The following is a 144,179-nucleotide window of genomic DNA, read 5'->3' on the forward strand; positions in this document are numbered from 1 at the left end:
GTTTGCTTTCAGTTTGCATTTGAAGCCTTTTAAAATTCTAACTCAAGTCTCATTTTTTCAAGAGAGACAGATTCTGGACTCAGTACTGGACCTGGTAGGGTCCTGTGGGTATAGCACGAGGACCTAAAGTTAGTAAAGGTGCAGTGGGGCTCACATCCTGAGACTCGTCTGACTCTTCTAACTCATCAATAACATTAGAGCTTGACTCTGAATCATTATCATTCTCATCAACATTATCCACATTTGCTGGGGGGATGGGGGTTATAACTCTACCTCCTAGTCTTTGATGATTCAACAATTTCTCAATCAATTCATTTTTCTTGCCTTTAATAGAGAACGACCTGACTTTACACATATCTTTCAGTTGATCTACTGTTAGAATGATCAGGGTTTCCTGTTTGAAGTTATCCATATCTGGCGTTATAAAACAATTGCTTTTCTATTGAGGCTTAGCCTTGTGAAGGTTACTTGAACAAAAGTAAGAGCAGCACTCTCAATGTAACAACTATACTTTATCCTCACCGCTGTACACCAGTGTTAGGCAGAATTGAATGCAGTACCCTCTGGGACCACCACATACAATTAGGACTACAGGTGCAAGTCAAACCAACCTTTGGTATAAGTCTGTAACACACAGTGTCTGGTAGCAAGCTGAGCAGCCAGGCTTATCTCAAGAGTGAATGTGAGCAATACTAGAAGTTACACAGAGGTCTTTCAATCACAGTGGTTCGGGTAGACACTTATACTCAACGTTTCTTGGTAAAATACTTATGAATTTATTACACAATCATTTGGAAAACATTTCACTAGAAGGAGGCAACTTAATATTATAAACAAATACACTTCAATACAAAACTCTAAGATTTTGAGACAGTTTGAGCTCCCCTGAAATAGGAGCAAAATAACAGTACAGTTACTTAGCAGTGAGCAAAAGGGCCAAGGTAAGTAAAATAGATCACATATACTTTTTAAATAGTGCAAATAGTTTCAGTTCACCAGAAGAGTTCGATTCAAGTCAATAGGCCTAGGCCAAAATCAATGGGTTAGTGTTCCGGATAGGAAAGAGCAGTTGTGGTATCAAACGGTAAAGTCTTTGCAAAAGTTCTTAGAAGTAGTTTAGGTGAAAAAAAGGATCATTTGTGGGGTCAAAAGCTGATTAGGCCTACAAGTTGGGAAAGTTTCACAAACTTTCAATGCGAAAGTGGCGTTCTCTCAATCGGGCTGACACAGTACCTTTGTATGAAGAAACAAATGTTGCTGAAGTCGTTGGTTCTTGGCAGTTCCTGCAGATCTTGCTGTTCCTGAGCCTCAGTCGTGGGGACAAGAGGGAGGATGTCAGGGGACTCCTGCACTGCACAGGATCGTTGAAGAAAGCAAACAAGATGGAGTCACTTCAGTTCCGGTAGCTGTAGATTCATCCTAACCAGCCTTGAGAATGGTATCCAAGTGTCTTATGAGATGATTGGTCCCACCAACACAAAGGAAGAAGCCGTCCTTGAAGGAGCTTCTCTGTCGAATGGAGTTTGGCAATTCGGGCCTGCAGCAGGGTTCACCAGGCAAACCAAAGGTCCAGGAGTTGCAGCAGTCATCCTCTTCCAGCTCGTCTTCGGTTCTTTAGTTCTAGTGGTCGACTCTGCTTTCCAGTCTAAGAGACTCTCCTTTTAAACAATTCTCTCCCTTTCATTCCAGCCTAAGCTGTCACTCACCCAGCAGGGTGGCTGTCCTTGCTGGACAGTCAGACAGCCAATCACACCAGAGTGCATTGGATCTCCTAGGAGACTAAGCACAGGGAGTTTCGGGCACCTCCCTCACTTCTTGCCCACCCTAGACACTCAAATGCCAGAGGTGATCTTCACTCCTGAAGCCCGCCAAAGGCACACAAACAAAGGGACCAAACCTGGTTTGGCGCAGAGAGAGACACACTAGAAGGACCTTTCCAAAAAGAAACAGCGAAAAAAGAGGACCGGATCCGTTTAAACAAAGGGGCTAAAGGCGCCATCTTGCAAAACATGGCTCCCGTGATTTTTAGATAACGGTGTTCGCGGTCAGGAAAGATCATGGTAGTTCGTTGTAAAACCACTGCCACCAGCCTTTTCAATAGGAAAGGGTCGCATTTGACTGCTACATGAGTATTTAGACCCAGGGGATACTATGTAACCGCTCCAGCACTCTATTGTAAGATGGTATGTGCTGGGTCTAGGAATTTGGAAAGACTACCAAAGTCAATTTCACTTTAGATTCTCTGGGAAACAGTATCCCAGAGGAGGTATTTAAAGGTATTTAAACCTTTGGGAAGTCTAAAATACATCCCTGTGTCACTGCACTGAAGGTGCTGTGTAACACACATGAAAAGATGATGCCTATGGAGTCCTCTAAAACCCCATATTCAAAGAACAAAAGTGTAAAACACACATCAAAACACATGAAAGAGTGGGGAAAAACGCTCACACTCTATCCAGGTAAAACAATCAAGTCCTCAAAATCCAGCAAAGTTGCTGGGGGTCTCTAAGGTGAAGGGAATAAGCACATTTAGGAGAATTCTCTGTAACAAATGTCAATATTAAAACAGTTCTATATCTTCCTTACCTGACAGCACTCGTTGCATTCTGTATTTGCACATGCCTTTTGGAGTGACAACAAAGCTAGTTTATCACAATCTGAACAACAAAGTCACAAAGTCACTAAAGGCACAGACATAGTTAAAATATAACTATTTTCAGTGACTAACAAAGCAAAGCACTTTGGAACTTGGGCACACCATTGGTGCAGGAAGGTACTTAGAACAAGGCTGCTATTTAAAGGGTCCCCTATATGAACAACCACCATTACTCGTAGCCCCCTCTCCATTTTACAGGGTACTCTGGGAACCCCAGCTAACAAGGCCAATGATACCGCTTTGCCTGCCTGTGATACAAAGTGAGCAGTGATACAACCTGGCACCCATAACCATCCGAAAAACACTTCAGAACATGCATTTGGTGTGATGTTGAAGAACCATTTTCAGTGTGGCACATGTCATTTGGGGAAGAGGGACTTAACAATGAAACCCAGAAATGGGATCATCACAAAGTACATAGCACTCCATTGCCATCAGGTTCAGTGTGCCCATGCCCGATCATGAGGTAGGTGAGGAAGATCATGGTGGTGGGGCTAACCAAAATGCGGCTCATGGACAACATGTGGACAATAAAGATGGGTTGATGTAAAGAGATGAAGCAGTGAGCAACCATTTCCATTGCTGTGATTTACAAAGCCTTCATCTATTGTTGATACAAGGAAGATCAAAACCCACAACCCTCCTAAATATTAATAAAACCCACACAAAAATATACCTTTCCAGGGGCTGCTCGTCCATAATGGGCGAGGGGGCACCAACCCACCGTGTCTTGGCCCCCTCTTGGCCATTATGGAGGAGCCAGTCCAGTGAAACACTGAACACTCTCTCAGCTGTTCTTTTCAGCTGCGGGAGCGCTCAGAACAGTTGCAGTTCCCCAGCTGCGCAAGCTCAATGAGCCCTGCACGGCTGGGGGTGTTTTGCTTCCCCAGTATTGCATAGCTCATTGGAAATGCTGCTGGGGAACTGCATGTCTGGATGTGCAAGAGGGTGCTCCTGCGCCTCCTCGCACATACAGACAGAGCAGGCTGAAGTGGGGCACATGCTCACCTTCGCTCAAGCCCCTGCATGCATATGCAGGAACCAAAAAGTTTCCTGATTCCTTTTCATGCTAGCAGGGGCTGGAGCCCTGCAGAGGACACTTCAGGACCCGTGGCAGAATGTAAGTTTGTTCATGTTCATGTATTTTTTCTTTAAATTATGTGTATCAATGCGTACATGCTTGTGTTGTTCAGTGAATGTATGAGGATGGATGCTGGTGTGAATGAGAGAGTGCTTGCTGTGTGTGTGTGTTTGTATGTACATTTATTTATTATTTAATATGTGTATGGAGGAGTGTATACTTGTGTTATGAATGAGTGCATGAGGATGGGTTCTTGCGTGAATGAGAGAGTACTTGCTGTGTGAATGTTGTGTTAATGTGTGTGCGTGTGTGTGTGTGTGTGTGTTTGTGTGTTTGCAGGTATCAGGTAATAATGTCCCCATGCATAATGTCGGTGGGAAAAGCCATTGGCGACATTATATATGATGACATTATGTATCGGGACAGGTTGCGGGATGTCCCCAACGCCTCTTGTAAAAAATAAAAGTTGTGGTTGCAGGGCTGTCCCCCGCATGTTCGATGTCATAATGTCTCCACAAAAAACGGCTACATTTTTGTCAGGAGACATTTTTGCTGGGACTTTATTACATGGAACCTGTTTGTACTGGTCCATGAAGCCGATTTTGGCGAGTGGGGGGAGACGGTTTGTACAACACATGCATTTTAAAAATGCATGTGTTGCACAATCCCCCTGCACACTGGCCAAAATCAGCTCTACTTCTGAGGTGCTGTGGCGCCCAGGGGACAGGGATGGTATACTTGCCCCCTGTGCCTCCCAGTGCCTTGCATACACACATAATCAATTTGTGTCCGTGTGTTTGGTGCTGTGTGGCCCAAAGGAGAGGGATGGCATTTTTTTTACTGGACATCTATCATAGATGTCTAGTCAAAAATACCATGCCAGCCCCCTGGGAACTGCAGCAACTCACATACACACATAATCACATTGATTGTGTGCGTGTGTTAGGAGCTGTGGAGCCCAGGGAACAGGGATGATATTTTTTTACTTATACATTTATCATAGATGTCCAATCAAAATGACGATGCCTGTGCCTAGGGCCCCCAGTGCCTAGTACACACACATAATCACAGTGATTATGTGCATGTGTGAGGAGCTGGGAGGCCCAGGGTACAGGAATGGTATTTCTTTTACTAATCATCTATGACAGATATCTAGTAAAAAACACCATGCCAGCCCCCTGGGCACCCTAGTGCCTTGCATACACATATAATCAATTTGATTGTGTGCATGTGTTTGGTGCTGCGGGGCCCAGGAGACAGGGATGGCATTCATTTACTGGACATCTATCGTAGATGTCTAGTAAAAAATACCATACCCCCCTGCTCCGGGCCCCTCATCGCCTTGCATACAAACATAATCACTTTGATTGTCTGCATGTGTTTGCCACGGTGGGAGACAGGGATAGCATATTTTTATTGGAGCTCTATCAGCATTGTTTACTGGGTATGCCTAGTAAAGAATGCCAGCCCAGTGCGCTGGGATTCCTAGCGCCTCACATGAAATGTCATGCCCAACTCTCTAAGCCCCCCAGCACTTTGCATGTGAACATAATTGATTCTCGGTGCATTAGAGGCGCTGGAGGGCAATGGGGGAAGGAATTCCATTTATTAATGGGAATTTGATAGATGCCCAGCAAAGAAAACCATGACTGGGCTCCCCAGCACCTTGCACACACACAATGAATGTGCTCAGTAATAAATGCCATGGCTGCCTACTGGGCCCCACCAGCGCCTCACACTTGCACCTAATCCCATTCATCATTGATGTGATTATGGCCCTGATTCATGGATTATTTGCGCCAAAAAGAAATTGAATTGTGCGCCATTCTGCTCGAAAATCCCTGTTTAACAAATGGAGATTTGCAGGCATTATGGTGCACAAATCCTGTTTGTTTTCAGTGCAAATAATCCATGAATCAGGGCTTATGCCTGAGTGCAAGGCGCCGGCGCACCTTGGAGCAGGCTTGGCATTTTTTTACTGGGAATGGTTGATAAAGCAAGCATAAGTGTTACTATGTGGCTAGACTGGCATTTTAATGCAGCCAATCTAGCCACTTCTTATTGTGGTATGACATTGTATATTGGGCAGCTTTGATAAAGCAAGCATGATCAGTGGTATTATTTTTTCTGTGGCATGCAAGTTTGTATTGGGCAACTTTGATAGAGCAAGCATGGTAAGTGGTCAAATGTAGCAAGACTGGCACTTTTACGCAACCAGTCTAGCCATTTCTTATTGTGGTATGACACTTTGTATTAGACATCTTTGATAAAGCAAGCATGAGAAGTGTTATTATGTAGCTCGACTGGCATTTTAGTACAGCCAGTTTGGACATATTTTCATACTTTGGCATGCATTTTAAATGGTAAAGCAAATGGGGAGCTAGTGCCATATATTGGCAGAACAAACATGGACATGTTTTCTTATAGCATCATTATTGGCATTATGCACAAAGCAAACATGAGTATGTTCTTATATGGGAATACTAGGGTATAATGGTGTAGTCAGCATGGAAATGTATGGGCACAGCCAGTGTGAAAATGTTTTATAATGGCACATGTTGATGGAAAAGGCATCATGAAAATGTGTTGGAGAAATCGTCCTGTGCATTGTTTGTGACTGGATCTTTTCATGAGTTACCCTACAAAACCAATTTCCAACTATTTGGCTTTTTACCCAATTTTCTAAAAAAGTGTGCTCTAAAGTGCACCATTTTAATCCCATTATTTAAAAATATTCTTGGGCGGAGTAGTTCCCTTATCCCCTTCTTGATTTGTGCGGGCTCTATCGCTACGCTTGGTCACTGTGGCATATCTGGGACAAATATTTACGCCCCTCCAGTTACAAAATTTACCAGCCGCCACTGACCCTATCAATCTGTAAATGGTGATTTTCCAGTCCCAAAAAAGGGACAGTGATAATGTATAAAACTACTCCAGCAAGCAGAGCGATCCAGCTAAAATAACATAAATCCAAAAGTTAAAAGGGGGGGTTCAAGCAAAAATGCAATGTCCTCATGGCAGTGGTTTTCAAAAGAAAAGAAAACATTGAAAAAGGCTCCAAGAACAACAACACAAAGCTTTTCATTACGAGCTTGGTGGTGTGGGGAAAAATAATAGAAAAATGGCATTAATGGTATTACTGGAGGAAGACTGAGGAAAGCTCTGTCAGGCCTAAATACAGAGATATGCACAAGAAATGCTGAAAATGACACTGTTTTCATAAGAACACAGTGACGAAATGTTCCGTTTGTAAAACAATTATTTATTGGTCTCTCCTTCTATTGGTTCATCAACAAAAAATTGCATAGAGACAGATGAATAATTGGCAAGTGCATTTTGATGAACCGGTAGTCCTTCATTAGGCTGAGCTGTGTAAGTGGTATGTAACTTGTATAAATTCACATGTCAACAAAACCTCACAGTGTAGAAACCAATATCACAACCTTGTACTTTTCCAGCATTTGTTCTGAGGGGCTCAAAAGTGTCAAGCCTGGGTCTTGGTCCCTTTCAGCAGTTCGATAAATTGTTCATATTGGTCACGTCGAGCTTCCCAATGGGTAATTCCAATGTCCAGAGTGGTTGATTCGGGTTCTGTGGACATTGAGACACTTTAAGTCAGTAACTCCCAGATTGGTTGAGTCAGCATCAAGATGGTTTGAGTCGGTTGCTCCCGGATGAGATGAGTTGCTGTTGAGATGGTTTGAGTCATAGCTCCCAGGTCAGTCAAGTTGGCATCAAAATGGCTCAAAATGATTTCATGCAATGGGTCAAGTCGGTGTGGAGATGGTTCGATTTGGTTGTTCCCAGATGGGTGGAGTTGTAGTTCAGACAGTCCAAGTCAGTGCCTCCAGGTTAATTGAGTTGGCTCCAAAATGAAAGTAGCATGCTAAAGCAGCTCTTTGAGTCTTGTAGAGGTTTGAGGAGGACTCAAAAATTGTTCAGTTGGCTTGCAAGTGGTTCGAGGTGAGAATTGGAGCCCCAAGCTTTTCCTTTATTCCTGGGTTGCTGCAGGACCCTGTGCAAGGTTCCAAGTATAAGGTAAGTCGTTATTCTGCTCTGCCCAGACAGGAGGTTTGCCAGAGAGCACTTACAGGGCTGCGAATTTCAGTGGGCAGGGTCTTGGCGACCAGTGTCAGGGCAACAGGCAGGCCTTGTCCAAACATCAGGGGAATTCAAATGGACCTCTGACGTGGGCGAGGGCATAGGCTTTCCCACTCCTATGAAGTATTTATCTTCATCTATATTAATTTATTTTTTATAATGTATTCAGCATTAGACCATACAAGTTCTTCAGAGAACAAAAAAAACATGTACAACATTATAGCATTAAAAGAAAAAGAAACGACATATATTCCATGTCAATGCCATAAAATAGGACATTACAATCACGTATTTCCAACCGGTTGATGAGAAAACAGGGCTTGGCCTTTGTACTAAACCAGCCTAGCCATACAAGTAGACAAATAAATCACTTAAAATCCAGTAAACACAAATATATATAACTTGGTCAGGGAGAAAATACTCGCAACCCTATGTAAACACAGTTTATACAAATGCCACGAAAGGGAAACATTGACAATATCAAGGTGAACATAATAATCCAGGTGAACATAGTTGGCCTGCATCAACTCTTGGGTGTTTTAAGCCAGGCCTGGTGAATACAGTTGGCTACTGAAATGACAACATCCAGGTCCTGACTTAAGGCCAGGTAGGCCATTGCATCGCCAACTGTCACTACTCTTGCTGTACTTAAAATGGGCTTCAATTAAAAGGCTCTCAGGGCTTTAAAACGTGTGTAGAAAAACAAGAAATGGTGTGCAGTCTCTACATCCAAACTACACAAAGGACATCTGTCTGTGCCACCCCTAACCAGGAGTCAGTAAACATGGCTAGCCTCAGTGTTCCCATATGAAAGTCAAAATATAAGGCTTGTGCGCACAGATATTCAAGGTAATCTAGGTACATTTTAAAGCCAAATTCAGCCTTTCTTTCAAAATATTTCTCTGCCAACTTCAAATTTTGACATCTATATGGCAGAGGACTTCGGGCAGGCTGTACTCCAATAAGGTTCCAGGTGAAAGTTTTTCGTGTGATCTAACGATGATTCTCTTAATGGGGGCTACAACCTCTTTGTATAGTCATTTTTCATCATAGGATTGGTCCTAACGTAGCTATGTGTAAAGGTCTAAACATAGATGCATTGGCAAGAGTCTTTGCCTCGTGATGTCAGTCCTGGAGTGCTTTGTCTGCAGAAAGTTGGGAGGGGGGCCAGGAAGTGTGGGGGACCAAGGAAATTCCAAGATGTGGAATCCATCTGCTTGGGACAACTCTCGCTCCTCAGTTTGGTAAACCTTCCCTCTCCTATCTGCACAATATCAAACGACATTCTAGCCATTATTCCCCAGTGCGATATGCCCTTTTCACTGGCAGTGCTGTCTTGTAAGCAGTGGTTTCCACCTGGCCCTCTGAAGGCTGATCTTGTTACTCTGGGAGGTTATCCGTCCTTGTAAAAACAGCAGGTGTCCAAAATCTTGTGAATCTTTCCCGTCCCCTGCATACCCAATTGTTATTGTGTATACATAATCAATGTTTAAATTGTTGTTGAATTATACCAAATAAAATACTTTCTGACCCAGTTTATGTAAAAACAGTTGTATACTCAAGTTGAATGCAATAATTTCAATTTGTTGTTCCCAAATTCACAATGTCATATTCAATCAACCTTAATCATTAACAACTTTCAAATTTCAAATTGTAACCCCAATTTTTTTTAACTAAACACATTTCACTTTTAGAGAGAGTATCAAACTTCCTAAGTGAATTGATTACAGATAAACAATTGAGCACATACTATTCTTGTTGATTTACAGATATGATAGAGTCCACAATCCTATATCCATATGTTGCTAGTAATCCTTATGTATTCCACTTTATGTGTTTCGGGGGAATTTAACCCCTTCTTCAGGAGTTGTTTATCCACTTCTTTTAATTTGTTTAGATCTACAATATACAATCAATACATAAATGAATTTAGATACTACATTCCATCCAGAATCATTATCTGTCATGATCCTTAAATCCGTAGCCCATAATCACCTGTACGTACTCTCCATAAAAAAATATGTATCTTCCTTTAGATTTCTTAAGATTCAAATCAGATTCAATCCTCACATGCTTAGGTGTTGGATGTCCTAAAAAACACAATTCAGAAAAAAACTCTGTGTAAACACCTACGTGTAGTTAGTCTACTATCTTGGTAAAATCAATCTATATTCACAATGTGTCCAACTTATGTTAAAGGGAGATTAGGAAAAATAATAATAAAACAGACTATTAGCCTTATTAGTGTCTCTAAAAAGTTACCTGTGCAAGTAGTGTCCTACTAATCACTAGATCCTAGCTCAAGAGTGACGATAATGCGCTTCCACACAGAGGTTTTAACGGCAGTCAGTATAATCACACCCTATTGTGTGCGTTCTGATTTCACGTCAGATCTAAAAATAAAAAGGTAGTGTCATGGCTGTAGATATCCAATCAACTGTAGTAACATGTAACGGTTACCTCAAGTATTATGTAATATTCAAGTGGTGAATCCAACTCACCACATGTTGATTAGCTGGAGCCTGTGTAGGCTATAGGTTATCCTAGTGGTAGCTTGTTCACATATATGTGATAATTAAATGGTAATCATCTGAAAATAAAGATATTCATCAGTTGTCTATTTATGGTAATTGATCCTGACCACCACTAGATGGTAATCAGTTTGCTGGTATCCTTAGCTCACCTCAAATGGGAATCACGAGCGTTTGTTTGTCTCTGCATCGCAAGAACATCTTTCAAATCAAAATATGCAGTGACGTCATCATGCCATGGCTCGATGACGTCACGTTGTTTACCTAAGTCATCACGCAGAGTGTACACGTCGTATTGTAGTTCTATTACGTCCCGCGGGACCAACCTGGTTTAATTAACCCGATTCTCTCCTAAGATAAGTAAAGCAAACTTCCTGAGTTAGATGTAAACTACACAATGGATCACTTGGCCAGCTCTGTGCTGCTAATGTTGGAAAAAATTAGCGCGAGGAGATGAACAAACACTCAGGATTCCCATTTGATGTGAGCTAATGATACCAGCGGACTGATTACCCATCTAGTGGCGGTCAGGATTAATTACCATAAATAGACAACTGATGAATATCTTTATTTTCAGATGATTTTCAGAAGGATTACCATTTGATTATCGAATATATGTGGACAAGTTACCACTAGAATAACCTACACAAGTTCCAGCTAATCAACGTGTGGTGAGTTGAATTCTCTGCTGGAATAAACAAGCTTTTACCTGTGGAAACGAACGTTTTACACTTTTCTGAACCAGCTTGCACTGTGAGCTGCTACCAGGCTCTTGTAGGACCTCGAGTGCTGCTGTGAAGAGGCGGGGCCTGTGCTTGTCACGTGATTCATCACGTGACCATTTCCATCTTCAAAGCACCCTGCCATCCGCCCGAGCGGCGTATTCTCTGCTGGAATAAACAAGCTTTTACCTGTGGAAACGAACGTTTTACACTCTTCTGAACCAGCCTGCACTGCAAGCTGGTACCAGGCTCTTGCAGGACCTCGAGCGCTGCTGTGAGGAGGCGGGGCCTGTGCTTGTCACGTGATTCATCACGTGACCATTTCCATCTTCAAAGCACCCTGCCATCTGCCCGAGCGGCGTATTCTCTGTTGGAATAAACAAGCTTTTACCTGTGGAAACAAACGTTTTACACTCTTCTTAACCAGCCTGCACTGTGAGCTGCTACCAGGCTCTTGCAGGACCTCGAGAGCTGCTGTGAGGAGGCAGGGTCTGTGCTTGTCACGTGATTCATCACGTGACCATTTCCGTCTTCAAAGCACCCTGCCATCCACCCTTGCGGCGTTAAGCCCGGAGGAGACAAGCCCACTTGCTGTTGTGCGGCTGTTTGGCGCTGGTGGCGTGACTATCGGACGAGAGACTGCGGAGGTGTTCCCTCTTTGATCCCGGCTGTGCGGTGGTACTGTCTAGCCATCTAGCGTGCTAACCTACAGCGTAAGCCGCTTTTTTTTTCTTTTTTCGATTTGTAACAGTTAACTAATTCATTGTATTCATATCATTCTTTTTTCAACTTTTTAGGAGCATTAAGCTCTCTTGTAACTAGAAAATTACAATTATAACTTATTTAAATATTCTCTCTAATTAAACGTACATAAAATCATGACCGCAAGGAACTTCACGTTGAAATCTGGTATGCCTGTGATGGCGGGGTTGTCATCTATACCAACCAAAGTCCAATCGGATGCAGAGAAGTGCCCTCTAACAAAGCCAGCTTTACTGCGTCCGGGCAACGCAGGTGCTAAATTACGCCGTGCCTTATCGTTGTCAGCTGACATTCGCTCCTACTATGAGTCTGATACTCAAACAGGAGCAAATGCTCTTATTGAAACAAATCAAGCGCTAGGCACTACGTCAACCCGGCCGACACAGCAACTGGCCACTAGCTCTTACAACCCTATCGTCCAAACTCTTGTCCACACAAACTCAGAATGGACACTTGAGAGAAATGAAAATCCTGATTCTGAGCAAGCGCATATTAAAATACAAATGTTATCAGTGAAGCCTTTGCTTGGTCTCAACCTACAGTTGGCTAATAGTCGAGTAACCTTGCCTGAAACAGCTTCCAAACCCGCTAGCCAGGAAGCTATCGAGCTGAGGATTTTGACAGAATTAACCGACACTACGTTGGAATCAGCTGCTATTGCAACTGAATTATCCTCAGTCGAAAAGCAGCAGAGACCAATAACCATGCGCGACACAGAAAATACCTGCATGAACAAGAGAGAATCACCAGCAAATGAGCAAATCATTGGCCCAGGGTCATTAGCTGAAGTCATCGACACCACTCTAGTATCAGTAGCCATCTCAAGAGAACTACTTCCAATCGAAATGCAGCAAAGCTCAACAACTAAACAAGCAAACAAAGAATACAGAAACGAGAGACGGAAGTCTGGTGAGGGTGATGTAGATGAACCCGCAGAAATAACTTCTCAAATTATGGAGCCTATTATATGCTCAGTTGAAGCCCAAGTAAAACTGCGAAAAGCCTATGAATGCTTAACCTTAACAGGCGACATTGATCATGAGGCTCTTGATTTTTTGGATACATCATCCAGCTCTGAAATTCAAGAAGCTGATATATTGTAGATTTGCTCGAATTCAGGAGATCTTATACAATTACAGGAAGGGCACAAGCAGAGTTTACTTGAACAATCTGAACAAACCACGGCGATTCCTCAAAACCCTGTGTCCTGTTGTAATCACGAAAATCATTCTCATCAATCTAATCTCTCAATGCAATCAGACACCCAAATGGTTGATGAATCACCTTCTTTCATAGCCCCCACCCCACGGTGGACGAGATTCCAAGAAGTAACCCGTGAGTCTGACTTCTTTCTTCAAAAGGCTCAATCAAAGCGATTCTCGTTTGTTGAGGCTCCAGCCCTGAACAATACGCTCAGTGCCATGAACACAGTGTTATTTTCAATAGCAAAGTTATATAAAGTCTTAGACAACAAGGCGACCCAACAATTGAAACTGTTTGAAAAGCTTCTAGAGATGGGACTGACATTTGAACACACAACAAAAGAACAGATTAGTGCCGACTGTAGTCGGAACATCACAGAAACATCGAAATATGTTACAGAAAAACTGGCCTATACACCCGTGGAAAATGGCAATGAGCTGGTAAAGGAACCCGAAATACACAGTGAAGAATTGGAAAAATCTTCTCCGCCGCAGATGTCTATTAATGTTTCGAGGCTTACCAATCAACCACCTGAAAATCAATAAATGGCTGGACCAGCACAGACTATCCTGACATAAGGAGTTTCATCAGATACAATTGATCCACCTCAGGTGAAGAAAAATATATTTGATCTCTTTGGCCCAAATAATATTGAACAAATAGATGGTTCTAACAAAACTCACACTTTCTAAAGGTAGTAGTATGAATCAAGTCAAATCAATTGGTCAAAGTGGCTCCAAAAAACAAAGATCTAAAAGACGTAAATATGTACGAATTCAGTCGAAAACTGTAAAGAAAGTAGATGCATCCAATACTACAGAGATGGCACCTAAATTAATGTCACCATATGGACCATTAGTGTCACGCCGCTGAGACCGTGGAAGTTATGGGCAAGATGGAGGCGTTATTAGGTCCTGATGGTCTGTCGGTGAGCGGTCCAGTCTTTTTGGTTGTCGCGGCATTTAAGGGAGCCACGCCCCCCCTGCGAGTTGCGTTGCAACTCGCTATGCTGACTTTCGATTTCGAGCCTACGATAGCTCCTGACCTACCGAGCTCCTCTTTTGCTTTCTTGTTTGCTCTCCGCGGCCCTTCGCCTTCTCGCCAGGCGAAGGCCGTTCTCTCTTGCCTTCCCATTTTCCTTCGGTCTTACCATCCCTCTCTTTCACTCCTATTTCTTTCGTGTACTCTGGCATTCGCTCAACCTCGCATTCGCGCACTCTCATAGTTACTTGCTCTCTCTCATTCTTACTCTCTCGCATTCACTCTATCTCGCATTCGCGCACTCTCATAGTCACTTGCTCTCTCTCATTCTTACTCTCTCGCATTCACTCTACCTCGCATTCGCGCACTCTCATAGTCACTTGCTCTCTCTCATTCATATTCTCTCGCGTTCTCTCTCTCTCACCCTCCCGGACTCTGTGCTACTCTCCTTTGCTCTCGTGCATTCTCTCTCCATACCAACTTACCTCCGTCAGCAGTCTTCGGAGCCTCTGTTCGATCCTTCGGAGTCTGATAAGTCTTCCTTCGTGGCTCCTCATCCCATCGCCTCTTCCAAGGCGCCCTCATCCCTGCCAAGGAATCACAGTCCTGTTACTGTTTGATCGACTGGACATTAGTCTCAAGACTCATAAGGCATCTGGATCCGCTGTTACTCCAATCTATCCTCGCCAGCAGCCTCACAGGGTTTTTTCTGCCTTACTGGCTTTTTCCCTGTTTTGGGAGGGGCGGACTCCCCAGGGTTCACCTGACGGTATATTCTAATAACGGTCAAGGTGGCCTCCGGAGGAGACCGTCCCTATCTCTTCGAACGCAAGAAGGGTAAAGGACTCCTTAAGAAGGACACTGAAGAGGAGAAAACCCTGAAAGACCGGAGGAGAAGACAGAAAGCCACCAGTCACAGTGAAGACCAAGGTGAGGAGACTCCAGGGGAAGGAACTTTGGGAAGTAGTTTTGACAGTTTGCAACGCCCGGCAAATACGATGGCCTCCTTGGAACAATACCAGGAGATGGTAACAGCGATTCAGGGTCTCCAGACGGAGGTTCAGAGCCTTCGAACAGAGAACATCAACTTACGGCAGCAGGTGGCAACTCGAGAGGATTTCCGAGGCGACCTGCCTCCCCTGACGTTTTCCTTCGGGAAGTATGATGGCAGTCCACAACTCCTGAAAGAATTTTTGGATGCCTGTATGATTTACTTTACCTTTCGACCTAAGGCCTATGAACTCGATAGGGCCAAGGTTGGGTTTTTGGTCTCCAACCTAGTAGGTAATGCTTTAGCGTGGGCTACTCCCTTGATAGCGCAAGCAAATCCTGCGATTAATGATTACGCACAGTTCCTTCTATTGATGCGGAACAGATTTGAACGACCAGAGGTCCAATATTCTTCATACGAAGCCCTTCTAGATCTCCGTCAGGGGAATCAAGGAGTACAGACATACGCTTCCGCATTTCTGAAGTTGGCGACGGAGGCAGGGTGGCCAGATTCAGCCCAGCAGACCCTCTTCCGACGAGGATTACATGATGAACTTAAAGACGAACTAGCCCGGATGGCACGTCCTGCTTCCTTCCCAGAGTTGGTCACGCTGTCCCTGCAATTGGAGTTTAGATTGCAAGAGCGAAGATTAGAAAGGAGGAAGTTCAGACCAAATCAGACCTTCGGAGTACCCGCCTCAAACCCTTCTAATCGATCGCAGCCAGAGGAACCTATGCAAATAGGATCAACTAGGGGCCCTTTGACTCCCGAGGAACGAAGAAGACGCAGAGAGCAGGGTCTCTGCATGTACTGCGGATCCTCTAAGCATCTGCTTCGGAGTTGTCCCGAAGTTCCCCCGAGACGGTCGGGAAACGCGTCTCCCCGGTCTTAAGCAGGGAAAGACACCGGGTGGAATCGATTAATCCCTGCAATTCCAGGCAACAGGATAAGTCGAAGGAGGACCATAGACTCATGGTTTTTACAGTACATCTGACGTTCGGATCTCTTGCTTCATTAGAAACTTTGGCTATGCTGGATTGCGGTGCTGCTGGAAATTTTATAGACATTCAGTGGGTTCGAGAACAAGCTATTCCCCTAATCCAGAAAGTCTGTCCTTTACCGGTAGAGGGTGTAGACGGAGCTCCTCTCTCTTCGGGACCTATCATTCAAGAGACTTGTCCAGCCACTATGTCCTTGTTCCAACACCAGGAACAAATAACCTTTGATGTCATCAGAGCTGCCCATTTTCCCGTCATCCTGGGCATACCCTGGTTGCGTAAGCACAATCCCAGGATAGACTGGGCTACTAATACTGTGAGTTTTCAGTCTTCATATTGTTACACTTCGTGTCTTCCCCAGACATCTCCTTTCAGGGGAAAGGGAGCTGCTATTCCAACCTCCTCGGCTGTGGTTCAAACAATCACTCCTTATTATCAGCAGTATGCCGAGATATTTGAGGACAAACTTCCCCGTACTTTACCTCCTCATCGTGCAGAGGATTGTGCCATCAATTTGAAACCCGAAGCATCTGTACCCTTTGGACGCATGTATCCGATGTCCCTACCAGAAAGAAGGGCATTGAAGGAGTATCTAGATGCTAATCTACAGAACGGCCTGATCCACGAATCTCATTCCCCCGCTGGGGCTTCAATGTTCTTCATCCCAAAGAAGGGCTCTACTGAACTCAGGCCGTGCATTGATTATCGCGGATTGAACAGCTTGACTATACGGGACAGATACCCTATGCCTCTCATAAAGGAGGTACTCGAAGCAGTAGAAGGAGCCTCTATATTCACCAAATTAGACCTTCGGGGAGCCTACCATCTGCTGAGAATAAAGAAAGGGGATGAATGGAAGACTGCCTTTCGAACTCCTCTGGGACACTTTGAATATAGAGTCATGCCCTTTGGTCTGGTGAATGCCCCGGCAGTCTTCCAGCGCTTTGTCGATAAGATTTTCTCTGACTTACTGTATGCCTCAGTGGTAGTCTATTTAGACGATATTTTGGTCTTTTCCTCCTCCCTCTCGGAACACCGAAGACATGTCTCCCTAGTCCTTCAAAGATTAAGGGAAAATCAGCTTCTGGTTAAGCCAGAGAAGTGCATTTTCGAGGCTGCCTCAGTGTCATACTTAGGTTTTATCGTCTCCAAGGAAGGGGTACAGATGGATCCTGAGAAGGTAAGGGTAGTCCTTAGGTGGTCTGTTCCGAAGAGTCCTAAGGACATACAGAGGTTTTTGGGTCTTTCCAACTTCTACAGAAGATTCATCCCAAACTTCTCTGACATAGTCTTACCCATCACTCGTCTTCTAAAGAAGGGCCAGAAGTTTGTATGGGATGAGGATGCCGACCAAGCCTTCCTGGTACTCAAGAAAGCCTTTACTACAGCCCCCATTCTGGTGCAACCTAACCAGTCTCTCCCCTTTGTGGTTGAAACAGATGCCTCTGGAGGGGCTATTGGAGCTGCCCTTCTACAAACCGGCAAAGATGGAGTGGAACATCCGGTGGCTTATTATTCTAGAACCCTTACACCTAGCGAAAGGAATTACTCGGTTTTGGAACGAGAGTTACTGGCTATCCGACAGGCCTGCATCGAATGGAGACATTTGTTACAGGGAGCTGCCCATCCCTTTCTGGTTCGTACTGACCACAGGAATCTGAAGATACTGCAGCAAATGGAGTGTCGTAATTCCAGACACGCTCGATGGGCCTATTTCTTTTCCCAATATGACTTTGAAATCACATATCTTCCCGGAAAGGAGAACGCCTTAGCAGACGCTCTTTCTCGGAGCCTGGAGTACCGAGAGGAAGAGAAACAGGGCCAGGATGGGATGTTTGCTGGCAAGAGAATCCTGGGAATGGTCAACTCTTTCCTACAAGAAGTAGAGCTTGCCACTAACCATATCGAGGTGTCTTCAGAGTATCAACCGCTTCTGGAGAAGAAGGGTGGATTGTACTTTCATCAAGGCGCTCTATTTCTACCGTCTAAGGAATTCCAAACGCAAGCCCTATATTGGTGTCACGACCTTCCGTCTGCGGGTCACAAGGGACAGAGGGCAACCCTAGGCCTGGCTTCTAGATATTTCTGGTGGCCGACAATGGTAAAGGACACTAAGACATACGTGATGAGTTGTCCAGTCTGTGCTGCCAACAAGAATACCACTCACAGACCTTTGGGCCTGCTCCAACAAGAGCCTCTACCATCCCAGCCTTGGATACATGTATCTACCGATTTCATTGTAGATCTTCCCCCTTCAGGGGATTACACAGCAATTATGGTGACGATTGACTCCCTGAGCAAGATGGCACATTTCTCTCCCTTACATGGCTTGCCTTCCGCCCCTGTGACTGCCGAGGTGTTCCTGAGAGACGTAGTGAGACTACATGGCTTGCCTCGGACCATTGTGTCTGATAGGGGTACCCAATTTACCTCCCGTTTTTGGTCAGCATTATGCAACTCTCTGGGGATTCAGAGGGCATTGTCATCTGGTTACCATCCCCAGAGTAACGGCCAGACCGAACGCCTCAATGCCACCGTTGAACAATACCTACGTTGTTTCTGCAGTCAGGAGCAAGATAAGTGGCAGTCCTATCTAGCACTGGCAGAGTTTACATATAACAACACCCAACATTCTGCTACAGGTATCAGTCCCTTCTTTTTTACCTACGGGTATCATCCGAGACATATACCTCTTTTCGAGAGTCCTTCTACTACTGTGCCCTCGGTGGATCGACATCTTCATGATCTCCGTATCATCCAAAAGGAAGCGGGACAGAAGTTGGAGGCAAGTCGGATACGTTACAAGAAGTATGCTGATAAGAAGCGATCCCCCAACCATAACTGGGTTGTAGGAACCAAGGTGTGGTTATCAACCAAATATATCCCACGTTGGGTTCACCCAGGAAAATTCTCGGCCCGCTTCATAGGTCCGTTCCCCATTGCATCCCAAGTAAATCCTGTGGCCTTTCGATTACAATTACCACCCAAGATGAAGAGGATTCATCCTGTTTTTCATACGTCTCTCCTAAAGGCTTACGTTCCCGATCCTACGAGTCATCGTAGACCCTCTTCTTTAAGGATCGAGGACCCGGACCCTGATGAGTATGAGGTGGAAAGGCTGGTGGATTCCCGTTACAGACATGGCACCGTACAATACCTGGTCCATTGGAAAGGATACTCCACAGCAGAACGATCTTGGGAGCCCAGACGTAACATCCATGCCCCACGCCTTCTCAGACTGTTCCATCGCCTTCACCCAGGTAAGCCTGGGGGAGAAGGGATAAGGAGAGGGCATACTGTCACGCCGCTGAGACCGTGGAAGTTATGGGCAAGATGGAGGCGTTATTAGGTCCTGATGGTCTGTCGGTGAGCGGTCCAGTCTTTTTGGTTGTCGCGGCATTTAAGGGAGCCACGCCCCCCCTGCGAGTTGCGTTGCAACTCGCTATGCTGACTTTCGATTTCGAGCCTACGATAGCTCCTGACCTACCGAGCTCCTCTTTTGCTTTCTTGTTTGCTCTCCGCGGCCCTTCGCCTTCTCGCCAGGCGAAGGCCGTTCTCTCTTGCCTTCCCATTTTCCTTCGGTCTTACCATCCCTCTCTTTCACTCCTATTTCTTTCGTGTACTCTGGCATTCGCTCAACCTCGCATTCGCGCACTCTCATAGTTACTTGCTCTCTCTCATTCTTACTCTCTCGCATTCACTCTATCTCGCATTCGCGCACTCTCATAGTCACTTGCTCTCTCTCATTCTTACTCTCTCGCATTCACTCTACCTCGCATTCGCGCACTCTCATAGTCACTTGCTCTCTCTCATTCATATTCTCTCGCGTTCTCTCTCTCTCACCCTCCCGGACTCTGTGCTACTCTCCTTTGCTCTCGTGCATTCTCTCTCCATACCAACTTACCTCCGTCAGCAGTCTTCGGAGCCTCTGTTCGATCCTTCGGAGTCTGATAAGTCTTCCTTCGTGGCTCCTCATCCCATCGCCTCTTCCAAGGCGCCCTCATCCCTGCCAAGGAATCACAGTCCTGTTACTGTTTGATCGACTGGACATTAGTCTCAAGACTCTTAAGGCATCTGGATCCGCTGTTACTCCAATCTATCCTCGCCAGCAGCCTCACAGGGTTTTTTCTGCCTTACTGGCTTTTTCCCTGTTTTGGGAGGGGCGGACTCCCCAGGGTTCACCTGACGGTATATTCTAATAACGGTCAAGGTGGCCTCCGGAGGAGACCGTCCCTATCTCTTCGAACGCAAGAAGGGTAAAGGACTCCTTAAGAAGGACACTGAAGAGGAGAAAACCCTGAAAGACCGGAGGAGAAGACAGAAAGCCACCAGTCACAGTGAAGACCAAGGTGAGGAGACTCCAGGGGAAGGAACTTTGGGAAGTAGTTTTGACAATTAGACGCGTTGGTGGCCTTATCTAAACAAACCAATGATCTAAGTGAAACATCGTCCTTTCGGAATGTGAATAAAATCGTAGTACCAGCGTCAACGACGACCATGTTCAGGGACAACAACACGTCGGCCACTATTGATCTAACTGGTCCCTCTAATCTTGGACCTCCAGTAACCCAAATATCCATTGAAAATCTAAGAGAAGAAATTCGCGAATCCATTAAGGCATATCAGAATCTACAAACTGGAAGTGTTCAAGCAAATGATCTTTTCATTAACCCCATTCCCAAAATTGATAACCTGACGGATAATGTAAAAAATGTTGACCCTGCGAGAATACTTAACTCAACTTCCAGTAGACCGACCGACCAAAGGGAATGTAACTGGACTGAAGCTCAGATGTTACCGACGACATCTAATCTAACACAAACCTCACAGTTACAAACCCAGACCATATTTGATAAACCTAAAACTCAATCAACAAAAGCAGAACTACTTCCTCCAAGAACTTCTTCACAGCAAGATCTACGAGAGTTGATTAAATCTTCAATTGAATCTTGTATAGCTGATACACGTGCTCACACCTCTAACGTTCCGATGCACTCTAGTATCACCTTTCCTGAAGTTGGCCCTTTACTTCATGGACCAAGTGTCACAGCTAGATCAAAAGAGCAGCAACCGAGTAATTTACCGAATACTCTTACTCAGATTCAGCAATCTTTACAGACCTTAGCAGCCACAAACCAGTTGGCTTCGACCACACGACCAGGGTCCCTCTGTCTGAATATGAAATGCCGGGCTCAACCCTTTCAAAGCTATGTACTCAATCGTACAAGTATATTGAACATATGCACAGAAATTCCAATTCTGAAAGAATTAACCTCGACTGACCTTGAGCTGATTGAATTTGCAAGTCAGGAAAACACCTTCGAAGCTAACATCTATGTCAAGTCTGCCTTAATCTATAATTTAATATGGCAAGCTAGAATGGACCTGTTTGACATGGGATTTATATTGTCACAGATCAACCCTCTAGCCGGGGAGCAAACAGATAAACCGCACCTAAATATCTATCAATCCAGCAACTTCAGATCAAGTTAGAAGCCTAATCCACAGAACTATGCGAGCAGATCATAACAGACTCTTTCCCAGGCCATAATCAAATTAGTCTCTTGGAATACGAGAGGTAACAGCCATTTTATAAACTCCAAGCAAAGTAAACTCGAGGAATATGACATTATAGCCATCCAAGAGACGTGGCTAATTGAAACTCCTATATGGGACACTTATATTATTTTCAACACCTTGGCAATTAAAAAATCAAAAGGCAGACCATCAGGTGGACTACTACTAGCGGTAAAGAAAACCTGTGGGTTCACTGGAGAGTAGTATTTGTCTCCCTCCCCGTATTTCCAGGTTGTCAGACTAACAAGAGCCAAAGTTAACATTTCTATTTTAAATATATACTGGAGTAGGTTAAATCTTACATCAGATCAATTTTTTACCGTCTTATTATGGCATCTTATTTTATTTTATTTATTCGCATTTGTATAGCGCACTTGCAGCCCATGGACATCGAGGCGCTGTTACAAGTAAGTGTTGGATTCTTAATTCAGCAGATATGCATGAGACCAGAGGTCTTATGGATACACAATTACAGGCATAGTTGCAGGTGAGGCATGATATTCGTAATACAGTAACAGAATGCAGTCAGGTAAGTTTCATACAAAGAGCTTAGTTTTAACAGCTTTGCGGAAGGCTTGGTGGGATTCAATCATTCTGATGTGAGGTGGCAGTGCGTTCCAGTGGGTGGCGGCCCGAGTGGGAAAGCTGGCACCACCGGCCCGCACCTTGCGTGATTTAGGCGTGACAATCGTGTTGGAATAGCACATTCTTAATGGTCTGGTGGCAGAGTGTTTGGTGATTCTTTGGGTCAAGTAGGGTGGAGCAAGTTCATGGAGGCATTTGTGGGTGAGGGCGAGTGTTTTGAAAACAATCCTCTCTTTCACCGGAAGCCAGTGCGCCTGTCTTCTGACTTCGGAGATGTGGTCTTTTCTGGCGGTGCCTGTGGCCGCCCTAAGTGCATTATTTTGAACTAGCTGAAGTTTGGCCAGGTTCTTATTGGAGGTCCCAACGAGTAGGGCATTACAGTATTCCAGCCTAGATCCAATTATTGCCCTAGCAATGGTGAGGCAATTCTGGCGTGACAGGAAAGGTCTGGCAGCGTTGAGGACTTTCGAGTAATAGGCGGAGGAGGAGGCAATGGCATTGACCTGTCTATCCATTGACAGGTCGGAGTCTAGGTAGACTCCGAGTGTCTTCACGTGATTGGAGACCTTGATGGGAATGTTGTCAATAGTGAAGGAAGTGTACTGTTCACCGAGGTTCCCCAGCGTGGAGGGTGCTCCTATGAGGAGGAGTTCAGTTTTTTCACTATTGAGGCATAGCCAGTTATCTGCCATCCATGATTGGATAGTGGAGTAGATGGTGGTAAGAGTTTTAGTATCCGCCAGGTAATCCGCCTGTGAGTGGGATGAGGACTTGGGTGTCATCCACATAGTTTGTATACGAGATGCCCAGGGAGTCAAGGATGCTGAACAGTGGCCTCGTGAAGAGGTTGTAAAGCGTGGGCGCGATACATGAGCCCTGAGGCACACCGCAGGTGATGTGGCTAGGGGTGGCACAGGCTGAGTCAGAGAAGACTTTCATGGCCCTTTCTTGGAGGAAGGAGGTAATCCATTCGCAAGCTTTGGGGGAAAAGTTAGCTTGGGTAGCTAGATGGTGGCACAAGGTGTTGTGGTCCACCAGGTCAAAGGCGGCGGATAGATCCAGGAGCAGAAGGAGAGCAGGTTTCCCTGCGTCTCTTAGATCGTCCATTTGGTTCTTTAGGTCCAAGAGAGCCGTTTCGGTACCGTGTCGTGGGGAGAAGCCAGATTGCCGCAGGCCGAGGAGACAGTTTTCTTCAAGGAACTTTTGGACTTGCAGGTAAGCTGCTTTGTCCAGAATTTTCAGCAGGAAGGGTACAGTGGTGATAGGTCGATAGTTCCCCGGGATCGTTGGGTCCAGCGAGGGTTTTTTGAGGAGTGGGCGTACCCAGGCCTCCTTAAGTCCAGTTGGAACGTGGCCAGACTGGAAGGATGAATTAATGAATGCTGTGAGGAATGGAGCTAGGATCTGTGCTGAGTCTTTAATGAGACTAGCTGGACAGGCATCTCCCTTACAGTTGGAAGGTTTGATGGACTTGAGCAGGGCGATGACCTCGTGCTCAGTAATATCTTTGAAGTCAAAAGATGGGGAGGGATTAGTGGTGGAGGGTATGGTAGGTTGACTATGCAGGTTAGCTATGAGGCGGGAAAGGGCTTTTTGGTGGCCACAAATTTTAGTTTGTAGAGTGTTAAGCTTGTCTAGCATTGCGGATTGAATGCTATTGCACCAGTTGTCATCTTTGATGAGAGCGGGAGGAGGAGAGGATGGTTTTTCCAGTTCCCTGAATATGGTGAAGATTTCCTTTGACCCTGATTTGGCGTCATAGATCCTCGCGTTGAAGGAGGCAGCTTTAGCTAGGGTGATGTTGGTTTTGTAGGATTTAGAGATGGCTTTGAACGCATTTTTGGTGGTTTCTGATGGGTTAGCTTTCCAGGTGGAGAGGGCAGTCCTCTTCTGCGCACGTTGTTCAAGGAGTTCTTTGGAGAACCATGAATTAGCGTGTTTGGTTTCCTTGGCTTTTTTGAGGGTCAGTGGCGCAACGGCGTCAACTGCTTGGGTGATGACTTCTTTGAATGTGTTGGCTAGGGTTTCTGGGTTGTTGGAGAATGGGGCCTGCAAGGCCGGGTTGCGGAGGTAGGGTGCTAAATTCTCGACTGTGAGCTGGCGAGAGCTCCTGGCGAGAGTAGCTGGGCAAGGGGCAGGAGGTGAGTTGGTCTCTTTTTTGGTGCGAAGGTTGAATTGGATGTAATGGTGGTCAGACCATGGGATGGGCGTGTTTTCCGTGACAAGTAGTGAGCAGCTATGTTGACTGATCCAGTCGAGGATGCGCCCTTTGATGTGGGTGGAGTCAGAGATAGATTGCGCAAAGCCCAGGGTGGATAGGGCGTTCTTGAGGGTTTTGGCATGGGGGTCCTTAGGGTCATTGAGCCCCAGGTTGAGGTCGCCCAAGAGTATGACCTTGGAGGTCTTTTTGATGTTGTTGGACAGTGCGAAAATGAGGGTGTCATGGAAGTCAGTGCAAGGACCCGGAGGTCTGTAGACAATGTGCACAGTTATGGTGCAGTTAGGAGAAACATTAATTTTGAGTGGGAGGTAGTCACTATTGTGGTCAAGTTGCCCTGCCACTTCCCTAATAGCAAAGGTTTCCCTGGCGATGAGGGCCACGCCACCACCTCTCTGAGAGGTGCGGTCCTTCCTCAATATGGAGTACCCAGACTGAATAGCCAGAGATAGTGCCGGGCCTGAACTTTCATTGAGCCAGGTTTCTGTAAGGAATAGGAGGTCAAGATTGTCCTTGATGATCAGGTCGTTGATGTCGAGGGCGTGGGCAGGTACGGAGCGAGCGTTGAGCAGGGCGCAACTAAGGGTGTGGACCATTTGAGGTGTGATGCAAGTGGGTGGTCTGGGGGGGGTAGTGGGTGGGTCAGGGATAGGGGGTAGTATGTTTTTGGACTTGGTCGTGGTGTCAACACTAGGCATAACAGGCAATGCAGAAACAACATTGGGCATAAGGGCAGCAGTATCAACAGTGTCAACAATATCAGCATTTGGCATGGGGGCATCACTGGGCATAACAGGCGGTGCATAATCCACATGAGGTATAAGTGCAGCAAAGACAGTAGTAGCAACATTGGGCTTGTAAGCATCACTTGGCCTGGGCGTGGATGGTAGTTCCGCGACAGTGTTAGTAATGGGCATTTTGATTTGGGCGTCTGATGAGTTTGGGCGGAGATGAGGTGCAATGGCTTCAGTGTACAATGGTGCCATGGCGCAGGCAGGCCTGTGGGGCACAAGAGTGTCATCCGGGTAAGTCGGGTTAGATTTGTGCCTGCGTGACGGCGGCAAACATCTGAGACCTACCTTTAGGTTACGGTCTACTATATTCGGGGTGTAGGTGATAGTGGGGCGGGTGCGCGACCGGAGTCGTGCGTTCCTGAAGCTGCACAGCACGGTGCGCAAAGTAGTAGGGAGGGCCTTCCCCCATGATGGGTGGGACATGCAGATATTAAGGCAAGTGGCCTTACCTTGAGTAGGACAGCATAATGGCGCCTTGTGCGCCGTCGAGCAGCGGAGAGCTTCATAAAATAGCCCAAATTATTGACCCTGTGACTATACTGATCGTAGGTGACTTATACCTGCATCTGATTTCAGACCAAAACACTCTCCAGACAAGTGATGAAAACACATGGCATGAAATCATGAAAGATAGAGGTCTGGTTATGCTTAATAACATGTGTAAAGGTGATGCTCCAATATGTAACACCTGGCAAAGGGGCACCTCTGGTGCAGTATTAGATTACATCTATGTGAGCCAAGAGTTTCTTCCACAGATTGAAACAATGAATGTAATGTCAGTTTATGAAAGCGATCATAATAAATTGTCTTTGTGTTTTAAATTTCCAATTGCATGGTTATCCCAGGAGAGAAATCCTAATATTGCACACATTGGTATCAACAATCGTAGCAATCGCCTAAAATGGAATTCCCAAAATCTTCTTCAAATGAAGAATATACTCCATGAAATGTATAGTGATAACTCCCCCAGTACCTCACACTGCTACGTGGAGAAAATGCAAATATTTAAGCACACCATCTCTCGAGATCTATCAATAAAAATTGATCATCGACATCCATTTGACATTAAAATTCAGCAAGCCAAAGTTAATTTGAGGCAGGCCATACGTAATCTAATACATTACCCCATCAATATACAAAATAATATGCAAAAACAATTAAAAAGGACTATGCTCATTGGCTGAGAGGGCAGAAAATACAATCGCATCAAGAAAACAGTGAACAAATGTTAATGTATCTGGTAAAGAAGTCAAGCAGTGGCATTTGGGCATGTATGAATGGAACATCAACGAGATCTCAGGTGGCAGTACTGACTAATTCAGTCCAGAATAAAACCTGGGAAACATATTTTGAAACTCTTTACCAATCTCCTTTTCAGAAAACAGATAGGTGGTTTCAACTTAATTTAATGCCATGCTCATTCGCGATACATCTTGATGACAATTTAATTTGCATCAAAGCCCTGAGCCAATCCAGAGCTAGTGGTCCAGATGGATTGCACAATGGCATGCTTAAAAACCATCCAAGTGAATGGGCCGCCATTCTAATGCAAATCTTCCAGAACACCTTTGACTCTAAGCGAATTCCGCCAACATGGAAACAATCCATCATAGTGCCCATATTTAAAAAGGGCAATAGAGCGGACCCAAATGCTTATCGACCTATAGCCCTTTTGGATTGTCCAGGTAAGATTTTTGGACGTCTGGTTCTAAATAAATTTAATGAATGGCTAGACATTCGTTGCTACCGTGACACTTTCCAAACTGGCTTCATCCCTGAGGTGGGCACTTGTATAAATATTATCACCTTAAATAGTAACATTCTTCGAGCTCATGAAAGGAAGGAAGCATTATACATTGCCTTCATTGACTTCCGTATGGCCTTCGATGCAGTACCTCAAAGAGTTGCTGTATATGAAGCTGATGAATAATGGTTGCCCATGGTCAATTTTAAAATGGGTGATTGAATTTCACACAAGCATTACTATTCGGATCAGATTGGATACCACCGGTCTCCTCTCTGACCCGATTAGTACTGCTCGCGGGCTGAAGCAAGGATGCCTTTTAGCGTCTGCTTTGTTCAACTTTTTTATAGCAGACATTAAATCCCGTTTTGCATCGACAGTGACGGACTCACCAAAAATAGATGGCATCCGGATTCAACACCTGTTATATGCAGATGACATGGTTTTACTCTCCAAAACCCCTAATGGTCTTCGTGCCCTATTGAAATCCTTGGAAACCTATTGCTTAGAAAATTATATTTCAATAAATGTTGCGAAAACCAAAGTGATTCAATTTGGCACACACAGGCAGAGATCTAAAACCCATCAACGACCATTGCAATTAACAAACCTGGATTCAGTTCCCTCATATGTCTACTTGGGAACCTTAATAACCCAGCAAGTGAGTTCAGTGGGATATGAGAATTATATAAAGCAAAAAGCGATTATGACACTGTCCCAGGCTCGATTGATCAAGGCCAGGTACTGCAAATTTTCATTTAAAGCCAATTATAATTTATTATAAACAAAAATACGTATCTGTGGTTTTTCGATTTGTAACAGTTAACTAATTCATTGTATTCATATCATTCTTTTTTCAACTTTTTAGGAGCATTAAGCTCTCTTGTAACTAGAAAATTACAATTATAACTTATTTAAATAGTCTCTCTAATTTAACGTACATAAAATCATGACCGCAAGGAACTTCACGTTGAAATCTGGTATGCCTGTGATGGTGGGGTTGTCATCTATACCAACCAAAGTCCAATCGGATGCAGTGAATTGCCCTCTAACAAAGCCAGCTTTACTGCGTCCGGGCAACGCAGGTGCTAAATTACGCTGTGCCTTATCGTTGTCAGCTGACATTCGCTCCTACTATGAGTCTGATACTCAAACAGGAGCAAATGCTCTTATTGAAACAAATCAAGCGCTAGGCGCTATGTCAACCTGGCCGACATAGCAACTGGCCACTAGCTCTTACAACCCTATCGTCCAAACTCTTGTCCACACAAACTCAGAATGGACACTTGAGAGAAATGAAAATCCTGATTCTGAGCAAGCGCATATTAAAATACAAATGTTATCAGTGAAGCCTTTGCTTGGTCTCAACCTACAGTTGGCTAATAGTCGAGTAACCTTGCCTGAAACAGCTTCCAGACCAGCTAGCCAGGAAGCTATCGAGCTGAGGATTTTGACAGAATTAACCGACACTACGTTGGAATCAGCCGCTATTGCAACTGAATTATCCTCAGTCGAAAAGCAGCAGAGACCAATAACCATGCGCGACACAGAAAATACCTGAATGAACAAGAGAGAATCATCAGCAAATGAGCAAATCATTGGCCCAGGGTCATTAGCTGAAGTCATCGACACCACTCTAGTATCAGTAGCCATCACAAGAGAACTACTTCCAATCGAAATGCAGCAAAGCTCAACAACTAAACAAGCAAACAAAGAATACAGAAACGAGAGACGGAAGTCTGGTGAGGGTGATGTAGATGAACCCGCAGAAATAACTTCTCAAATTATGGAGCCTATTATATGCTCAGTTGAAGCCCAAGTAAAACTGCGAAAAGCCTATGAATGCTTAACCTTAACAGGTGACATCGATCATGAGGCTCTTGATTTTTTGGATACATCATCCAGCTCTGAAATTCAAGAAGCTGATATATTGTAGATTTGCTCGAATTCAGGAGATCTTATACAATTACAGGAAGGGCACACGCGGAGTTTACTTGAACAATCTGAACAAACCATGGCGATTCCTCAATACCCTGTGTCCTGTTGTAATCACGAAAATCATTCTCATCAATCTAATCTCTCAACGCAATCAGACACCCAAATGGTTGATGAATCACCTTCTTTCATAGCCCCCACCCCACGGTGGACGAGATTCCAAGAAGTAACCCGTGAGTCTGACTTCTTTCTTCAAAAGGCTCAATCAAAGCGATTCTCGTTTCCTGAGGCTCCAGCCCTGAACAATACGCTCAGTGCCATGAACACAGTGTTATTTTCAATAGCAAAGTTATATGAAGTCTTAGACAACAAGGTGACCCAACAATTGAAACTGTTTGAAAAGCTTCTAGAAATGGGACTGACGTTTGAACACACAACAAAAGAACAGATTAGTGCCGACTGTAGTCGGAACATCACAGAAACATCGAAATATATTACAGAAAAACTGGCCTATACACCCGCGGAAAATGGCAATGAGCTGGTAAAGGAACCCGAAATACACAGTGAAGAATCGGAAAAATCTTCTCCGCCGCAGATGTCTATTAATGTTTCGAGACTTACCAATCAACCACCTGAAAATCAATAAATGGCTGAACCAGCACAGACTATCCTGACATCAGGAGTTTCATCAGATACAATTGATCCACCTCAGGTGAAGAAAAATATATTTGATCTCTTTGGACCAAATAATGTTGAAAAAATAGATGGTTCTAACAAACTCACACTTTCTAAAGGTAGTAGTATGAATCAAGTCAAATCAATGGGTCAAAGTGGCTCCAAAAAACAAAGATCTAGAAGACGTAAATATGTAAGAATTCAGTCGAAAACTGTAAAGAAAGTAGATGTATCCAATACTACAGAGATGGCACCTAAATTAATGCCACCATATGGACCATTAGACGCGTTGGTGGCTTATCTAAACAAACCAATGATCTAAGTGAAACATCGTCCTTTCGGAATGTGAATAAAATCGTAGTACCAGCGTCAACGACGACCATGTTCAGGGACAACAACACGTCGGCCACTATTGATCTAACTGGTCCCTCTAATCTTGGACCTCCAGTAACCCAAATATCCATTGAAAATCTAAGAGAAGAAATTCGCGAATCCATTAAGGCATATCAGAATCTACAAACTGGAAGTGTTCAAGCAAATGATCTTTTCATTAACCCCATTCCCAAAATTGATAACCTGACGGATAATGTAAAAAATGTTGACCCTGCGAGAATACTTAACTCAACTTCCAGTAGACCGACCGACCAAAGGGAATGTAACTGGACTGAAGCTCAGATGTTACCGACGACATCTAATCTAACACAAACCTCACAGTTACAAACCCAGACCATATTTGATAAACCTAAAACTCAATCAACAAAAGCAGAACTACTTCCTCCAAGAACTTCTTCACAGCAAGATCTACGAGAGTTGATTAAATCATCAATTGAATCTTGTATAGCTGATACACGTGCTCACACCTCTAACGTTCCGATGCACTCTAGTATCACCTTTCCTGAAGTTGGCCCTTTACTTCATGGACCAAGTGTCACAGCTAGACCAAAAGAGCAGCAACTGAGTAATTTACCGAATACTTCTACTCAGATTCAGCAATCTTTACAGACCTTAGCAGCCACAAACCAGTTGGCTTCGACCACACAACCAGGGTCCCTCTGTCTGAATATGAAATGCCGGGCTCAACCCTTTCAAAGCTATGTACTCAATCGCACAAGTATATTGAACATATGCACGGAAATTCCAATTCTGAAAGTATTAACCTCGACTGACCTTGAGCTGATTGAATTTGCAAGTCAGGAAAACACCTTCGAAGCTAACATCTATGTCAAGTCTGCCTTAATCTATAATTTAATATGGCAAGCTAGAATGGACCTGTTTGACATGGAATTTATATTGTCACAGATCAACCCTCTAGCCGGGGAGCAAACAGATAAACCGCACCTAAATATCTATCAATCCAGCAACTTCAGATCAAGTCAGAAGCCTAATCCACAGAACTATGCGAGCAGATCATAACAGACTCTTTCCCAGGCCATAATCAAATTAGTCTCTTGGAATACCAGAGGTAACAGCCATTTTATAAACTCCAAGCAAAGTAAACTCGAGGAATATGACATTATAGCCATCCAAGAGACGTGGCTAATTGAAACTCCTATATGGGACACTTATATTATTTTCAACACCTTGGCAATAAAAAAATCAAAAGGCAGACCATCAGGTGGACTACTACTAGCGGTCAAGAAAACCTGTGGGTTCACTGGAGAGTAGTATTTATCTCCCTCCCCGTATTTCCAGGTTGTCAGACTAACAAGAGCCAAAGTTAACATTTCTATTTTAAATATATACTGGAGTAGGTTAAATCTTACATCAGATCAATTTTTCACCGTCTTATTATGGCATCTTATTTTATTTTATTTATTCGCATTTGTATAGCGCACTTGCAGCCCATGGACATCGAGGCGCTGTTACAAGTAAGTGTTGGATTCTTAATTCAGCAGATATGCATGAGACCAGAGGTCTTATGGATACACAATTACAGGCATAGTTGCAGGTGAGGCATGATATTCGTAATACAGTAACAGAATGCAGTCAGGTACGTTTCATACAAAGAGCTTAGTTTTAACAGCTTTGCGGAAGGCTTGGTGGGATTCAATCATTCTGATGTAAGGTGGCAGTGCGTTCCAGTGGGTGGCAGCCCGAGTGGGAAAGCTGGCACCACCGGCGCGCACCTTGCGTGATTTGGGCGTGACAATCGTGTTGGAATAGCACATTCTTAATGGTCTGGTGGCAGAGTGTTTGGTGATTCTTTGGGTCAAGTAGGGTGGAGCAAGTTCATGGAGGCATTTGTGGGTGAGGGCGAGTGTTTTGAAAACAATCCTCTCTTTCACCGGAAGCCAGTGTGCCTGTCTTCTGACTTCGGAGATGTGGTCTTTTCTGGCGGTGCCTGTGGCCGCCCTAAGTGCATTATTTTGAACTAGCTGAAGTTTGGCCAGGTTCTTATTGGAGGTCCCAACGAGTAGGGCATTACAGTAGTCCAGCCTAGATCCAATTATTGCCCTAGCAATGGTGAGGCAATTCTGGCGTGACAGGAAAGGTCTGGCAGCGTTGAGGACTTTCGAGTAATAGGCGGAGGAGGAGGCAATGGCATTGACCTGTCTATCCATTGACAAGTCGGAGTCTAGGTAGACTCCGAGTGTCTTCACGTGATTGGAGACCTTGATGGGAATGTTGTCAATAGTGAAGGAAGTGTACTGTTCACCGAGGTTCCCCAGCATGGAGGATGCTCCTATGAGGAGGAGTTCGGTTTTTTCACTATTGAGGCATAGCCAGTTATCTGCCATCCATGATTGGATAGTGGAGTAGATGGTGGTAAGAGTTTTAGTATCCGCCAGGTAATCGCCTGTGAGTGGGATGAGGACCTGGGTGTCATCCGCATAGTTTGTATACGAGATGCCCAGGGAGTCAAGGATGCTGAACAGTGGCCTCGTGAAGAGGTTGTAAAGCGTGGCCGCGATACATGAGCCCTGAGGCACACCGCAGGTGATGTGGCTAGGGGTGGCACAGGCTGAGTCAGAGAAGACTTTCATGGCCCTTTCTTGGAGGAAGGAGGTAATCCATTCGCAAGCTTTGGGGGAAAAGTTAGCTTGGGTAGCTAGATGGTGGCACAAGGTGTTGTGGTCCACCAGGTCAAAGGAGGCGGATAGATCCAGGAGCAGAAGGAGAGCAGGTTTCCCTGCGTCTCTTAGATCGTCCATTTGGTTCTTTAGGCCCAAGAGAGCCGTTTCGGTACTGTGTCGTGGGCGGAAGCCAGATTTTCGCAGGCCGAGGAGACAGTTTTCTTCAAGGAACTTTTGGACTTGCAGGTAAGCTGCTTTGTCCAGAATTTTCAGCAGGAAGGGTACAGTGGTGATAGGTCGATAGTTCCCCGGGAACGTTGGGTTCAGCGAGGGTTTTTTGAGGAGTGGGCGTACCCAGGCCTCCTTAAGTCCAGTTGGAACGTGGCCAGACTGGAAGGATGAATTAATGAATGCTGTGAGGAATGGAGCTAGGATCTGTGCTGAGTCTTTAATGAGACTAGCTGGACAGGCATCTCCCTTACAGTTGGAAGGTTTGATGGACTTGAGCAGGGCGATGACCTCATGCTCAGTAATATCTTTGAAGTCAAAAGATGGGGAGGGATTAGTGGTGGAGGGTATGGTAGGTTGACTATGCAGGTTAGCTATGAGGCGGGAAAGGGCTTTTTGGTGGCCACGAATTTTAGTTTGTAGAGTGTTAAGCTTGTCTAGCATTGCGGATTGAATGCTATTGCACCAGTTGTCATCTTTGATGAGAGCGGGAGGAGGGGAGGATGGTTTTTCCAGTTCCCTGAATATGGTGAAGATTTCCTTTGACCCCGATTTGGCGTCATAGATCCTCGCGTTGAAGGAGGCAGCTTTAGCTAGGGTGATGTTGGTTTTGTAGGATTTAGAGATGGCTTTGAACGCATTTTTGGTGGTTTCTGATGGGTTAGCTTTCCAGGTGTAGAGGGCAGTCCTCTTCTGCGCACGTTGTTCAAGGAGTTCTTTGGAGAACCATGAATTAGCGTGTTTGGTTTTCTTGGCTTTTTTGAGGGTCAGTGGCGCAACGGCGTCAACTGCTTGGGTGATGACTTCTTTGAATGTGTTGGCTAGGGTTTCTGGGTTGTTGGAGAATGGGGCCTGCAAGGCCGGGTTGCGGAGGTAGGGTGCTAAATTCTCGACTGTGAGCTGGCGGGAGCTCCTGGCGAGAGTAGCTGGGCAAGGGGCGGGAGGTGAGTTGGTCTCTTTTTTGGTGCGAAGGTTGAATTGGATGTAATGGTGGTCAGACCATGGGATGGGCGTGTTTTCCGTGACAAGTAGTGAGCAGCTATGTTGACTGATCCAGTCGAGGGTGCGCCCTTTGATGTGGGTGGAGTCAGAGATAGATTGCGCAAAGCCCAGGGTGGATAGGGCGTTCTTGAGGGTTTTGGCATGGGGGTCCTTAGGGTCATTGAGCCCCAGGTTGAGGTCGCCCAAGAGTATGACATGGGAGGTCTTTTTGATGTTGTTGGACAGTGCGAAAATGAGGGTGTCATGGAAGTCAGTGCAAGGACAGGGACGTCATTTGGGGGTCGCCAGGGGTCGCAACTGCGACCTCTGTGGTGTCCCTTGCGACCTCTGTGGTGTCCCTTGCGACCTCTACTAAAAAAAAAAAAAAATTTTTTTTTTTTTTATTTTTTTTTTTTTAAAGTTATGCAAGCTCCTGGGCTGTGGCTCTTTACTTCTGGGGTGGCTGGCTTTCTTGTTCAGGCCCCTTAAAAAAAAAGACTTGAGGCACTTGTTCTTATTTTTCTTCTAACACTTTCAGCACTGACCCTAAATAAGAAAGAATAGGAATACCAAATAATGTGTCTTTCTGGAATTCTATACAGTAATTGCTGGCCTCATTAAATGTTTATTTCAGGCACACTTCAGGGGGTGAGTCACTGATTTAGTCTGTTCTTAAACGCCTCACTAAGCCTAAGCCGTTCATCCTTCTGAGGTCGATAAATGAGTACCAACACAGGTTGGGTGATATTGGGTGTATATTTTTTCTATATAAAGCGCTTAATGATGTGTTATTATATAGCACTTACGCTTATCATTTGGTCATGGACGTCTGCTTGCATACACAGTCATTTGGTAATACGGGCCAATAAACACTGAACTTAATGATACATATGGCGATCCATTCTTGTCTGAATGTACATCATATAGTGATATCATAACTATATTTTTCATAGTGTACAATGCTATGTGATGCCATTTCCTGTTTCGTCAACGGGTGAAATGTCGTGTTCCATCGCTACCCGCTATATCACTTTGGGGCGGGGTCTAATGACATCACTTCCTGTGATGTCATCAGAGGGTCAAGGGTCGGGTGATGTCACTTCCGCTACCCCTGGCATTTTGGTGAAATGACGTCCCTGTGCAAGGACCCGGAGGTCTGTAGACAATGTGCACAGTTATGGTGCAGTTAGGAGAAACATTAATTTTGAGTGGGAGGTTGTCACTATTGTGGTCAAGTTGCCCTGCCACTTCCCTAATAGCAAAGGTTTCCCTGGCGATGAGGGCCACGCCACCACCTCTCTGAGAGGTGCGGTCCTTCCTGAATATGGAGTACCCAGACGGAATAGCCAGAGATAGTGCCGGGCCTGAACTTTCATTGAGCCAGGTTTCTGTAAGGAATAGGAGGTCAAGATTGTCCTTGATGATCAGGTCGTTGATGTCGAGGGCGTGGGCAGGTACGGAGCGAGCGTTGAGCAGGGCGCAACTAAGGGTGTGGACCATTGGAGGTGTGATGGAAGTGGGTGGTCTGGGGGGGTAGTGGGTGGGTCAGGGATAGGGGGTAGTATGTTTTTGGACTTGGTCGTGGTGTCAACACTAGGCATAACAGGCAATGCAGAAACAACATTGGGCATAAGGGCAGCAGTATCAACAGTGTCAACAATATCAGCATTTGGCATGGGGGCATCACTAGGCATAACAGGCGGTGCATAATCCTCATGAGGTATAAGTGCAGCAAAGACAGTAGTAGCAAAATTGGGCTTGTAAGCATCACTTGGCCTGGGCGTGGATGGTAGTTCCGCGACAGTGTTAGTAATGGGCATTTTGATTTGGGCGTCTGATGAGTTTGGGCGGAGATGAGGTGCAATGGCTTCAGTGTACAATGGTGCCATGGCGCAGGCAGGCCTGTGGGGCACAAGAGTGTCATCCGGGTAAGTTGGGTTAGAGTTGTGCCTGCGTGACGGCGGCAAACATCTGAGACCTACCTTTAGGTTACGGTCTACTATATTCGGGGTGTAGGTGATAGTGGGGCGGGTGCGCGACCGGAGTTGTGCGTTCCTGAAGCTGCACGGCACTGTGCGCAAAGTAGTAGGGAGGGCCTTTCCCCATGATGGGTGGGACATGCAGATATTAAGGCAAGTGGCCTTACCTTGAGTAGGACAGCATAATGGCGCCTTGTGCGCCGTCGAGCAGCGGAGAGCTTGATAAAATAGCCCAAATTATTGACCCTGTGACTATACTGATCGTAGGTGACTTAAACCTGCATCTGCTTTCAGACCAAAACACTCTCCAGACAAGTGATGAAAACACATGGCATGAAATCATGAAAGATAGAGGTCTGGTTATGCTTAATAACATGTGTAAAGGTGATGCTCCAATATGTAACACCTGGCAAAGGGGCACCTCTGGTGCAGTATTAGATTACATCTATGTGAGCCAAGAGTTTCTTCCACAGATTGAAACAATGAATGTAATGTCAGTTTATGAAAGCGATCATAATAAATTGTCTTTGTGTTTTAAATTTCCAACTGCATGGTTATCCCAGGACAGAAATCCTAATATTGCACACATTGGTATCAACAATCGTAGCAATCCCCTAAAATGGAATTCCCAAAATCTTCTTCAAATGAAGAATATACTCCATGAAATGTATAGTGATAACTCCCCCAGTACCTCACACTGCTACGTGGAGAAAATGCAAATATTTAAGCACACCATCTCTCGAGATCTATCAATAAAAATTGATCATCGACATCCATTTGACATTAAAATTCAGCAAGCCAAAGTTAATTTGAGGCAGGCCATACGTGATCTAATACATTACCCCATCAATATACAAAATAATATGCAAAAACAATTAAAAAGGACTATGCTCATTGGCTGAGAGGGCAGAAAATACAATCGCATCAAGAAAACAGTGAACAAATGTTAATGTATCTGGTAAAGAAGTCAAGCAGTGGCATTTGGGCATGTATGAATGGAACATCCACGAGATCTCAGGTGGCAGTACTGACTAATTCAGTCCAGAATAAAACCTGGGAAACATATTTTGAAACTCTTTACCAATCTCCTTTTCAGAATACAGATAGGTGGTTTCAACTTAATTTAATGCCATGCTCATTCGCGATACATCTTGATGACATTTTAATTTGCATCAAAGCCCTGAGCCAATCCAGAGCTAGTGGTCCAGATGGATTGCACAATGGCATGCTTAAAAACCATCCAAGTGAATGGGCCGCCATTCTAATGCAAATCTTCCAGAACACCTTTGACTCTAAGCGAATTCCGCCAACATGGAAACAATCCATCATAGTGCCCATATTTAAAAAGGGCAATAGAGCGGACCCAAATGCTTATCGGCCTATAGCCCTTTTGGATTGTCCAGGTAAGATTTTTGGACGTTTGGTTCTAAATAAATTTAATGAATGGCTAGACATTCGTTGCTTCCGTGACACTTTCCAAACTGGCTTCATCCCTGAGGTGGGCACTTGTATAAATATTATCACCTTAAATGGTATCATTCTTCGAGCTCATGAAAGGAAGGAAGCATTATACATTGCCTTCATTGACTTCCGTATGGCCTTCGATGCAGTACCTCGAAGAGTTGCTGTATATGAAGCTGATGAATAATGGTTGCCCATGGTCAATTTTAAAATGGGTGATTGAATTTCACACAAGCATTACTATTCGGATCAGATTGGATACCACCGGTCTCCTCTCTGACCCGATTAGTACTGCTCGCGGGCTGAAGCAAGGATGCCTTTTAGCGTCTGCTTTGTTCAACTTTTTTATAGCAGACATTAAATCCCGTTTTGCATCGACAGTGACGGACTCACCAAAAATAGATGGCATCCGGATTCAACACCTGTTATATGCAGATGACATGGTTTTACTCTCCAAAACCCCTAATGGTCTTCGTGCCCTATTGAAATCCTTGGAAACCTATTGCTTAGAAAATTATATTTCAATCAATGTTGCGAAAACCAAAGTGATTCAATTTGGCACACACATGCAGAGATCTAAAACCCATCAATGACCATTGCAATTAACAAACTTGGATTCAGTTCCCTCATATGTCTACTTGGGAACCTTAATAACCCAGCAAGTGAGTTCGGTGGGATATGAGAATTATATAAAGCAAAAAGCGATTATGACACTGTCCCAGGCTCGATTGATCAAGGCCAGGTACTGCAAATTTTCATTAAAGACAATTATAATTTATTATAAACAAAAATACGTACCTGTGGTCTCATATGGTCGTGAAGCCTTTGAAATAAAAACCTATGAATATTGGTCTGCTTTAGAAGGTCATTTTTGGAAACGTGTGTTAAACTTACCGATGTCAATACCCATAGCCATTTTGAGCCACGAGTTAGGTTTGCTGTTGCTATATGCAATCTACAAATTGAATCTTTGTTCCTCATATAGGAAATGCTTAATGGCAATTGACAGAAACTCTGAGGGGTTAATGTACATTGAGGCAAATTACCTGTTAAAATCAAAAAATAATTTCCCCTACAAGTTGGCGAACGAAGGCGCAGGGAATCCTCACACAATTGAATTTTTCTGACCTCTCTCTGATCAAAAATCCTAATGCGGCCAAAAAGCGATTATGGAAACTTGACTGGATTAAGACTAGGAATGCCTGTACCTCGTATCAGACATTCACGGACAACCCATTCAATTTGAAGCGTTATGATATGGTGGAGCCTTATTTAATGCTGTTTCCAAGTTCTCCTCAACAAGACGATTTCCTGCACTTTCATTTAAATATATGGCCTACCCAGGAAGTATTATGCAGAAGAAAACTCTTACCACCAAAAGCATTGCCTTGCCGATATTGTCAATCCGCTCCTGAAACGTTAAGACACTTATGTGCAGAATGTGTAATATTACCTCGACAGAGGATTCTATTTTTTAAGCATTTGTTTGAGGGATCATACATTGAGTCTACTACAGAATTATGGGACTTGCTTTTTCACACTGTAATGAAAACAGTTAGATATGCTATTTTGAACTTTTTATACGCTTTAAAAATGAAAAAGCTAGAGAAAAAACTGTTCTCCAAAAGAATAAGGATGAGTAGTGGCTAAACCGCCTACTCATCCCGCACAGTTTTACAAACCAACAGTGATCCCAATCATAGAGGTGAAACAGGCACAGCTAAGAGATATACCTCCTTTGCCTTTTGTGGTAATGTTGGACAAGGAAAGGCTATATTCTCACAAGAGGTTTGAATGAGAGTCATTCGCAACCGAAACAACAATAGTGAAAAGTTCCAAAATAAAAGAATATCCAATCAAGGCTCTATAAAAATATATACTTTAATTAAACAAATCAATTATACAATTAACTATTAAAACCCATTTAAAAAACCCACGCAGGTAAAAGAGACAGAAGATGCAGAACAGAAATGTATAAGCATTCTGGATACTTTGTCATGGAGGAAACATGCAAACAATGCAACAATGTCTTCAGAAAGGATATGTCTTTCATGAAAAGGGTGCAAAAGGGTTTTAATCAGACCATAGAGCCCACAAGGTTCGGCCCATGTTACAAGGTCACTTGAAAGTATCTGATTCCAATGTTAGGTGGCTCAACAGTGTCAAACCAGGAATCAGGGTGCAGAAGATAAAGGTATAACCAGATTCAGATGCAGCGAGTCATACTGGTTCAAGCAGCGATCACTTTGTGTTATCATTCGATCGCCCATAGTTATGTCCACCTGGGAGAGCATTGTGGCTATGGGGTATGTGATCGTAGCCACTCGTGCACCAACCGTGAGGTCGGTGACATCAGCATTTATTATTTTACAAATTAGATGCAAAAATGTGTTGTTCAAATCCAGATAAAAGCCAGTCGACCGTGATACAAAGCATTCTATGGGGCTAACGACGATAGCACTGCAACGGGTGACGCCGCCATGAAAAAACTGTTCTCAATGCTGGCATGCTAAAGAGATCAAGCTCTGATTTCACACACTCCCCGGAGGAACCATGTAAGAAGGCCATTGTTCTTTCGAAGATATCACCGCCCTTATGTGTTTAGGGCTAACATGCTTCTTCTTAGTTTGATGTCTGCGTCAGGCCTTTGAGTTTCTTTACTTAAGGGGTTTCGGAGGGCTGTATAGGTGTGATGCGGACCTCTTCCTCTTAACACTCCCACAAGGTCTATGAATGGATCCTGATCCATCCTGCCCCTCCTTTTTATGTTTGGCGAGAGGTTTAGCAACTTCTGTTGTCACACACCCGATGACGTATTTTGCAATACTGGTGGCAGCTGTTTTTATGTGTGGTTTAGCTAATTCAAAGCTGCGGCATAGGAAGGGCATTGCACGTCTACATAGACATCTAAAGAAACTGCTGAGACCTGCTTCATGCATTATGGGCACCCATTAAGGAATGGCTGATTGCTGCAGCTGCCCTGGTTCCTGTAACAATCCATATAAACCCTGTGGTCCCATAGTTCTTCACCACTGCCATTGTAACAGTTTCATTAGTATTTGAGCCGCAGCAGTTGGAAGTGCCACCGCAACCAGATTTTTCGAAGTGCCAAAGACACACATGGCAGAGCGTCTGCTTGCTGTGTGTGTCCTTTGCACTTTGAGAAAGAAAAAAGACACTACTGCAAATCGAGGTAGTAGCAAACAGAGACAGATATGCCTCCCCCTGTAGACCGCGAGAACTGGGCTGCACCACAATTTTGGGAAAGCAGATAGTTGTGACGTACAGCCCACATTCAGACTAATTTAAAAAAGAATCACCAGCAACATGGTCTCCTACAGGGTCTTTGCTATAGAAGCATTGTCTCGTGCAGTGAAATTGTGACTAATGGCACAAGAAGTCATGCGTGTTTGGGTCCAGAGGAAAGTGGAATAGAAGCGATCAACACCCCACTTAAACCGGTTCACCAACCAAGTTTCTGAATGTTTGAATGTTAACCAGACATCCTAGAGGAACAACCTTTTTGTTTTTAACATTTCACAAGTGAAGGAATGAGTAGGGGGCATTAAATTGGTCTGAACTCCCTCCCGTGCTCCTTGTTCGGGTATTCCTCTATTTTATAACAGTGTGGGATTCTTTACCCACCCATTGTTTGTTGCACTTCTTGAGATTTCAGTCTAGAATTATTCGGGGCCAGTCCCCTCTGTTTGTCCCCTAACTCTAGATAGGCGCCACAACAGCTCCTACTAGGGTCAGTCACCACATTCGGGATATCTAGTGGTGGTTGGAAGGAAAGCGCAGCCTAATCATATTGCCTTTAAAAGGAATCTCAAGATATAAATATCTGCACTTTTTTGTGTACCCAGCCTATGGGCCTTTGGTCCAGGTAGAGTGGCCTACTTGGTCCATTATTGGATTTAGTGTTCTCCTCATTGCCATCCATTTTGTCAGCTAGACGCTGCAGACAGAAACAGAAATGCTTGGTTTTAACACCGGGTTAGGTGTCACACCCCTAAAAAGGTGCAAATATTTGCTTTACAATATACCGACTGGCTGGCATAACGTCCAATATCAGCGATTAATGTCCTTCTGCATTCTCTAAATGTTCAGGGGGTCGGGGTCACTCTCCCCCATCGCAGCTCCATTATTCTGCATGATCACAGACATCGTATTCCATTGTCTTCTGACTGCGTTTCAGCATTTTGCATATCTACACCCCTGGGCTGCTCGAGAACCACGGCATCAGCATAGTTAGCCATTTGCAAATTAGCCATATCTTCAGCTGCACTCGACTAAGCATTTTGAATGACACCTGCAACAGACGGCCCCGTGACAGTGGTGATGAGAGGCGGATGACTGCATACACAAAGTGTAGACATGTTGTCATTGAGCTCCCAATATCTGAGGTTCTGCCAGAAAAGCCTGTGAGTCATCCATTGCATCAAGACTGTTGCATCTCCTCCTAAGGCAATAAGGTAAATAACTATCATTGGGATCGCTAGTGCTGCCAGGGGCTGTTTTCTCCCTGCTGTAACTGCAGCTGTTCATAGTTATAGTTTCCCTGACACCATGCTTGATAGCTTTGAGAAGTCTGAAGAACACACAGTTTTTCGAGGCCTACAATAACAGCTACATATCCGTATTATGAGACCCCATCCCTAATGGCGTTATAGCCTTAGAGCTGCCCATGGACATATGCCTATTTAGCGCATAGACCCATTCAAACTATAGGGGTGCTATTAAAGTTGTATTTTTTATATCAAATGCATTGGAATTCTTATGAAGTTCATATAGATTTAACTGATCCCCTATACATTTAATTGAACTACTATAAATTTAATGACACCCAAAAAAGTTATATACATTCGATATGAATTTGATAAGAGCCCCGCTGCAATGTATATAACATTTGATATTGATTTACCTGAACCCCTATAAATTTGATTGAACCGCAATAAATGTGATAACCCCACAAACATTTTATATACATTTGATAAGAATTCCAATGAATATGATACAAAAAATGTATATGGATTTAACTGAACACCTATACATTTTATTGGACCCCAATAAATGTAATGACCCCCAGCCCCCCAACATATTCATATCAATTTGTTTTACATTGATTGGAATTCTTATCAAATTTATATAACCTTTTTGGGGTGTCATGACAGTATCTCCTTCCAAGTCTTTGTGCTCTCTGAAGTCCATGTCTACATACTTGGGGTGTTCCACAGTCTGTTCCACAATTTAGCACCCACAGGCCAGTCTCTCCTCCTCTTGGGTGGTGTTTTGTAACATCAGCTGCACCTGGGCTTCAAGGGCTATTCTGTCCTAGGATTGGGCCATGTACTCTGTGTTATGTGGGCAGAGAGAGGCATGGTCAAAGATTATATTAAGACCTGCTGCAATCTTGGATGACAGACTGGTTCTGCTCATGACTATGATCTCTCCACCTCCCCCATGGAGTCCATCCCTGTTCTCTTTGCCTATCTGCAGCTGTGGGCTTCTGCATGTCAGTCACTGGTATGAAACCCCTGGGTAGGAAAAGCTTGTTTCTACATTTGTAACTCCTACTCTGTGGGCAGTTTGCAATACAAGTAAAAATCCCAACACATGTGGAAACAAGCTATCTACTGGACCATGCACAAGTCAGTTTCAGACCATTGAGTGGCACTGCATCAGCATTACTCTCCATCTGGCATGACGTAAAAATGAGTTCAGACTCCATCACAACCTCTGCACTGATATGATTAGAACTTTCAGCGGCTTTTGACACCGTCAACCATGCAACCCTCGTCAAAAGTATTAAAGAAACAGGACTAACAACATTGTGCTACAATGGATGAAATCCTTCCTGACAGAAAGAAAGGAAACCGGAGGGCCATGCCTTTTCGGATCAACCTCATTCATCGTCACATGTGGTGGTCCGCAAGGCTCATCCCTCTCACCACTACTCAACATCTGCTTGGCTCCTCTCAATTCTACTTTGGAAAGTACACAAGTCCATTTAATAGAGATGCGTTCCCTGGGCTTGAGGCCAAGGATACGTCTCTCTGCCCTATTCTGGATTAGCTGGAGAGGTCGCAGAGTGGACGAAGGTAGATTCAGGAGCAGGCTATTGCAAATTCAAGCCTAGAGAGACCTAGGGTTTGGGTAACATTGAGCTTCTCTGGGAAGGTGAGAAAAGGTAGAATTCCTTTGAGAAGGAAGAGCTGAAAGTGGAACTTATTGGCAATGTCCTGGGTGTGAGGGAAGAAGGATCGAGAGAGAGGAGTTGAAGATGACTCCAAGGTTTCTGGCTGCATAAGAAGAAGAAGAAGGGTGTGAGTCCATGGAAGAAGGCCAGAGAGAAGGAAGAAGGCAGGAACAGGGATCCCAATGGGAAGGAACTCTGTTTTGCTGGCATTGAGGTAGAGATCATTTGAACTGTACCAGCCTGGATGGCAGATAGGTAGTTAGGGATGAGGGAAGGTGCAAGAGGGTCAGCAGGAAGTTTGAAAAGAGTTGTGTGTCCTCTGCATAACACTGGAAGGTGGGGGAGGAGATGAGGAATGCCAGCTGAGTAAGGTAGATGTTAAAGAGCCTGGGGTAGAGGATGGAGCCCTGGGGGACACCATATGAGGAGAAGGAAGTAGGAGAGGAGAAGGTGCCCAGGATGATTTGGGAGGAGCATTCAGTTAGGAAGGAGGTCAGCCAGTCCAGTGCCTGATCTGAGATATCAAGGGTGTCATGGAGCCTTTGTATGTGGATGGAATGGTTGACCGTGTCAAAGGCAGAGGAGAGAACAAGTAGGATGAGTACACCTGGAGAGTTGAAATCGAGGGATGCAAGCAAATCTTCACCGGTGTATAGAAGAGCAGTTTTCTCTGCCTCTGGATGCTCAGAATCCAGATTGATGGTCGTAAAGACCATCATAAGTTCAGTGTGAAAGTTGAGTTGGGGCAAGGCCAACTTCTCCAGCAGTTTCCCCAGGAAGGGGATGATGGAGATAGGGTGGTAGTTGGCTTGACAGGTAGGGTCTGCTGAGGGTTTTTTAAGGAGGGAGTGCTTGAGGGAGGAGGGGAAAGAACCAGTGACAAAAGAGTGGTTGCAGAGGTCAGTGAGTGCGGGGGCAAGAGAGCCAATATTGTCCTTGATGGTTCTGGATGAGCAAGAGGAGACCTGTTTGGAATAGACTTTCATAGAGCTTACAACTCTGGTGACTTCTTCAGTTGTGACAGGGGCCAAGGAGGGGAAGGAGGAGGGTGAGTGGCCAATGGAGGTGAGGGGATCTGGGAAGGGTTGGGAGGGCGAGTAACAAGGCTGTTCAGGATAGCGTGAGTTTTGGAGAAGTGAGTGGGCAGTGCATTACAGAGGGCCTGCGAAGGAAGAGGGGAGGAAGAGACTGCAGAAGGGTTGGCTAGTTCCCTGCAGATTCTGAGAAGTTCAGCCGTGTTGTTGGAAGCACCAGCTACCCGTGCCTACATGTGGGCTCTTTTCTGGGTACAGATGGAGAGTATGTATTGCCTTTGGAGCAGGCAGCACGCCAGCCTGAAGTTTGCCACTTCCGTTCCGCCGCTCTGCACTTTCGTTTCAGGGCTTCAAGATCAGAGTCATACTAGGTGTTACTCTTATAGGCGGGTTTCAGGCGGATCCTCGTGACTGGGGCAAGAATGTCAAGAGTGTTGCTAATGGACAGATGGAAGTTGCTGAGAGCAGTGTCAATGGTAGAGTCTGAGTTAGGGGGGCAAGGAGGGATAAAGGTGGAATTGAAGGCAGCAGCTGACACTCGTTTCTTCGGACGGATGTTCATGACCGAGATTGACAGGGGTTTAGGGGGTGCAGTCAACGGGCCAAAGGGATCCAGGTGGGAGGGGAGAAGAGAGTGGTCTGACCAAGAGAGAGGGGTGACCACTGGAGATGAGAGAGGGAGGTCAGAGTGGATCAGGGCGTCCAGTGTGTGTCCAGCAGAGCGGGCTGGACCAGAAGGGAGAATGGAGAGTGATAGAGAGGTGCAGAGAGAGGTGCAGAGGTCCATGAAAAGTGTGTATGTTGTGCCAGGAGAGTCCAATTGGATGTTGTAATGAAGCAAAAGGAGCAGATTGGAGGAGTTCGAAAATAAGGAGGAGCAGAAATCAGCCCATTCAGAGAGGAACAGGGAGGTAGCACCTGGAGGCCGGTAAATGGTAGCAATTGTCAAGGTGAAGGAGGGAGAGATGATGAACTTGCAAACAAGGCTCTCAAAGCAATAATAGAGCTGGGTAGCTAAAATGGAAGAAGGAACCCACTCAGGAAAATTTAAGGCAACCCCACCGCCAGCACGGAAGGGTCGAGGCTTGAAAATGATCTTGAAACCGCCAGTTAGGAGGGAGTCAAAAGAAGTGACTGAGCTGGCATTGAACCATGTCTTGGTAAGAGTGGGAATGTCGAGGCCAGTGTCTTTGAGAAGAGGCAGATGTCAACAGAGTGTTTGTTTCCTGAGCGGGCGTTAAGAGTCGCCAGGTGGAGACGGTCCCTGCCTTTTAATGTTTTCTGAGGTGGAGTACAGGGGCATGGTACTCCAGTCAGAGAGGGGTCAGAGCGAGTGCTATGGGGCGAGGCAGGAGAAAGAAGAAAGTTAATGAGGGACAGCAGGATCCGTACAAAGAGAAGGAGGTTGGCTTGAGGACCCTGAACCAGAATAGTGCTAGTGTGGTAGACTTTAATGATGCAGCGTGATGAGAAGAAGCTTGCCAAGAGGACTTCCCACTTGGTGCCACCATTAATGGGATAGGATGTGAAACGGGAGAGCGTAGAGATGAGATGAGAAGTCCATAGGTTTGGAGAGGGGACAGAGAAAAGGATATCGGTAAATATCTCCCTGGAAGATGCGCTGACATTGGTGTCTGCGATGGGAAGGCCAGGATTTGCACGCAGTATGTTTTCTTTGTGCTTTTTTCATCCAGACTTTGTGAAAGAGGGAGGGTAGGTGACAGCGTAGCAGTTAGAGAAGATAGGTGAGATAGTGAGTGTCATCTCAGAGGGAGAGGATAGATGAGAGAAGGAAAGACTGGACTGCACAGTCCTGGCACTTACTCCATGGCGGTGTAGTAGTTAAGGAGGGCACAAGTACAAATACAGAGCAATAGGTGGGGTGCAGGATTCAAATTTAAAAGGATCACAATGAGGTGTACAAAATGGATGTAAGATGGAAAGCACACCGCCTAGATACGATTTGTAAAAATGGACCACAAATGAATGCAGTGCAAAAAATGGATGTAGGATGAAAATCACACCATCAAAATATGATTTTTTTAAATGGATCACAAGCGAATGCATTGCACACAATGAATGCAGGATTAAAATCACACCAACTAGAGCCAATTTTTTAAAAATGGATCACACATGAATGCAGTGCACAAAATGGATGCAGGATGAAAATCACACCACCTAGATACGATTTTTAAAAATGCAGCAGAAATGAATGCAGTCCACACAATGGATGCAGGATGAAAATCACACCATCTAGATACGATTTTTAAAAATGGATCACAAATGGAGGATGGAAAAAGGAGGAAGCGCAATTTGAAATGAATTGACTTTTGTAACACAGAGTGCAGTGAAGAAAAAAGCAGTCGAGGGAGCAAAAGACAGAATAGGATAGGCACAGAAAATGGTCAAGGAGATAGGTGGAGGAGGCAATAGGGCAGTTCAGCCATCACTCACAATTGAGCTGCACGGGAGACTGAAGGTGCTGTGAACAACGTTTGTGTAGGAGCAAGACATGCACAAGAGACTGCAGCATTGTTTGTGGAGAGGCACGAGGGAAGGGGCCCTCCCGAGCACCTCAAGGCCCAGAAAGGGGCGTTGGATGTGGGCCTTTGTTGGAGGGGCCGACTTCTGCCTGCCGGCGCCTCTGATTGGCTGATGAGGAGGAGACAGACAATCGCAATGGGGACAGCAGATCAGATCTGTAGTAGCTGGACCTAGGAAAGGTTGGCCATTTTTAAGAGTGGTGATTTCTGGGCTCAAGAATGGCAAATGGCCACAGAAAAGGTCCAACCCCCTCAATTAGAAGCTTCACATGCATGCTTTGCAGAAATTATTAAAAAGCGCTTCATTGCTGATTTTATGCGGGAGATAGTGTGCTCACTGGCAGTAATTATTTAGCATTTTTGTTTTTTTGTGCAAAAAACGTTGCTGCAGCATCTTCGAAATGGGCAGCTGGTGGTGGAGGGAGCCTCTAACGATGAAGCAACACAAGGAGAGCAATGGGTCATAAAATGTCACTAGGGGCCTTTGCAGAATGACCAGAGGGCAAGGACCACAGTGTTCCTTGTGCTGTAGGAGTTCTTGGTGCTCAATAGGGTCGAGTCGGTTTCAGGGTGCTTTGCAGCTTCTGCGACAGAGTTCAAGACGAAGCCAGTTGTGGGTGTTAGGTGGCAGGCAGTCCGGCGAGCAAAACTGGATGGACGGCTGCAAGCTGGCCTGCACAGCGGCTCGGGCCAGGAATCGTTTACTGGTCGGAGGTTCTGCAGCACTGGTCGAGGCATCTCGGATGCTGCTAAAGCCATCTTCATGCCTTACTTCATGTTTAGCACTGGATAACAAATCAATCAGCAGTTGTTTAGTATATGTACTTCAAGCAAATATATCAAGCTTTCTTAAGAAACGTTAGAATTGCTTCAACTCCAGTCTCATTAGTATTCGTTTTGATAACATATGGTGCATTGTTTATAGTCATAACCTTAGGTAAATTTAATAAAGGTCTGAGATGTGAATCATTGGCCATCCAGAGTGTGCAAATACATGTAAAATGACAAAAATCCACATTTTAAATGCCTTATTCCATTGTGCTGTAAAGTTACATAGTGGTAAAATGCCAAATCTCATTTTTGTCATGTAAGTTTTTGTTTATTCATGGCATAGAATGTCCAAGAACTTTTCTATACCTAAGGTAAATTAAATTCTCAAGCACTCTGCATATAGACTTGTTTTAGGTGGGCGATCTGGACGTTTTGTTTTATGTTGCTCATAAAGCGTTCCACCTTCCTATTTGACTACGGCCACAAAGGTGTGACCCTCCAGTGGTTGAACCCCATGTATTCTGCAAATGTTTTAAAGTCTTGTCCTGTGAATGGGAGTCCGTTGTCTGATTGAATCACTCTTGGTACCCCGTACCCGGTGGACATTCTATCCAGCGCTGGTATGGTGTGATAGGCGGCTGTCTAGCTCACCAATTGGACTTCCAGAAAGCAGGAATATTCGTCCATTGCAACTAGTATCTACTCCCCCCCACTGATGGGCCCGAAGAAGTCAATGGGGATCTTTTGTGGCAGTTCAGTCATGAACAAGGGTTCCGGTCTGGTGTGAGGGTTTATTACAGCATATTTAGGGCAGTTCTTGAGGATGGCTTCTACTTGTTCATCCAGTTAGGGAAACCACACATTTTGTCTCAGTAGTCTCTTGGTGGATACTATATCCCTGTGTCCTTCGTGGGCTACAGCGAGTACCCTCCATTGTAGTGTTTGTGGAATGACGATACTGTTTCCTTTTAGTAGCAGGCCTTCCTCTGATCGGGTTAATTCTTCTTTAATGAGATTCAATCTTCCGATGTCTCTTTGCACTTCGGGACTAGCGCTCTCTCCCGCCTGTTTAGCCTGTTTCCATCAGCCCGATGCAAGGCACCTGAGAATTATATGAATCGCCATTTTCTGTCTCCTGCACAACCCCCAATGGAGTCGCTGCTTTCACATTATAGTGTATGTATGGATCAGCGATTGACGGGTATGACTCAGCTGAGGTGATTGGATCACAGGACAAGAAGTCTGCCGGATTTTCCTCCTTCCCTGGTCGATGAACAATCCAAAAACTGTAGACTTGAAGTCGCAGGACCCATCTGGCAATCGGGGTAGGCATTTCTGGCTGCAGATTTCTATATATGAACAGCATTGCTTGGTGGTCGGGGACCACCATGAAAGGTTTGCCGTATAAAACAAATGAAAGCGTTTGCAGGCCCATAATACGGGCAACCCCTCATTCTCGGCCTGTGAGTACACCTGCTCTGTTTTTGAGAGACTCCTGCTGGCATATGACGCTATGGGCCTCATTACAAGTATGCCGGTCCAGAAATAGCACTGCTGGTATATCCGTACCAGCACCTTTTTCCAGACCGGCATAGTCCGAGTCGTGATGCCGATGACACCGGCATCGCAAGAGACCCACCGCACCCGGCAACACTTTTGCCGCTATCTACGGAGATATGCATTAGCCGTGCCTGAGATACCGGCATGGCATAAGTAAGTACACATTCCGAGATGCAATGACACTCAATCACCATCATGGACATGCTGGTAACAACATGAAAATAATGCCAGAAACACCAACATCACGGAGCAGGCAGTAGGTGGAACCTGGTGTGTAGAAACATGCCACAGGTGCACAAAATTAGCACAGGTGGACCTAGTGGGCTGTGGCACAGCACAAAAGGACCACTCCCACACCATTTCCAACACCACAATGCTGGCAGTACCTGTAGCAGTACTAGAGCTGGAGGCCATGCCTGCATAGCTATTAATTGAAGCGGCAGTGAGGCGGAGGATGCAGCAAGGATGGTGCTTGAGGATAAGGAGGGTCATCATGGCCCAGCAAATCCCCAATGTCTAGCAGGTTGCAGCTCGCAGGCAGGCATCAATCCCTCGCTTAAGGACCACACCAGTCAACCTCAGCCCAGGACAGATCCACATCCTGCGGCGGCTAGACCTGGACACCATCACCTCAATAGTGGACCTCATCAATGACGATCTGGTCAGCATCATCAATATCCATACAGCCATCACCCCCTTGCTGAAGGTAGTGTCTGTGCTACACTTTCTGGCCACAGGCACTTACCAGCACACTGTTGGTGCGCTGCATGTCATTTCGCAACCCTGTTTCTCCTGTGTGCTATTCCAGGTGATTGATGCACTTCTGTGCCACGTACAAGACCACATCAGTATGCCCGAGACTGTTGACCAGCTAAATGCTAAATGTCACCAAAATTGCCTTCCATGCCATTGCAGGCTTGCCTAACGTCATTGGTGCCGTGGACTGTACACATGTAGAGCTGGTGGCCAGGCATGCGGTGGAGGCTTTGTACCGGAACAGGAAGTTTTTCCATTCGCTGAACATGCAGATGGTGTGTGATGCCCGCCACCTCATCACCCATTGCTGTGCAAGATATCCCAGGTCATCACACGACTCCATGGTGCTGCGCAACTGCACGTTGCCTCGCTACATGGCACGACACACTGGACAGCGTACCTAGCTGTTGGGTGAGTTTAACTACTAGGCCATGTGCAGTGTTGAATTGGGGAGCAGTAAACAGCATAGCATACTTGGCTGCTGGGAGAGTCTAACTACTATGCCATGTGCAGTTTTAAATTGAGGGTGGGGGTGGAAGTAAACAGCATAGCATACCTGGCTGCTGGCAGAGTCTAACTTCTAGGCCATGTGAAGTGTCGTATTATGGCCCAGTATGCCCGCCATGACCAGTGGATATGCACACTGCATGCATGAATCCATCATTACTCCCACAGTGAATTCCTGAAACTATTACGAAACATCCATGTAAGTGCACATAGGACGGATAGTGCGGCAGAAGGGGAAGGCAGATTAAGAACAAGAGCAAGGAATATAATTACCGACAACTATAAAACAAGTACACCTCAAACATTGAAGTGGAGATGACCCCACTCACTGTTGAGAGTCCATGAAATGTGCAAGTGTGTAGGTGTTACTCAAGGTGCAACACAGTAGTAGCATGGCGGAGTGCAAGTCCTTGACAGGCGTGTATCCATGTATGAAAGATACCCAGTGCATATATAACCACATCTATTCTGTACAGCGGAACACTAAAAAACTACATATACCAGAATGCACCACACGATAGTGACAATGACAGGCACAAACAGACAATCACACATGCTTTTCATAGGAATGCCAAATGTACCGTCGTACATGGCTATATAGCTGGAATAAATATGTAACACATTGATGACATTTCCATCCATTCCATGTGTGTCAGTTCTACGAAAAGGGTCACAGGTCATGTTGTCTGTGAATGGCCCATGTGAATGCCACTTTACAAAACCCCCCTCCCACGTATTCACTTTACAACACCCCCCTCCCACGTATTCAGACGAAGTGCCATACTGGTACTCAAATTTCAACATATGCTAGCTAATGCTCAGGCTAAGTTACATCAACTGGCTTAAGTCGAACGACATCTAATGTCCGCATATACATATCCTCTAGCCCTGATGACTCTCTTGCACCTTTGCACCTCTCCTTGTATATTTGCATGTACACCCCCATGTCCTAGTTGTATGAACTATGCCTCTGTACCCTGTCTAGACTGTACTTACCTGTTTATGTACATCCCACTGCGCTTTCTTTTCTCTTTTTGTGATCCTTAATTGCACTTCTTTTGACTGCTCTGCCAATTCTGTAACCTGTTAAGCAAGCTTCGCATTACCTGTAACTGCTGCGCCCTGATACCCCCGGGTCTGGTGCGCATTATAAATGAATAAACTAAACTAAACTAAACTAATATCATTCAAGCTTGTGCATGTTTGACTCAGCAAATGAACACTATACAGCCTGTGCCAATATGAAATGACCAGTCAATTGACATGTACACTTTCTGTTGCTCCCGTACAGGTGATGCTGGGTATCCCCTGATGCCATGGATGATGACCCCCGTCAGGCAACTCCAAAACATCCACAAGCAGCTATACAACCGTGCACATGTATGTACTCGCTGCACCATTGAACAGACTTTTGGTTTGTTGAAGGCCGGTTCCGCTGCCTCAGCAGATCGGGGGGTGCACTCATGTACAGCCCTGAAAAGGTTGTTAAAATTGTGCTTGTCTGTGCCATGTTGCACAACATGTGCATCATGCGCAATGTTCCACTGCCCCCCGACATGGACATGCACCCACCAGAGGCTGAGGACGAGAGTGATGATGAGCTGGCTATTGCACCGCACGGTGATGGCATGGATGGACATGTGGCAAGTGCGGACCTCATACACCTCTACTTTTGAGCACCTATTACACACACAGCACAGGACATCTAACACACTGGGCACTGTACATGAATAAATGCACTGAATGATCAATGTCCAGTCTTGATTTCATTTTCAACACCGAATATATTGTGAATAAAACTATTATTTACATTAGTGATACGCCTAAACTCCTTCTACAATCACACCCAACTATCCCTCCCCACACCCACTTCCCAACTATCCCCCCATACCACCTCCCCAACCTTCTGTCCCCACACCCCCTGCCCAACTATCCCTGCACCCGCACCCCAACTATCCCTCCCCACACCCACCCAATCTGTGTCCTATTTCCATCTTCTTTTAGGTGCAGGGGTGCAGCCTTCTGCTGGCCTAGTCAGCCTCTCAGATCTACGCCTTGGGCTGCTTGGAAGGGAACTCCCTGTGGTTGAACTGGTGCAGGGAGTCTGCGCCATTGGCATGTGCATTTGGTCCACGTGTGCCTGCACCAAAACGGATATTGTCTCGACCAGAGAGGGCATGACGCTGTTCCCCTCCCGTCACACACCGTGCCAAATGCAATATGGCAACTGTGGCTCTGCCCTGTGAGTGTGCAGACCTCCTGGAGCTGGCCTGAAGTCCCTCCCGCATGAGCTGGGCCTCATGCAGGTGCTGTTGTACCATTGAGGCCAGGGATTCCCGTTGTACCTTCATTCTGGCCAGGCAGCCCTCAATGTCCCTGACATTGCACAGGGGTGGGGGTTGTGTGGGTTGGGGCTCATTAGGCCCAGGGAACTGAAGCCCTTGGCCTCCTCATAACTGTGGTTGCTTTCAACACTACCAACTCCACCTTCTTCCCCAATGTTGTCAGCTGGCCCCCCTTGTTAACCTCTTTGCGGAAGGGGTGCAGGTGCCTCCTGGATTGTGGGTGGCTGGGGGGCAGGTGCCTCCTGGATTGTGGATGGCTGGGGGCAGGTGCCTCCTGGGTTGTGGGTGGCTGGGGGGCAGGAGTTGTTGCCTGCTCTCATCTGCTGGAGGATTCAGTAGAGTCCTGGGTGGATGTGGTGTTTGTCCGGCGGTGGCATGACCTGGTATTCCTGGATGTGCTAGACTGTTGGGTACTACATAGTCAACATGTTTGCCTACTGAATTGTATACAGGGTACAAGGTGTGTGATCTGACATTGGGTTTACGGGTACTCACCAGCCTCATCCAATATTATACCTCCTACCACCGCTGCTCACATTCCCTCAATGGCCTCGAGGTGCATGACGCTGCTGCATGTTTCCTCCCATGGCTGCAGGTGGATAGAAGATGCAGGTCTGCCTCTGGTCCCCATGCCATGGCTGCACTGTGCAGACAGGAGGTTCCTCACCTTGAAGCGTAGATCGCCCCAACTTTATATGCAGTCCCGGACTGTTCAGGGCATCGTCCTGACTGCCAACACCTTCCATGCCACCTCCTCCCAGATAGCATTTTTGCGCATTTGCGCCTGGCACCATAGGTCATTGCTGAACACCTCTTCCGCATGCTCGACGAGTGTGTCTGCCAGCATGTTTAGTTGAGCCTCGTTGAACCTCGGCTTGCGCATCCGTGTTGCAGTTACCCTGCCAGGCATGTCTACAGATGGTTATGTGTGCTTTGGATGTTGCTGGCACTCCTGTGCACAGAGGATTGCAATGAATTGTGTTTTGTTAATGGCCGACGGTCCATTTCCGGGCCATTTCCTATTCCGGCGATCACGGTAATAACGGCAACAGTAATAACGGTGCCGATGAGTCCGGTAGTGTGGAGCCTGAGTTTTTTGGGGATTTTGGTGGTATTACCGGCATGCTGGTGGGACCGTTTATGGCATGCTGGAATGCACGCACCCGCTGACACGGAATCAACCGTTGATTCCGGCAGCATTGCTGCATGGACACGGTAGCACCAGCATACTTGTAATGAGGCCTAATGTGGTAGTAATTAAACATAGTTTAATATTGGGACGATATTACCCTGTTGGTAATGGCCCGCCACCCAAGTAAAGTACAAGAGCAAAGCGACGGTCCCTTAACTTGGGTGACGGTGCCATTACCAGTGGCAGTCAGCCCGCCACTGACAGTAATAACGCTATTAGCACCTGTGCCATTCCCAATGCGGGTGCTAATGATGTGTTTATTAAAACAAAGACATGTGACACCTGTGCAGAGTTTGCTAATGCAGGTTTGAATCCCGGCAGGGCCAAACTCAGCCTTTCATCCTTCCGAGGTCGATAAATGAGCACCACACACCGTGGGTAATAAAAAGCAGCGGTGAAGGGGGTGAAGAAGGGGAGGACGCGATGGCTAGCCGCACCAAAGCCGATTAGAACATGGGTTTGTACCAGACAATACAGCCCCCGTTTCGAGCATCTTGATTGGCCACTGCCCCTTCCAGGCTTCTAATTCACTATTTAAATAACAAGCTTGCCTTCATAAGATAGGCATTTTAATTGTTAGCTTGGTTAATTTGCAATTGTTTTAACATGAGCATGCATACATTATAATGCATAAGTAAACAAGCTTTAAATCATTTTTACATGTTTTAACATGTTTGCATTAAATGGTTGAATCGCAGTGAAAAAAGATCTTCTCAAAGTCTTGGAAGAAATCTTGCTAGGCAATTGCATTGCTGTTTCCTGGTGCAGCAAAATGCTTTCTGCTGTTTCATTGATTGTTCCAAATGGTCTAATTGGCTGAGAAGAGGTCAATAAAGATATTAATGTGCAAACATAAATAAAAGTAGACACATGTAACAATAATGCCATTATTCAGGTCCCAATAATATTACAAATACCATTATTATTACTACAGCTACTACTACTGGTACTACTAGCAATACTAATAACAATATAAGTGCAATACTTATATTGGCCCTCATTACGACCCTTGCGGAAATCGGAAAACGATGGCGGAAATGCAATACCGCCATCGAATAGCGCTCGGTGCGACTATGACCCGTCACCGCAAAGTACAAAGCCATTAGCGACACCGTAGTGAACGCCAACGCTAACTGCACCAAGCACGCGCGCGCGCGCCATGCGAAACCGCAAACACCACCATGGCGCAAGGGTACGCCAATTCCGACCCTAGCGGACATGTACCTAACGCCATCAGGCATGGCGTAATGTACCATTCCGCCATGGTGAGAAGTACGGCATCGCGAATCAACCGTAAACGGCCCCACTGAGTGCCTGTACACCGCTCCCTGCCCACAAAGTTCAACTCCCCGTAGGTGCAATGAAGTCACAATGCAGCCATTGAAATGTACAAGTCACCCATGCATGGCAACGAACAAAAGAAACACAAGAGGGGCCAATGGGAGCTGCAGGGCACAGATGGCACGAATACAGAAGCCATCCCAATGGACATGACCACAGTCCCCCACCAAGAAACGCACGCAAACACAGGCACCTGTGACCAGCAATATTCCGAGAATCACATCATTCCACCAGTCCACCTGGCTGACCGGCATCTGTTACACAAAACCCAATCCCCCGCCCCTGAGCATGACAACATTCAAACTGTCATATTGGCAGCCCCCATCCCTGACCTCACGGGCTTAGTAGGCAAACGCGCCCAGTACAGTACCACGCAACTAAACTCCGAAGCTGGAACCCAATGCAGATCTCCTCACAATACATCGCCCCCCAAATAGGCATATACCACATCACTTGCAAAGAAAAACGCTACACGGGCCAAATCAGAATAGAAATTTAATGCACATCAAAGTCACCAAGCCCATACAGCCATCAGGCCATGAACTCCAAAACACTAATCACCATTGTGGGCTGCATCCGCAAGAAATGACCAGCCACTACTTGTGTGTCGCCCTGTTCCCTCATGGTACACAGAGCCACATTCACGTACGAAAAGGCAACATGGAAGCGCACAGAACCGCAGGGCCGTCCCAATGGGGAGGCACTAGTCCAGCTGAAAGGCCGAAATGTTGCTCCGAGCCACCAGTACTGCGTAAGGGCATGTGGGCCATTGGCGATCGTCCCATAAGATCGTAATGCTGCTCCACTGATTAACACGAAGCAGCAGGTGTCGGGAGTAAAACCCATCTGCAGGAGTGGCATACAGATGGCAGTGGCAAAAGGGGAGGAGATACCTGTCAACCAAAAGAAAAGAAAAAGAACAGAATGGCCATCAGAACTACATTCCAACAACTCACTTCAATGATCACACTAAATCCACAGCCATATGCATGCTAGCCCACTCCAAAGGATCATCACCACCCCAAAACCACTTGCGACTCATAACCATCTATATCGAGGTGCAAACACCATCACAAACGAGTGTACCTGTGCATGCGTCTGTCAAAACAGAATCCATCAGATGGGAATGTTAACGTGCATGGACACAAGTGTCTGAGGGCGCGTCGAGACAGGGAGGGCTCAACAAGGCCAGATAGACAATGGTCCCACTATGGCAGCCCTGCATCACATAGCGTAGGGGAGGCGGATAGATCCCAAGAAGCCCTGTACATGGCAAACTCTGTATCAAATCACCTGCCCATGCATCCATTCATCATTCCCTCATCCCGGAATCAAAACGCCTGAATAATTACTCACATAACATTAGAAACATCCATTGAGTCTGTGCGTTATGCAGCCTGCAAAATCCACAGTGCCCCAGCCCGTAATTCCAGTGTAGTGAAGTAACATGTATTTGGGAACGTCCGGCCTCATCGCCCACGTAGCAATTGCGCATCCCAAACTATTCATATCAATCCTTGCTTCCTCGCCATGGGCCCTGTCTCAAGGACATTGAACAATAGAACGTTATATTTGCAGTCAGACCTGTGGGCATCTCCTCGCCGCTAGCTGGAAACCGAAAGCGCCGCCCTTCGAATTCCTCATTTGCAACATCACGCCGAAAAGGCATCTGTGGCCGTTTGAAATCACTAATTATTCCATCGAGTGCGGCTGTGTGTGAAAATGGCAACTGCCTTCACCCACAAATGGGACGCCCCGCCCGTCGTTGCAACTCGGTACAGTGATGCATGAGGGCCCACCGTTACTCGAGTACTACGTTCCACTGACCCTTCACAAGTCTGTTCGCGACTGCACAGATAGTATGTGCAACAATGGGACCACAGCAGAATGAACATGTCAACCAATGTTACACGGCCATCGGGTACAAATACATGATTGCAATAGCAAGATGCCATTCCCCGATTTGCAGCGTTGTGCGCGGGACGTGCTCGGCCAAAGGGGAGAGCAGTTTGCACAGGTGGAATTAATCACCACAGGTGGAGGCCATACAGCCTGAAAACACATAAATTGCACAGCCAGTCTCCTCCCACAACCACACCGAAATGCTACCGGCAGGACTCGAGATGTTGGCCCTGGGGGACCTGATAGCACTGCAACTACTCCAACTCCAAGAAGAAGACGAACACCAACTGCAACCGGCCGCACGAAGGAGACGCAGGAGGAGGAGGAGGCCAAGGCAGAGCCAGCAAGGGCCGCCAGCACAGCCACTACCACCACGCAGGCAGCCCGCAATCCCACGCCTCCGAGCACACTGCTGAGCAGATCCACACCCTCTACCGTTTGGACCGGGACACCATAGCCGCCATTGTGGACATGACACAGGCTGACCTTGTCAGCATGATAGATAGCCCAACCGCCATCCCACCCCTACTGAAGGTGGTGTCTGTACTCCACTTCCTGGCCACAGGCACCTACCAGCACACAGTCGGACAGTTGCATGGCATTTCTCAGCCACTGTTCTCACGGACACTATTTCAAGTGCTCGATGCCCTCCTGCAGCACGCAGACGACTACATCTCTCTACCACGCTCGGAGCAGGAAATTACCAACACAAAAGTGGGATTCCATGCACTTGCCGGCATACCGGGTTGCATTGGTGCCATCGACTGCACCCATGTGGAATTGGTCGTCCCACATGCCATGGAGGCCCAGTACCGCAACCGAAAACAATTTCATTCCCTGAATGTACAAATGGTGTGTGACTCCAACAGGATCATTACACATTGTTGTGCCCGATTCCCTGGATCAACCCATGATTCTATGGTCTTGAGGAACTCTACAATACCACGCTACATGGAGCGACACGCAGGGAACAGATCCTGGCTACTCGGTGAGTCTCATTACATGCATGATTATGTGGGGTATGTGATTTGGCAATGACCTGGCAGGAAGGGGGGGGGGGTGTGCGTACGTAGCAATGGCATTCCACATCATACGTTTCTCGTCCACATACAGGTGATGCTGGATATCCACTGAAGAGATGGCTCCTCACACCAGTCCGGAACCCACGGGACCAGCATGAGGAGGACTACAACCATGCCCACTCACGTACCCGTGTAGTCATTGAACAGGCATTCGGCCTACTGAAGACTCGTTTCCGCTGCCTCAGCAGGTCTGGCGGGGCACTCCTGTACCGCCATGAGAAGGTTGCAAAGATGGTCATGGCATGTGTCATGCTCCACAACATGTGCGTACGTAGAAATGTGCCCATGCCCCCTGACGCAGAACTGCAAGCACCTGATGATGGTCATGATGAGGGTGGGGATGTGGCAGCACCTCATGGAGTCTGCGAGGCACCGGAGGCCCGTGACATTCGTCAGCATCTCATTGATGTATGCTTCTAGCACTCACGCCTGGTGGCTAATACATGGACACGGGACTCGTGGCACTGTGTGTGTCTGGGACATGCACAATATGGACTGTACGCCTATGATGGCCTAGTACACAAAGATCAATGTCCACACATCTCATTGGTTGATCGTGCACTTTTTATGGCATATGTGATGTCATGTTGAACACCCTATCGACCCGCCACCCAAGTGAGCCCAACACACCCCCTCCACCCTCCTACCTCCCCCCCGAACACCAGTGTCCAAAGATGCTCATTGTCAGTGGGCTGTCGCTATTGCAAGCCCCCCCTGTGGGTATCAGGGGCACCCCTGCCTGTGGAGCGCAGGTTCCTTCCAGATCTACGTTGGGGGCTGCCCTGGACGGAACTTGCAACGGATGATGTGTCTGCCTGCTCACGTCCATGCATGTCCCTAAGGGTTTGCGAGAGCTCAGTGAGCACACGGCGCACTGCGGCAAGTTCGGCACATACGTCTTTGGACGTCGCATGCAGTTCCCCCCTCAGGCTCTCGGTGCTTCTCTCCATTTGGACTCTCAGGCTCTCGGTGCTAGTCTCCATTTGGACTCTCAGGCTCTCGGTGCTACTCTCCATTTGGACTCTCAGGCTCTCGGTGCTACTCTCCATTTGTGCCCTTAGCGTCTCTGTACCTCTCTCCATTTCTGCCCTAAGTGTCTCAGTTGATGTTTCTATGTCTGCCTTAGTGCCCCCACATTCATCGGCATGGTCCTTGAGGAGTGTGGCCAGTTGCTGCTGTTGTACGATTAACTGGTCGAGGGACTGTTGCCTCTGCTGGGCCATGGCCATTTGCGGGGGTGTCACAGAGGGGCTGTTGTCCTCATGTTGCCTTGCCACAGGGCTTGTGGGGGATGGCCAGTCGTCGTCTTGTGGGTGCCCCTGCGTGGTATCCTCATGTTGTACGGGATGGGACAGACAGGGGGATTGGGACAGGTCATGGATGGATCTGACTTCGACATCCCCGTTTTCTGTGTCCGAGCATGCTGCCATCAATGGGGTGTCACCTATGGTGCTGCTGCCACCAGAGGCAGTGCCTTCTGTGGCATCCATTGGGGGGACCTGTGGTGGTGGTGTTGTGGGCATGCTGGCTGCTGGGGTGCCTGTTGATGTTCCCTCCTCTGTGCTGCTGCCGTGTCTTGATGCGTGCAGCTGAGGTGGAGGGTCTCTGGCCGTTGGTCTTGGCCCTCTTTGCAGGTGTGCTGGTAGGGGTGTCCTGTAGCTCGTCGTTTGGATCGGACCCTGTGGTGGAGTAAAGGAGGGCGAGGGTTATTGATGGGTCTGTGGGAATTGGAATGGCATTGTATCACATGCATTGGGGTGGTACCTGAGGGTGATTTGGGTCGGGTCCTTGGAGGTGCTTTGATTTGTGTGTGGAGTGAGGGTGCAGTTGTTTGGCAGCCTGCAGTTTGGGTGTGCCTGCTGCACGTGTAGTGCGTGTATTAGGGGTTTTTAATTATTTATGTATTTATTGTGGGTTTTAACGTGCGCTATCAGGCCGATGTGTGTGGACGTTCTCCTGGACGTGTGTTTCTGTTGCACTATGTGGACGCATGGTACTTCACATGGATGGACTGTGTGGATTTGGCATTGTTTTATCTGGCCCACCTACCTGAATCTTCGGATGTCTGCACTCCTTTCTCCATCCCTCCGACTCCCTCTATGCTCTCCATTCCGATGGTGGAGGCACAGATTTCTTCCCAGGGAGTCAACTTGATGGGTGATTCAGGACCTCCCCCGGTGGCTGTGGCAATGTTGCGGTTGGCAGAGAGTATGCTGCGGACGCGTATCCGCAGGTCGTCCCATCGCTTGCGGCATTGCTGTGGGGTGCGGGGTGCGGTCCCCACCGCACTTACCCGCTGTGCCACCAGAGCCCATATGGTCTTCTTGTTTGCAAGTGCCGTTCTGGTCATTTGCGTGGAGAAGACGACGGCAGCATTCTCCTGGAGGGTCTCTGTTAGCACGGTGAGTTCCTCACGGGAGAAGTGGACCTGCCGCTTGCGGTCGCACGCTTTCTTCGCTACTTTTCCCATTTGTCTTGGTTTCGCTAGGGTGGGTGACGGGTTGGGGTGTGTTTCAGGGTAGTGATTTTAGTGGTTGTGTGGTTTTAGTGGTTTTATAGGTGTACGCCGGGATGTTTCCCGTTCCGGGCCCATGTTTTTACTTCCGTTTCCGTATATTTCCGGTCACCGTACTTTCCGGTAGGCGCACACTGCGGTGACCGCTAAGAGGGGTGGCGGTATTGCACCTAGGGCGCCGTACGGCGGCGGTGTGGGCCGTTTTGGGGTCATTTCCGCCATCGCGGACTTTGCACTTCCGCCGTGGCGTGGTGCTCGTGCCCGATGGGTCGGAATGGGCCGCACTTTGCTCCTTCGTGCAATGGCGGAAACGCTATTTACGCTGTGGCGCTCCGGTCAGTCACTTTCCGCCAGGGTCGTAATGAGGGCCATTGAGTGTTTGCCCAAATGTGATAGATAAAGCAATTTATATCCCCCAATAACAATTGTTTATTCTTTCATTGACTTCACAAGGCTGATCTATGGGACTAAGACTTGTGTGGTGGCAGTAATGTAAATATGCCAAAGTACTGTGTGACATGCGCAGCAGTAGAGAACATGGTGAATTCACGGGTGAACTCATGGGTGCATTTTTCTGATAACTACTACAGGACCTTTGAAGGTACATCCCTTCTCATTTTTTGGCGACATTTACAGGCGTCTGAGGATCTTTCACGACCTTGGAGCCAGTACACATCAGTTGTTTTGCTCACAGCAGACTGTCTCACTGCATGGGATATTCTCAAGGAAAAACCTTTTATGGAATTCTGGTGACCATCCATTCTCAACAAGAGCTTAGCAGACTCCCATGGACCCCATACGGTACAAGACAATCCTCTATTTACGGACTGACAGATTGCCCCAAAGCCTGTCTGTATCTGTGCATGATGGGATAGCGATAGGCTCCTAACCACATTTTTTAGGGATGCCATGATATTTTACGCTATGCCACCGACAAGGAATTAACTTTTAAAATTAAAAAAGAAAATCTTTAGGAAGGAATTACATTGACACTTTTTAATGCGAATACCTCAAGGCTGACATTATACCACCTGGCCTAAGAGTCAGGAACGAACCCTGCATAATTCTAGGAGACAAGGAATACACCACAAGTTTTAGTCACATAGCTACTAAGTGTAGTTGTGACTTAATGGTTCTAACAATTACCACAGCACAAAGAGTGAGCGCTGGATTACAAAGAGATTTAGATCTACAGGAAGAGGAATTCCTCTCGAATACATTGCTAACTAATACCCGCAAATGGTTGCGAGACATTAATAATTTGTTTGATGACTTTAAATCAGCAACTATAACAAAAAAACAAGGAAACTAGCAAAAGACATCTGTGAAGTTAGAACTAATCCACCCCTACACATCAGACAACTTTCTGGAGACTCTGAACAGACAAGCATCCTCCAATACACAACCAACATATCCTGGGCGACGAAGGTGGGTCACTTTCTCAGACTATAGTAGTGACGCTCCCATGGAAGACAACACTAGCTACAACCAACAACCCACAAACAGGAACTATCCAGCTCCCCGCACCCCCTTTTTTAGTCAGAGGATTTGGAGGAGACAATTCGGGCCATGGACAAAACCTTATGACAAAGGAAGGAGGTGAATGAGACAGAGGAGACAGTCCTTCTAATAACAAGTGATCCTCTGGTAATGCCGATATTAAATGTAGCAAAAACAGAACTCACACCTGCACAGGTGTCTGTACTATCAAAAGGCCTGTTGTTTGTACCATCCCATCAGACAGACTGGTTCGACACAGAAATGCAAGTACATAGACTCCTGAGGACAGTACGGCTATGTACTTTCTTCAAGGAACAACCAGAACACTCCAGAGAGATAGATGCAGGACTTCATCCACCCTCGACCTTCAGGCCTTTGGATAAATAAATCCCGTCGGACATTTTCACATTCGAAAAATGCATTTTAAGAGATCTTGACAAACTCAAACCAAAACAAGACAACCCTCAAGCATAATATATCTAAGGAAGTGAGGGTAGCTCTACATACCCTAGCAGTTGACTCGAACTTGATTATTAAACCGCCCGACAAAGGAGGCGGTGTAGTGATCATGACTGTGGCCCAATATCCAAAAATGGTCTATGACTTACTGAACTAGAAAGTATCCTACCAAGGACCTTAGCCACAGTATCTCCAAAACTGTTTCCTTTGGACTCCAAAGAAGTTGGATTACAGAGAAATAAGCAGCTTTCTTTAACAGTACCCAGGGATGCACACCCACATTTTATGCCTTACCTGAAATCCACAAAGATCCCGAAAACCCACCAGGTAGGCCAATAGTATTGAGATGCAGCTCAATTCTGGAACACATATGCACATTTGTGGACACATTCCTAAACCTATGAGTGTCAAGACTGAAACATATTTAAGGGATACTATGCACAGTATCCAAATCTTTGAACAAATAAACTTTGATCCTAACACCCGATTTCTAATTAAGATAGATATAAGATCACTTTATACAAGCATCCCACAAAACCAAACCATCTAATGTATAAAGGAACATTTGAATGCATAAAACCTACAAACAAGGGTGCCTACCAACTTTATTGTGGAAGTAATGACTCTAGCTCTTTGCAGGTACTGCTTTGAGTTTAACCAACAGTTTTACCTACAGACTAAAGGCACGGCAATGGGGGCCACATTTGCCCCCAGCCTAGCAATTTTGTTCATGGAAGAATATGAATCTAAATATGTCTCATCTGATCAAAATCCCTTCAGGGAACAGATTCAACACTGGAAGAGTTCACTATGGAATACAACAACTTTGGACCTTGTAATTAAAACCGAAATGACAAACTGGAATGTAGCCTGTATCGCAAAAATAGTGACAAAAACACTCTTCCACACTTTACAAGTAACCACCCAACTCACATTAAAGGGAACTTACCATATGGACAATATTTAAGGATTAGGCGCAACTGCACATCCTTCGAAGAATTTCATGACCATGGAGAACAGCTTGATGGTAGACTAAAAGCCTGAGGTTACACCAAAAAACCTCTCTCCAGATTAAAAAAGCGTGCAAGATTCAAATATAGATTGATGTTCTTCACTCCAGAAAAAACAGCTAACAAGTGAAAGCAATAAACAAATGACATGTGTCATTACGCATTGGCACACATACTTTCCAGGTTAAAAAACATATATGTAAATACTGGCCACTGGCACAACTGAACTTGCCTGAAAAACCCCTACCACGATTTTCTTTTAAAAGGGACAACAATCTGTGAGACCAACTAGTTAATTCGCAGTTCAACAAAAAGGCACCACGCAGTGGATTATGGAATTTACGCATAGTTATCAGACGCTTTCTATGTGGCAACTGCAATGCCTGTAAGGTCATAGGAAAAAAACATTGTTTTACAATTGGTAAGGGTATATGGACACTCCAGAGCCTAGCAAACTACAAAACTAGCCCGGTGGTCTATTGTATTGAATGCCCCTGTGGTTTACGCTATGTGGGTCAAACCATGAGGTCTATTCATATCAGAATATCCAAACACAGATCTAGAATGGTGGGACGTGGAGACAGTAAAAGGGGTACCCGATATACAGAGAAGCCTTTTAGAGAAGGAAATCAGATGGATTCATAGATTGGATACAATCAATCATGGACTAAATGAGGAATTCATACCTCTGACATATATCACTGACCATATGAGACACAGAATAGGACACCTGGTAACTCACACATTGGGTCAAGGGAGACCATCGGTGCAACCTCCTTGACCAATACCCACCACCGGCTCTCCGCCTGTGTCCCCGTTTTTTTCCTTTTTCCTATCCGGCTCATCCCATTAGAAACAGTCGAGAAACAACCATGGCTCCATTTGCTACAAACATGATATTCCACTATTTACAATTAGTCTCACAACATCGTATTTTTGCCATCTTGGAATGCTACTATCTGCCATTGCACACCTATGCGTGCATCAGGCCTTTGAGCACGCTATTCAAAATGGTCTTTCTTTGTTTTTAACCCGATCTAGAAGTACAGGGATATATAAACACCCCATACAGGCTATACCCCCTTTTCTGCTGAATTAGTATGCCAGATGACAGCAATAACAACATATGAGGAGGCAAAGCTGTGTATCATATCAACATACACCTCACGCCCATTGTCGCTCCTTCCAATATACAGAGACTATGTGCTCAGAGTTTTTAATATGGGCTGCACACATTATGGTTACTACTTAACCGTGTGAATGGTAGACACTCACAGAGATAAGGAGGACCTAGGACCCTTCCAGCATGGCATCCGCACTCGGGTCACGTAGGTAATGACGCTGTGCATACAACAAGGAAATGCTTCCTTGATGAAGGGAAGATGACGCATGCATGCCTCCAGAGTCAGAACCAATTGAAACATAGAATTGGTGTCCATATCAACGGGGCAGACGCCAATTTGTCTCCACAGCTGCCACTGATGCATTTGGAGATTTGCACCCGATCGATAAATTTAAGTAAGTGTAATCGTGGCAATATTAGACCTCCTCATGCCTTCTTTATACTGAGCACATCAGACCACCAGTATTATGAACGAGTGTTTCCATGATATGACATGATGGGTTATTTATAACACGCTTAATACCCAGAGGCTTCTAAGCGCGGACCCGGGGATCGAACCTGTGTTGCTCCGTGTCGTCTTGCTTCCAAGGTGAGTATGTTGACCCCGAGCTATCCTCCCGAGTCGGCTAGGACTCCACCAGTCTCCAGTGAAGGTACAGTGTTCTGTCCTTCATATCTTTTTCATGATTTTGAGGGTTGAACTTTGCACTTTACATGCCACAATGCATGGGCACATCAGTAGGTTAAGACCTGCAGGGTCAAGAACCCTTTTTAGCCTGACACAACTGTGAATAACAGCATGATATACACAGGATTTAGGACTGTCTCCCCCATAATGGTGGTCGTTTCACCTACCCCAAATAGTGTGCATGGCACCACTCACTCTGGTGTTGGAGCTACACACAACAAGTGAATTTTTCAACTCATCAGCCTCACCATATTTCGTCTGCAGATCGAAAGATATTATTCCCCTTCATGCACCAATGGGGCAACTATGAAAACACAGAAGTGCAAAATATTTTGCCTGCCGTCGGCATTATCAGATTGAATGTTGCAGCATCAGATTGAATGTCGCAGTATCAACTCCACTGTTGATGTAGGCCAACCAGGCAAGTAGCGGAGATCTGGCGCATCCTCACTGACTCTACAGAGGGTAAGTAATTTAAGGTGCAAACCATGGCTCTATACAAAGAATTGAGATCTATAGTGGGTATGAAACTAAAATAAACACACATATATATATATATATATATATATATATATATATATATATATATATATGTATATATATTTACAGCGTCTATGGATATACCCTGAAGAAGGCGCACTGATTTCCGCATTGGACTGCCGAAATTTGTTGCATCTGGAGACCGTGCTCGACAACCAGGACCCCTAACAGAACACCCAGTGCCTACATATGCCACTCACGCACTGGCAGACCCCTTATATGAAATAAACTTTATAAAATAAAAAAAAATGTTTCTGTATATTCAAACAAACCCTGAGTGATGGAATGTGGATAGAAAGAAAGTATATAGGCCGTTCAAGATCGAGAATCATTGAAGATCAAGGAAATAAATATATCTGTCTCTTCACTTTTATTTAAAAAAAATAAATGTTGGTTCTTCTTTCTTTAATCCTTAGTCTTTTATTTAGTCATGCACTAATCTTCTATCAAGCAAGATTTGATGAGGATTAAGGCTAATCACACCCTTAGAGTCTTCTATTTCTCTCTTTCCTATTATTACGTCTATCTCTCCAGGTTACTGTTCCTTGGAAACATGTCGTTTAATGTCTCAATTGTTGTTGTAGATTTAAATTCGTGATAACCAGTTATGTCAATAAAAACCAGCTGTATTTTGTAAATCTTTAATAATTTTTTTGAAGCATCGATTTGCTTACTCTTTGGTGTTTATTATGTGTTTGTTTTAGGATTTTCATACCACATATGCAGAATGGGATAGCTCTGTTTGAGATACCCGACCTCGAAATGTTCATTCAAATAAGTAGTAAATTAGCAAAGCTCAAAGGTGGATTAAATTGTACTGGGAGGATAGTTCAGCAGCAACATGCTCGCCTTGGAAGCAAGACAACACGAAGCAACACAGGTTCGATCCCGGGGCGTGCCTATAAACCTCTCGGTATTTAAGCGCCTTATAAATATACAACAAAGACAAAAAAAAGAAACACAATTCCGCAACTAAAAAAAAAAACTATTCCTGTAACAGCGCATCAATGCCCGCAGGCTGTGTGAGCGGTTTAAAAATGGAAAATAAATAAATAAATGTGTCTTTTATATAGTTATGGCACCGTCTGTTACCCTGATGTGATAATTTATACCTCAAGAATATCATTGCATTCATTGATGGAAAGTATTGTCAAACAGCCAATTACGATGCATGGGTCGGACAACTACAACGAGATGCTGCTGGAGTTATGGCTGCAGTGTCCAATTTGCTCTGCCACAGCGACCACTTCCCACCTCTCGCACCTTGGCTTGTCTTTGCCAGATGATTTCTGGTCTTAAACTGGTCATTCAAGTCCATTGCTCGAGGCTTTGCGGGAGACATCTGTGTGTCGTTTGCAGATCAGGGGGTTGAACCATGGTGTGGTTCCTTGGTCTTAAAGATCACCTCATTAATGATACCTATTCTTTAGATCATCAAAGTAAGGCCCAGCCTTTCGAGTGTATTGTCTGGTCATAAGCTACCTGACATGTCTGACTACCTATCCTGATCCATTCTTCTGCACTCTCGGGCTCACTTCTCATAAACAAACTGCCATGAATTTGTGCTGGAAAAAATGCAAGGATGAAAGAGGGAAAATAGAAAATCTTTTGAGTCTGAGGGGTGTGGTACATGGCAAAAACTCTACAATTATATAGCACCCACATAATCAAATAACAGATGTGACTACTAACATTGAGCACCCAAAGCTTTTTGTTTACTCAACTGTGCCCCCTTTTTCCTCAGAGGTGCATATCCTTTGGTGCCATTTCTCGACACATGATTAATCTGACTGTAATGTGTCGATCCACCATCCCCTTGTTGAATCAAATATATTCATGAACTAATTGTAGCTCTTAAAATATGCAATTATCTCATCCCCTCGTTGGTTGAAAGATGTTTAGCAGGTGTGCAGTCATAATGTCGGAAAAAAAATGTCGACAGACAAAAATGTCGACAAAAAAATGTCGAAAAAAAAAATGTCGACTTTCTCTTTTTTTAATTATATATTTATTTTAGGGGTTTGGGAGCTTAAAAAAAGGGAAAAATGTAAAAAATAATTAAAAAAGGGGGGTTGGGGGGGAACCCCCCATATATAAAAAAAAAATGTATTGAAAAAAAAAGTCGACATTTTATTTTTCGACATTTTTTTTTCGACATTTTGACTGTCGACATTTTGACTGTCGACATTATGACTATAAACCGTTTAGCAAATGTCCAGACCAACACTTTTCCCATGAGCAAAGCAGTGTGACTAAATATTAAAACTAAATCACTGAAGTTTATCTTTGAGCTGTGACTCTCTTGTCATTTGCTGGAATAAATGCATATCTAAGTATATGATTAATTAAGCACAGTAAAGTTATCTATGCTTGCAAGGTTTAAATTCTCTTTCTCTGCCAACATGTCTGCTGTCACAATGATGGGCAGGTTTTGGCATATGGTCTGATTTTCCATTGTGTCGCATGTGATATGCGAATCTTCACTGAAGCAGAATTAATGTTTGATTTTCCACTGTGTCCTCCAACTCAAAAATCTGCGTTCCAGTTTTTCCCGCATGTATAGAGCTATGCAAATCATAAATGTATTTTTTGAAATTTGCAAATGTAAAGCATTGCTTTGTTCAATGTTCTTCGGCATATCCTTGCTCGGTTTATCAAAATATACATTTGCAGATCTTCCCTTTTGATTCATGCTTTTAGGTTTGACTCCTCTTCCTTCCTTCCTTTAGCATCCTTCAACCTCTCATCACTACTTCTGTACTCTTTGTGAGTGACCCGTAGAGAGAAGGAGGTGCAAGAGAGCACCAAATGGTCAAGACAAACGTGCAAGAGGCACGGGAAGGAAAAGGAATGTGCCTGGGACATGAAAAGGTGAAAGAAAAGAAAGCAAGAGACAGTGCACGTGTGCACAGGAAAGTAAGAAATCATAAAGGGGTGCAGGAAGCACCTGAAGATAGATACAGGGAAAAGGAAAAGTAAGTAAAAGGAATTAAGAGAGGGTTTAAAGATCAGAGTGGTCAAGGAGGAGCAAAGTACCTGGCAGTTTTGAAAGTCTCTGATTGTACCCCACAGGTAAATTGTGTGTGAATGGATATATAAAAGGAAAGGTACATCCTGACAAATGAATCTGTTGTTTGGAACTGAAAAGGGGCCTGTGCTCGGGGAAGGGAACCCTGAGAGACCAAACAAAGTTTAATACTTATTGGTTTGTGATACTGAAGGAGTTAATGCTTGGGAAAGGGAACCCCGAGAAGCTTGAAGCGGAACTGTGTGTATTTCCTTTGGTTGTGTTTTGAACTTGGAAGAGTTAAAGCTTGGGGAAGGGAATCCCAAGGAACTTAAGACCTTGGAAGTAGTTGATAGTACTACACGAACTGTGGAGAAGGTCTTATGAACAGCCCTTTTTTTTTGATTGAACTAATGTTTGTGAAACTGACCAACATACACCTGCTGAGAAGATCACCTGAAACCATCTTGGTTTCCTATTTTCTGTTGAACCACTACATTTTTCTTTTAAGAGACATCCTAAAACATTTTGTCAAAGAGTGAGGTCAAGCTTAGGTTTAGACACAGATGGATTTTTGTTTGGACTTTCAGACTTTGATGGCCCTTAGAAACACCAGTTAAGGGAACCATCCCTTTAGAGTTAGGGCCAATTAGGTATTACACCAACCCAGGAACCTAGTAAATAAAGGTCTTGAAAGATCATCTTTGAGTGTGTGTCTCTCTTGATACTATGCCTGCCTCACAATAGGCAATTGAGAGATAAAGATGGGAATAAAACCCAAGATGATGTTGAAAGATCTTCTTAAATGGAAACAGGAGGAAGATCACATGACACAATAACAGATGAGCATAGATCGCTGTCTTTAAGAAGACAAGATCTTGATGATGTGGAAAGGGATGAAACTCATACAATGATGTCAGATGAAGAAAGGGAAGAAAACGAGAAGGGAGGGCGCATGTGGTTTCTCAAAAGATTTGAGTGTAGAGACAGGGGTAAAATGGTCAGACTTAGAGGACTCTAAAGAAAAAACAACAGTACCGACACCATACACTGAGTGACCACAAGCACGTTCACACAGTGTAGGGTATGTGTCCCCGCCTTATGTAAGCAGATTAAGGTCACTATCAGGATGGAGACAAATGGTCGAGACTAGCCCCACCTGGAAGACTCGAAACATAGGTGGGTATGATTATGGATCAGGGTTTTCACAATTCCCATTATTAGAGAAACGGGGAGGACAACCACAATACACCCATGGCCACAAATGGACAAGGATCATTTGAAATATAAATTACCTAGTTTGACTTCAGGTGCGGTAAAACAGATTGATGAGTTTGAAAGAATGACATCAGGAAAGACATTAGTTATAGGTGACATAAAAGGCCTGCTAGCCTGCTCTCCCCTGCAGCCATCCTAGGGGAGAGGTCTGACGACATTTGGAAGTGAGCAGGATATGTAGGTGTTACTGCACAAAACATGACACATGCTGGATCGCCATTTATTGATTGTAGAGCAGATATATGGGAAGCTCTCAGAGTACAATATTCCGATACATCAGATATGGGTGCAATCATGACTATGAAGATGGGTAAGGATGAAGATCCTGTTGCCTTTATTCAAGATATTCAAGAGAGATGGTGTCTTGAGCTGAGAGAAATGTGGAATAAAAGGGTGGCATTATTTTACCACATTTTATGTCAGGGACTGCCTGAGCCAGTGCAATGGCAGATGAAGAAACAGGTAGGGATGAAAGCAAAACCATGACCAGAAATACAATTGACTATCGTGCACCATTGCTGATTGTTACAAGAGAAGAATAAGAAGAAAGCCAAGAGTAGAAATCAGGAGGAGGCAAAGTTAGTTCAGAAAATCTTTTCAAAACTGGCCATAGATGGAACGTTATTGACAACTAATGAAGGTGTGGTGATACAGGAAATGCGACCAGTGCAGCAAAGTAATGTGGTGTAACCTATGGATTAGAGGGGGTACCATTTTTGGCCAAGAGGAAGAGGGAATGGACGCAGGGGAGGAGGTTGAGGTGGATTTCAGAACTCATAGGAGGAGGATTTAATGGCGGATAGCCACAATAATGTTGGAATTGTGGGAGGATGGGACATGTAGCCAGAACATGTAGAAGTGGAGGAGGCATGGAGCAAGATTGGTAAGCTGCAAGAGGGGGGATGGGCTATGTTCACAATATAATACAGAATCACAGGAGTATTATGCCCAAGATCACACGCAGAATCAGGCACGTGCGCCATAACCACAGCAAACACAGCAAGCTCCAATACAAATGCAGTAAGCACAAGGGCAACCACAGCAAGTGCCTACGAAAGCACTACAGATACAGACCCAGCAAGCACAGACACAACAGGCCATGGTAGCACAATGGAACACAAATGTAGGAATACCGCAAAAACTTGGACCTAAACTAGGGAGTGCTACTGTGGTAGGAGGAAATACTTTCACAGGTATAGGGATGAATTTATATCCACAATAGGACAGCCCACAGAGCAACCTGATGTTCAGTACTTTTGGTGACACCGGTCCCCCAAGAGGAACCAAGGGTCAAGGTAACGATAGGAGGCAAGACATTTACGTTCCTTGTAGACACTGAAGCAACTCATTGCTCTGTCTGGGAGGGAAAATACCCAATGTCGGACATAGCCATGAATGCACCTGGATTTTCTGGGGTGATGAGTTTAGTTCCTTTTACAGACGAATGACCAATCTCTATAGGAGAACATGTCATGTCAATGCCCTTATTATATTCTCGGCATCCACCACTTAACATATTAGGACGTGACTTGATGAGAAAACTTAACATGACAATGGGCCTCATTACAAGTATGGCGGTAAGGCAACAACGGCACTGGTATCGCACTGTTGCTACCGTACCACCATACTATGAGTTCTGCTCGAGGGTGCCCTTGCCGGCACCTGCGAGCAGAACATGATGGTAGCACGGTACTGTTACTAACGGTACCGGTGCTACCACCCTCCCCATTCCCATTTGAGCTCTATGGGGCTCAAATGGGAATGGGGATGTAACGGGCCCAGCACCCGCGAAAGGGCAATACCATGTCTGGCTGTGCCGAAATAGCCCATTAATTGCCCATTCGCAGGTGCCGGACCAGGATGCGAGTTTGGAGGTAGCCTTAGGCTACCTCCAACCTTGTAATGAGGCCCAATATCTTTTACTGATGAGGGAATAGTGTGTTCCACTTCAGGGCTATATTATATGAATGTGAACAAATTAATATTAGCCTTCACAGGCCAGAAAGCATTACAAGGAGTCCCTTTAGATCCAGAAGTATTTTTGCATGTGGTGACTGTTTTATTATCATGCTTACCTAAATTGGTAGGTACAATAATGAGAATACCTGAAGAGTTTGTTTAGACCAGAAATACCCATGGATGTTGAAGAAGGAAAAGTTATTCCTTTAGAGTTAGAAGCAGCAGTGGTCAGGTGGAAAGAGTGGTTGTCTACGGAACAGATGATGAGGGGAGAGTGTGGAGAGCAGTGATAGCCCGCAGTGAAGTATACAGGTTGACAGATTTGACAGATGAAGAGCTTTTTTGGGGTGATTATTCTGATGATGAATTAGTATTTTTGATAAGCCTCACTTATTGGATTAAAGTGGAGAATAGAAAAATACTGCAGAGAATGGCGATGGTAAAAAAGAATCTGTCATTTTTCCAGGAAGATTTGGAGAAAGTGCCAACTATTTTATGGACCACACGTCCATATGATGTGGGCCTATTGAAAGGAGTATGAGCAGTTAAAATCAAGTTTGCCATGAGCAAAACAATATGCCATATCCTGAGAAGTGGATGGAGTTATATTCAAGACCATTTCCACTTTAATGAAGCAAGGAGTATTGGTGCCATCTGAGTCCCCATGTAACAAGGCTGTGTACCCAGTGAAAAAATCAACTCGGGGTTCATGGAGACTTATTCAGGATCTTTGCCCCCTGAACAATATTGTTGAAGCAGAGTTGACTTTGGTTTCAAATACCGCCACAATATTTAATATTCCATATAAGGCTAAATATTTTACAGGTATAGATCTAAAAAACGCGTTCTTCTCCCAATTCCCCTCCATAAGGACTCACAAGATTTGACTTCCTTTTTATATAGGAATATCTACATACTCGCTTGCCTCAAGGGTGCTGTGATTCCCCATCAATTTTTAACAGTGAGACAGAGGAAAGAGCAACCTATAACCATATTAGCAGAGAAAGGATACAAGGTAGACAAAGAAAAGTTACAATATTGTTAGGACAAGGTCCTGTACATAGGACAGCTAATCTCTCAAGAGGGGAAAAAAGTGACACCTGAAAGAGCAGAAGCAATTATGAAGACTTCAGAATCTAAAACAGTGAGGGAAATGCAACAGTTCTTAGCCCTATGTAACCTTTTTAGGGCCTGAGTTTTTGATTACAGCACATATTCGACCGCTTTTGAAAGGACTTAAAGAAGCACATGTAGACAAAGGTAATATAACATGATATGATATGATATGGCATTTATAACGCGCCTATACACAAGTGTTTCAAGGCATGATGAGGCAGGGGGGGAACAAGGGGAGACAGACAACGATCCTACTAGGCCAGGTGTCATTCAGATCGCGCAAGTGCAAGGGTAGAGGGGAAGGGAAAAGTGCAAAGGGGAAGGGAGACGGGAAAGTGCAGTACAGGGTTAGTAGAACAACAAGATAAATACTAAGAGCCAGCTGGTGGCAAGTGCAAGGTAAGTGCAGACAAGTGCTGGGAAGGGAGGGCTGTAGGGATACAGAGACAGTCCCGCAGTGCAGGGATTGCCAGGGAGGCAGTGCAGGGGAGAGTGGCTGGGCCAAGGACCGAGATCGGTGAGTGGCCCAGTTGCAGATTCAGTGCAGTTTCAGTAATTTTAGCAGGAGAGAGGGGGAGAGAAAGCGAAGGCAAAGAGGAAGGTTTTGAGGTGCTTCCGGAACATGAACAGTTGAAATGACTGAAGGATTTGAGGAAGTAAAAAAGGTAATTAGTACAGCCCCTGTGCTAGGAATTCCAGACTATCATGAAGAATCTGACTTATTTTCTCATTTAAATGGAAAAGCCATGACAGCAGTTGTCACACAGAAAACGACATTAGGACATGGACACAAACTATTGGCTTATTACAGTGGGATTTTACATCCAGTTATGAAAGGGCATTACCCGTGCAAACAAGCTTGCAATTGAAAAGGCTTCAAGTATTACAGTGGGGTGTCCAGTAACATTATTTGTTGAGCACACATTGTGCCTCGTTACGAGTTTGGAGGCAGCCATGCCCTTAATAACGGCATGTCTGTATCCAAACTCGGGTCCGAGCCCTGGTTCCCTGAATGGGGAAATAGTGGTCCATTCCGACTTTGGAAGGCCTGGTATTTCCCCATTCAGGGAACCCAGACCCGGACCATCCCCATTTCCATTTGAGCCCCCATAGGGCTCAATGGGAATGGGGAGCATGCTAACAACGGGCCCATTAATGACGGACCCGTTGTTAGCATGCTGGGCTGCTCGCGGGACCCGCTAAGGACGCCTGGTAAAACCAGGCGTCCTTAGCGGGTCCCGCGAGCAGACCTTGTAATAGGGCAGTAAGGGGTTAACAGCTCCGGCACCTTTACCGGCGCCATTAATCCCTTACTGCCCACCTCGTAATGAGGCCCATTAGCTGCCATTTTAGAGAAACCTAAAAGTACATTGACCACACAAAGAGCATCAGGATATGAGGTCATTATCTCAAACCCTGCGATATGATATGATATGATAGTTTATTAATATAGCTCCTATACACAATGTATTTCAAAGCGCTTCAAGACAAGGAAGGGAACAAGGCAAGATACAATGACATTCTTACAGGCCATGAACAACAAAATGTGAAATTAACTATCATACTCGGCCTAGCGACATTTCAGATAGTGCAAGTGCTAAGACACAGATAGGAAGGAAATAGGAAACAGACAGGCGACTACGGTACTAGGCCTGACGACATTTCTGGTACAACCGGATTAAAACAAGAGGTGAGTGAGAGGGGAGGAGAAAGGAGGGAGAGGAACAAAACAAACGACTATCGTGTTAGGTCTGATGACATTTCAGATAGTGAGGATGGTGGAGAACATGCATGGGAGGAGGGAGGAGACAAACAATTTCTGCTATCGTTCTAGGTCCAAGTACAATTCTGATAGAGTAAGTGCAAATAAAAAAGTAAGGGAGGGAGGAGAGAGAAAAGGGAGAGCGAAAAACAGTTGCAGAGGTCAAAAGGATACAGAATGTTGCAGGGAACAAATAAATGTAGGCAAGGATTCAAGAAGACGATGGCACAGCATGATTCAGGGCCAACCTGAATACGAGATGAAAGGGATGTCCAGCATGAGAGTTGAGAAGATGAAGCACCAATGTGTCCATAAAGTCAAATCCAAGCGTTGGCAACAGGTTGGAGATGGTCAAACCATAGTGAGTCAAGACAGTTCCTGCAGTCAATAGGTGAATAGGGGGTGGAAGAAGGGGTAAGGGGGGAAGGAAAAGCAGGAAAGAAGGGAGCTGGAAACACATGGGGAGGGGGAAAGGAAATAGGAGGGGCCAGAGATGGGCTTCAACAACATCACAGAGTACCAGGGATGGGGTTGGGGGGCACAACTGCATCACAGGGGACCATGGAGGGGGCACAACAACAACATGGTGGACCAGGGAGGGGCGCAGGGTATGGAGACAAAAGAGGGGGCCCAGGGGGTGGGGGGTGCAGCAACATAACGGGGAACCAGGGAGAGGGGTAGGGAGTACAGTGACAAAAGGGGGACCAGGGACGGGCGTTGGGGTTATGGTGACAAAACAGGGGACCAGTGAGGGGTGTGGGGGGCTGAACAACATCACGGGGGACCAGGGAGGGGGGTGGGGTACAGCAACAAAAACAGGGGACCAGGGAGGGGGTTGGGGCTGATCAATATCATGGGGGGGCAGGGATGGGGGTAGGGAGTACAGCAACAAAAGGGGGACCAATGAGGGGGTGGGGGTATGGCAACAAAACAGGGGACCAGGGAGGGGGTGGGGGCTCAGCAACATAACGGGGAACCAGGGAGAGGGGTAGGGAGTGCAGTGACAAAAGGGGGACCAGGGAGGGGCGTTGGGGTTATGGTGACAAAACAGGGGACCAGTGAGTGGTGTGGGGGGCTGAACAACATCACGGGGGACCAGGGAGGGGGTTGGGGTACAGCAACAAAAACAGGGGACTAGGGAGGGGGTTGGGGCTGATCAATATCATGGGGGGGCAGGGATGGGGGTAGGGAGTACAGCAACAAAAGGGGGACCAATGAGGGGGTGGGGGTATGGCAACAAAACAGGGGACCAGGGAGGGGGGTCGGGGGCTCAACAACATCACTGGGGACCAGGGTTGGGGGTGGGGGGTACAGCGACAAAAGGGGGACCAGGGAGGGGGGTGTTGGTATGGTGACAAAGCAGGAGACCAGGAAGGGGGTGGGGGGTCAACAACATCATGGGGGACTAGGGTGGGGGGAGGGGTTTCAGCAACTTTATGGGGGGACCGGGAGGGGGTGGGGGGCACAACAATGTCATGGGAGATCAGGGAGGGGGTGGGGGCTCAGCAACATCACAGAGCACCAGGGAGGGGGGAGGGCAGCTCAACAACATCACGGGGGACCAGGGAGAGGGGTGGGGCGCTCAACAACACCACAAGGGATCAGGGACAGAAGTGGGGGCTCAACAACATCACAGGGGATCAGGGAGGGGGTTGAGGGGATCAACAACATCACGAGAGACCAGGGAGAGAGGTGGGGGTTCAGCAATATCACGGTGGACCAGGGGTGGGGGGCACAACAACTTTACAGGGGACTAGGGGGGGGCAGCTCAACAATATCATGCGGGACCAGGGAGAGGGGTGGGGCAAAACATAACGAGGGATCAAGGGGGGGTGGGGGGCTCAACAACATCATAGGGCACCAGAGAGGGGGGTGGGGGGTACAGCGACAACAGGGGGACCAGGGAGGAGGGTGGGGGGTACAGTGACAAAATGGGGGACCAGGGAGGGGGTGGGGTCTCAACAACATCACAGGGGAAAAGGGAGGGGGTGTGGGGAATGCTGACAAAACAGGGGAACAGGGAGGGGCATGGGGGCACAATAACATCACAGGGGATCAGGGAGGGGTTGGGGGGCTCACCAACATCACAGGGGACCGGGGGGAGGTTGAGGGACAAACAACATCTCAGGGGACCATGGAGGGGGGTGGGTGGTTCAGCAATATCACGGTGGATCAGGGATGGGGGTGGGCTCTCAACAACATTACGGGGACCAGGGAGGGGGTGGGGGCACAGCAACATTACAGGGATCAGGGAGGGGGGAGTGGGGCTCAACAACATCACAGGGGACCAGGGAGGATGGTGGGGGATCAGCAACATCACAGTGGACCAGGGATGGGGGTGGGCTCTCAACAACATTACGGGGGACCAGGGTGGGGGTGGGGGACACAAGATCACAAGGGATCAAGGGAGGGGGTGGGCTCTCAACAACATTACGGGGACCAGGGAGGGGGTGGGGGCACAGCAACATTACAGGGATCAGGGAGGGGGGAGTGGGGCTCAACAACATCACAGGGGACCAGGGAGGATGGTGGGGGTTCAGCAACATCACAGTGGACCAGGGATGGGGGTGGGCTCTCAATAACATCATGGGGCACCAGGGAGGGGGTGGGGGTACGGCGACAAAGGGGGACTGGGGAGGGTGGAGGGGGGTACAGCAACAAAACTGAGGACCAGGGTGGGGGTGGGGGGCTCAACAACATCACAGGGGACCAGGGAGGTGGACGTGGGGTACAGTGACAACACAGGGGACCAGGGAGGGCAGTGGGGGGCTCAGCAACATTACGGGGGACCAGGGAGGGGTTGGGGGCTCAAAAACATCACAGGGGACTAGGGAGATGGCTGGGGGGATCAACAACATAACAGGGGACCAGGGAGGGGCATGGGGCCACAACCACATCTCAGGGGATCGGGAGGGGGTTGGGGGCTCAACAACATCACCACAGGGGATGAGGGAGGTGGGTGGGGGCACAACAACATCACAGGGATCAGGGAGGGGGTGGGGGCTCAACAAAATCACAGGGGACCAGGGAGGTGGGAGCGGGCCACAACAACATCACAGGGGATCAAGGGAGTGGGGTGCGGGGCCCAACAACATCATGGAGTCCAGGGAGGGGTGTGTGGGGTACAGTGACAATAGGGGGATCAGGAAGGGTGGTATGGGGTGTGGTAATGAAACGCGGGACCAGGGAGGGGGGTGGGGGGCTCAATAACATCACAGGGGTCCAGGGAGGGGAGTGTGGAGTACGGCAACAAAACCAGGGACCAGGGAGGGGTGTGGGGGGCTCAGCAACATCACAGGGGACCAGGGAGGGATTGGGGGCTCAACAACATCACAGGGGATCAGGGAGGGGGTTGAGGGGATCAACAACATCACGAGAGACCAGGGAGAGGGGTGGGGGTTCAGCAACATCACGGTGGACCAGGGGTGGGGGGCACAACAACATTATGGGGGATCAGATAGGGGGGCTCAACATCATCATGCGGGACCAGGGAGGGGGGTGGGTGTTCAGCAACATCATGGTGGACCAGGGATGGGGGTCGGGGCACAACAACATTACGGGGGATTAGCGGGGGGCAGCTCAACAATATCATGAGGGGGACCAGGGAGGGGGGTGGGGACAAAACATCACAAGGGATCAAGGGAGGGGTTTGGGGGGCTCAACAACATCATGGGGCACCAGGGAGGGGGATGAGGGGTACAGCAACAAAAGGGGGACCAGGGAGGGGGGGTGGGAGGTACAGCAACAAAACGGGGGACCAGGGATGGGAGTGCGGGCACAGCAACATAACGGGGAACCAGGGAGAGGGGTAGGGAGTGCAGTGACAAAAGGGGGACCAGGGAGGGGCGTTGGGGTTATGGTGACAAAACAGGGGACCAGTGAGTGGTGTGGGGGGCTGAACAACATCACGGGGGACCAGGGAGGGGGTTGGGGTACAGCAACAAAAACAGGGGACTAGGGAGGGGGTTGGGGCTGATCAATATCATGGGGGGGCAGGGATGGGGGTAGGGAGTACAGCAACAAAAGGGGGACCAATGAGGGGGTGGGGGTATGGCAACAAAACAGGGGACCAGGGAGGGGGGTCGGGGGCTCAACAACATCACTGGGGACCAGGGTTGGGGGTGGGGGGTACAGCGACAAAAGGGGGACCATGGAGGGGGGTGTTGGTATGGTGACAAAGCAGGAGACCAGGAAGGGGGTGGGGGGTCAACAACATCATGGGGGACTAGGGTGGGGGGAGGGGTTTCAGCAACTTTATGGGGGGACCGGGAGGGGGTGGGGGGCACAACAATGTCATGGGAGATCAGGGAGGGGGTGGGGGCTCAGCAACATCACAGAGCACCAGGGAGGGGGGAGGGCAGCTCAACAACATCACGGGGGACCAGGGAGAGGGGTGGGGCGCTCAACAACACCACAAGGGATCAGGGACAGAAGTGGGGGCTCAACAACATCACAGGGGATCAGGGAGGGGGTTGAGGGGATCAACAACATCACGAGAGACCAGGGAGAGAGGTGGGGGTTCAGCAATATCACGGTGGACCAGGGGTGGGGGGCACAACAACTTTACAGGGGACTAGGGGGGGGCAGCTCAACAATATCATGCGGGACCAGGGAGAGGGGTGGGGCAAAACATAACGAGGGATCAAGGGGGGGTGGGGGGCTCAACAACATCATAGGGCACCAGAGAGGGGGGTGGGGGGTACAGCGACAACAGGGGGACCAGGGAGGAGGGTGGGGGGTACAGTGACAAAATGGGGGACCAGGGAGGGGGTGGGGTCTCAACAACATCACAGGGGAAAAGGGAGGGGGTGTGGGGAATGCTGACAAAACAGGGGAACAGGGAGGGGCATGGGGGCACAATAACATCACAGGGGATCAGGGAGGGGTTGGGGGGCTCACCAACATCACAGGGGACCGGGGGGAGGTTGAGGGACAAACAACATCTCAGGGGACCATGGAGGGGGGTGGGTGGTTCAGCAATATCACGGTGGATCAGGGATGGGGGTGGGCTCTCAACAACATTACGGGGACCAGGGAGGGGGTGGGGGCACAGCAACATTACAGGGATCAGGGAGGGGGGAGTGGGGCTCAACAACATCACAGGGGACCAGGGAGGATGGTGGGGGATCAGCAACATCACAGTGGACCAGGGATGGGGGTGGGCTCTCAACAACATTACGGGGGACCAGGGTGGGGGTGGGGGACACAAGATCACAAGGGATCAAGGGAGGGGGTGGGCTCTCAACAACATTACGGGGACCAGGGAGGGGGTGGGGGCACAGCAACATTACAGGGATCAGGGAGGGGGGAGTGGGGCTCAACAACATCACAGGGGACCAGGGAGGATGGTGGGGGTTCAGCAACATCACAGTGGACCAGGGATGGGGGTGGGCTCTCAATAACATCATGGGGCACCAGGGAGGGGGTGGGGGTACGGCGACAAAGGGGGACTGGGGAGGGTGGAGGGGGGTACAGCAACAAAACTGAGGACCAGGGTGGGGGTGGGGGGCTCAACAACATCACAGGGGACCAGGGAGGTGGACGTGGGGTACAGTGACAACACAGGGGACCAGGGAGGGCAGTGGGGGGCTCAGCAACATTACGGGGGACCAGGGAGGGGTTGGGGGCTCAAAAACATCACAGGGGACTAGGGAGATGGCTGGGGGGATCAACAACATAACAGGGGACCAGGGAGGGGCATGGGGCCACAACCACATCTCAGGGGATCAGGGAGGGGGTTGGGGGCTCAACAACATCACCACAGGGGATGAGGGAGGTGGGTGGGGGCACAACAACATCACAGGGATCAGGGAGGGGGTGGGGGCTCAACAAAATCACAGGGGACCAGGGAGGTGGGAGCGGGCCACAACAACATCACAGGGGATCAAGGGAGTGGGGTGCGGGGCCCAACAACATCATGGAGTCCAGGGAGGGGTGTGTGGGGTACAGTGACAATAGGGGGATCAGGAAGGGTGGTATGGGGTGTGGTAATGAAACGCGGGACCAGGGAGGGGGGTGGGGGGCTCAATAACATCACAGGGGTCCAGGGAGGGGAGTGTGGAGTACGGCAACAAAACCAGGGACCAGGGAGGGGTGTGGGGGGCTCAGCAACATCACAGGGGACCAGGGAGGGATTGGGGGCTCAACAACATCACAGGGGATCAGGGAGGGGGTTGAGGGGATCAACAACATCACGAGAGACCAGGGAGAGGGGTGGGGGTTCAGCAACATCACGGTGGACCAGGGGTGGGGGGCACAACAACATTATGGGGGATCAGATAGGGGGGCTCAACATCATCATGCGGGACCAGGGAGGGGGGTGGGTGTTCAGCAACATCATGGTGGACCAGGGATGGGGGTCGGGGCACAACAACATTACGGGGGATTAGCGGGGGGCAGCTCAACAATATCATGGGGGGGACCAGGGAGGGGGGTGGGGACAAAACATCACAAGGGATCAAGGGAGGGGTTTGGGGGGCTCAACAACATCATGGGGCACCAGGGAGGGGGATGAGGGGTACAGCAACAAAAGGGGGACCAGGGAGGGGGGGTGGGAGGTACAGCAACAAAACGGGGGACCAGGGATGGGAGTGCGGGCACAGCAACATAACGGGGAACCAGGGAGAGGGGTAGGGAGTGCAGTGACAAAAGGGGGACCAGGGAGGGGCGTTGGGGTTATGGTGACAAAACAGGGGACCAGTGAGTGGTGTGGGGGGCTGAACAACATCACGGGGGACCAGGGAGGGGGTTGGGGTACAGCAACAAAAACAGGGGACTAGGGAGGGGGTTGGGGCTGATCAATATCATGGGGGGGCAGGGATGGGGGTAGGGAGTACAGCAACAAAAGGGGGACCAATGAGGGGGTGGGGGTATGGCAACAAAACAGGGGACCAGGGAGGGGGGTCGGGGGCTCAACAACATCACTGGGGACCAGGGTTGGGGGTGGGGGGTACAGCGACAAAAGGGGGACCAGGGAGGGGGGTGTTGGTATGGTGACAAAGCAGGAGACCAGGAAGGGGGTGGGGGGTCAACAACATCATGGGGGACTAGGGTGGGGGGAGGGGTTTCAGCAACTTTATGGGGGGACCGGGAGGGGGTGGGGGGCACAACAATGTCATGGGAGATCAGGGAGGGGGTGGGGGCTCAGCAACATCACAGAGCACCAGGGAGGGGGGAGGGCAGCTCAACAACATCACGGGGGACCAGGGAGAGGGGTGGGGCGCTCAACAACACCACAAGGGATCAGGGACAGAAGTGGGGGCTCAACAACATCACAGGGGATCAGGGAGGGGGTTGAGGGGATCAACAACATCACGAGAGACCAGGGAGAGAGGTGGGGGTTCAGCAATATCACGGTGGACCAGGGGTGGGGGGCACAACAACTTTACAGGGGACTAGGGGGGGGCAGCTCAACAATATCATGCGGGACCAGGGAGAGGGGTGGGGCAAAACATAACGAGGGATCAAGGGGGGGTGGGGGGCTCAACAACATCATAGGGCACCAGAGAGGGGGGTGGGGGGTACAGCGACAACAGGGGGACCAGGGAGGAGGGTGGGGGGTACAGTGACAAAATGGGGGACCAGGGAGGGGGTGGGGTCTCAACAACATCACAGGGGAAAAGGGAGGGGGTGTGGGGAATGCTGACAAAACAGGGGAACAGGGAGGGGCATGGGGGCACAATAACATCACAGGGGATCAGGGAGGGGTTGGGGGGCTCACCAACATCACAGGGGACCGGGGGGAGGTTGAGGGACAAACAACATCTCAGGGGACCATGGAGGGGGGTGGGTGGTTCAGCAATATCACGGTGGATCAGGGATGGGGGTGGGCTCTCAACAACATTACGGGGACCAGGGAGGGGGTGGGGGCACAGCAACATTACAGGGATCAGGGAGGGGGGAGTGGGGCTCAACAACATCACAGGGGACCAGGGAGGATGGTGGGGGATCAGCAACATCACAGTGGACCAGGGATGGGGGTGGGCTCTCAACAACATTACGGGGGACCAGGGTGGGGGTGGGGGACACAAGATCACAAGGGATCAAGGGAGGGGGTGGGCTCTCAACAACATTACGGGGACCAGGGAGGGGGTGGGGGCACAGCAACATTACAGGGATCAGGGAGGGGGGAGTGGGGCTCAACAACATCACAGGGGACCAGGGAGGATGGTGGGGGTTCAGCAACATCACAGTGGACCAGGGATGGGGGTGGGCTCTCAATAACATCATGGGGCACCAGGGAGGGGGTGGGGGTACGGCGACAAAGGGGGACTGGGGAGGGTGGAGGGGGGTACAGCAACAAAACTGAGGACCAGGGTGGGGGTGGGGGGCTCAACAACATCACAGGGGACCAGGGAGGTGGACGTGGGGTACAGTGACAACACAGGGGACCAGGGAGGGCAGTGGGGGGCTCAGCAACATTACGGGGGACCAGGGAGGGGTTGGGGGCTCAAAAACATCACAGGGGACTAGGGAGATGGCTGGGGGGATCAACAACATAACAGGGGACCAGGGAGGGGCATGGGGCCACAACCACATCTCAGGGGATCAGGGAGGGGGTTGGGGGCTCAACAACATCACCACAGGGGATGAGGGAGGTGGGTGGGGGCACAACAACATCACAGGGATCAGGGAGGGGGTGGGGGCTCAACAAAATCACAGGGGACCAGGGAGGTGGGAGCGGGCCACAACAACATCACAGGGGATCAAGGGAGTGGGGTGCGGGGCCCAACAACATCATGGAGTCCAGGGAGGGGTGTGTGGGGTACAGTGACAATAGGGGGATCAGGAAGGGTGGTATGGGGTGTGGTAATGAAACGCGGGACCAGGGAGGGGGGTGGGGGGCTCAATAACATCACAGGGGTCCAGGGAGGGGAGTGTGGAGTACGGCAACAAAACCAGGGACCAGGGAGGGGTGTGGGGGGCTCAGCAACATCACAGGGGACCAGGGAGGGATTGGGGGCTCAACAACATCACAGGGGATCAGGGAGGGGGTTGAGGGGATCAACAACATCACGAGAGACCAGGGAGAGGGGTGGGGGTTCAGCAACATCACGGTGGACCAGGGGTGGGGGGCACAACAACATTATGGGGGATCAGATAGGGGGGCTCAACATCATCATGCGGGACCAGGGAGGGGGGTGGGTGTTCAGCAACATCATGGTGGACCAGGGATGGGGGTCGGGGCACAACAACATTACGGGGGATTAGCGGGGGGCAGCTCAACAATATCATGGGGGGGACCAGGGAGGGGGGTGGGGACAAAACATCACAAGGGATCAAGGGAGGGGTTTGGGGGGCTCAACAACATCATGGGGCACCAGGGAGGGGGATGAGGGGTACAGCAACAAAAGGGGGACCAGGGAGGGGGGGGTGGGAGGTACAGCAACAAAACGGGGGACCAGGGATGGGAGTGCGGGCACAGCAACATTACGCTGATCAGGGAGGGGGAAGGGGGGCTCAACAACGTCACAGGGGACCAGGGAGGGGGGTGGGGGTTCAGCAACATCACGGTGGACCAGGGATGGGGGTGGGCTCTCAACAACATTATGGGGGATCAGTGAGGGTGTGGGGGACACAAGATCACAAGGGATCAAGGGAGGGGGGGCCGACTCAACAACATTATGGGGCACCAGGGACGGGGGTGGGGGGCACAGTGACAAAAGGGGGACCGCGGAGGGTGGTGGGGGTACAGCAACAAAACAGAGGACCAGGGAGGGGGTGGGCAGCTCAACAACATCACGGGGGACCAGGGAGGTGGGTGTGGGGTACAGCGACAAAACGGGGGACCAGGGATGGGGGTGGGGGCTCAGCCACATTACAGGGGACCAGGGAGGGGTTGGGGGGCTCAAAAACATCACATTGGACCAGAGAGGTGGCAGGGGGCTCAACAACATGACAGGGGACCAGGGAGGGGCATGGGGGCTCAACAACATCTCAGGGGATCAGGGAGGGGATTGGGGGCTCAACAACATCACGGGGGACCAGGGAGGGGGGTGAGGGACACAACGACTTCTCAGGGGACCATGAAGGGGGTTGGGGGTTCAACAACATCACCACGGGGGATGAGGGAGGTGAGTACGGGGCACAACAACATCACAGTGATCAGGGAGGGGGTGGGGGCTCAACAACATCAAAGGGGAGCAGGGAGGGGGGAGGGGACCACAACAACATCACAGGGGATCAAGAGAGGGGGGTGAAGGGTTCAACAACATCATAGAGTCCAGGGAGGAGGGTGGGGGTACAGTGACAAAAGGGGGACCAGGCAGGGTGGTATGGTAACAAAACGCGTTACCAGGGAGGGGTGTGGGGGCTCAGCAACATCATGGGGACCAGGGAGAGGAGTGTGGGGTACAGAAACAAGACCAGGGACCAGGGAGGGGTGTGGGGGACTCAGCAATAACAAAGGGGATCGGGGGGGGTGGGGGCTCAACAACATCACAGGGGACCAGGGAGGGGGTGGGGGCCTCAGTGACATCACCGGGGACCAGGGAGGGGGTGGGAGGCTCAGCCACATCACAGGGGACCAGGGAGGGGTGGGGTGCTCAGCAACATCACAAGGGACCACGGAGGGGGTTGGGGGGCTCAGCAAGATCACAGGGGACCAGGGAGTGGGTTGGGGGGCACACAACATCACAGGGGACCAGGGAGTTGGGTGAGGGACACATCAACATCTCAGGGGATCAGAGAGGGGGGTGGGGGGCTCAACAACATCACCAGGGACCGGAGGGGTGGAGGTCTCAACAACATCATGGTGGACCATAGGGCTCAGCAACATCCCAAAGGACCAGGGAGTGGGGTGGGGGTCCACAACATCACAGGGGCCCAAGGAGGAGGGTGGGGGATCAGCAACATCATGGGGACCAGGGAGGGGGGATGGAGGGAACAACAACATTGCGGGGATCAGGGAGGGGGATGGGGGCTCAACAACATCACAGGGGAACAGGGAGTGTGGTGGGGGTACAATGACAAAAGGGGGTCTCAACAACATCACCTGGGACCAGGGAGCGGGGTGGGGGGCTCAGCCACATCACAGGGGGCCAGGGAGGGGCTGGGGGCTCAGCAACATCACAGGGGACCAGGGAGGGGGTTGGGGGCTCAACAACATCACAGGGGACATGGAGGGACCAGGAAGTTGGGTGGGGGGCACAGCAACCTCATGAGGGATCAAGGTAGAAGATGGGGGGCTCAATAACATCACGGGCGACCAAGGAGGGCGGTAGGACGCTCAGCAACATGACAGGGGGACCAGGGTGGGGGTTTTGGTGGAACGGCATTTCCCCATTCCCCATTGAGCCCATTTGGGATTTCCCCATTCCCCATTGGACCCACTGGGTAATTTTTGGTGGGATTACTGTTGGCGGTATTACCGCGCGGTAATAGTGCCAAAAATCAGCAAATTCCTGGCAGATTTCCCCCCAGCTCAGAGCTGCGGGTAAATACTACAAAACCCATGATTTGGCACACCCTTAAAGGCAGCGGTAATAGCATTACCAACACATTTAAGTGTTACCGCCCAACACGTGATGACCCTGCATGCATAAACATTTGTTTTTCTGTATTTTTCATGACGATTTTAATAAGGTAGACATCTGTGTGAAGCCATTTTCAAGTTGCTCGGCCACTGATTGACTCTCCACTCCCAAACCTCCTTCGCAATGACTACAACAGGAACAGTGCTAGAAGTGGCTACTTAAAGAGACACAGTAGGCGGAAATAACTGGAATTAAGTTTTTTTGTTATGTTAGTGGGTTTTTCTACAGCCATGACATTTCCTTTTTTCATTGCTGCATGGTAATTTGGATCCTGCAAGTAAAAAAGTTATAGCTATACATGGGTTGTGACAAATTGACTGTGGTTCAGTAGCAAGACAAATGCAAGACAGCGAACAGTCCAAAATAAAGAAAAGCCCAATCAAGGTTTTATAGAAATCTATACTTTAATTAGGCTATGCACACTACTAACTAACTTGAAAACACTGCAATGCCTACCCCTGTAGATGAAACCCAGAATATGCATAGATATAATAGAAGCATCACTCCGGGTGATGAGATAAGGGGAGAAAGGCATTCAAACGACCAACATGTGTAAAAGGATATATCTTCAAGCTACAAAAAGGAGAAAAGAAATTACCTAGCCACGCACTAGGGCCCAGCGATGGACTATGCAAATGTGTTGGCTCAGGTCGCAGATGCAGCAGTCGTGATGGTCCTATGGCAAGCTGGCATCGAAAGGAAGGGGAGCTGCGGTCGTGAAGCATTAACTCGAGCTGTGTGGCTCAGGTAGTTACCAGGTCTGGTTCGGCGGTCGAGGATCAACGGCGGTAGAGCTGGTTCCAAGATGCGCAGTTGAGTCATTTGGATGTGAAGGCTCAGAGATCATGGTTCGGGGAACAACATGGTCAGGTCGGTCAACTCACAGGAGTGGTGGTAAAGAAGCTAGCATTTTGGATGACGACTCGAGCAAGGCAAGGCAGCAGTATTTCATAGTGCAAGCTGGTGCAAGAACATGCTTTTGCTCGTGCGGCCCAGCAGCAAACGCAGTTGAACAGCAGACAGAGGTACGGAGAAAAATGGATGCCAAAGGACAAGGTTGACGGGTCCTATTGGATCACTCAGCATTGACGCGTGCTCAAATCACAGTTTAGAGCAGGTAGTCATCAGCAACAGGGATCTCAGCTGTTCTGGCTTCCAGATGCTGCGATCCCCAGTGCTGTGCGTCCCACTCCAGGGTCTCGCGGATGAATGCGAGCCCATTTCCTGGGCTCCCAAACACGAGGGAGTATGTCACACACCTTCAGAGGATCTGCAGCATGGTGCAGTCCTAGTCATAGGGTGACTGGCAGAGAGGCAGGCTTTCCAACTCTGTGAGGGTCAGATGCTTCTCCAAGCAGAGAGTTTGGGGCAGATCTCTTTCCTCAGCTGGAACAGCCTCCCTGCCTCTGTCAAACTTGAGCAGAACCACCTCCAAATTCGACAGCAACTCAAGAGCTTCCTTTTCGCTTCCATTTTTCTCTTGCTCTTTCCTGCTGATGTACTTGACTGCTCTGCGCACTGGTCACATGGTTACCCTCTGAACTTGAGCCCAGGCTCCTGCATGTCCAGTTGCCCTTGCATTGCCTCCGGGCTCCCCCAGCACTTAAGGGTCTGTACCTGCAACCATGCAGTCCCTTCTCTCTGGACGTATGAGCACCCTGCTGGCAGCACTTATAGAGCTACCAGCACTTCTCCCTTCACCCTCACCACCCTGGCACTTCTCTCCGTCCTCTTCCCCGCACTTGCACGATCTGAGTGACAGAAGGCCAAGTGAGATCATTGTTTTGTCCTCCCTTTGTTTCCCCCTCTTTGTCTTGTCATGCCTAGAAACACTTGTGTACAGGCGAGTTATAAATGCCATATAATATCATATCATATCATATGTTATGGTCCAGAAGCAGTGTTCACCCCCAATGGTCCCTGGGGATGGCGAGGGGACATATATTGCTTCTGCCTTTGGAACCTCTGCCTTCACCCCACAACTGGAGGACTTTGGAAAGGACTGCTCTCTCAGTAGGGTCTAAGAACATCTTAAGGATGGTTCAAGATGAGTCCAGATGATTCAAATACGTGGTGGAAGATCCTATTTTATAGGCAAAAGTCCCCAGGTGATTGGACTAAAGCTAGCCTGCCTTAGGGGATCAATCCCGGCTCTTGAAATGTGTGGACTTTGCTCTTATTATGTCACACCCAAAGTGCGTTGCTCCAGAGGAAGTGGAGGGGGCGGGAAAGAGAAAGAATGAAGATATCAGAATCCTCCCAAACTGTACAGATCCCTTTCTGACTTACACTAACGCCACCCCTCTTCTTCTCAATAGAATTAAAGGCCTTAAGAAATGCATCCACCTGGTGTAAGGTCTGGCCTTCTGTGAATAGGTGTGGCTTTTGATTTATGCTCCCAGACCAGCATCCGGTGGAGTGGCTGTCCCACAGAGAAAGGTGTTCCCTGCCTTTACAGAGGAATAAAGAGAGGCACCCCACCAGGCTACGTTCCTGCCTGTTGGGCAGGGTCCAGACTGTCTGGGGGAATACACATAACTCTTCCACCACTGAACTGGGCCCACAGGGCTGACACAGGTGCAATATCAATTGAATGTGGCTGGGATAACTTTGAGAGATGCTGGTCCCCCCTACCCTAAGCCATGTATGGCTTATATTTACCGTTGTATGTGCCACCCGGACAGGAAATTCCAGAGTTATGTAGTTTTTGGAAAAGGGGTGCATATTTTAATTGCAGCCCCGGCCCTGCTGAAACTTGGATGTCACTGCAGCTGTTAGGAGGGCATCCGTAGCTTCTGAACCTGCTATGTGCCACTGGTAGAGCAGGTGCTGTGAATCAGGATAATGATGCAGCAGGGCACATGTTCACACTATGCTTTTGGCATTGTGTTTATGACAGTGTAATCTGATTAGCAGATTTCCCTTTCAGAGATGGAATTACCTGCATCATTTTATTATTTAATACAAATCAAAAAAGCCAGGGCTTTCACACCATTGACAGATGGCAATTCATCACATGGGTTGATTTTAGCAGAAGGAGCAGCACAGACCTTACTATTACCTATTCTGAATAAGCTGTTAGATGAAGGCTGTATGCTACCGTTGCCACAATACGGAAGAGCATACATGTTGCATGCTGGTGTTCCTCTTCGTCACGTCAGAGCAGGTCATGATGAGGTTTCAAGATTGGGTGATGGTGTTGGGACATGTAGCGACTGCTTGAGTTCTGTCATAGTCATGGTTATTGTGAGAAGATAGGAAGCAGGTGGAGGGTGCCATTGTAGAGGTGCACCACAGAGTCAATTGTTGGAGGAGGTTGACAGCTAGCTATTAGTCACAAAATAGAATTGCTTAACACTTAATAGCAAAGCATTGTATTATTTGGCAGCGACCAGTTAGTATCCACACTAACAGACACACAAGAAAGGAATGAGTTGAGAAAAATATTCATGGAGTTAAAAGAGTTTTTTGCCAAAGATGCATATGATTGCGGCCTAACTGATTTGTATGTTGTCACATTATCAGAGGGACATGGTACGGAACCAGTGTTTGTGCTGCAAATCGGTTGCCACTGGCATGTTTGGAATCATTAGCTGAGATAATCAAGAATTTAGAATCCAGAGGAATTATTAGGCCCATTCATAGCACCTCAAACACCCCCATTTTGGGTGTGTTGAAACCTAATAGTCAATGGCATTTGTGTGCAGATTTAAGAGAGTTAAACAAAAGAGTGCCAGTTTCTAGGTGGCCACTTCCATTTATTCATCAGGGTCTCGCACATTTACACAGGTCAAAGGTGTTTACCACATTGGATCTTACAGCAGGATATTGGTGTGTGCCACTGGCTGAAGAAATACAATTTTATTTTGTATTTTCGTTCTACAAAACCCAATATGCCTGGTCCCAAACACCCTTTGGGTATATCAGTAGTGTGTGTGAATCTGGGATATTGTTGAGGAAGGTGCTACCTGATGCAGCAGAAAGGGGGACAATAGTTTATATAGATTATGTCCTGATTAAAAATGAAAACCTGAAGAATCATTTTAATGGCCAATTACAGAAGGCCGGAGCCAAAATATATTTGCAGAAAGCACAATGGTGCAAAAAGAGAGTGAATTTCTTGGGTCATGAGGTGACTGAAAATGGGTTGAACCCACAAAAGAAAATGATGGAGGCAATACAGAAGTTGAAAGATCCTACTAACTTAAAAGGATTGACGAGCTTATTAGGGATGACAGGATATAACAGGAAGTTTATTGAGAATTACGCAGAGATCGCTTAACCCTTAACCAAATTACTGAAGCAGAGTGTACCCTGGAAGTGGGAGAAGGAGCAATGTGAATCAGTGGCTCAACTGAATGAATGTCTCATGAAGGCCCCATCCCATAAAGAACCAGGATTTCTTTGTAGAAATAGGATTCACTGATCAGTGTATGTCAGCTGTGATATCTAAGAGGCATGATTTAAATCACAAAACTATTGCATATGCGAGCAAGGCATTATCTCAGGTTGAAACTAAATTCAGTAAATGTGAGAAAGCACTCCTAACCACTGTTTGGGCATTGCAGCATTTCCGCCCAATCATTCAAGGGGAAAAGGTAATTATTGAAAAAAATCACCAACCCCTACAATTTTTGCAAAGTAAGAGAATTAGGTCAGGTAATTTGGCACAGTCCAGAATTACTTCCTGTACGTTGGCATTACAGGGATTCCCAGTGGAAGTAAAATATGGACAAAATAAAAAGAGCCCAGTTGCTCAAGGGCTGGCAGATCTGCATGATTGTGCAGCTGAATGCATGCCTGATGAAACAGAAGTAGAACCTGATGTGAATGCATTTGAACAATCTCCACACAAAGCTTTTAATTAGAATGTGTGCAGGGATTTACCAATGTGTATGTTGATGTGTGCGCATATCATGTGGTAAATAATGAAGAAAAACAGCTTGTAGCAGGAATAGGAAATATCTGGTTTAAATGCGACAACATTCCAAGAGCGAGCATGAGAATTCGAGCTAGGAGTAGCCAGGTAGCAGAGCTGGCTGCCATTTATAAGGCAATTGCTACCGCAGTTCAAAATTAACTCAAAGAGATAGTTTTAGTGACTGATTCTGATTATGCGGAAAACCATTTGTGGAGTATTTACCTGGCAGGAAGGCAAAAGGTATGCTCACATATAACAACATACCCCTTAAGCCTGGCAAGATGATCCAAGCCATAGACAAACTAGTGCCCCAAAATGATTTAATAATTTACTGGAGAAGAATCTGTGGCCATTTAAAGGCACCAGGTGAGGACAAGGAGGGGAAGATAAAGCAGATCAATTAGCCAAAATTGGTGCAGTAATGGGGGAGTTGTTTCCCATTAAACACCTACTGGGCGAAATACAGGTAGATGCGATCACACGCTCCAAATCTCCAAAATAAGTCAAACAGCCTGTAGTGCAATGGAGTTATAATACCCCAAATGAGGATCTGATCAAAACACAAAAAGAAGACCCAATTCTAGGCATATTTTATGTTCATTTGATATATGTAGAACAAAATCCTCTGTCTGAAAACGATTGTAAAGGGAAAGAAGAATTGAGGGTAGTGTTAAAGAATAAAAAGAGAATTAGGTTACAAGATGGTTTGATGATTAGGGAATCTGTAACAGGTAACAGGTCTGTAACAGGTCAAATCCAATGGGTGGTGCCTCTATCATTTCGAGGACTGCTGTTACTTTATGCGCATGACGCGATAACTGCAGGACACAGGGGTTCACAAAAAATCTTGGAAATCTTCAAGGATTAAGCTTACTGGCCACACATGTCCCAGGTTGTTGAATTATACACCAGAGGGTGTCTGGTATGTGCACAATTTCAGCCTGCTTCACCTATTCATAGAGCTCCATTAATGAAAAGAGGTTTGACCCTTCCATGGTCAGATTCGCAAATTGATTATGTTGGGCCTGTAAAAAGATCAGCTAGGTGAAGTAAATATTTATTGACTGTGATGTGTCTGATGTCCAAGTGGGTGGACTGTATTCCCGCACTGGATTGAAGTGCACAAACAGCAGCCACGTTGCTGATAAATCATTTATTTTCAAGATTTGTGTTACTCAAAAAGATAGAATCAGACCGGGAAAGTCATTTCACAAGTGCATTGATGTGTAAAGTTTGGCATATACTAGGTGTGAAAAGGAAGCTGCACATCTCGTATCGACCATCTTCTTCAGGTGGAGTCGAGAGAAACAGTTATCTATAGTGGACATACTGAAATAAATTGTAGCTGATGTAGGCTCTAGTTGGGATCTTCGGCTGCCATCAGTATGTTGGCCATTAGATCAACTCCCGCTAAGGCAACAAGTATCAGCCCTCATGAAATATTGACAGGGAGAAAGATGGTGTTGCCACAACATTTATTGCACAGGACGCATGAGCAAACACTTGTGAATGCATCCACAATTCACGAAAATGTGGAAGAATTGAGGAAGCACTTACAACATGCATTTGCATTTGTGCAGCAGAATCTGGAGCAAACTGCTGATAGTGCAAACACCTATTATGATAGGAAGACATCTGTCAGAGAATACAAGGTAGGTGATCAGGTTTATAAGTACCTCATGGGAAATGGTACAGGTTTTTTGAGATGAAAATATGATGTGGGATGTTGGTTTGTTTTGTGTAATTATGTATTTGTTTTCAGGTGTTCCAGGATGACAGACCAGTATCCATGGAGCCACTATAATGACCATTCGATTTTTATTTCAGGCCTTGCAGCAGAAGAGGGATAGAAAATGGTTTTATGCCAGTTACTTAATCTGTTTTTTTCTATTTACTTTAGATGACTAATTACTTGCCCTGGCAGGGCTGGATCCTTGGAGCGGTGAACCCTCGGAGGATGCCACGGGATCGGAGGCCCTGGGAAAGGCCCCCGGACCGAAGAATGAGGATGAAGACAAAGTCTTCAGAGAAAAGGTTGAGGATGACCCAACCTGAGAACTGGATGCTCACCGTGCTACTCATAATGGGTGTGTCGGGAGTTAAGACCACAAAAGCACACGTTGTTATTGAACCCGGACCAGCATCCGGAATTGCAGTGGAGGAGGCACCTGGATTAATTCTGGGAAATCGAAGACTAGTATATCAGAACATATACATCAATTTAAATCCTGATCTTGTAGTTGAGAAATTTGTAAATGCAACCATAATTGCATCAGATCATGTGAGAGAGTGGATAGAATTGCGAAAGGAGGATGCTCGGAAATCAACCAGAGATATTGCCATGCAGTTGGAAAAAACTTTTGTAAATTCATCTGTTGTAAAAAGAAGGAGGGGGGAGTGTGTAGCAGGTTTTCTCGTGGCATCTGTTGTAATGACTATTATTGGGGCTGTCGTGGGCACAACAATGTCTACAGCCAATGCTATATCTGTGGGTATATTAAGTGCCAATGCACAGCAGTTAACCTATGATTTTGACATTATGCAGTGAACATTAGATGGAATTAGAGTGGACTGAATGAGCAAATAAAATATGTTAATGAAACAGTTATCATATTAAATGAACAGGCTGAAATATTGCTGCACAGCACAAATGTTGTGGTTAAAAATGGTACATTATTAGGTGATATTATAAATGTGATAAATCCACTTGAAAGGTTACTAGGGAAATACCTGGGGAAAGAAGTTCAAAGTGCAATATCGCAATTAATTCAGGGGCATATACCGTTGTACTTTGTGTCATCTGATATCATTCATCAAATGATAGCAAGGATCACTCAAAGAGAAGTGGAAATGCTGCAATTTAACATTGTGTTTGAAATGGGGAACGCTATGCCTTTATTAAATCAACATAGAAAGGATGGAGGTGTTTTTTTTATTGTGCATCCCATACATTGCTCCTGAGTTGATATATCAGACCAAATTGGTGTTTCAATCCTGGGAAAATTATGTTTATATGACTCCATATTTGGATACCTGTGTAAAATTTAAAGAGCGGAACTACATGTGCCCGGGCAAGCCATTTATTCTTGACGTGGCGGATGCTATTTGCGGGTTGAAACCAGACCCAGGGCTGTCTGGGGGATATGAAGGGGTCATTAGTAATCCTGGGATTGAGGATCTATCCCAGGCCAGGTTGATTAAAAATGGGTGGTTGGTGAGCACTTCTCTGAAAAACTATACACTCACTCATCTGAATCATGGGTCTTTCATTGTGAAACAGTAGTGTTTTCTACATATCTGTGCCAAAGGATACGATTGTGTCAATAAGGGGATTGACTCTGTTTCATGCTGCTGCTGATTTGTGGGTGGGGAAGTGGAGAATATTGAATTTTTCCAGAGACACTCATTCCCTATCGATCTGGATATAGAATTCTTATTGAGCCACAAAAAGATGCATACTGTCAGAATGAATGTACAGAAAGACAATATCACTGTGAGTAGCCTGGGCTTGATGGAAGGAAACACATTCAACTGGGGGACCTGGGTAGAAAGAAGTATGGTAATTTTGACAGACTACCAACAGATTCAGCATGAAGATTAAGCTTGGAGATGGCATGTTTCTCCAGGAGCTTGCCCAGGAAGGGAGTGATAGAGATTGGGCAATAGTTAGCTGGGCAGGAGGGGTCGGAAGAGGGTTTCTTAAGAAGGGGGCGCACAAGGGAGTGCTTGAGGGGGGATGGGAAGACTCCAGAGGCGAAGGAGTGATTGCAGAAGTCAGCCGGGGCAGGAGCCAAGGAGTCGATGTGGTCCTTGATAGTTTTGGAGGAACAGGGGTGGACCTGTTTTGACAAGACTTTCATAGATCGGACTTGTCTCGAAACCTTGTCAGCAGAAAAAAGGGTAAAGGCAGAGAAGGAGGGAGGAGGGGTGGCTGCAGAAGGGACAGAGGAAGAGCAGGGAATAGAGGGGGGGGAAGGTGATAGGAGGAAAGTGAGGACAGGATGTCCTGAGTTTTTTAAATGAAGTGAGAGGCCAGTGCCCTGCAGAGCGCCTGGGAGGGGACAGGAGAGGTAGAGACTGCAGCAGGGTTGGCCATCTCCTTGCAGATTTTAAAGAGTTCGGCTGAATTGTTAGATGCCGCAGAGATGCGGGCTTGGATAAGGGCTCTCTTCTTGGTGAGAACGGAAAGCCGGTATTGCCTTTGGAGCAGGCAGCAGGCCAGTTTGTCAGAGGATGTACATGAAGCACGCCATTTCATCTCTGCCACCCTGCACTTGTGTTTAAGGGTGACGAGATCCGAGTCATACCAGGAGTTACATTTGGCTTTGGGCTTCAGGCGGATTCTCATGACAGGGTCAAGGATATCAAGAGTATCAGATATAGCAGAGTGGAGAGTGGAGAGGGCTGTGTCAGGGTGGGAGTCAGCCGAAGGGGAAGGGGGGTGAGAAGGTGGTAGCGAAAGCTTCAACTGACACGCGCTTCATGGGTCGGATGACCGTGAAGGTGGGTGGCAGTGATGAGGGTGGCTTTGCCTGTGGGGTAGGGAAGGTGAGGTGGGAGGATAGGCGAAAGTGATCACTCCAGGAGAGAGGAGTGGAGAGAGGGACAGAGAGGGGAAGGTCAGAAGAGATCAGAGCATCAAGAGTGTGCCCTGCAGAATGAGTCGGCCCAGACGGGAGAATAGAGAGTGAGAGAGAGTCGCAGAGGTCGCGAAAGAGTCCAGAGGGAGGACAGGAGGCATCAAGGTGGATGTTGAAGTCTCCAAGAAAGAGGAGTTGAGTGTTTGAGGACAGGAGTGAGGCGGAGAGGTCCGCCCACTCGGAGAGGAAGGAGGAAATTTGACCAGGTGGCCGATAGATAGTAGCCATGGTAAGGGAATGGCTAGGAGAGAGAGAGAGTCGGCAGACACGGCATTCAAAGGAGGAGTAGGTCTGTGTAGGAGTGACAGTGGCAGGAATCCACTCAGGGAAGATAAGGGCCACACCCCCCCAGTACGGTTGGGCCTGGGCACGGAGAGGATCTTGTAACCGTCAGGTAGGAGTGTGTCAAAGCTGGTGACAGAGCTGGCGGCGAACCATGTCTCAGTGAGACATAGGATGTCAAGGTCCAGTTCCTGAAGAAGGCGACAGATATCAGAGGAATGTTTGACGGCAGAGCGAGAGTTGAAAGTGGCAATGTGGAGAAGGTTGCCATTCTTGAAGGACTTCCGCGGAGGGGTGCAGATCAGAGGTATGCCCTGTGGAGGTGAAGAAGGAGCCCGAGAGAGGGCAGGGTGAGATGGTGGAGGCAAGGTAGCCGAGGACAGAGAAGAGGGGACAGCAGGAGAGGAAACGAAGTTCATGAGGCGCGGGAAGTGTCTATCAAAGAGGTGGAGGTTGGCCTGAGGGCCTTGGACCAAGACGGTCCCATTAGCGTAGACATTAATGATGGCCTTAGAGGAGCGGAAGGGGGCCAAGAGGACATCCCAACGGGTGCACCATTATTGGGAGAAGAGGAGAAGGGAGAGAGCACAGAGACCATATGAAGGGTCCATAGGTCAGGGGAAGGCACGAAAAAGAGGATGTCAGTAACAGTTTCCTTGGAGGAGGCACTAGTGTAGGTGTCAGCGATAGGGAGGCCTGGGTTGGAGACCAGGATGTCCTTTTTAAACTTTTTTCTACCAGATTTAGTGAGGAGAGCAGGATAGTCAATGGAGAAGCAGTTAGAGAAGATAGGCGAGATAGAGAGCACCATGGAATAAGGAGGGAGTGGGGGGGAAGACAGACAAGAGCAAACGGACAGGAATGAGCGGCAAGCCCTAGTTTACCACATTTCAGAGCAACAGTAACACAGTAAATGCGTATTAGGTACCCAGTGTAGAGGCCACCTAAGTTTGAGAGTCCTGTGAGGGGAGAAAAAAGCCCTAGTTTACCACATTTTAGAGCAAAAGTAACACAGTAAATGTATATTAGATACCCACTGTAGAGGCCACCTAAGTTTGAGAGACCTGCGAGGGGAGAAAAAAGCCCTAGTTTACCACATTTCAGAGCAACAGTAACACAGTAAATGCGTATTAGGTACCCAGTGTAGAGGCCAGCTAAGTTTGAGAGTCCTGCGAGGGGAGAAAAACAGACCTAGTTTACCACAAATTGCGGAACACAGTGAAGTGTAGAAACCATGCGATTGAAGTGAACAGGTGTAGGTTGGTGGGCTGGGTGAGCAGGTGGAGTTAACCAAATAGAACGGCAGAACAGTGCCTGGCATCCCCTGCGGACACCTGCAGACACACTTGGAGCCGCAGCAGTAGGAACCGCCCTTTGCCTAAGGGGCCCTTAGCCAAGGGGGGGATGACCAGGGGGGGTAGGATTTAAAGGCAGGAGGAGAGGAAGGGGAGGGGATGTGGGCAGGCAGTGAGGCGGGAATAGAGAGGGGAGAGGAGGACCAGGAAGTGAGGTGAAGGGAGGGGGCAGGGGGCAGCACAATACACACGGAGCGCGAAAACAACAACAGTGCCTGATTTAATTTATGAAAATGACACTCACTGTAAGCTCAATGGGGCCTGGAAAGGGCAGCCTCACAGCTGGCCGCACAGGGCTACGGGCGACCACTCAATCCCGCTCAGCTCAACAAAGAAGCGAGCGTGGAGAGCGGTCGTCGCGTAGTCCTGGAGGGACCACGAGGAGAACCAATCAGAGGGGCGTGGGCTTTCAGAAGGCGGGAAGGGAGAGGGGAGAGGAGGACCAGGAAGTGAGTTGGAGGGAGGGGGCAGGGGGCAGCACAATGCGCACGGAGCGCAAAAACAACAACAGTGTCTGATTTAATTTATGAAAATTACACTCACTGTAAGACCAACTGGGCCTGGAAAGGGCAGCCTCACAGCTGGCCGCACAGGGCTACCTTGTGGCGCACGCATTCCGAAAGGGTTGATTTTTGTTTCTCCTGCAGTGATGTTGCAGGCGATCTCTAGATGAGAAAAAGGAGGGAGTGTAGGGAAAGATAATGGAAAGATAATGCACTTTCATAGGGTTAGCACACTGAATGCTGTAGTGGCACTGTGTATGAAGAAGACAGCAAATGGAAATACGCTGAACATGTGTAAAATGTTCCATGTTATAGGGAATAGGCCATCTGTACAGTTTGCACTGAATAAACTAACCCAGAGTAATCAACTAACAATTTCCCATTAAATAACATTTCCCCAGTAATTAATTAATGTACCCTTTAACATTGCAGTGCAAAATGGTCTACATGACAGATTCTGTTTGTTTGTTCAGTGGAAGTAAACATGCATGCAAAATGCATTGGCTGTCTTGTTCATTCAGAAAGCGCTATTGTGTGCTTTGCTGGAAGCAAGTTGATACAAATTTACTTGGTAGCTGGGGTGTTCGGAGAGAGAAATGTCATGATTCTAGAAGGATCAGCTGGGGTAACAGGAGACGTCAGGAAAAGAGGCAGGGTCAGTAAGATTGACAGGTCTATGGTATAAATTTAGCTGCAAGGGGGGTGGAGGATCGTTCATCATTTGGCAGAAAGAAGAGACCAGGATGGCAGCTGGGCTGTGCATGGAGGGCAGAGCCAGGCTGTGCACAGAGTGCAAGATTCTCTCCAAGCAGCTGTCTGAGAAAGGCGGGTCGGAGTGAGGTTGCTGGCTTCTCACTGGGCTGCCAAAGCTGCAAAATTTGCAACATTCCGCTTGCAGGTAAGACACTTAAGAGAGGGGCTCTTTCTTGATAAGCAACGCAGAAATGCTACACATCAGAAATGAGTATTGGTGAAATTTTGAAGAGCGCATAGATAATTGTGTGATATTCCGTCAGTCAGACAGTCAGGAGGTTTTTAAAATAATTTTGTTTTTCTCTCTCTTTCGCCTGGGTAATTGGGAATCACTGAAATGTGGGAGAAGGAAAAGTTGACATGCTATTGTGCTATGTGTTTTATGTCTTTTCTTTTAGATGGTACATTCTTCAACCGCATCGGCATCAAGTTCTGGGTAAGAAGAAATTAATGTTTTCATTATGAACAAAGGTGGCTCATGTATCTATTGCTGAAGGGTTAACTGTTTCTAAAATGTGTATTGCGAAACCTTTTTTTAAATCACAACACGTATAAAAAGAAAAAGCATTTGCAAAAACTGAATCAGTGGAGTTGCATTTTTGTGTCTATGTGGATTATTTTTAAAAGAGGGGAAATAATAAGGAAGTGTCATAGTGTACCCAGAAGTGGTAAAAAATATTTACCACATGTGGTAAAGTGGGAGGTAACGTTTGGAGAATCATCTAGCAAGCTAGAAAACCTATGATGCATGTGTGGGTGTGTGTCTCGGCTGTGCATGCTGACAGCTGAGCAGATCCGTCAAAGACGATAGTCTGGTTTTCGTAAATAAGTGACCGGAAAAAAAGCAGATGCTGTTTTGTCCACGTAAGTGCGAAGCCCAATAGTCAACCCTAAACAGAATACAAATAGAAGGGAGGGTGAGACTTGTCTCATCTATACGGGATTACCATAAATACACTATGCTACCACTAATTTACCACAATACTAAAATATCACCCACGTTATGTAATAGCCCTCTCACAAAACCCCTAACAGTCATACTAATACACAACGTTTCATTGGCTTTCAAACTATAGGGGTCTTTGCTACGTGGCCTTCTACAATTGGTTGGCACGCTTGTACCCTTCTGGTATATTCCACCTGCTAGCAGCACGCCAGTTGGTACGCCAGGTGCGGGAGGGTTGGCTTGATCATGCCTCCACACCCAATTAGCCCAACAACAATCATCGTTCCTACTGTCTGCCATGCAATTAGTTCTTTGAACTCGTGTGAGCATGGCCTTATCTTCTGGTCATGGCGTAGCTTGCCCAAAGTCTATTTTTGTCTGACCATGTGACAAGAGACCACATTTTGAGCTGCTTCTTTGCATTTAATACTATTAAATGAATAAAACTTGGCTCTTGTAGTGTTTTTCCATTACACCTCAACAAGAGCCTGTCCTGCTTCTCACATTCATTGTATCTCCTCGAATAGATAACCAGTTTCTTGGCTGCCCCAACCCTTGACTCTGGGCCAGACAAGCCTTCTCGAATCTTCCTTCACCGTCAGCTGTTTTATTCTACTGCGCCACACTTTCAGCCCTTCTAGTCACGTGGTCCAAGTTTTCTAAAATGCGTTGTGGAACATCCAGAATCTATACACACTTATATATATGCCTCTGGGCTTTGTGTGCTATATAAATGTCAAAATAAATAAATATGCATCGTCCATGTAGTTATGGTTAAGTTGGTGTTTCCATAGGAAGAGCATTTTTTGGGTGGCTTATAACTTCGCTCCCTCTGGACGAAACCTCACCAAACTTTGGAAAAAAAGTATATGGCCCACTCTGATTTATTTTTGCAAAGTTTGGAGAGGTTTGGTCCAGGGGGGGCAAAGTTATAGGGGGGGTCCCAAAAGTTTTGTTTTTTCCCATAGACATAATGGGAAAAAACTTTGCGTACGCCTACAGCCCAAACCGCTGGACGGATTTACACCAAATATGTGGCAGGAGCGGGATCTTGGTCCCGAAAGTGTGCTTTTGCAAATTTGGTGTAAATCCGTCCAGTAGTTTTTTTTTTAAAATGACCAAAATGTAAGGCAAAAAAATTAGTGATATCTCCGTTCGCTCCGCGGACAGACTTCCCGGTTCGCTCCGCGGACAGTGCCCTGATTGGCCAAGCGGCTTGCGCGATGTCTGTGGACATCCGATGTGTTTGCTGATTGGACGGCGTGGGACATGGAGCGCATCAGATTTTTGGTGGCGCCAGACATCTTGCATTCGCGGACGACCGCGGACAGCGAGGTGAAACTTGTTTTAAAAATTGTATTTAGTGGAGTGTGTTGGTGTGTAAGAGTGTTTGGGGAGGGTGGGGGAGTATGAGATAGGTGCAATGTTGTATTTTTTTATGTGCTAGATGCTTTTGTTGTGTTTGATTTGTCTGCGGACAACACGGCTGTTTTGAAATGTTCGTAAATAAACAGAATGGATGTCAAGTTGAAAGTGTTCTAAGAACACTCGTGGGGTCCTGGAATGTTCGCAGGGGGTGTCCTGAAGACCTTGTCTGTATTGTTCGTTGGCAAGCTGAAAGTGTTCTAAGAACACTCGCGGTGTCCTGAAATGTTCGTACATAAAGAAAATGGGGGTGTCCTGAGGACGCTGTCCGTATCGTCCTCTGGCAAGTTCAATGTGTTCTAGGAACTTCCTTGTGTCCGCAGACATTGGGCCTCATTACAACCTTGGTGCTAAGTGCACCAACTTTACCACCATGGTGTAAACTCCGTTTACACCATGGTGGATGGCGGATTTACCGCCCCATTACAAGGTGAGTGGGGCGGTAAATCCCCATTTCCCATTTTCCCTTCCCCATTCCCATTTTTGCCCCATAGGGCATAATGGGAGTGGGGAAGGCGCTAATTACGGCACCGTAAATTACGGTGCCGTAATTAGCACCAAGGTGCCTTAGCACCATGGAACTTAACGCCTGCAAAAAGCAGGCGTTAAGGTGGGAATCAGGCGTTAAGGGTTAACGGTGGCGTTAACCCTTAACGCCTGAGTTGTAATGAGGCCCATTAAAATGGTTGCAATGCTTGAATCTATGGGTGTGATATGCTGCGGTGGTTGTGGCCAGGGTATACAATTTTGGGTGCATGGCCATTTGGCCATGCACCGAAGACTCTATGCCCTGGCCACAACCACCGCAGCATATCACACTTATATGCCATGCACCCAAGAGTCTATGCCCTGGCCACAAGCACCGCAGCATATCACACTCATAGTGGCTTATAACTTTGGGTCAAAAACAAATTGATAAGGAACAATGTTATAAACCAGTATGGGTGTGATATGCTGCAATGGTTGTATTTATTATGTTATACTTACTATTTGGTTTAGTAATGGGAGTCCATGTTTTTCTTGTTCATTTCTGTGGTAAAAGAAAATAGAATGTTAGTATTAGTATTTTATAAAGACTTTTTACATTGTACAATCAACATTTTCTTCTTTTTTTTACCCTCATATTTAGTAGATGACAAACCAGAGTACTGTGCAATTTGCTCAGTTTCTGTGTTTGTGGGAGAAAAAAAATCCATGGTGGATTTAAAAAAACCCTTTTTCTGTTATGCTACAGTTTATTTGTTTGTTTGTTTTCAGTGTTTAATTGTTGTTTCTGGCTAATGCTTTATACATTGGATTGTTCTAGTTTTTGGGAGCAGTAGGATATTAGGTATTTGTTTGGATATTGTAAAATTTTGGAGCAGTTAGATACCAGTAGGGGTAGTCTAACTGTTTATTTTTTTATATAATTTCGTGGTATTGATTTATCTGTTTGGATATTTCTAAATTTTTGGACAGTTAGATACCAATTGGCGTATTCTAACTGTCTATTTATTTCTCTATTTTAGTGGTATTAATTTATCTGATTAGTTGTTGTAGCATCTTTGGGCAGTTAGATAGCTTTTAGAATATTGTGACAGTTTATATTTTTTACTACAAGTGTACTTAAGGTTTAAGTACAGTTTAGTTATCAAATTTTGGTTTTAAGAACATTAAATAAGCGTTTGTAAGATTTGCTGGTAATCTCTGCTTTAGAGTAATGGTACTATCATTACATTTAAACCATCCACATTTCTTTTTTATATATGCAGTGTAGTGCCCTGAATTGGTTGTGGCTCCTGCGTGGTAGATTATACCTATTGTTGTGAAGATTTTCCTACCAAGTGATATTTGACCATGTGTGAATCCAGTCAGCTTGCAGTTGTTTTTGGTACCATCTGCATTGTAACGTAGAAGCATTAGTATTACGTATTTACTATGTGTTTGTATTACTAACGTGGAGCGATTATCTGAATTGCAGGTCGAACATAATCTACCATGGTTTGCATTTTGTACAAGTTGCTGAAATGGAACGGATTCACAATTAGGTATTGATATATACACAAAGCGTTCATTGGGGATTTGTTCTTGTGTCACATTGTTGCAGAGAGTGCATGTATGTTTCCACATGTATGAAATCTGGAAGATTTCATTTATAGGTATGTGTTTGTTTTCCAGCACTAATAGTAAGTACATTAGAAATTATTGTGGATCTTCCTGTGAGTTTATAGTGAATTTCACCATTCCAGCACAGTAGTCCAATTGTTGTCTTATTCCATAAACACTATACGGTTGTCAGGATTGTTTGCTGCATTTCTGTGAAGTACTAACATTTGCAAACACAATGGGTCTGTACTGTGTAAGTAAATGTTCTCAACAATTGGTGGTAATTGAAATAGAATATTCATTGCTACATTTGCGTAGCAACTTACACCAACTATATTTCAGAGTTTAAATGGACCAGGTAGTCTGGTCCATTTAAACTCTGTTAAGTATCTGAATGCTTTTTTTGGAGTTTGTCTTCCTTCTTTGAAGAAGTACCTGGTTTACTTTCCCTAATTGATTCTTTTTTGCTTGTGGCACTTGATGAAGTATTACTTTCTTTTACTCTCTTTGGAGGATTTGCAGTGACATTTTGTTGTTTTTCTGTTTGATTTAATTTTCTTTTATAATGTTTTACTTTTTGTGGAACAGAATATGTGTTTAGATGGGGAGTGTATAGTGAACAAAGTCTATTGTATTCTAAAATGCAAGAAATATCAGCGTTTATTTTACTTGCATCAAAGTTGATTAGAAATAGACCGTCAAGTGTACGTAAGCGTGATAGTGCTACGTAGCTCATGCTTTCTTTAAAGATTGTGTTACCAATGTCTATCATTGCTTTGTCTAGGATAAGACCTTGTGATTTATGAATGGTGACTGCGTATGCAAGAGTTAGAGAAAATTGTTCTCTGCGTACATACATGTCTTTGAAGAGAAGGAATCGAGCTGTTGAGCGTCCTATTCTTTTTACTTCTGAAAGTTTGTCAAAGAGAATATTGACAAACTGAATTTTGTTGTCATGTGGGTATGTTTGAAAGCCAACAACTGTACCCAGTGCTCCATTAACTAGTCCATGGTCCACGTCAAGGTTACGTTTCAGAATTAATCTGCAATTTAAGGATAATTTTAATATCTTTTCCAAGCCTGCTGTGTTTGAGATTGATATTTCTAAACTATTTAGTCTTGTTGTGGCTTGGTCACACATGGGTAGTGTCATTCCATGTACATCTGGTTTGTCTGTGGCGCTAATTTCCATTATTGGTTGCATTTCTTTACTTAACATTATTTCATTGAATTTGAAACAGCTTGCAAGAGTTGGCATAAGACCAAACAATTGACATTTTTGTGGGCTAATTGTTCCATAACATCTGTAGCACATGCACTATCACCATAAAGTGCATGAATGTGCTGTGTTTTCAATATTGCTTCTGCTTCTTTAGAAAGTATACCAACTCTGATACTTTTTAAGATGTTGGCATAAGTGAGATCTGCAGATAGGTGCATATTTTCTGATCATTTTCTGTATTGGAAATGTTGCCAAAGGTTGACATTTCCAATGCTGCCAACAGTTTTACGACAGAGTTCGTGTCCTAATGTTTTAAAAATAGGCTCACCTTTTACTGGTGTCAATTGAAGAAGATCTCCGAAAACAATAATGTGTTTTCCTGCAAAGAGCTCTTCATAGTTTGTTTTGAGCACTTCTTGTAATCTGAGGTGATTCAAAGCCAACACTAGGTTGGACACCATGCTCACTTCATCTGTTAGTAGCATTTTCATTTGTTTCAATACTCTGTGTAGTTCCATTGCAGCTTCTGCAGAAAGTTTGTAATAATCTAATTTGTTTGCGTGTTCTACTGGCAGGAGTAGTAATCGGTGTAAAGTGACACCACCTATGTTGTAGGCAGCTAAACCTGTGAGGTCAGTGACAGCAGCTGACAGTTTGTTGTTTGTCAATTGTTGAAGGAACTTACTGATGATTTTGATTAGGAATGTTTTGCCAGAACCAGCTTCACCACTGACATATAATAGTATAGGTTTGTAATTTTGACAAGTGCATTCTTTGTTTTCATGTTGTACACCATGTGCAATTTCTTTTGTTACTTCTTGAAAAATGCTACATTGTTCATTGTTTAGCTTTGATTGTAGTATAGTTAAGTCTTCCTTATCTTCATACTAACACATGGTGTTTTCTACTTATATCATAGCTAATTCTGCCTCATTTGTTATTAGTGGGTCTCCCAGTGGTTGTTGGCTTCCTGTGACAGAAGGTTGACTACTGTCAGGAGTGTGCTTATCTAGTTGAGCCTGGAGTTCTTCTTCGTGTTGCTGTTCATTGTGCAACATTGTTTTGTACTGTGCAAAGTTTACATCAGTTATACTGCTTTCATTTGCTTTGAAAGCGTCTTCATATGAGTCATAGTTATCTAGTATTTCTTCTTCTTTTCTCCATGGTTTAAAGAGTTCTAGCAGGGACATGTAATATACTTATTTATGTTTTTAATGACAATATGATATGATTAATTAAATTTGGTTTGGTGAGTTTTACTAAGCTGCCTTCACAGTTTGTCACTTTGTATTTACGGTTTTGTTCATCAGGTTTTATATTATTTTTGTATGTGTAGTTTTGGGCTATGTGGTATAGACACATGGTTTCCAAAGTGGTACTCCTGTTTGGGTAGTATGTGTCCAATAAATAGTTTTTTCAAATGTCTTGGCTGTTGGGATCATGTTTGGCTATTGTTTCTATATCTTCGTAGGATTTTAGAACTCTTTTTCTAGACTTAGCTGGACCAAGACTTAGCCATACTATATTTTCAGATTTACTTTACAATGCAGTACCAGTTAATCGATCAGCTGCTTCATAGGATACACATTCTCTATGGGACAGCATTTTTATGCCCAAGCTGTATAATTTCTGAGACACTGTTTTATCTGATGACAGGTCATTCCAGAGGTCTTGGAGCTCTGTCTTTTCTGATTTGGTTGAGTATGCTGTGACATATCGTGCAACTGCAGTAGAATTGTCTGCAATGTACTGTACATCTATGTTTGTATTCCATAAGTGGGCAATGATTGCATTTTAATCATTGATATATTTTTCTTCTGCTTTTCTTTTTATGAAATATGTATTTTTAGGTCACTTACCTTTAACACTTTGTCTAACTGAAGAGATGAGGTTGTTCACTTGACCTGTTATTTGTAACTGGTCTAGGGAAACCAAATTGGCATTTGGTGTAGTATTTTCCTTTGTTTTTGTATTTGCAACGACAGTATTTGCCACATTTGTGTCTTTGGAATTGTAAAATCTTTGCATGAAGATCACTATTTGTGGATTCTGATGGAATTTCACAAGTGACATATTTTTCAATAAACTGTAAAACAGTGGCATCACTGTCGTGACCAAATTTAGCAGCATCTTTATTCCATAAAAGCATGTGGACATGTGGTGCTCCTCTGGCTTGGTATTCTTTTCTCCAAAAGAAGTGTTGCACTTCTCCAAGGGGAGGAACAGTTTTATTACAAATAAAATGTAGCATAGCAATGAAGCGATGGTGAAAATATCTTGAAACATTAACAGGATCCTGAGAACAAAGTTCTCCAAGTGTTAGTATATCTATGTTTGTTTTGTTTTCGTTTGATATGTGTAGGAAAGCATGTAAATCTTCCCATGCATATTCTGCACAACTTAATGTAACAAACCAAGTGGGTGGGCCAAGGTTTCTGATCATACAACGTACATCTCCATGACGTCGAAACCAGTACTCTTTAGTACCACGCATATTTTCTAATAGATTTGTAAGATTTGCTTGTAAAACCTCATCTTTTTGTTGAACTTTTTGTAATAATTGTGTAGCTGTCATATTTTGAAAATGTGATCCTGATTTTAATATGTGTGCAACTCCGTAACATAAAGTTGCTAGTTCACTTTCAAAGAGTAGGTTGAATATGTATTCCACATTTTGTCGAAATCTGGGATCTTCAGAATACATTCGTAATGAGCGATATTCTGATGCTGATATTTGAATAGGTCTATCATCATATCTTCCTCCTTTGCCAGTAGGAAAGAGTAGAGGAAAAGCACATGCTTCTATACTTTTTTCCCATATGCTGATTGGTGATCCTTTTGTTTGACGTATTTGGTACGTTTCCAGTGCATCTTCTATGGTGTCATTAGAGTGCAATGGATGAATTGTATAATGGTCTAAAGTGTTTGATATTGTAGCAGGATCTAGGAGCTCAAATTGACCAGCTTCTTGTGTCTCTTGAATTATTTCAGTTGTATCTTTCAAGTTTTCTTCAATATTAATTTCTTTGTAATATTCATTGTTCTCTTTAAGATATTGCAGGGCTTCTCTAACTTTATGTAAATCTACCAGTTATTGCCAATTTTTTTTTGTCTTTTGTAGGTACTCCATTTACCAAGATAATTAAAGATTGTTGCATTGGACGTTGCACTCCTAGAGTGTGCACATTTTCTTTTAGATCTAATGGTAAATACACTACTTTTCTACAAATACCTTTCACTAATTCAGAGGGAGGTAATTTTGCAGTTTTTGGTTGAAGGCGTATTATTGCTTGAAATGGATGAACTGTTTGAATTATGATGCTCTCATATAAATTAAGTTGTTGAAGGGGTTTTGGTAGTGGATATAATTCCAAGTTATTTGTGATAGCACATGAATGAGTTTGGTTGTTGTCAAGTTTTGTAGTGCAGTAACTGCAAAGTATTATGGGGTCAGTTATTTCGTATTTGTTTTCTGCTATAAGGTAGAGAGATAATTCAAACCATTTAGAATCTTCATTGTCTTCTATTTTGTATGATAGGTCTACAGTTTTTGTGTTACTTTTATCAAAAGTTCTGTGGCAACATACACACACGTGGTTTGGTACTTTAGCTGAAGTACTTTCAAATTTTAGTATTTCTTTTTTGTATGTGTGTAGTGAAAGGTTGCCATGTGCAGAATTGTTACGAAGTTGGTTTACAGCTAATTCATCTTGTAAGTGGGTTTCACTTCCAAAATATTTTGTCTGGATATAGTCGATTTCTTCTAGTAGGTCTTTTGCGGTACCATGTAGAAGAATGTTATTTAAATTGGCTAGTGCTAAAGCAGGACTTTTAGCATAGTACAGTTTATAAACTAGATTTCTTATACTTGCATGATGTGTTGATATCCTTTTGATATCATGGAAGGTTGTTTTGCAAATAGGTCCTGTAATGCAGGCCAATGAATGTCCTTGTAGTCCTGTGTACTTGCGTACTGGACAAGCATCCATATTTTGCGGTAGTTTAATTTTGATTTTGTCTTTGCTTTTCACATATTGATAGAGGAATTGGCGTAAAGACTTGAACATTTTTTTGGGAATGTTACACATTGAAGTGCATGGCCATTTGTACACTAGATGTTCTGTTTCAGTTCAATGGAGGGGTAAATCTACGTTTTCAGGGCATATTTTTGTAAGGAGTACTTCTTGTTCCATTATGGTATTATTAACATTTTCATAACCTCGACCACTGCTATGTATGGCAATTGTATTTGTTTGCTTTTGTTTGTACGCTTCTTCATTAAAGTATGGTTCTGTGCTTGTAGTCTGCCTCCATTCACCTCCACAGATATTTAAGAAGTTATTTCTGTTGACATTTTGTTTATTGAGAAGTCTTTTTTGTAATTTAGTTATTAGTATTGTTAGTGGTTTCATTCTGTTTAACACTAAAATAAATAACTTTCTTTTGAGAAGAATTGCACTGTCTATCAATGCTTCTAAGATTACTTTCCTACGATAGGTTTGAAGTGTTGAACCTGGTTTCTCTCCTGTTTTTATAAGATTTTGAAGGACTTTGTGATGGAACATTTTGGCTAAAATACTTTTCTTGGTATGCTTACTTTGTACTATATCAAGATTTATAGAAACGGTTTTATTTGTAGTGATAGTTGATTTTCTGTTAATTGTTTTTTGGGTTGTTTTACTTTTTGATAGAGGAGGCAAAGTTTTTGTACTAGAAACTTCTTCTGTTTCACTACATGACTGTATTAGCTGTTGTGTTTCAATTTTTGTTTTACAAATTCTGCTATAGATGGATGTTTATGTTGGAGACTTTTCATTTCATTTGCTCTACTTCTGTGTTCCTTTCTACGGAGTTGCTTTTTGGTAGGCATTCTTTAGGGTCTGTTGAAAAAAATACAGAAGGTATGGGTTGGGGTATTGGGAAGTACAACTACTAGGGATGGGTATTCTTGAATAAATGTGTTACTAAACTGGGGTTCAGATGACAGAAAAAAGTAAGCCAGTGGTGTGGAGAAGTATAAATAGTATATCTAAAGCTATACAATTAAAACAGTTGTTTGTTCTACAACATCTAAATTCTAGCGGCTGAGTTGGGTAATTTGGGTGTCGAAAAATAGGAATTTGTGGGCTATTCTGCCAGTAAATCACTGTTTAAGACGGGGGGATTTTTGGTCAGAATGGTGCAGAATCTCTATTTTTAGGCACAGAAATAGCATGAATTAACCTTACAGTGTGTTTGAGTAATAATTCAAATATTATGGTAACATTCTACTTACTTTTTTTCTAACTGAGCAGTTTGCTTCTTAGTTGTTCTTTGTACTTCAAATTTGGCTGCTTCTTTTCAGGAGAATGGTCTTCACTGCAATTGCAAAAGAAAATAGAAATTAGTAATTTGGTTTGTATATAGCACTGTTATTAATTTAGACATAGATTTTTTAAATTGAAATGCTCAGCACTTTCCTCAAAACCATTAAAACTATCTTATGACTAACTGTAGGAAAGAAAATATCTTTACTATGGCTTGTGAAATTCATAATGTACCACTGTATACCACTATTCCTGTAACTAAGCTTTTCCACGTAATAGTGAGTCAATGTCATAGCCTGTTTTTCCACGTAATAGTGAGTCAATGTCATAGCCTGTTTGTCCTATATAAATGTAAGTAATTATTTAAATTAAAAAAATCAAAACCAATTATGTGTTTGTACAAATATTATTGTTTGAGATTTGATCATAGAGTGTGCATGTAATTTTGTTTGATTATATGTAGTCTATATATTTTATTTCAAAAATGTTAGTTTAACATTATTTCCGTGTGTGTGTGTGTGTGTGTGTATATGAAGAAATTAAACGGTTTAAAGGTTTGTAAGTCACAGTTCATTTTAGGACAATGACAAAATGATCGTAGATTCATTTTACATATTATACAAGGTAAAAGTCGGTTAGAAAATGTGCTCATGTACTGTATAGAAAATATGCATACCTGTAGTTTGTGTTCATGCATATGGATATGGACGAAGCTGCAAGTAGAAATCTTGGAGACTTGTATAGTATTTCTCGTAGATCGTGCTTGCCAATGGTATGAGACTTGTACTCCGAGAGATTCACCGCACATTTGCAGTGCTGATCTATGATGATGTAGTTACATGTAGAGGTCTTGGATTTGATTGGTGGATGGGCATGTGATTTCTTAGCTACATCCAATGAGGGAATGGCACAGAGAGTGAAGTGGAAATGGTAGAAGGGCTGTCCATGTTACGATATGTTCGCGGACATGGCGGTAGTTCTAGGACACCGCGTATTACATCCGGGGAATTTGGGGTGGGGAGGCATGCACATGAGATTGAATGTAGCAAGGGATTGGTCAGTAAAGTTTAGTGAGTGTGTTGTGCTACAGAGGTTTTCTCAGATATTCTTTTTGCTGAGAGAAGAACAGATAGCTATGGCTGAGTGTTTCAAAAAACAGATTGTGTGGATTTTGGGAGACTCGTGGATACATTGGTTGAAGGTGCATGCAGAAAGCCGTGGAGTATCTATAGATCTTGGATTTGCACATGTGGAAGTGCACTGGCATGGAGTGCGTGGAATTAAGTGGTTAGACTTGCTACCTCTCTGTGCAACTTTGAAGATAGAGGAACATCCAGACATAGTTGTAATTCATTGTGGAGGAAACAGTTTAGGACATGTGTCTGGAATTTCTTTGCAATTTGCGATGAAAGAAGGACGTCAGAAGATCATGGACATGTTTCCAAAATCCAAATTAATTTTTACACGGATTGCACAGAGACAAATGTGGCTTCGTACTTTCTCATGTGGTTCACAAATGGAGAAAGCAAGGCGTAATGTTAATAAGGCTGTTTGTGCCTTCCTAAGAGATTTTGGCATGTCCTCTTTTCACAATGAAAATATTATGTTTCGTAGTACATACATTTTTCGCAGAGATGGAGTCGATCTTACTTATTTTTTTTGATTTTTGTTATTTTGTATTTTTTTGGTTTTTTATACACAACACACTAGGAGAGGAGGGGAAAGGAGGGTAAAGGGGGGACACCAACCACAGGGATAAGAAAGGGCGAGCTGAGAGAGGAAGATGTAGAGTGGGTTTTATTTGGGTAGTGAGCAGATCTTCTCGTGCTATGAGACAATAGTCTCAAAAGCACTCCGAAGTCGCTCCCCCCTGCAGAGTACTGTGTCACAGTACATACATACAACTGTGACCCTCGAAAGAGTCATCAGAATTCTGTATGGCCTGTGAGGCAGCTTGAGGAAGACGCTGTCCCACAGAGGTTTTCCTTGTGGTGGAAGGATCAGAAACGGAGGATGAAGTAGAGGCAATCAACCTACTACGCTCTTCTCAAGGTATAACCTGGCGAATGGCCCCAGTGTGGAATGAGTTGAGGTGTCGCTTCATGGTAGTGGTCCCAAAGCTGTACGAACCATGCCTCCCGTGACTGAGTACCATTTTCCACTCATTGCAGGTGACACGGTTTGCACGAGCCTTAGGACCATTCAATGACATTTGTGATGTCATCTTTGATGTCCTGGGTGTTAGTCTTAGTAGTGCACGGTGGTGGCGCGAGTTATGGTTGCTTAGCTTACCATAACTGGCGAATTTCAGGGGTTTTTCGGTTTTACTTGGAACCATAACGTCCCTTTAACAAAGTTTTTTTACGGAATCTGATAGGTTTTTAGTAGCGCAACTTAACCATAACGTCCCTTTAACAAAGTTTTTTTTACTGAATATATATATATATATATATATAGGCGGCACCGCCTGCAGTCTATTCACTACGTATAGCCAGCCTCATGATTACTTAGTATACTTGAGTTACTGCATCTGTTCAATTATAAAACGGCTTTGCATTTTCTTCCATGCTCTCTGCAAGGGCAATCTTCATTTTACTCATGAAATGTTGCTCAATTCTTTAGTTCACCAACAGTTTCGCTACAGTCTAATTACCTTCTTCATTGGCATCTCTTCTTGGTGTGTAATTTCTGCTTCGCGTGACATCACCAGTCTTCTCTTTCACTCATCTTCACACTTCTCCAGAATCTCCTTCAGAAGACTGTCATTTCTCCCCGGATATATCATGTAAGGTTTTATGGGAGTGCCACAAAATTGCAACAGTGGGCTGGGATGATGGGTATGAGAGACATACGGAAGGACAAAAGTCCAAGAGGGAGGAATTTTTAATTTCACTCTGTGACGCACAGCTCGCTCTCGTGCATTGATTCTTTTTTTACAACCAGGGTATGGTCGAAGGGTCAAGGGGGGGTGGATATCTTCTGAGGGGACTTTCTGACCACTCCCCTCGGGTGATGGGGTGGAGACTGGGCAAGGCTAGGCCGCAACACATATCAGTTGCTAGCACACGACTGGAGCACCGCTTTAAGCAAGACTACAGAGAATTATTTTACAGATAAAGAGTGATGACCTTATGGGAAGTGTACAGGACTGTAATAAGAAGTGGGGGTTAAGAAAAGGATAAGCAAGAAGCTCTGGGAAAATACTGAAGCAGAGACTAAGGTACGGGAGCTAGAGGAGAGATGTAAGGAAGAAGATTCAGTAGAGGCCCATAGGGAGCTGCGTAGGGCACAGGACAAGTTAAGGACACTGTCTCTGGATGAGGCGAGGCACTCGAGTTGGCTGAATAGGGACAGGGTATGTGTGAACAAGGTGCCAAAAGTAGCAAAATGTTAGCGTGGTTAGCAAGGCAGAAAGAACAGGACAGGTGGATAACAGCTGTGAGAGATGAGCAGGGATTTCAAAGGGTACAGGACCAGGAGATCACAGACGCCTTTGCAGCATTATATGCCAAATTATATGCAGGACCACTGGCTCAGGATGAGGCGGAGGTGGCAACGTACTTGGAAGCCATTCCGCTGAGGGGGGGTCACAGCAGCACAGGGAGAGGCATTAGACGGAGAATTGATGCCCGCAGAAATAGAGCGCAGTATAGTGCAGCTACAATTTGGAAAAACCCTGGGTCCCAGCGGTCAACCCACAGAACTGTGGAAGACTTTGGGGGACAAAGCTAGCTGCCATATGCAGAACATGTGTTGTGAAAGTATAGTTGTGAGCAGGATTTGCGAGACTCTGGGATTCACTAAAAAGGGAGGGACAAACACTGGTGCAAATCATATCGACCGATTTCGCTTCTCAATGGGGAGGTTGAAATATTAGCAAATGCATTGCCAAATAGATTGCTGGTCGTGCTTCACCACCTGATTCATATAGACCAGAACAGTTTCATGCAGGGCAAAGTGACAGGCCTCAACTTGGGGAGGCTATTCAATATAATTACATCAACGGGTCAACAGGGGGACCAGAGGGAAGTGATACTCTCATTGGACTCGTACAAAAGCCTTTGATATGGTGGGGTGGGCTTTCCTATGGGCGGACTTGGCTAGAATGGGATTTGGGTACACTATTATCGCATGGATCAAGCTACTATACAAGTACCCAGTGGCAAAGGTGAGGTTGAACGGTTGGCTTTCAGCTCCCTTTGCCTTGCATGAGGCATGAGTGACCCCTCTCTCCCTTCTTGTACACATTGCTAATTGAACCACTGGTTGAGGTGGTGAGAAGTGACACAGTGTTTTAGGGCAGAGGTGGGCTGCATGGTCAGGAAGACATGATTTCTATTGTAACCAATGACATACTCCTATACGTGAGTGACCCTGAATCAACAGTACCATAGGAGATGGAATTAGTCTGGAGGTTTGGTGCTTTAAGTGGGTTATGGATTAATTGGGGGAAGTCAACATATTTCATTCTCTGTGGGGATTTGGAGGATAAGGAGCCATGGGGAGAGCTTGTGCCTTCCAAGCAGCCCTTTAAATATCTAGGCGTCATAATACGTGGTCATGTATGGAATTCCTCTCCATAAATTGGGAGACACTGGTGATTGGCTTCCTGCAAGATGTAGAGAGGTGGGCAGATAGCCCTCTGTCTCTCCTGGGCAGGGTAGATCTGTTTAAGATGATTCTATTTCCGAAATTTCTCTATATACTTCAGGCCATGCATATGACGTATCAGCAGGTAAATTTGACAAGGCATTGAAATGCATTCTTTGGGGTTCAGGGGTCCAGAGGATACCTCTGGACACATTGCGGAACTCAGTTGGGGAAGGGGGACTGAATCTCCCAAATGTATAAAGGTACATTCCAGTTGTGGCAGTAAATGACTGGTTCTTCCTACAGGAAGGGGATCCAGCTATTGAGAGGGCAAAAGAGGCCAATGGTGAGTGGGAGTTTGACCAGATTCAATATGGGGGAGTTATTTCAGGAAGGCTGGTGGCGGTCAAGGTGTTGCACACCTTAATGGGAACGACAAGAGACAGTAGCAAATTGGTCTTGGACCAGCTTCTGTGGGGGAACAGATTGATCCCAGAGATGAGAGCGGTGCACGGTAGGCTCTGGTGGGGGGCAAGGGAGTGCGTTTGGTGAGAGATGTGGTACAGTTGGGTCATTAAGTCATATGCAGACTTAAGGCTGCTTTATCAGCCTCTGCAGCTCAGATATGCCCTGGGATATTCCCTGGGAACTCACCTGAGGACAGACCATGAGCTTTTACCGGACTTCCCACTGTTGAGGTTGGTTGGGGGCAGATAGACTACAGGGTGCACCAATCTCCCTAACATACAGATGGTTAAATAGTACCACATCCAAGCCTTTAGTAAAGCTCAGAGCAGCATAGGAGAGGGACTTGGGTGAGTTGTATGACGGGAACAGGGAGAGTGTACTGGGTGCCATGAGTGGGTTGGCAATTGATTTCAAGATGAGGACTATACATTATAAATGTTTCCATACGGTGTACTACAGCCCCGAGAGGGACAGTCCCATTTGCTCCAAGTGCAAGGCATAGATAGAGACATATCTACATATGCACGGAAAACCATCACCAGAACCCTTAGATCCAATACGAAGACCCATTTACTCATTCCCTGTTTTAAGAACTCCAGAACAGGACATTCCAACTTCCCTCTAGCAGCCCCCAGAACATGTAATCTACTTCCCAATTATATAAGCAATGAGCCATCCCACACCTACTTCAAGAAACTTCTCAAAACCTGTCTATTTGACAATTATTAACCTCACTGCAACCTACGTTTGCTCTTAACCCCATGTCTCTGAACCTTTCCCGCGGTAACTATTATTGTATATAGTGTCTAGCCTTGCCTGCTGAAACCATACTGTAATTGTCATTTCACATGATGTTCCTTTCCTGTAACCAGTAAAATTGATCCACAACTATGTAACCTATGCCTTGATACCTCCGGGTTTGGGCATATAATCAAAATGCAATAAATAAAATAAAAATAAAATAAATGATATGGAGGTGCCCTGAGGATGGCAGTCTGTGGAAAAAGGTATTAGACACCTTAAACAAAGTAGTAGAGCATGAGTTGGAACTGGACCCAGAACTTTGCATCCTAGGAGTATGGGGTGATTCTTCTGTAGAGGTGCATGAAACATGCCTGGCAGGGCTAGAGCTGGTGTTGGTGGAGAGGTGCATCACGACGAAGTAGGGGTGAGAGGAAGGTCCTTCTCTAGAGGTGTGGGAGGATTGGATGCATAGGTGCATGGCCCTGGAAAAATAGGCGATGTCCACAAAAGCATGACAAAGTTTGGGGAAAATTCATGCAAAGGGAGGAGGAGGGCTGAGTGATGTGGTGGTGAAGGGGTTGCGGCACCATGATGATAGCAAATGGAGTGGAGGGATGCTGGGTGAACGTGTGGGTGGGGGAGGGATCAGTAGGGGTCTTGGGCATAGAGGTAGGGGGGTGGGTGGTTCAGCTTTCGGGTCCCAGGGGTATTTAAGGGGAGGAGTAGCACAGTGAGTGGGGGCAATACATGGTATGGACAGAGAGGGAGGAGGCTCTAAGGTGGATTGGTGGGAGGGTGTTGGATTGTTTCTGTTCAGAATATTGATTGAAATGTACCACTTGGAAATTGATGTGATGTGATTTGTGTACTTTAATAATGATTATTGTATCAAAAAAGGGCTTTTGGAGAGCAGACCATGCACTGTGAATGATGCAATCCTAAGTGGTTTATTCATCTGTTAAGAAACATTGTATTCCTGGTAAGGAGATCAGTGTAAAAGTAACATGTGGCAATTACTCAAAATATATCATCTCAAAACAACTCCAGCCTGAAAACTCCCAAAGATGACCCTGCCATTCCATGGCTTGCTCCCCAGTGTTGTCAAATGGCACTGTCAGCTATCTTAGTACTGTTGTTGGGATGCAAGTGCAACGTCACATTCAGGCGAAAATGTTCAGGCTGCGAAAAATCTATTAGTAAGCGTCCCAGTGAGAGCAGCTTGTGTTTGGAGTAGCAGAATGTGTATGTATCACTTTTAGGTGCTTTTTACACATATTGGAAACACCATATAGCTACACGGAAAGAGAACAATGTTGCGGTTGCAGATGTTATAGATAGGGCAATCTATTATAGGTTCTGTGTTTTATCGATAGTGCATGATGTAATATTTTGGGCGATGTACAAGAAGGGAGCTGAAGTAGGTGGAATGAGAAGATGAAGTCAGATAGGTGTTGTGGTAAAAACGAGGTTTGGTGGCCGAAATGGTAAGAGTGCTGCCATTTTGGATTTCAAGCCCTGTTACATGATGAACAACACGCCGGCCCTGATGTGGAGCTGTGGCTCTGTATAGTTCAGTCCCAAGACAAATCCACTTTGCATCCCCCAAGAAAAAAGCTATGCTGCCGAGGTCAGAGGCACCCACGCTGTACCGATAAAAGCTAATTGTATCCAGCTTCCGGGATTGAAGGCCCTGGGAATTTTATGTTAGGTCTGGGGTGGGAAGGTAGGGATGCACCCTTTGAAGAACAGAACAGGGAACAGGGTTTTGTGATGCCAAGGGTTCGGTGGAAGATTTATAGCACTACTGCCCTCATCCAAAGAGCGGTCATCCCATTTGAACTTAAAGTGGCCACATAGCCAGAGTGCATAAATCCATGAAATTCAGACTTAAGAGTGGCACCCTGGTCATGTCATTAATGGGCATCTGGGTTCCAGTGGAGATAAGGGGGGAGACATATGTGGAACATACTGTGATTTGGGATGGAAGGAGCAGAGATGGTACCAGTAAATTTAGTACAAGGTTGAGAGAGCAGTCTGTGTGCAACACAGTGTCTGGTATAATGAGAAGGCCCTTACTTCGAACTGGTCTTGGTAGGAGGGGTGCACATCATGTGATGGTTAATAAGTATTATTGTAGCAATATACATGTAATCCAACTATGTATTAAGTTTCAATAGTGATGATGCAGTAGGTCACATGTTTAGGGGAACAGGTTTAGATAAGGTGTGGTCAATTAGTCTAGGAACTATAGGGGTTATCAGCATTGTATATAGGTGATAGACAATGAGGGTGGTGGGATTAGGTTAGACTCATTATTATGCATAGTATTGTTAATTTGTGTTTTTCCGCAAGATAACCTGTAACTTCTTGGGGAGTGACGAGCTCTATGTCAGTACCGTTCTGCAGGACTATCTGAGACCCTTTTTTGTATGTAATACAACTTTGTTTTCCCTGTAAAACATTGCATTGATTATTTGGCCTTCTTGGACTGTTTTTATCGATCAGGTTTTGGGTCAGCTTCCCCTAAACTGTCACCCCCTCCACTCCTTTACCAAATCATTCCAGTACTACCAAATCACTCATCAACACCCTGACCTGACAATTGTCCCCCTCATGATGCCCCACATGGTTAGCCTCACAAACCTATACAATTGACAGAAGCAAACATGGCAACTTTTCCCACAACATTGAACACCTTTCGGCTCTTCAACAGCATTCCATATAGCCCTGTTTCTGATGGAAACCCCTTGACATGTACCATGACCCGCGCGCCCCGGCTATGCTTCCAAGGAGGATGAACACTGGCACTATTGTCTGAATACCCATTGCAAGCCATTTCCAAGGAGGATGAGCAGGTTATTGTTACCTTATTGGTTTGGTTATACAACCATACCCTGGCATGCACTGCTCACAGGGGATATCCCAAAGCACATTAAGGACAAGCTGAACGCATTCCTGTGAATGTATTGCTGACAGCCATGGCAGAATTCCCATCCCTGCCGGCTCCTCGACCCAAAACCCATTTGGTAAGTAAGTGTCTCTCACATCTACCTTTCGTCAACATACAATGACTCTCCCTAAACACCCCAAACTGCACCCCCATACACCGAGGGGGCTCCTCCTTATTTTAATGCAGACTTGTTTCAGCATGCATGCCATTATTTGCTACATATGTTTATTTATTTATGGATTGAAATTCTTAGTATCTTTATGAATCAATATCTGCTAATAAAAACACACAAAACAAACTGTTCATTGCTGTCCTTGCATTGCATTAAACCTGGACGGGGGTACACCCACACATCGAAAACAGCGGATCAGAACTTGAAGATTCTACCTGAAAGTCACAAGAGGTTACCGAAAAAAAACTTCCGTCAGCCCTCCCTTTACATTTCCTGATGCAAGTGCCAGTTCAAAATGTCTGTCTCGGAGTTGCAGCGAAAAATTACTTCAGTTATGTAAATGCTTGTAGTGAATGTGCAGACGGAAAACGAAAAAAAGTTTAAAAAAAACAAATGTTAAAAGTTATCTGCTTTGGTGATGGGTAAAGATCGTTATCATTCTAGAGTCTTTATGATGAACGGACTACCCCTAGAAAAAGTAAAGTATTTTGATTATTTGGGGTATTTTTTCATTTTGTGGGCAATGTAACTCCCATATTGATAAGCACGTAATTAAGATGACCGAGGCCACAGCTGGTATAGTTTGCTTTGCAAATTCTTCAGGAATACAACCTTTGTCATTGATAATAAGGCTTTACAATGCTAAAGCATTTGAGGGGCTGTGAAACTAATCAGTGAAGAAATGCGCATTTGCACAAGAGACGCTCTTAGATGGATTTCGGATGTTTCAATTTCTCCCATTAAAGTGCATGAAACGTTTAGTCAGTATGCTCAGGCAATGCAAAGGAAAGTGTTACAGGTAATGGTAGAGTATCTACAAGATGAGTTCATGAAGGTTCATGAAGAGAAAGGTTTGTTGTCCCGCAGATTTGATGGTCATTTATAAGAGAGCATTCTCGCCCGATACTGCTTTGACTACTTTGTCACTTGCTTTAGCCTTGTTGCTTAATAAGCGTTCAGATTTGCTTACTTTACAATTGCCGATGAGGAAGGTTCCTCCGACATTTGTTCTGAAAGTAGAAATTCCAGCTGATGCCGTAGCAGGAACGCCTGCTACTACTATTGAAGCACATTATGTCTCTCATTTGTTCATGTCCCGTTTTCTAGACAGGAAGTGAATACCATTAGACAAACAATTCCAGATATTACAGAGAATCCATCAGGATTTTATAAAGAAATTAAATCTGTTTTGCATTCATCAGTTTTCACGCTGGGTGATATAGATTTATTGTTTCCCGTGATCCTTCCTGCTGATTTATGGAAACAGATTAGAACTGTAGACAATCAGGCAGGGATGGGTGATACATGGGATAACTTAGTACGAATAGATGGGGAAAGGAATGTTGGTTAGAAACTGCCACAAGTGATACTGATGTTGCCGAATAGAATAGTAGCTAAATTAAAAACTTTAGTTCCTGAGAAAAGAATCATATGGATAAATTTAAGGCTTGCATACAATTGAAGTCAGAGGGTGAAACTGAGTTTTTTAACAGATTTGAGCAAGTATTTTCAGATTTTAGTGGTCAAGACTTGAGTACAGAGTCAGGGAAAAGGCTGGTTGTAGACAAGTTTGTGCGAGGATTGTTGCCTGAAATCCAATAACAGATTATGACTTCTGAGAGTGCATGGCAAGCGAAATCACAATCTGAAGTATTACATATGGCTCAGTACTATGAAAATAGGATTAATACAGAGAAGGAGAAGGCGGAAAAGAAGAAGGGAGACTTGAAAACTAAAGTATTATTACAGCAAATAGCTAGAGGATCCAGAGGTGAGAATACACCGTTTAGAAGCCAATTTGCACCACAGGGTAATGCACAACTGGGTCCTGTACACATGAACCAATGTGCATATTGTAGACAAGAAGGTCATTGGCGAGCACAATGCCTGATGCTTCAGCAAAGATCAAATAGCACATATGGTGCTGTGGGTAAACGATCCAGAGGCAGTACTGGATAGGGGATCCTGGTAGAAGTCAGTTTGCACAGAATCAACAGGCACCGTTACAGGATAGTCAGCAACTGAGTGTTACTGGTGGGAATATTTTCGATAATCCTTCAACTGTCTACTTTTCTAAGGATCTTGCATTTGACGAAATATTGTTCTGTTAGGACAGCCGAAGCAGGGTCTGGAACTGATACCTATTCCCGTCAATCAGAAAGGGCCCTACGTTGAAATGAAGGTGTGGATTGGGGAGCATCTATTCTTGATAGATACAGGAGCACAGAAGTGTTATATTGATTATTCACGGGTTCCAGATATTCCACTGTAAGGGCAGAACAACATTTCTGTAGGGTTCTCTGGTACGCCAGTGGTTAGTCCGGTCTCCTGGCCGGTACCGATTTCACTGGGACCTTTCACTGATTCTTGTCCATTTCTATTGACGACAAATTGTGGCGAAAGTTTGATGGGATTGAATTTATTAAAATAATTGAATGCTGTAATTTACTGTTCTCTGGATGGAGTGCATTTAGCGATTTTGCTTCAACAAAATTCTGTTCTTTTGTCTAGACCTTTACCAACTGAATTGAATGAAGTTCCGACATGTTTATGGGCAGTTAATGATAATGACCTTGGCACTTTACAAATTGAACCAGTTAAAATTGTGTTGAAACCAGGTGTTACATTGCCACGTATTCCACAGTATAAGATTTCGGTTGAAGGTGAACAGGGTATGAAAAGTATTGTCTCTGATTTTGTACACATTGGTGTGATTGAGGTAATTGCAGGGAGCGTGTGTAATAGTCCATTCCTACCAGTTTACAAGAAAGGGGATAATGTGATACATTTTTGTTTCATTATTGACTTGCGTTCTATTAATGAGGATGTTGCTCCACAGTTTTCGATTGTACCTGATGTTACTTCAATATTGACCATGGTTCCAGGTAGGGCTACACATTTTAGTGTTGTGGATTTGAAAAAAGCTTTTTTCAGTATTCCTGTACATGTTGAAAGTAGATATTCATTCGCGTTCACCCTAGGGGGTCGCTCGTTTACATTCACTTGTGTGCCACAAGGGTGCACTGAGAGTCCAAGCATCTATAGTAGAGCGTTCAAAGAACAGCTTGATACACTTGAGTTGCCTTCTACTTACACGTTGTTGCAGTACGTAGATGATTTGCTTCTAGCTGCAGATTCTAAAGTTGCTTGCAAGGTGGGCACCGTGTTGCTGCTTATCCATTTCGCAGAACATGGGCATTAGGCTTCATTAAAGAAGTTTCAATATTCTCAACAGGAGGTTGCCTATTTAGGCTATCTCCTGTTGAAGGAGGGAAGAAGACTGACACCTGAACGGATACAAAGTATCTCTAGCACGCCCGTCCCAAATATACAGAAAGAGGTCAGAGCTTTAATAGGCATGGCTTCATACTGTAGACAGTGGATCCCAAATGTTTCATTAATGATAAAAACCTATGTTGGCACTGACAAAGAAGGGCATTTCTTTTCCTTTACCGTGCAACATGGATTGCCAGAATGCTTTTGATCTGCACAAGGCTGCGTTGTGTTCAGCACGGTTTTGGGCACACCAAATTACAAAAAGATCTTTGTGTTGTATGTGCATCAATGTGTTGGATGTGCTTTGGCTGTTTTGACTCAGGAACATGGGAGCAAGAATAAACTGTGTGGTTATTTTTCCTCCACGTTAGACCCTGTTGCAAGCGCTTTGCCGAGATATTTGAGAGAGTTGTAGCTGCTGCATCTGTAAAACAAAGTGAGGGTATAGTTTTAGGTCATTCTTTAACCGTGATGGTACCCCACTCCGTAGACGTTCTATTAAACAGAACGCAGATGCAACATCTCACATCAGCACGACTAACAAGGTACGCGCTGATTCTATTTGCTCTGCATATCCAAATTAAGAGATGTTGCTCATTCCGGCCGAACTATTGCCTTTTCCACAACAAACTAATTGTATTGACAAGAAGTCACATGACTGCCTCTATACCACAGAACAAGAAACTAAGGGCAGAATTGATCTAAGTTATACACCTCTAAAGAATCTGCAAGGGGAGCTGTTTTGTGATGGCTCCTGCTTTAAACTCCTGGATGGTGCATCCACTGCGCTTACGCAATCACCACATTAAGCACTATTGATGAAACCAAACAAATTCCGTATAACTCTGCGCAGGCTGCAGAGATTATTGCATTGACTAGAGTTTGTGAAATATCTCAATATATTCACAGACAGCCAATATGCGTTCAGAGAAGTGCACAACTTTGGTGGACTAGGCGCTGAGAGATGTTTCTTGACCTCTAATTGAACAAAGGTTCAGCATGGCACCTTAATAGTTCTGTTACTTTCAGCACTTCCGCTTCCTGCACAGTTAGCAATAATGAAGTGTACCACACATCAGAAGGTGACAGACGACGTAGGAAAAGGAAACGCTTTTGCTGACAGAATAGCCAAGCAGATTGCCACTGATTCACACTCAAGAATGTACGCGTTAGATCCAACAAAAGGGGTCACTGATACTTGTATGATAGATAAAGGAAATGGTTGTATAAAAGAAATTCAGGCTGACACTACTCCAGATGAAATTAAACAGTAGCTGAGAGTTCAGCGGGTTTGGATGAAGAGGGTTGTTGGGTAGATAGTGAAAAGCAGAGATGGATGCTAACCAATTGTTACTGCTATGGTGACAATGGCTCATGGCCCAACATACATATGTGCCAAAAAGATTTGCAAACTATTATATCCTGTCTGGTACAATACTAATATTCAGAAAACTGTTTATCGATTTGTCCAAAGTTTCATGATATGTTTACAGCATAATATTGGGAAATGAACACCGACACCAAAGGGTAGTTTTGGTCCCCCGTCCATGCCTTTTGTGGTTATTCACTTTGATTTTATTGAAATGGAGCATTGTCAGAACAATAAGTATGTTTTAGTTGTCATCTGTGCCTTCAGTAAATAGGTTGAAGCTTTTCCACTAAAAGATGCCACACCAATGGCCAAAACCATGCTGAAGGAATATTTTCCTAGTTTTGGTTTACCGAGAGTCATTTGGTCTGATATTGGTCCACATTGTATTGCTGCTGTCATTCTGCAAATATGTGCCGAGTTGCAGATTGACAAACGGTTCCACTCGGCCAGACATGCTCAGAGTGCCGGTCTTGTGGAACACCATAACGGAATTTTGAAGAACAAAATAGCAAAGGTGTGTGCACATAGCAATTTGAAATGGCATGATGCTTTACCAATAGCCTTATTATCAATGCGAACGACCGCACAGTCAAAGACAGCGCTCTCCCCCTATGAAATTAAAATGTGAAGACCAGCCAATATATGGAATGTTCCAAAACCCAAACAGTTGAAAAAAGTTGAATATCCGCTTCTGTCTGACTACTGTGACCAGTTAACTCAAAACTTGTATTTGATTCATCAACAGGTGCGAGCAGCCCTCCCAGTAAAATACGAGGGTCCAGGTCATCGACTCCAACATGGCCAGTTGGTCCTATTCAAGAATTTATTAAGGGGCTCCTGTCTTACACCTCGTTGGAAGGGACTGCACCAATTCCTTTTGGCCACGCAGACTGCCGTACGAGTGGCAGGCAAGAAAAACTGGATCCACGTGACACAGTTGTGAAGAGGATTCGTTTTCCTCTGCCCTACGACAAAGGAAAGAAGAAGGGAATTGGTGATCCTAACTGAATCATATGAAGTACCCTTTGGGAACACCACACACAATTAAGACTATAAGTGCAAGTACAAATTCACATTTGTTACAAGCCTGTACTATACAGTAAAGTGGTAGCGATGGCTGAGCAGCCAGACCTATCTCAAGAGTAAAGTGAGCAGCATCAGAAGTTACACAAAGTACAGTAATTACTATGGTTCAAACAAACACTGACTCAAGGTTTCTGAGTAAAAGATTATACATTTATTTACACATTCATTTGTAAAACAGTTCACTACTGAAGCAGCAGAAAAATCACAATCTTAATATACTACACAACACCCAATCAATTCTGGACAAGTTAAGCTCAAAATGAAGTGTGAGCAAAATGGGACTACAGCAATTTAAAAAGGGAGGGAAAGATAAGGTTATACAAAATTAAGCAGCACCAACAAGTTAGTAGGCAGGGCAATCTAGAAAAGGCAGGCTACAATGAGGATTCAAATCAATAAGCCTGGGCCAATGTTAATGGTTCAGAGTCTTTGCAGAGGATCACACAGTTCAGAGTAGTTTAAGTAGTAGTGGTTAAGTCTTTGCTAAGAGTTCGAAAAAAACGTTGGTCAGAAGAAAAGTTATTTAAAAGGGTAGAGAAGGACAAGCCCTCAGATTGGCAAAAGATTTAAAACACTTTCACCGCGGTCGGACAGAACGAACAACCGGGTTTGAACAGTACCTTATAAGAAGAAGAATGCTGTAGCTGAGGCAGAAGTTCCTGGCAGATCCTGTAGGCTCACCGTTCCTGAAGCGACTGTTGGATTGACATGAAGGAGGAAGACTGGAGGGTCCTGCACTGTCCAGGGAAGAAACCAGCAGCAGGGCAAAGCAACAAATAAAAGGTGTGTTCCTTAAAACCCAAACAGGGTCCGGTCCTCCTGGCTATCCAGTTCACTGCAACTGTGCCCAGCAAATTCGTACAGGGGAGGGAGGCCTTGCTTGGTGTTTGGCAAACTGGTTGGTCCCACCAGCTCAAGGGAAGAATATTCCTGGCAGATCTTCTCTGTCATCAAAGTTTGGAGATTCGGACCCGCAGCAGGGCTTCATCGGGAGGTTCAATCGTGGTAGTGGTCCTCTTCCTTCAGCTTCTCTTCGGTTCTCTCGATCCAGTGGAGACTCTGCCTTCCAAGTCCCAGAGACCTACTTTTTATGCAGTTTTCCCCACATTCAGACAGCCTGGCTGTCAATCACACAGAAGGGTAGCTATCCTGGAGGGACAGTTACCTAGCCAATCAAGCAAGTGTGCGACTTGGGTTTCCAAGGGAACCCTGTGCAAGAGACCTAAAACCCCTCCCTCACATCCTGTCTACCTAGACTCTCAGGCGCCTAGGGAACCAAACCTGGTTTGGCGGGTAGAGTAAAACACGAGAAAGACCTTTACAAAAAGAAATGGTGAATAAACCCAGCCGGAACCAAATAAAAGTAAATGGGGTCCAGCGGATTTAAGTTTGAGGCTACTTACGTAGCCTAAAACAGTACCACGGCTATTTTCATAGACCGCGGTAGGGAAAATATGGTAGCTAGCACTGCCACCAGCCAAATCTTAAAGAAAGGGGGACGAAATAATGAGAGGTGACAAAAAGGGATAACTATTAACCCTTTCCAGTACCCTATGTAAAATAGTTTGTTCTGGGTCTGTGAATTTAAAAAGCCTAATAAAGTCAATGGCAACTTTACATGTTCTGGGAGACAGTAGTCAGTCCCAAAAAATGGAATTTAAAGTGGGAAGTCTGAAAAAGACAACCCTGTGTCACTGCACTAAAGGTGCTGTGTGACACACAGTAAAAAGATGATACCTATGGAGTAGGTGAGGCTCCACAGTATATGAACACAAACATTTTTTAAACACACAGCAAAACACATGTAAGAGTGGGAAAAAAGGCTCACACTCTTACAAGGTGAAAAAAATAAATCCTAGAAATCCAGCTAAGCTGCTGAGGGACTCAGTAGGTAAGGGAAATTAGCCATTCTGGAGAATTCTTCCTAACACTGACGCTCACAACGAGCATTCTCTAATCGACACCAAGGGTTACACAGCAATTCTTCCTGAACCTGTGGGGTCTGGGGAGACTGCTCTTTCTTCTTTGAAAATCCTTCCTGAGCCTGTGGGGCCTGGGAAGATAGTTGCAGCCTGCATTTTTTCTTCACCGTTGCTCGATCCTGCTTCCGTTTCTTCATTGTCTTTAGGGAATGACGAAACCCTGTTCATCGACCATTCCGTACCTGGAGTCTCAAGGTACGATCTGCGACCATGGAATCACATTTAGATTTAGAGTTGCTTACATTTGTATTAATGTAAATAGGTTAGGGAAGTGCAGCCAAGTTGTGCCCACAAAAAACCACTGTTGAGCCAGTTCTTCGTCATTCCTCTGCTGTATGAAATAAGAGGAAGGGACCGGCAAAGTTACCTTCAATCAACATATGCCACATGGTCAGGTGCCACCGATGGATGAACTAAAAAAGTCTAACAGTGACGCTTCTTAACGGACGCTGAGAAACAATGCCCATTTCGAAAGCCACTCGTACTAAAAAGGATGTTGGTCACTTGTTTGATGATGAATCTACCCATCAAGGGTCATGGTCCCCGAGGACCAAATGGTTACTGGTTACAATAGCAGTGTTTATTATAATTGTATTGACAATTGGGTTTTGGTACCTAGAAAACGCATATCCAGTTGAAGTTTTGTTACCGACTGCAAGTATCTCCCCTGTGTCTCCACCTTGCGTGCATTTGCACACTCTTTCTCCTTGAGACCTCCAACATAGAGAGGGTTATCATAATAACACTGTTTTGATAATTATGAATGCAACCCATGCCATTCTAAATAAAAGAAATTGCTGGGTGTGTTCGCATTTACTGCAACATGGGGAAAGGGACTGGAGTGGTATATACATCCTCTTCCCTTAACTACTGCCTGTTGTGCCTCGCTTAGGACATTATTCTTTGGCCAATGAAACAATAGTGTCACTGGGAATTTTGATGGGACTAATCGTAATGAATTTGAAAAGCAAGTTTGAACTCCTCCAGAATGTTCTTTATTTGCGAATAGGAGCAAGATCAATGTTGCTTCTATTAAGCCTTCTGACAGACTCTCTAGACCTTTTCAATCGTTGATTTCCTTCAATATGGCTCTCGTAGGCAATAGGGATGCCACGCCTCCTTCTAATACTATCAACCATAGTCCAAACTCCATTCCATTCTGCACACAGAGAGAAGGTTCCCAACCAATGGGTATATTTGAAGGATGTACGAATATTGCAGTACTAACTAGTGAGGATAGACCTTTATATGTAGGAGATCCTGTTTACTTTGTTTGTGGCAATGAGGCCTATCCGTGGTTACCCATAGATTGGGAGGGTACTTATTATTTGGGTATATTGCTTCCAGGAGTATATGTCGCCACCACTGCTGCAGTCTCTAAAGCTTGTCCCAGGCGAGATGAGAATGGCGATACACCTTCACAAGTATTGGGTGATGTTGCCAAATCTTTCTTGCCATTCTGGGGACAGATAATGAATTCTGAAGATATTAAAAAATTGGCAAAGGTACTGGAGAAAACCATCAATAGGACCACTGATATTTTGTATAATATGAAGTTAGAACAGAAGGCAATTAGATTAGTGGCTCTCCAAAATAGGGTGGTCTTAGACATCATTCTAGCTGAGCATGATGGGGTATGGGAAATGGTGGGATCTGCATGTTGTGTTTTTGTACCCGATTCCTCTCCCACCATATTTAAGGCCATTCAGAATCTACATACCTTAAGTACTGAAGTACATGTCCCAGACAGAAACTGGAATATTGGCACATGGTTCTGGGACTAATTACAATCTTGGGGTTGGAAAATCTTTGCAGTCTTAATGGTAAGCCTTGGCATCTTTCTGTTCTGCTGTTGTTGCATAAAATGTCTGCCTGTCATTTGTTCTATGATAGGAGGATGTTGTGCACAATCCATAGGTACAATAGGACCTAAGATACATATGCCTGAAAAAGCTACCAATGTCTTAGTAATGCAGGATATTACCATCAAGGAGTTAATGGCGATTAATATCTCTGAAACCATTGACTCAGGTTGCTCTGACAATGATACATGGTCTTTGTATAGTGAAAAGTCTGAGTAAATGCTCTTGGCTTAGGCTAAAAGGAGGGTTTGTAAAACCATATTTCACATAATACTGCCAGATAATGAACATTGCCCTAAGCACATTCGCATCGCACTGAAAACACTGCACGGTGTTGGGAACCAGATAGCTGTCTGTATCTGCATATTAAAATTTTAAATGTACCTCTGAACTTGTGACTGGAGTATTTCATTTTTGGTGGTACTAAGCCTCGATATTTCCTTTGGTCTTTCACAGGTATACTGTTCCTCCTGCCAATGAAGCATGCTTTTTTTACCTTTTATTTTGAGAGCAAGCTGTTCTGTGGTTTCCTCTTAAGGAATAATTTCACTCTGCACCATCTGACAAAGACGTTTAATGGACTTCAAAATCTAATGTTTTATTCCATAATATTTTCAGTTAGTCCAATAAAAAGTATCAAAGCCGGGCATCTTGCGTGAAGAATGAGTGGTTGAGTTCTACAAAACTACAGTTTGGGGAAATGCGTATTCAAGTGGCTAGGATGCTACTATAAAGGTTGCGTGTTTCTCTTTGGAAAGCTCTTTTTGCAGCAAACAAGAAATCATAATAAAATGTATGTTTTGGTGAATGGTTTCTGGTACATTTATCTGCTTATTTGAAATGTTGTTTAATACTTTCTGAAAGACTTTTGAGCGATGTTGCAAATTATTCAAAAGACAGAACAAACCATCACCACCTAGAGAAAAGATGTCATGCAATCTAAGCAGAAACAAGAAGAAGAAGTGATCATGCTGCAATTTTTTTGGTTTAATGTGGTGCCACTTACCCAGCGGTGGGACTCGGGATCCTGCACAGGTAGGAACCATTACAAGTCTTCTAGCTTGGGGCTCCAATCAACTCCAGGGCACGAATTTGCTGTGGGATGGTCAATCAGCTTTAAGGATATGTGTTAGCTCTCCTGCCAAGAAGAATTCTGTAAGCACACATGTTAAGGTGCTGTCCCTGCCCCTCACAGGGAAAGGTATCAGATTGTGGTGTTTCTGTCATCACCATAGCGACCCAACTCTCAACGTCTGTACATGGTAAAAGAACAAGGTCCCCTTATTGGCCCTCTTGGTGTGTATTTTGCATTGAGTTGAAATAGGCTTCCATGGATATTACAATCCCATTTTCTGCCAAACCCAATTTAAAAATAAATATCTATTAGTATCCATGTTGACGGGTGTCTGGGATGCTTATCTCCTTACTACTAGCATATGCGGTGCAGGCCTGTCAGTTAATGACCGTCATCCTATGCCCATTTTGGGTCAGACTGGCAGGCAGCTAACAGCTATGCTATGTACTACTATGCAAATTCCAATGGCACTCACTCCTTCCTCTAGCTTGTCTGGGCAGTCTTCTATGTCACCTAGATATATAATATACAGATAATACTTTCATAATATTCTCTAGTGAATCCCACAGCTGCTGTACTTCCAAGGGTCTACTTCCCAGATCTTGCATAATAAGATCCATATTGCTGCCAAGAAAGTGCCACAGGAATAAAGTGCACTTAATAGTTTGGCCATTAACCATTAAACAGTTGATGAACGAATTAACAAGGCCCTGCAATTTAAACACAGAAGGCCCTGACACATCAGGTACCAAGGCGGATCTGGACATTTATCATTACAGACTACATTTTATGCCCTCTTATACCCAACATCCTTTGAGACCATAATTAAGGACGTTTGTGCTAAGATATGGAAGCCTTTTAAAGAATCCATGCTGAATTTACTTCTGCTGAACTTGATAGTGACATTGGGACAAATCACTCTTCTTTATTGTTCAAACATTCATTTCATTGACACATATCGCCACATTTAGGCCCCCATACCTCCCACTATGCATGGCTGATATGGTCCAGCAGCACATTGACTATAAGTCCGACATTTCATGTCGTCTTATTGTTCAGTAGGGGGTCAACTTGCCTGCACATGCATGTTCTTAGTTCAATCATGGGTGCACAATTATCATTCATGTACATTTGGTCGTTTTTCTAGACGTGGGTAACTTCAGTTGAATCCACAAGTAACATTGGCCCTAACAATGCCCTTTTATTTTTTATTCCACTCATTAATATTAAATGTTAATATGGGGGCATTCTCAATTTTCTTTCACAACATTACTAAGTAAAAGAATAGACCTTACAGATTCACTGCACAACAGAATATGTCTAAATTATGGAAACAAAACATTTAATTGATAAATTAATCTTGACTGCAATCAAAGGCATTAAAACATTATTTACACAAAATTATTAAAAGACACCAACACCACTGTAGACACAGTGAATGGTCTGCGCAAAAAACGTCAAAACAGGAGCACATGAAGTTCTCTTTATAAATGTTAAAACATGTGTGAAGGTCAAACTCCTTGGTACAGGATTATTTTAGAAACGACATCTGCTGACATGAAGGAAAATTCAGACTGTCAAAGTCTATGAACATCTCACATTTTGACATTTCAGCAACGAACAAGAAAAATGCAGTTACTTCAGTTTCCAGTAATAATTCCTAAGGAATCCTTTTTTAGTGTCTATTGAAGCACTTAGTTTTCAGATATTACGAAGTGTTTATTTAATGCCAGGCCTTCATCAAGACACAATGGGGGTCATTACGACCCTAGCGCTAAGGGGTTAACAGCACCGTAAAAGGCTGCAGCGCCATTAACCCCTTAGCGCCTAATTACGAGGTCCCTTTGCGGCTCCCGACCTTAAAAGTAGGGACCTTGAAGGTAATTACAGTACCGCAATTTGCGGTACCGTAATTACCGCCTTCCCCATTCCCATTGAGCCCTATGGGGCAAAAATGGGAATGGGGAAGGGCCAATGGGGCATGGGGAATTACCGCCCCGCCAACCTTGGAATGGGGTGGTAATTCCCCATTGCACCATGGCGGACTTGTTACAATACTGGCAGCAACCATGGTGCTAATAGCGCCATTGGTTACCGCCGGTGTTGTAATGAGGGCCAATGATATTAATGAGCTTCTGCAAGCTGTGGGGTAAATGGTTCTTTCCGCATACAAAGAGAAAAAAATTATAAGTAGGGTTTGAATTAAGTTGTAATGTATGTTCAAAAATGGCATACACTATTTATCAACAAATGCATTTTATATTTGAAGCATATTGTAGAATTATTTACCCTCAATGCAGGGCTCCTTTAAGGGTGCCCTCAGTATGTCTTAAGTGTTGACTACGGATCCTCAGCAGGACGAGCCCTAAAAGAGAACAACGAGCTGCACAATGAAGCAAGGTGAGTACAACACTGCTTGTGTTAATATAGAAAAACGGTGAGGAAAAAGTGAATTCATGGTGTGAAGCTCTTATCCTCATATTGAAGGTGTTGAATTCCATAAGTTCAAAGGTCAAAAGAAGCAAGCACGTCAAAGATTGCATTCTGGACATGGTAAAACATCTGTAACGAATTGCAGATAATCTCTGGTTACAGACTCGAAGCATCGAACATCTAGCTATGGTAGCAAACTCTTGAAGTTACGCTGCTGTGGCGTAGTGCAGCAGTGGTGTGTGGCCTTGGCAGTGAGTGTAGACATAAATGTTAACCTATAAATAAACTGATTTTTCAATTAATGTATGGACTTCACAATATTTTTTGTTTAAAGCAGTTGTTAAAGATGAGTGAATACTGTCACTAATGTTTGCAAGGTACTGGGCTTAAGGCTGTACATTGTGGTTTCAGAGGAGGACAGGCAATTGCATTTGGTCATTAAGACCATGTGTATGTGTGCACAGTCTCTGAATCCAGTATTGTTCCAGTTTTAAAAGTCTGTTCACCATAGAAAACCTGTTCGCATCTGATAACAACTGATCAATGACCAACCAATGGAGGTCTTTGGCACTATGTTTGCAGTCCACATAGTGTCTCACTAGTGGTGTTGGTATATTGAGGGTCCTGATTTTGGAACAATGTTCTGTGATTCTGATATTATAGTGAAATAAATAAATGTCCCAAATTCAATCTTTTTGACTGTCAATACTCATATTCGATTTGTACGGTAGGAGGGCATCCTAAAATGGAATCTGAAAATGTTCCTAAGTTTAATCATCTGCTCAGCCAATGCTGTTTTACCTGATGTTTAATTGGTGAAGGGAGCAGTCAAAGAAGTATTTGACAATGGTCAGTTGAGGCAATGACCTCCATGCCTTCTCCCACACCTGGTGTGTTTATTTTATGTTGCCCTCAACTCCTGCAATCTTCTCAAGTATAACACTCTCTGTCAATGTGATGCTAAGTTCTGTACCTCTACCCTTGCCCAACACATTCTATGATCAGTCTTTATGTTTCAGGTGGAGGGAAATGTTAAGCTGCCTCAATGGCTTCAGTATAGGTTGTGGCTCGCCAGTCACGGTCTCGCTGCATTTTAAGTGGGCATGGTGGCAGCGATGGTTGTACAATGAGTTCAAATGCACAGTCACTGGCAGAAGACTAAAATTTGGAACATTCATCTGTGAACCCAGCAGCTCCATGGGTTGTGGCTTTGCTCTTCCCCTGTAATGAGGTATATGTGTGATTCCCCACTTACAGTATAGTATGTCAGTACATGCTTAGTCCTATAATAACTCTGATCGCATTTATCGCATTTTTAAATTCTTAATTCTCTATTACATTTCATACAAAATAAGACAACACAAAATCAAAATGCTTCTTACGTGGTTGACTTTTTTTTGGTTAGAATGTACAATTGTATTTTGTACAGAACAGCCAATGAGGTCTACTATCTTCGAACACCGTAAGCTATTGGTTTTATTTGTCTTTTAATCCTCATGTTAATAGTGATAATACTTAATACTTTAGTCAAAGGGATCTGTCTCCAAAGTGCTGATGGTAGACATTTCATTGGTTAGTGTGTTGTTGGGGTGTACGTGTGTGTGAATTATCAAAGCATCAAAGGGGAGGCCCTCTGCCAGAGCAACACATTTGTGTTCAATGATGGCATTGCATATTTGAATTCATTTCACAACATTTGACGGGCGGTCATTTTGCATTACAAATACTACAAGAAAAAAGTAGAGCAATGATGCAGAGGTTTCAAACCAGCTACAATGGCTGCTCTCTTTTTCAGCATGTTCTTTGTCATCATTCCTTGTTTAAGATGTAACATTATATTTGTACAACTTTTCACATTACTATTATTATTATTATTATTATTATTATTATTATTATTATTATTATTATTATTATTTAATTACAGGCAATGTGTACATAATTTTAGGGTAGAACAGTTCACATTTAATTACAAAATGAAAAAGCAGTGGTGGAGAGGTTTTTAAAAAAATATTTCTTTAAGTGCTTTTAGGTGAAGATAATCAACCTTTTACACTAAACATGTAGAAAAAACACATCACATAAAACATACTCACATACTCTGTACGGCAATTATAAAATCTTACAAATACAGTATAAAAACTCATTTTAATAACCATACATACATCCCTTATAAAATGAATTTCATCAATGACCATGTGAAAGTTAACATGAACAATGAGGGGGAAGATTATTACATACTTAAGAGTTTCATTTAAGAGGGTGGAGCATCTAACTTAACTTTTACACGCAGCCATATATGATAAGTTGCCGAGGTTACAACTAATGATTCTGCACCGTAAACCATACTCCAAAGCCAACCAGACTTGTGTGTCAGAAATTTGGAGTAACCTCTCTCATGAACTGATCTGAGGGCATTGCATTGTGATGTTTCTACTTACGATTTACATAGACGGCATATATGCTCCTCCAATGGTACACCCTTCCAAGCACCAGTATTCCCTAAGACTGGTAATACATCCAGGTGTAAGTGTAAGATAAAACATATCAATGCAGGCGTGCACAGTGTTGTTAAATAAGTGCAGGGGGTATCCATGAACAGTATGAATGGCATATTTTCACGTTTTTGCCAGGTGTGCAAGAGACTGTGGTTGTGCAGGAAGAGGGTCCCTTCCAACTCCAGCAAGCAAGGGAGACCAATCTCAAAACAATACCCTTCAACCAAGCTCTCCGTAGACCCATACCAAGTACTGCATGAACACTGCTTCTCATGTCCACGTGTCAAACTCAGAAGTGGGAGACGGTCAGCCCTGCAGTATTAGTTTTGACCCACAGCTTACATACTGAGGTTTTCCAGAGACATTAATGACTGAAGAACTAATTCAAGTCTGATGATGTCAGATCTAACAACTTTCCCTTTCTCTATGCCCAACTCCTCCTCACCTGAATCTCCGGTGGAGCTAGTAGAAGTCGACCAATCCTGTCTTCTTCGGTATTTCTTTGATTCCGTCTTCTTTTTGGTTCTCTTTTGACGTAAATAAGGACGTGGCTCCTCGGAGGCCACCTTGACCGGATGGGTACCAAATCCGGTGATCTCCCAGGAGCCAGTCCCAAAACTCCAGGGAAAAAGCAGTTTGGCAAAAAACCCTGTGTAGCAGATCTTCTCTACTGTCGGAAATGAGTATCTAATCGGTTAACTGTGATTTCCGCTGTGGTGACAAAGGGTCTTTAGAGGTTGTAGATATGCTGAAGATCTTAAAGCAATCAAAGGACAAGACAAGAACAGACTTGTAGTATGGAGAAACTACAAGATCCAGCATGCACCGCAGGAGACAGACAACGTTCGAGGAGAACTGCGATCCAGAAGGCACCGCAGAAGGCAGACGTTGTCTGGGGAAACCGCAAGATCCGGCAGGCACCGCAGAAGGCAGGCGGTGCGTAGGACCTGCGGCTCCGTAGGAAACTGCGGTAACAGGAGCTGCGGCACCGAAGTATAATTGCAGCGGTGAGAGAGTGCACTGGCAGAGGGACTGGAAGCAGACAGAGCCTCGGAAAGGTGAAAAAAGGACAGAACAAGAAGGAAAAAGTGAAAAAAAGGTAGTAGATAGGCAAAATAGAAAGATAGTAAAATACAAGTAAAGGAACCGAAAAAAGACGATCACCGAAGGAGAAATAGACCAAGAGTACCACCATATGAGAATCGGTCTGACTAGTACAGAAGGAGGAGTAAGGGGTTTGTGAGGAACCCTGTTTAGGTGTTGGTTCCCGTACCGTGGTTCCCCTTACGGCCGGGAGCTGGCATTTCCCGAACGCCGAGGTGGTGTAATTGGGCAATCTTGTACCGTGTGGTTATTTGAACCACAGTACATACAAAGACCCAAGGTCCTCCTCCGGTTTCTCTCTTCGGGAGTCAAGGGGCCTCGAGCTGTTGAACCCAATTGCATCGGTTCATCATTGGACTGAGGATGAGAAGGAGGAGAGAACATAGTTTGTGTATTCCTTCCCTTTTTTCTCTCCATTACTCTTTCCTTCATATGGTAATCTATTTGCATTACCAATGCGATGAATTCAGTTAGTGTAGAGGGGCGAGGGATCCGAGACACCTCGTCTTTGAGGTCTTCAGATAAACCTCTTCTGAAGAGTGTGACCTGAGCGTCATCTGACCAAGTGGTTTCGCTTGCCATCTGTTTGAATTTGGTTATGTAAGCCAAAATATCTAAACTTCCTTGTTTTAGGTCAAGGAGGTGTTCTTGTGACGCTACACGAATCTCTTGGCGGCCAAACATGGTACGAATGCTATTGCAAAATGCTGCTGTATGAGAGTCTAAAAGAGGGTTATTGTTTGTGACTAAAGGTGTTGCACAAGCCAATGCTGGTCCAGTCAATTGTGAGACCATATATCCCACACGATCTCTATCAGTATGAAAATAAGCTGCTTTAAAGGCAAATTGCACGGAGCAGGAGTCCAAGAACTCCTTAACCTTATGCGGGTTACCATCAAACTGTCCTCCTGGTAAGGGTCCTGGAGGAACGTCTGAGCAGTGTGGGATACGAGGGGCTGCAGCCTGTTGGGCCGTTTGCTGTTGGAGCTGTCTTAAGGAGGCATTCTCATGCTTTAACTGCTGTACTTCAGTAGTTAGGGATTGAACAGCAGCAATCAGCTGTTGAATTTGTTGCTGCTGTTGCTGATCCATGACTTGTGATTCCTATGTTTCTACCCAGAGTACTAGGAACAAAAGATAACACGGGCGTTGCTAACTGTTAACTGTTTTGTAAAGACAACAAAACTGTTCCGAAATACACTGGGAAGAAACAGAAAACCACCTACCTGGGGATTTATATGGTGAACAGATGTCTGAAGAAACCCTGGTGGATCTTCGAAGAATAGGAGAAATCCCCCTGAGAACTCCTCAAAGGACTGCAAAAGCTTGTCCTTCGTGAAACTCTGAGGGAAACCCTCGTGGGGGATAAAACCCTGGAAGAGCTGCTCGTGGCCGTTGTCTTCCTGTGGAGACCCGGTGAGAGCTGGTCTGGGTATTTTTTCTGGCTGTTTTAGACGAGAGGCCTTTGAAACTGAGCTAAATATAGTGGGTAAAAATGAACACAGTTATTCCTGAAAGTAAGGAAAGGAGAAGTTCCTATAGAGGGTTCTAAGAGCTTACCATGTGCTAAACATGAAGAGAGCGGAGAGGTAAGGAATCTCTGTCGTGTTGCAAAAGTAAGAGGGCACTATGATGAGGGAAAGAAAAGATCCGTAAGATTTAGGGTGGATGTATCTAGTTCTATAAGAGTAGGATGAACTAGGAGAAAGCCTACCCTTTTACTTCCAAGTCCTTTTGAGCCAGCCTGAGTGGATGAGGAAAATCTGGAGGTTCCCAACAAGGTATTGCTATAAAAGAAGGGTGAGGAGCTAGAAGCAGAAGTCCGATAGCCAGGAGTGATTGAAGAAGTAAGATGAAAAGTAGATTAGTACCTACAGACTCCCTGGAGGGAGGTATGGAGGAGATTCCGGGTCTAAGCGTGCTTAGAAGTAGAATCGATCCCGGAAATTCCGGAAATGAAAATGAAAGGTTCCGTAAAGCCTTCTGAAATAAAAGGGAGGAATGGAGAACAAGAAGGTGAGTAAAGTAGACAAAAAATGGTTGAGAGGAAATGTCTTCGTAATCCTAGTGAGGCGAACTTACGAAGCGTGTGCCGGCTACTGAGAGAGTAGCAACGCATCTTCCTTCTGTTGTTGCTGGATTATAAGGGAGTGAACAGGAAGTGATGGTGGAAGGTTGCAAGGCTTCCTGGGAATTAACAACTAGCCTGCATTGTACGCTAGCGATGGTAACTGCTGTGGCGGCCATCTCGGAATCAGTCTCAACTAGACTTTGGAGTAGACGATTTCCTAGTGCAGAAGTGGCGGCCTTGTTGGAAATAGGTCGGAAGGCGAAATGCACATTAGAAACCATCACAGTTTCATTTAAGAGGGTGGAGCATCTAACTTAACTTTTACACGCAGCCATATATGATAAGTTGCCGAGGTTACAACTAATGATTCTGCACCGTAAACCATACTCCAAAACCAACCAGACTTGTGTGTCAGAAATTTGGAGTAACCTCTCTCATGAACTGATCTGAGGGCATTGAATTGTGATGTTTCTACTTACGATTTACATAGACGGCATATATGCTCCTCCAATGGTACACCCTTCCAAGCACCAGTATTCCCTAAGACTGGTAATACATCCAGGTGTAAGTGTAAGATAAAACATATGAATGCAGGCGTGCACAGTGTTGTTAAATAAGTGCAGGGGGTATCCATGAACAGTATGAATGGCATATTTTCACGTTTTTGCCAGGTGTGCAAGAGACTGTGGTTGTGCAGGAAGAGGGTCCCTTCCAAATCCAGCAAGCAAGGGAGACCAATCTCAAAACAATACCCTTCAACCAAGCTCTCCGTAGACCCATACCAAGTACTGCATGAACACTGCTTCTCATGTCCACGTGTCAAACTCAGAAGTGGGAGACGGTCAGCCCTGCATTATTAGTTTTGACCCACAGCTTACATACTGAGGTTTTCCAGAGACATTAATGACTGAAGAACTAATTCAAGTCTGATGATGTCAGATCTAACAACTTCCCCTTTCTCTATGCCCAACTCCTCCTCACCTGAATCTCCGGTGGAGCTAGTAGAAGTCGACCAATCCTGTCTTCTTCGGTATTTCTTTGATTCCGTCTTCTTTTTGGTTCTCTTTTGACGTAAATAAGGACGTGGCTCCTCGGAGGCCACCTTGACCAGATGGGTACCAAATCCGGTGATCTCCCAGGAGCCAGTCCCAAAACTCCAGGGAAAAAGCAGTTTGGCAAAAAACCCTGTGTAGCAGATCTTCTCTACTGTCGGAAAGGAGTATCCAATCTGTTAACTGTGATTTCCGCTGTGGTGACAAAGGATCTTTAGAGGTTGTAGATATGCTGAAGATCTTAAAGCAATCAAAGGACAAGAACAGACTTGTAGCATCGAGAAACTACAAGATCCAGCATGGACCGCAGGAGACAGACAACGTTCGAGGAGAACTGCGATCCAGAAGGCACCGCAGAAGGCAGACGTTGTCTGGGGAAACCGCAAGATCCGGCAGGCACCGCAGAAGGCAGGCGGTGCGTAGGACCTGCGGCTCCGTAGGAAACTGCGGTAACAGGAGCTGCGGCACCGAAGTATAATTGCAGCGGTGAGAGAGTGCACTGGCAGAGGGACTGGAAGCAGACAGAGCCTCGGAAAGGCGAAAAAAGGACAGAACAAGAAGGAAAAAGTGAAAAAAGGTAGTAGATAGGCAGAATAGAAAGATAGTAAAATACAAGTAAAGGAACCGAAAAAAAGAAGAAATGAGAAAAGAAACTCCCGTGAACTTACCAGAATAAACCGCTACTGAGTAATACACCTGAAAGAGGTAACACCGCGAGTGATGGCAGAAAGGGAGAAAAGGCTAAGGCAAGAAGGAGGAGGTAAGGTCTTCTGTGTAACAGAATAACACGAGCAAAGGGGCAACGAATAAAGTTAGGAATTAACGATGATACAACGCACTGTTGTTACTGTGCGTGATGCGTATATACGCTCCGGACGCCATCTTGGTGGAAGGCTAGACCGTTAACTGGACATAGAAAGGCATCCATGTTAGGTGTATCTCCACCTATACCATAACTTCCATGGCTGGTGCATAACAGATGATCTCCACCGCTACTGCCCCAGGAAGTCCAAGTATGGAGCACAGAATTCGTCCCTCTAGTTTATGGGGCCACATAACTGCCTTCTCGGGGAGTATGCAGAGAGCCTACAGAATGTCAGGGATAATAGAAATGGCTTAGGCGCTAACCTTGGCTTCGATGGAGCGTCCTCCACAGTTATCATTGGCTCCTTTAATAGCAAGCCATTCAGACCAAGCTTTTACAGGAATAACGTTGGTAAGATAGGTAAAGGAAGGTGTAGCCATAATTAAAATACCCAAGTACTTATATTCTGTTATTTGCTCCAGCCATACACCTCCCTAGCTCCATTTATATGTGGCTCCACCGTAAGCCCTTTTACCGATGGTCATATTTTAATTTTGGTAGGGTTGACACGGAGACCATTTTTTTTATCAACATAGTCTTGTAGCTCATTTAAGGAATGCTTTAGGTCCACCGCTGTCCTATCAAGGATGACAGTGGTATTCTCATACTCGAGGCATAGTATGTTCTCACTCCCATAGCGGGCGGGAAATTATGCACGGTCCCTAACGCTGGGGCAAGATCCCCTACATATAAATTGAACAGAAGGGGCGCGAGAACGTACCCCTGCATAAGGCCAACGTTTGTGGGAAAGGACCAAGGCAGCGTATTATCCTGTGACAACCTTATCCTAACATTGGTTTAGCTGTGCAGCCGTTTGATAGAGTAGAGACGGGTCAATGCCCCACTTTTCCAATTTTTCCTAAAGTTTTATTCTAACTACACCATCAAATGCTGACTGTAGTCGAGATAACACAGTGTCTGAAATCAATGCGAGGAGTACCCAGATGGAATGGGATGTGCTTCAGCCCTTTCTGAAACTGGTTTGCTGGATGTTTAGGATATTATTAGCTTCCGACCAGGCTATAAGCATCTCCAGTATTAGATTTGAATTTGTCTCACACTACAGTCCAGCATCGCCAGTAATCTGTAGTTTCATGCTAGCACATGAGAGCCCTGCTTATGTAGAGGTATTAATATTGAGCTTAGCCAGGAGGGTGGAAAAGCACCCACCCCAAAAACATGTAGATATAATTCACGCAGTATGGCTGCCCATATCATTGGATTTTCTTTGTTAATTGCATTACAAAGTCGATCCGGGCCATGGGCCCATGAAGCTTTGGATTTGTTAATAATGGTGACTAAATCAGCCTCCATCACTTGGTACCACACGGTAGTACCAGTCATTGCCGTCCGGGTTGTCACTGGGCCCAATTTCTGTTTGTTCCAATACATTTCCCCAACATACGCTCCTCATGTATCCTCAGTGATACTGCATAGTTCATTGGCTGCCAGGCCTGCTCTATGTATCTGCAGCAACTGCCAACATTATTTTGAATCATGAGTTCTAATAAGAATGTTGATAAATGCCCAGATCGAAGAAGTTTCTTTGAATTTATGATCACGTAGTTAGTGTTTACAGCGTATACGGGCACTGACAAACTGTTTCCTTTTTCTACTTCCGAGAAAATAGTGCTCCTCGTTGTTCTATGGACCAAGCCTTCAAATTCCTTTTTCTTTTTGGCTATGGCCAAATGAAAAGCCACCCCAGGCTTGCCAGAGTGCTTACTTCTGACAAGATACCTTAGTTCGCAAGGCCAATGGGTGTCCACCATAGTCTTCAGGTCCCAATTACCTTCCTTTAATAGTTCACCAGAGGTCAACCCACTATGTATAAGTGTGGTATTTAAACTGTTTATATTTACAGTACACCAGAGTAAACGTTTTCCCTGGATGTTCACAATGGAATTACTACACTGTTTATCTCGAACTTTCACTAGTTTGGACTAGCATTTCATGATCAACATTGCATGGTCACTCATGTCCACCGGGCCAATCATTAGCTCAGGCAGTAGATCTAAAATAATCTGGTTTACAAAGGTAAAGTCGATACGGCTACAGGACACACCATTGGACCAGGTTACATATGCTTCAGCATCCCTAGTTATTAAAGGGTATACATCAAATTCAGCCAGTAAATCCAACCACTCTCTGCCTCTTTTTGTAGCCCACCCATTTTCCTCTCTCCTCCTTTGTCCCAATACATGGAATATACAGTTTACATTAAAATCTAAAGTGAGAATTATCCCCCCACTGCTTGACTGAGACACTACAATCTGTGGGCGTTCGAGGTGACCGTCATGCATTCCTCTGTGCCGCCTCTGCCCGGAGGGTCAAAGAGTGTGGCTATCATAGTGCCCCATGTGCCCTCTCGGGATTTGGGTATCAAGCCACAGAGAAAATGACTATGTGCTGTCACATCAGCATATGGGCCCATGGATAGATAGGACTTTGCTCCAATACATAATCCCCTCTTGGGACACCCCTTTATCGGTGGTGTAGACACATCAAAAAGCAGTGAATAGCCACCAATGTCAAAAGGCGAAATTAACCAAGTCTCTAGCAGTAAAATCAGATGTGCATTCTTTAAATTGTCTCGTCCCCCTGGTATTGTTAAGGAAAGGCTGATGGACCCTTGTGTTCCAAGATAATGCATTAAAAGAACCAATCTCATGGCCATCAGGTCAGGGAGACCAATTCCCAGGGATCCTGGTAGCCTCAAGTCATCTCTGCTTGGATGCTACAAAAGAGGTCATATTACTTATGTTTAAGTGCTGACTTGATGCCCTGGAGAAATAATCTTCTGGCATTGTCTGAAGGAGGATAGGTCTACCTGTAGCCTGCAATGGCTGGAAGACCAGCACCTCATACCCCATATCAAACAGCACCTTAGTTTGATTATAGATGCACTCAGCCACTGTTGGAAAAACGAAGGAGGCCAGAGCCCAGTTAGTTGCACTAAAGATAGAAGACAGTTCCAGACTCTCAATATCCTTCTTCAAAATAAGGTACAAATCAGGGATCCCGTGTTGCAACTGAAGGAGCCAGGATCGATTCAAGAAAGGACTAACATCCATAGCATTAAGTTTGACAAATGTAATATGCTCTAAACCAGTAAACCATGATGTTCCAAGGTTACTAAATTGACCGAAAATTTAAAAGATCCATTTACAATGACCGCTCTGTGTCTGCATGAGTGTTTGTTTGCCTGAGTAGTGTTTGCGTGTATTTGCGTGTACGGATGTGTGTGGACCTGGTCTGTGTTGTATTGGGAAGGGGGTGTGGGTCAGGAAAGGGGAGATGAGGGGTGAACCCCTCATTTTACATAACCGGCGGGAGAGGGTAAGGGATGTCATATTGCTGCATTTTAAAGCAGACACAAAAAAGGCCCAAAAAAGAAATCAGTCTTTTTTGTGTTTGTTCTTTAAAATGTGGTAATATCACATAGAACCGTTTCAAGTACACAGTTCGGATTGGAGGTAGAGGGCAGATACAAGGTGTCCTCAAAAACAAGCCCAGTACGGTCTAATAACTTCCTTTACAATATTTGCAGGAGTATGGAGTTCATGCACAGTGTGCCCTGTATTTCTAGTACGGTCGTCTGCTCCATTGGCAAGTTGTTGATGATCACTAATCCGGTGCCGCCTCAATGCCAGATCCAGCTGATCATTTGCAGTATTGGTAATAGCTGTAGAGTCTGGCATGCACTGAGTCGCCACCGACTGTTTGCTTTCATTCACCTTAATGGTATTAACCAGGGTGTCAGGGGAGGATGGTTTGGTTGCCAGCAGTGTTTTACCAGGGGGACAAACTGGCCTAGGGACATAAATCCACTTGTCCAAAGGACCGGTCAAGTGTCTAAAGGGCCCAAGCCTGCCCCTGCCGTCTCTCCTTTGGTCAGACCCTAATTACCCTGTGTCTCTGCTGACTCTGGCAGCTGGTGGAGGGGGCTCAGCGATGGAAGTGAGGTATAATATTGTCTCTTCATTAGGCATTTCAGTTTTCTTCTTTCACATTTAGTCTTATGGCCCACCCAATACAATATTTAAGTGTTGTGCATATTTTACTATACACTGGACATTTTCCGAGTGCGGGAGAGCGGCAGGTTGCAGAGTCTGTCTAGGTAGCTCCTGAGACGGAGACTTCAGCTGGTCCAATGAGGCTGCAACCCATGTATTATTATAGATGGCCAGGAATAATAAAGTCT

The sequence above is a fragment of the Ambystoma mexicanum genome, chromosome 4p, assembly GCF_040938575.1.
Source record: "Ambystoma mexicanum isolate Mex_15411 chromosome 4p, UKY_AmexF1_1, whole genome shotgun sequence".
Taxonomy (NCBI): domain Eukaryota; kingdom Metazoa; phylum Chordata; class Amphibia; order Caudata; family Ambystomatidae; genus Ambystoma; species Ambystoma mexicanum.